We start from the raw sequence: 140,801 nt of genomic DNA on the forward strand, positions 1-140,801 counted from the left end.
ATGGCATTATTAAAATCCCTAGCAAGGTTTGGCATGTAACCAGCGCCACCTCATCACAGTAACAACCCCTTGTCTCAGGACCCATTTATTTGCTTATTCCCTCTGCCTGGAACACGCCATCAAAGGCTAGAAGCAGCATCCCAACAGATTTTCCCCTCTTGTTGGTTTCTTTCCTCTGCAACTGACTGCCTCAATGGTCTCACCTCTCCAGCCTGTGACACACAGCATCCTCTCCACTGGGCCTCACTAACCCTACCCAGCCACCAGCCCGTCCTAACCATGGCAGGCACCATCACGGGGCCTTGTGGTAATCCCTTGCCACTGAGTACCATCTGGTATCACTGGGTACTCAGAGCTGCATGCAAGCTTCCGGAAAGCAAGAACTTTTCTTTTTTGTCGCTGATGAAAATAGGACTTGGTGTGTATTTGTGGGGTGACAATCTTTATGTACTTTATGTACTGATGTGGAACAATCTCCAAGATCTGCCAAGTGAAAAAAAGCAAGACGCAGTAGAGTGAGCTCCCAGCTTTGCACAGAAGGTGTGGGGGGAGAATGCACACCCACGTGTGTTTATATATGGCATGGGTCTGGAAGGCTCCTCTTCGTTTCAGGCTACACTTGGATCAACAGTTCCCACTCTGGCTCTTTAAGAATTGGTCCATTTTTAGAACCAGCATCTCCACTCAAAACGAGGTCTCCAACGCCTTGGTCTGCTTTAGATGACCAAGGCAACTTAATGCCGCGAGTAGCATGGAAAAGACCCCAAATGCAGCATCAGGATCTCAGCTCTCCTCAGGCTCCTTCTCCCAAGAAGCCAAATAGGGGAAGAAATCAAATGCCTGAGTAGCCCCTGATGAAGGAGAGAAGACTGGAGTTGAAACAGTTTACATGAAGGCAATTTATTAACAGAAAATATTTTGAGGAATCTTGTTCACAGACGGCGACCACGGCGACCCCCCTTCCTGCGAGTGCTGTCAGAGGGGATGGGGGTGACATCCTCTGTGGGGAGGAAGAGAAAGCGTCATTGCCTGGAGCTGGATGGGAAGGGCCCCCAGGACTCCCTAGGCCAATGGCCTAACCAATCAGCAACAGATCCTGCTGCTCCCCAAATGACTCCCCAGTACATAACAGATGGATGTGACGTGAAGCGGCCCCATCTGCCAGTTCCTCGAATTTCCTGACGTGGTCTTAACTCACTTTCCAGAAAGGGAAACAGGCTAAGCGGTGCGCAAGATGTCAGAGGCACAGGACAAATCCAGGTTCTGACATCTAGCCCACCGTCTTCTCTAGAGGAAAAAACCCTTCTAGACAGGGTAACTGCATCTGTCTCCTTTTCATTAAGTAAAAAGACACTGAAAAAAAGTCTGAAAAAAATCTTTTAAGGCTGGGCGCAGTGGCTTATGCCCGTAATCCTAGCACTTTGGGCTTTGGGAGACTGAGGCCGGTGGAACGCCTGAGGCCAGGAGTTTGGGACCAACCTGGGCAACATGGTGAAACCCCTCTCTCTACCAAAAAAAAAAAAAAAAAAAAAAAAGCCCGGTGTGGCACACACTGTAGTCCCAGCTACTCGGTAGATGCAGGTGGGAGGATCCCCTTGGACAGATCCGCCCACGAGGCGAAATTTACAGTGAGCTGAGATTGTGCCACTGAATTCCAGCCCACACAACAGAGCCAGACCCTGTCTCAAGAAAACAAAATCATCCTTCAAGTAGGACACAGTAGGAACTTTGGCCTGGGGCGTCAGTGTATGTCGCTACTAACTGCACACGAACAATGTGCAGGGAAGGACTAGTGTCCCCTTCCTAAGAGCTGTAAGGAGCCAGGAGATCACAGGCCTGAGGGTATTAATAACAGAAGGTGGTACCCCCCACTTCATTTTTGGTTGTCACACAACTGGCATGCCCTACTGATATTTAGTAGGCGGAAACCAAAAATGCTGAATATCCTACAATGCAGGAGATGGTACACACAAAATGCTAATAGCAATGACCTCAAGAATGGAGGAAAGGACAATTCATCTCTTGTCAGTTTTACCTGCACCAGGCAGTGTAGGACAGAGATTCACAAATGAAACAGGACATTCACATCAAGGTGACAGAGATATTCAGGGAGAGATTTTTAAGTCACAAGGTGCCTCTTGCAGCCTCCCTTAACAAACTTAACTGCCAAAAGCGACCAGACCAGCCGCTGCGCATCCACTGGGCACAGCACGTGCTTTTTGGGGCCAATGCTTCAAAATAAACCCAAGCATTAGCTAGAGGGGGGGCACTTACCAATTCGCCCGATCTTCATACCCGAGCGGGCAAGGGCTCTGAGGGCCGACTGGGCCCCAGGTCCAGGGGTCTTGGTCCTAGAAAATGAAGGTTTAAGTTAAAAGCCTTTGGCCAAGTCAATGGAAGATCTCCTTTCTAAGATCCCAACACCCCGCTAGTTCAGAGGTCTGCAAACTTTCTGTAAAGAGCCAGACAGAGCTGTACACAGTGATTCACACCCATAATCCCAAGCACCTTGCGAGGCTAAGGCAGGGCGGACAGCTTCAGCTCAGGAGTTCAAGACCAGCCTGAGCAACATGGTGAAACCCCATCTCTACAAAAATACACAATTTAGCCAGGTGTGGTGGCACTACTACTAGCAGTCCCTGCTACTCGGGAGGCTGAGGTGGGAGGGCTGCTAGAGCCTGAAAGCCAGAGACTGCAATAAGCTGAGATAGCGCCACTGCACTCCAGCCTGGGCGAGTGAGACCTTGTCTCAAAAGAGGGGAACAACAAAAAAAAAGCCAGACAGTAAATATTTTAGGCTGAGGGGGCCACTATGATTTGTTGTTATGTTCTGACCACTGTCTGGCTTGTTCACGCAACAGTCATCTATTTCAGCTTTCATGCCCCCATCACTCAAATCCAGGCCCTTCCCCTCTCCTACAGGACTCCACCTCTTCCCCTCTGACTGCATCTCATGCCACTCTTTCCTTCACAGGTGCCCAGGTTCACCCCCACCTCAAGACCTTTCCCTGCAGTTGTCTCTAGCTGGAATACCTTCCTCTTGTCCTTATTTCACTGGAAGGACTCCGGACTTATCGTTTAGACGTTAGTTTAAATTACACTTTATCACCAAGTCCTTACTTGTGCTTCCTGGCATTTGTCACAAATGAAAACCACATACTCCCTGGTGCTCTGTTGTTTAAAGTCTGACTCTCCCACCAGCCTCAGTCCCACACAAGGAGGGTAGAGACCATGTCTATGTTTCCCCATCACTCTCTTCTAGTACCTGAAACACAGCTCCTGGTATACAGTGGGTGCTCAACACTGAGCTGCTGCGGGGTGTACACAGGAGCCAATTATTAAGTATGTATATGCCTAAAATATCTTGTTCAAGGTCACAACAAAAAACCCAAACCTCAAATCCAGGTGCTCCAGCACCCAAGCCCAGCAAGTTTTCTACCACCCAGCCATCCCCTCTGCAACTCGAACCTATTTCCTCCTGTGGCCCGGAGTTTGATGTGTAGGGCGGTGATACCCAGTTCCTTGCACCTCTGGGCCACATCCTGGGCAGCCAACATAGCAGCATATGGTGAGGATTCATCTCGGTCTGCCTTCACCTTCATCCCACCAGTCACACGGCAGATGGTTTCTCTGGGGACAAAAGCACAGGGTCATTTCTTCCTCGTTCAACAAGGAGTGCTTACGATATCTCAGTGAGTGAAGAGCAACACAGCTCAGTCATGGTGGAGGATGATGGTCATGGGTTCTGCCCTCGTGGAGTTCAGTCCAATGGGGTTGAATGGCCCAATATAGCTGAACTCAGTACTAACATTTTATATATCTACTTTTGCATTTAATCCTTACCATTACTCCACAAGGTAGACACTACTGTCCTCATTTTACATATGAGGAAACCAAAACTCAGCATTTGAGTGATTTCACACAAGTCACAACAACTTGCTAAATGGCAGTCGAACCCACACCCAGAGCTCACTTGCAGTCTACTGCTGCTCCTACAAAGGGAACTAACGAAAGAAAAGAATTCCCAAGAAACCAAGGATTCAATGACCATCACGCTGTAAGGACAAAGAATGTGTCTCCTCTCTTGTAACCCCTGGGAAATCACAATATTTGTGGGCTAAATGGACAAGCACATTTTCTTACCTGGACAAAACAGCATTTCTTTAAAGAGAATCCCCTGAACTGCTAGCCCGTCCCAGCCATTGCTTTCCTCAGCCTTTTGCCAGCTGGGTGCCTCTCCACCCAGGTACTCACTTGCCAGAAAGATCAGTGACATGGACAAAAGTGTCATTGAAGGATGCAAAGATATGGCAGACACCAAATACATTCTCTCCTTCAGCCACCTGAGGTCCGAGGCTGATGACCTGTTCTTCCTTCTTTTCCTTCCCCTTTCGAGGTGCCATTTCTGAGTGGAAGGAAAAGAAACTCGAGGTTAACAGACAAAACATTTCCAGAATCCCTTTCCCCTGGCTATTAAAGGAAATCCTAAGTCTTGCTTCATGTCCCTGTCTTCTTCCATCCAATACTGTACTGTATTCTCTCATCTCTGCCTCACTAAAACTTATTTCTCCTTGCACTTGGGGGCGTGTCAACTGTGGCCATATAGCAAAGTACCATGAGAAGTATCCTTTCCCCAGAAACTACCAACAGCGCAGCTCACAGCACCTAAAGGATAGAAGCCTAGGGATCTAGCAGCAGATGCCTGAAGGCTGCATCCCAAAAGGCAAGAAGAAACCCAAGACCAATAGCTACCCATGTACTGGTAACACCATTCCTAACACCCTTCAAGGGGCGAGGGAGCTGCTTGATTCCTGCATGAACTCCTCAGCTTAGAATTCAAGGGTCCCTTACCAACACAGCCCTCAAGCCTCTCATCTCCTGTTTTCCTGTGCTCCACCTGATCCCTTCAAAAGCCAAAAATGCAATTGATTTGACACCCACAACTATTTAGAACTAAATCTTTGTCACCAACATCAAATATCAAAGGCACTAAAATACATCCAAAAGGCAGGCTAATGGAAAAGACCCATCCCAGAAATCTGATGGGTCCTGAGACCAAATAACTCTAACCTATTATGGCCTTATAAGTGCAATCATACTGTCACAGGATCTAAGAGAGGCAGAAACTGACAGGAGGAAGGCGGGTGAGAATGAATGAGAAAGTGGAACGCTAGGATAAGACTGCTTCCTGCCTAAAGCCCCAGGCCTTCTGAACCTCCTGGTGTTCAGAACAATTTAACATTTTCAGAAGACACTAACACTAATCGGTATCCTGCAGATGGTGAAGATAGAGTGTCTCAGCCTATGGTCACAGTAAAGACAGTGGCAAAACCAAACTTAGAAACAACGTGTCCTGACTCCCAGCCCAGCACTCTCTGCCTCCTGCCAAGATGCCTCTACACCACAAATAACTACCCTAGTCTGTCTCAGGTGTTCCTAGATCTCTCCTGTACCTTCCCTATATAAACTTTAGTGTGTGACCACAGTAAGTACTTCAAGTGCAAGTCTTGGGTGTACGAAGTTAACTGTTCCTATCTTCAAATCAGACCAATGAGCACGACCCAGTGCGTTAACTAGTGTAAGGAACGCGCCACGGGAGAGAAGCCCAAAGTTCTGCCTCGAGAAGCATAGAAAGGCTCCAGCATATCTCAACTATGTAAGCATTGAGTGTGTTCCGGCATGATGGCCATTCAGTAAATGCCAATTTGCAGTTTCTCCGTTCCTAACATCCCCTAAAGTAAAGAGCAGAGTGGTCATCAGGGGTATATAAACGCAGAGCAAGCGCACAGCAAACATTGGTGCTGGGCCCTGAGCGCCCAGAACTTCCAACGTGCCCGACTCAGCAACGAAAAGAATCGCCCAGATTTAGAAGCATCCAACATAGTGCGAAAGTTTTCCCTGCTTTCCTTCTTTGAATGATCACTACAAACCCATGGGATCGGTGCTATTGTTATCCCTATTTTGCAGACGAAGAAACAAACGATATTAGGCGCGGGCCTGCGATCACCAAGAAAAAAGTTTGGCGAGGTAGAGGCGGGAGCCCACGTCTGTCCCGGGTTCCCTCAACTACGCTGTGCAGTTCAAACGCGGCCGTGGCCGTATTGCGGGGCCGAAGCCTTAAAAGGCTGGACCCGCACTCACCCTTACTTCACAAGCTCCTCCCTGAAGCAAAACGGGCCTTCTAAGACCAGGCGCGAACTCAATCCCGAGTTGGCCAGGATCAGGTGGGCCAGCCGCACGTCTCTTGCCCGGCACCTAGCTCGGTTCCCACGGAAAGACCCTCGTCTCTCGTCCAAAGCCCCACAGGGTCCCCTTGCCGCAGGATGCCCCCCGATTGTCGCGCCCTGGCCTCCTACCTGCACGTCGTCTCCTGACTCCACACCGGAAAGAGAGAGTGGGAAAGGGCGGAGCGACGGGTCACTTCCGTGTCCCGGAAGTATACCTCTGAGGTCACGGGGCGAGGTCGGGTCCCGGAAGACGCCGGCGTTATTGCTTCCAAAGAGTTTAAGACTCGTCATAGGGAAAGACGGCTTATTACTTAAGGGAGAGCGAAAAGAGGTAGAGGGCTGGTTGTCGCTGCGAGCGGGTCTGCCTAAGCGACAGTACGAAGCGGCTACACCCGCGGGGTGAGGTGGGCCTGTATGCCATGATGGCGGTGGCCGTGGCTAGACAGACTTCCGCCGTCCTGACTCCCGCCGTGGCAGCCTCGGAGCGGCAGCGCCCCTTGTGTGGAGCAGGGGAATAACAACAACAAAACGGCCTTAATTAAAGCTAGGGTGGCGCCAGCCTGTGGTCCCAGTTACTCAGGAGGCTGAGGATCGCTTCAGCCGAGTAGTTCGAGGCCAGCCTAGGCAACATAGTCGGGGAAAACCCACCGTAATCACTTACTTTGGCATATTATATAATGGGCAAAATAAGAATAAATTATTCAATATGTATTTTCAGACCAGTCTGGGCTAAACAGTTTATATGCATTGCTTCATTTATTCCTCAAGACATTATCAAATACTTTTGATTTCCCTCTTACAGATAAAGGATGTTAACTGAGAGCACACCTTTGCAGACGGGTTTGGAATTCTAGCTTCAAAGCCCATGTGTTTAATAGCTACTTCCACGTAGCCCTCTAATAACAATATACATGTATATATTTGGACCGAATCTTGTTCTGTAGCCAAGGCCGGAGTGCAGTGGCGCAATCTCGGCTGACCGCAACCTCTGCCTCCCAGGTTCAAGCGATTCTCCTGCCTCAGCCTCCCGAGTAGCTGGGACTACAGGCGTGTGCCACCACGCCCGGCAAATTTTTTTTTTTTGTATTTTTAGTAGAGACGGGGTTTTACCGTGTTGACTAGGGTGGTCTCGATTTTCTGACCTCGTGATCCACCTGCCTCGGCCTCCCAAAGTTCTGGGATTACAGGCGTGAGCCACCGCGCCCAGCCTCTAATAACAATATTGAAGGACCTTGAAGGTTTGAGAGAATATGTCGGAGCTGTGGGGAAGGGCCAAGAAGTGTACCTCACAGAGCTAGGGAAGCAGTAGATACATTTAATCTATATACTATATGTAATATTTATATGGAATATATATAGTATTTTTGTACTACATACTATATAAATATTATAAATATATTTTTTATATATTAATATATCCTGTGGCTCCAGCCTGGGTGACACAGCGAGACCCTGTCTCAAAAAGAAAAAAAAAAATCACTCTGCTAAACTGAAAAACTCAACATACCTTTTTTTTTTTTTTTGAGACGGAGTCTGGCTCTTGTTGCCCAGGCTGGAGTGCAGTGACGCCATCTTAGCTCACTGCAAGCTCTGCCTCCTGGGTTCAAGTGATTCTCCTGCCTCAGTCTCCCGAGTAGCTGGGATTACAGGTGTGCGCCACCACACCTGGCTAATTTTTGTATTTTTAGTAGAGACGGGGTTTCGCCATGTTGTCCAGGCTGGTCTCGAACTCCTGACCTCAGGTGATGCACCCGCTTCGGTCTCCCAAAGGGCTGGGATTATAGGCATAAGCCAATGCGCCCAGCCTCAACATACCTTCTTGTTGCATTGCATTTCTTCCATGATGAGTAACATCAGACATCTCTTTATGGATTGTTTTAACCATTTGCATCTCTTCTGTGAAATGTCTGTATTTTTTGAAGAAGAGGGCTTTTTTGTTTTAAGTAATGAGCTTCCCAATATGTTAGCAGAGACTGGAGTATTGTGGAGTGAGTTCCGCTTTGATTAAGAGTTGTATTAAACAGACCTCCAAACCTCACGTGGCTTCATGGAGGGAGCAAGCCTTGATCTTATGGCTGAAGGCAGCCCACACAATCACCTCAGGACAAATTTTTCCACAGGGAAGCCTTATCTTTATCCCAGAAACCATCAAAGTCACTGCTTTCAAACTCCACTTTATTTGATCAACATATTTATTGTTTCTGCAGTTATCAGCTGTGGGTCTTTGGGCAAAAATTGTAACTTCTCTGGGCTTCAGTTTTCTCATCTGTGAAATCGGATGATAATAGTATATTTTTATTTTTATTTATTTATTTATTTATTTTTGAGACAGAGTCTCACTCTGTTGCCTTCTCCTGCCTCAGCCTCCCTAGTGGCTGGGACTACAGGCACACACCACCACACCCGGGTAGTCTTTTTTTGTATCTTTAGTAGGGATGGGGTTTCACCAAGTTGGCCAGGCTGATTTCGAACTCCTGACCTCAGGTGATCCACCCCCCCCGCGGTCTTCCAAAGTGCTGAGATTACAGATGTGAGCCACCACGCCCGGCCGATAATAGTACATTTTTAAATGTATATTGAAAACTGCAGGGCTCAGTGGCTCACGCCTATAATTCCAACACTGTGGGAGACTGAGGCAGGAGGATCACTTGAGCTCAGGAGTTGGAGACCAGTCTGGGCAACATGGTGAAACACATTCTCTACAAAAAATAGAAAAATTAACCAGGTGTGGTGACCTGCACCTATAATCCCAGCTACTTGGGAGGATCACCTGATCCTGGGAGGTCAAGGCTGCAGTGAGCTGTGATCACACCACTGCACTCCAGTCTGGGTGACAGTGAGACCCAATATATATATATTTTAAATGTATATTGAAAACCTGCATCTTTTGTTTTTTGAGACAGAGTCTCATTCTGTCGCCCAGGCTGGAGTGCGGTGGCACGATCTCGGCTCACCACAACCTCTGCCTCCCGGGTTCAAGCAATTCTCGTGCCTCAGCCTCCCAAGTAGCTGGGATTACAGGCGCCCTCCACCACACCTGGCTAATTTTTTGTATTTTTAGTGGAGACGGGGTTTCACCATGTTGTCCAGGCTGATCTTAAACTTCTGACCTCAGGTGATCCACACGCCTCGGCTTCCCGAAGTGCTAGGATTACAGGCATGAGCCACCACACCCAGCCAAAAACCTGTACCTTTATTGGGCGCTTACTCTTTGTCAGGCACTGAGATACAATCATGGCATTTGAACTGCGACTTGAAAGTAGAGTAGGAATTAGCTACGTGAAGCTGTGAAGAATGGTCTGGGCAGGGAGAATAGAATATGCAAAGGCCCTGAGGTGGGTAGGTATTTGGAGAACTCAAGGAATTAAAAAATGGCCAGTAGTACTGGGGTGTTGTGAATAAGGGAAGGGGAATGGGGGCTGAGGCTGGAGGGGTGGCACAGCCACTTTCCGTGGGGCCTCACCTCCCTGTTGCCATGTCTGTGTTCCCCACCCCACCGCACCCCTGCACTGTCAACACTGCCAGCACAGGGGTGTGCTTACCCTCCCCTCTCAGAGCTCACACACTCACTCAGGGAGCACTCACTGAGTACCTAGGATGTGTCTGACATTGTAAATACTTGGGATACATCAGTGACAAAAACAATGGTCCCTACCCTCTCAAAGTCTACATTCTGGAAGGAAGGGCAGACATAATGTCTATGTAAGCTTTCTGTTATGTTAGAAGGTGGTCAGTCCCGTGGAAAGAAGAAAAAGTTGGCCAGGTGTGGTGGCTCACGCCTGTAATCCCAGCACTTTGCGAGGCTGAGGTGGGCAGATCACCTGAGGTCAGGAGTTTGAGACCAACCTGGCCAACATGGTGAAACCCCGTCGCCACTAAACATACAAAAATTAGTTGTGGGCAGTGGCAGGTTCCTGTAATCCCAGCTACTTGGGAGGCTGAAGCACGAGAATAGCTTGAACCTGGGAGGCGGAGGTTGCGGTGAGCTGAGATCGCGCTGTTGCACTCCAGCCTGGGCGACAAGAGTGAAACTCCATCTCAAAGAAAAGAAGAAGAAGAAGAAAGAAAAAGTCAGGCTGGGCGAAGGGTACTGAAGGTCTGAGGAAAGGGGTGGGGTGGGTGGCTGAATTAAACAGAGAGGGCCAGGCAGCCTTGCTGAGGAGAGATTTGAGCAGAGCTGTGAGGTGGTGAAGGGGTGGCCTGCCCCTCCACACCTGTGGGTGTTTCTCGTCAGGTGGGAGGAGAGACTGAGAAAAGAAAGAGACACAGAGACAAAGTATAGAGAAAGAGTGCCAGGGGACCAGCGCTCAGCATACGGAGGACCCGCGACGGCACCCAGTCTCTGACTTCCCTCAGTATCTATTGATCATTATCTCTACCATCTCGGAGAGAGGGATGTGTCAGGACAATAGGGTAATAGTGGGGAGAGGGTCAGCAGGAAAACATGTGAACAAATGTCTCAAGGTTAAACATGTAAACAAGGTTAAGAAAAAGGTGCTGTGCTTTGCTGTGCACATACATAAACATCTTGGTGCATTCAAGAGGAGTATTGCCGCCAGCATGTCTCACCTCCAGCCCTGAGGCGGTTTTCTCCTATCTCAGTAGATGGAATATACAATCGGGTTTTATACCCAGACGTTCCATTGCCCAGGGACGAGCAGGAGACAGATGCCTTCCTCTTATCTCGACTGCAAAGAGGCCTTCCTCTTTTACTAATCCTCCTCAGCGCAGACCCTTTACGGGTGTCAGGCTGGGGGACGGTCAGGTCTTTCCATTCCCACGAGGCCGTATTTCAGACTATCACATGGGGAGAAACCTTGGAAAATATCTGGCTTTCCTAGGCAGAGGTCCCTGCGGCTTTCCGCAGTGTTTTGTGTCCCTGGGTACTTGAGATTAGGGATTGATGATGACTTTTAAGAAGCATGCTGCCTTCAAGCATTTGTTTAACAAAGCACATCCTGCATAGCCCTAAATCTATTAAACCTTGAATTGACACAGCACATGTTTCTTCGAGCACAGGGTTGGGGGTAGGGTTACAGATTAACAGCATCTCAAGGCAGAAGAATTTTTCTTAGTACAGAACAAAATGGAGTCTCTTATGTCTACTTCCTTCTACATAGACACGGTAACAGTCTGCTCTCTCTTTTCCCCACAAGGTGGGAGAGGGAGCCAGCCTTGCAGGTATCTAAGGGAAGATGTTTACGGGCAGAGGGAACAGCGTGTGCAAAGCCTAGAGGCGGGAGTATGACTGGCATGTTCTAGGGACAGCAAGGAGGCCAGGGTGGCTGGTATGGGGTGAGCCAGGGCAGGCAGGTGACGAGATGTGACGAGAGGTCACTGGGGGTGGGGAGAGATTGTGTAGACCATGTAGGCCTTAGAGTTCATTGGTTTTTACTGAGTGGAGCCACTGGAAGGTTTTAAGCAGAGAGTGACAGAACGGACTTCTGTTTTAATAGGTGCACTCTGGATGCTCTGTGGGGTGGGGTGAGGGGGCAAAAGTAGAAGCACTTTTGCAATAAAGCAAGTGAAAGATATTGGTGGCTAAGATGGAGGAGGCATCGGTAGAGGTAGAAAGAAGTCGCTAATATTTGGTTTTATTTTGAAAATGGGGGCCAATCGCTTCTCGGCCTTTTGGCTAAGATCAAATGAAAATGGTGGCTGAGTGCAGTGGCTCACGCCTGTAATCCCAGCACTTTGGGAGGCCAAGGTGGGTGGATCAATTGAGGTCAGGAGTTTGAGATCAGCCTAGCTAACATGGCAAAACCCCATCTCTACAAAAAATACAAAAATTAGCTGGGCATGGTAGTGTGCACCCATACTCCCAGCTGCTCGGGAGGCTGGGGCATGAGAATCGATGGAACCCAGGAGGCAGAGATTGAAATCGTACCACTGCACTCCAGTCTGGGTGACAGAGTGAGACTCTGTCTCAAAAAAAAAGAAAAAGAAAAGAAAATGAGAAAATGGATCCAACAGGATTTACTGATAGATTAGACTAGACATGGGGCATGGGAAAAGAGTTGTCAAAGATGATTCTAGCATTTATAGCTGGAGGAACCAGAAGGATGGAGTTGCCCTCAGCTGGGGTAGGGAAGGCAGAGGGTGGAGGAGGTTTTTAGGGGAAGATTAGATGCCCACTTGTAGGCCTGAGTTTAAGCTGTTTATTACATATCCAAGTGGAGCTGTCAGAATGACAGCTGGGATAGATGAATCTGGAATTGAGAAGTGGATCAGGGCTGGAGGTGTAAATTTGGGAGTCTCCAGCATACAGATGGTATTTAAAATCACAAGACTGATTTTAATCACGAGTCCCACCAAGGGGCTGTGTGTAGCTAAAGAAGAGGCTAAGGACTGAGCGTTGAGAGCATGGGGATAAGAGAAGGAGAGAACCAGGAAAATAAGCCGTGAGCAGAAATGAGAGGAGACCAGGAGACGGCACATCCAGAAGGCAACTGGAGAAATGCAATCAAGGAGAAGGGAGTGTGCACCTGTGCCATCGCGCTTAGAGGTCAAGGATAACAAGGGCTGAGGATGACCGTTGGATGTAGCAACATGAAATACTGGGGACTTTGACAAGAGCAGCTTGATTAGGGGGCTGGGTGGGGGGAGTGCGAAAGTGTGAATGGAGTAGGAGAGGGAGGTCCACACCTCTTGGACAGCTCTTTCCAATATTTATTTTATTTATTTATTTATTTGTTTATTTATTTATTTATTTTAAGATAGAGTCCCTCTCTGTCACCAGGCTGGAGTGCAGTGCTGTGATCTCAGCTCACTGCAACCTCCGCCTCCAGGGTTCAAGCAATTCTCGTGCCTCAGCCTCCTGAGTAGCTGGGATTACAGGCACATGCCACCACACCCAGCTAATTTTTGTATTTTTAGTAGAGAAGAGGTTTCACCATGTTGGCCAGGATGGTCTCAATTTCCTGACCTCGTGATCTGCCCACCTCGGCCTCCCAAAGTGCTGGGATTACAGGCGTGAGCCACCACACCTGGCCCAATTACTTTTTTTTTTAATTTTTAAAATTTTGTTATTTTTGAGACAGAGTCTCACTCTGCTGCCCAGGCTTGAGTGCAGTGGTGCAATCTCGGCTCCCTGCAACCTCTGCCTCCCAGGTTCAAGCGATTCTCATGCCTCAGCCTCCGTATAGCTGGGATTAGAGGTTTGCACCACCATACCCGGCTAATTTTTGTATTTTTAGTAGAGATGAGGTTTCACCATGTTGGCCAGGCTGGTCTCGAATTCCTGACCTCAAGTGATTCACCTGCCTCGGCCTCCCAAAGTGCTAGGATTACAGGCGTGAGCCACCATGCCTGGCCCTCATTTTTCTTTAAATACTGAGTCTCCCTAAGTTGCCCAGGTTGGTCTTGAACTCCTGGGCTCAAGTTGTCCTCCCACCTCGGCCTTCCAAAATGCTGGGATTACAGGCGTGAGCTACCATGCCCAGTTCCTTCATAGATAGCTCTTGAGTTTTTCTGCAGAGGTGTGCCAGGGGGCAGATGGGGAATGGGAATGTGGGATCAAGAGGTTCTTTTTTTTCTTTTTTAAGGTTGCATCAATAACAGATATTTTAACACTGCTGGGGATAGTCTAAAAGCAAAGGAAAAATGTGCCAGAGCCCTGACATTGAGCAGGCAATAGGTAAAGGCCTCTGCTGCGCATGTGGAAGCATCGGCTTTAGGCAGGAATGTGGACAGCTCACCTCAGGTGCTAATGAGGAAGGAAGATGGTGGGTGCAAATGTGGGAGCAGGAGCTGGAGAAAGTTCTTATCCCAGAAGTGGAAAGCAAGCAGCTTCCTCTCAACAACCACAGGAGGTAAAAAATGTTTAATCCCCCTGGTTATAACTGAGGACACGAGTAAAAGGTCAACAGCTCTAAGTGGGGCACCAGGATCTGGGCCCAAGCAGTCTGACTCCAAGCAGTCTGACTCCAGAGCCCAATTCTTGTAACCTCAGGTGCAGGTGTTTTGTAAATATCTGTTGATTGGATGAAGGAAGAGCAAGGAATAAGCCTGCAGCAAGCAGAAGCCAAGCCCTTTCCTGGATCCTCAAGCTCAACCTGGAAGGCCCCATGCTCCCCATTCTCGGCAGCAGCTCATACTGTCATTTGTCCAGGAGCTCTATCCCCTCCTCCCCTTGAAGGGTAATTTGCAAATGCAACAGAGGAAGGGTGGGAAGAAGCTTTCGCTCAGAGAGGGTGAGTTTGCTCACCAAGACACACAGCCAGGAATCAGACACCAACTGTGGCCCAGGTGGTCCTGGGACTTGGAGGGAGGACCTTCTCAAAAGTGTTGGCTGCTGTGAAGCTGTCGTGGAGTCATGGGTCTATTGCCGGTCTGAGCCCCAGCACACACATGAGCTCTAGTCTGCGTGTGTAAGTGTGGCACACAAGGGAGAGCAGCGGTGTGTGTGTTGGGGATTAGGCCAGGTGCACACCCTCCAGGGGAGGAGGGGCTACAAAAGGCCTGGAGATGGCTCCCTCTGGAGCAATGCCCCTCTAGAGACCTGCAGGCTCCGTCCTCCAGGACTGTAATTCACCTGCTCTCCGTGCTCACAGGACTCACACGCGGTCTGCGAGCAACTGATGGGAGCCCCTGTGTGCCCCAGGACCTGTCATCTCAGCACTCGCCATACAGTGACCGTGTCAGGGCAGGCTGCCAAGGGGCTTTGTCTAGCAGGGAGTATGGGCAAGAAACAAGGACAAAGTAAGGAACGGGGGATACGGAGGGCTCTGGCTTGCTCAGGGGCCTTGCTGGAGGGCCCAAAATGGGAGTAGGAGCCAGCCAGGACAGGAAGAAGAGGGTGGGAGAAAACTCCCAGCTCACAAAACAGCCCGTGGAAAGGTCTTGAATCAAAGGGGACCTGGGATCATTCAGGGATTCGGGAGAAGTCCCTGTGCTGAGGGGAGGGGGTGGGTGGGAGGTAAGATCAAAAGTTGGGGCCTGGGCCTTGGGGGCGGTGGGTGAGAGGTCTTCCTCCCTCTGACCCCAACGGAGGCAGATCCAACTCTGCCCAGTGAGGAATGTCGGGGCGGGGTCTCGGGGTGCAGCCCCACCCATAGTGCGTGGAACACAGGGGCGGGGAACGCCCGCTCTTCCCAAAATGCCCGCTAGATGGCGCCAGATCTCCGTGCTGCAGGGGGAAGGACCCGCCTCGGCCGGGGCAGGTACACGTGGAGGGTGGAGGGTGGAGGGAGTGGGTGGAGGGGGTGGAGGGTGGAGGGTGGAGGGAGGGGGTGGAGGGTGGAGGGTGGAGGGAGGGGGTGGAGGGTGGAGGGTGGAGGGTGGAGGGTGGAGGGAGGGGGTGGAGGGTGGAGGGTGGAGGGTGGAGGAAGGGGGTGGGGGGTGGAGGGTGGAGGAAGGGGGTGGAGGGTGCAGGGTGCAGGGTGGAGGGTGGAGGGAGGGGGTGGAGGGTGGAGGGTGGAGGATAGGTGGAAGGCGCAGGGTGAGGTTTCTAAGCCCAGAAGATGGTTGGGACGTCCTAGGATGTGGTTGTGATGTGACGACGGCCTTGATGTACATTCTCCCTTTGTGTCCCATCACATCCCAGGAGCTCAGATTATTATTCTCATTTTAGTCAGCGGGAAGCTGTAAGTGGGATGAGGTCAGGGCTGCGCCCAGGTCACTCAGCTGGTTCAGGGTGATGAAGTGGACAAAGATGGCACCCGGCCTCCGTGTGCTCTCAGAGGGCCTCTCAGAGGGCCTGCGCTCAGTCCATCCAAAGGGAAGGGCAGGACCCGATGGGCTGGCAGTGCCAGGGCATGGATCCCGAGTCGTTTATTCATTCAGCGGGTTTATTGAGCACCTACTGTGTGCCAGGCACTGGTGAGCGATAAAGCAACGGATAACACAGACATGGGTCTCCTTCCCCACGGAAGGGACAACCTAATGGGGAGACAGCCAGGCGTTATACAAATAAGCCCACCAACAACTTTATTATTAGAGACTGTGGTAAGGGCTATGAAGGAAATACGCACACCTGAGAAGATTCCAAGGTCGGCTCACTCTCGAGGTGGGTAGAGCTCAGGCGCAGGGAGGGCTCAGGAGGAGATATGGAAGCTGAGACCTGAAGCGTGAGAGGCGCAGCCTTCGGGGCAGAGAGGACAGCAGTGCACAGGCTGCCAAGATTGGGAGGAGCCCGAGGAAGGGCAAGGAGGCGGAGCTGGGGCCACGAGTGAGGAGAGTGGTAGGGCCGTCCCTGAGGGCAGGGGCCAGATCCTCTGGGCCTGCTAGGCCCTGCCTTCTCAAGGAATGTAGATCTATTATTGTTGTTGTTGTTATTATTATTATTTTGAGACAGGTCTGCTCAATCACCCAGGCTGGAGTGCAGTGGCGCGATCTCGGCTCACTGCAACCTCTGCCTCCCAGGTAGCTGGGATTACAGGCACGTGCCACCACGCCCGGCTAATTTTTGTATTTTTAGTAGAGACAGGGTTTCACCATGTTGGCCAGGCTGGTCTCAAACTCCTGACCTCAAATGATCCACCCGCCCCGGCCTCCCAAATTTGGGATTACAGGCGTGAGCCACTGCACCCGGCCAACTGTAGATTATATTCTGATTGCATGAGAAGGCAGTGAAGAGTTTAAGCAGGGAGCCACATGTTCTGATTTGTCTTTAGAAGTCCACTCTGGGCCAGGCGTGATGGCTTGCACCTGTAATCCCAGCACTTTGGGAGGCTGAGGCGGGAGGATCGCTTGAGCCCAAGAGTTTGAGTCCAGACTGGACAACTTAGCAAGCAAGACCTTGTCTTTACAAAAAATTAAAATAAAATAAATAAAAATAAATGAAAGTCTACTCTGGCTTTGGAGAATTGGCTGAAGGTGAGCAAGAGAGGGAGCAGAAAGAGGTGGAGACGGTCATGCTGGTGAGAGGTGACAGGGGCTCAGACCGCGATGGCAGCTGTGAAGATGGAGAACAATGGTCAGATCTGTGAGATACTTTGGAAGCAGAATCTGTAGAATTTTCAGATGAATTGAATGGAGGGGTGAGGATGATTGTAGGTTCTAGGCTTGAGCAACGGGTGGACGATGGGGCTATTAACCAAGGTGGGGAGAACCAGGGGGAGGTTACAACTTGGGTGGAGGCTGGAATCAGGCTCAGGCCCTGCTATTTTTGGAGCCTTCTGTGTGATATCCTAGTAGAAGGATGGGGTGAGCAGTTGGAGCTTACTGTAAAGTTCAGGACTGCTGATGTAACCTCAGGAGCCTCTAGTTTGCATTTTATGTCAAGGGATTGAATGAGATCCCTTCCCACAGCCCACAGTCTGGCAGGTAGTGAAGGCCTCATCACTGGAGGTGTGCAGAACAGGCTGGCTGATGCCAGTCATGGACACTAGAGAGAGGAGGCCTCTTTGAGGGGAGGTGGAACAAAATAGACCCTGAGGATGCCAGATACCAGGACTAGGTGCCCCTGGGGCCACACGGAGGACCTGGACATGCTGGCTCTTTCTCTTTGGTTTGCGCCTCCTCTCCCTTTGGCACCCATCCCCCACTACCATCTGGCAGGGCCCAGAGACACACAGACCCTGGGGTGGGGTGAGGGGCAGCCTCAGGGATGGGGCTGTAATTTCAGCTGGGGGCAGGGCTCCTGAGTCTCAGCCACCTGGTGTGAGGTTCGTCTTTCCAGCACCTCCTCATGACTGTCTTGGCTGACAGCCCCATCCCCCACAACTGCAGCTACTCAACACCTCTCAGGAGGAGGCCCAGCCCAGGGAGCAGCTCCCTGCTGTGTCCCACCTGGAAAGGCATTGAGTCTGGTGGCCCAGCATCCCTGGGGGTGGGGGAGGGAACTAGAGGGGCTGCCAAGCTTAATTAGTAGTTGTGAATCCCCGAAACCTGCATCTAGAGAGGCCCCCCAGACTTTCATCTTCAAAACCTCCCTACCTGCCTAGATGAAAGGGCCAGGGAGGGGCCAGGTATTAATAGTAATTATTAGTTTCACTAATAAGGAGAAGAAATGGGATTATCACCACACTCAACAAGTTCTCCCCTCTTTGTCTACCTCTTCTCTCCTTCCTGTGGGCTCCTTTTTTATTTTTCTCTTTTTTAATTTGTAGAGATGTGGTTTTGCCATGTTGCCCAGGCTGATCTTGAACTCCTGGGCTCAAGCAATCCTTCTGCCTCAGCTTCCCAAAGTGCTGGGATTACAGGTGTGAGCCACTAGGCCCGACCCTTCTTTCTTTTTCTACTCTTCTCTAGGCCTTGCCACTTCCATCTGTCCTTGTTTCAAGGCCTTGGGATCTGCCTGCCTCTCTCGGTTCCCTTGCTGTCTATTGGGGTGTCTTAGGTACCAGGACATTCAGGGAACACCTGTGTTCATCTGGGTTGCCAAGGGAGAGACATAGGGTGAGAGAATGTTGTTAGGATGTCGGTTTCCATTCATTCATTCATTCATTCATTCACTCATTCACTGTTTTATAAATAATAATTATTATTATTTTATTTATTTTTTTGAGACAGAGTCTCTCTCTACCCCCTAGGCTGGAGTCCAGTGGTGCAATCTTGGCTCACTGCAACCTCTGCCTCCCAGGTTCAAGCGATTCTCCTACTTCAGCCTCCCGAGTAGCTGGGACTGCAGGCGCTGCCACTACTGGCTAATTTTTGTATTTTTATTAGAGGCGGGGTTTCACCATGTTGGCCAGGCTGGTCTCGAACTCCGGACCTTAAATGATCCACCCACCTCGGCCTCCCAAAGTGCTAGGATTACAGGTGGGAGCCACCATGCCCGGCCACAAATAATTATTGAACACATACTGTGAGCCAAGCACTGGGTTGGGCTCTGAGGATTCAGTGCTGAATAGGACAGATGTGGGCCATGCCTGCCCAAGTCAACATACTAGCAGGGAAGATGGACAGTAAACAGTAAACTGACAAATAGACATAAGGTCACAGAGTGTGGTGCAGACTATAAAGGGAATAAATTGCAGACAGGATGGAGGGCTATGTGGGTGGCTACTTTAGGCTGGGGCATCAGGGAGGTGACATTTCAGCAGAGACCTGAATCATAAGGACTCAGTTATGAGGGAAGATTGGGAAAGGGTTCCTGACAGGAAGAACAGTCTTCGCAAAAGCCCTGAGCTTAGCATGAGGATGTGAAAGGAGGATAAACTGGCCGGGGGCAAGGGGCAGAACCAGAGGGAGAAGGAGCGAGATGAGCTGGGGACAGGGCTGGCACCACGAGCCTGTGACCTCTACAGTTGCACAGGGCCCATGCTTGGTTGAATGCACTGTGGTTGCTGTCCTGAAATTTTTTTTTTTTTTTTGAGACGGAGTCTCGCTGTGTCTCCCAGGCTGGTGAGTGCGGTGGTGCGATCTCTGCTTACCGCAACGTCCACCTCCCAGGTTTGCGCTATTCTCCTGCTTCAGGCTTCTGAGTAGCTGGGACTACAGGCGCATGCCACCATGCCCGGCTAAGTTTTGTATTTTTAGTAGAGATGGGGTTTCAGTACATTGGCCAGCCTGGTCTTGAACTCCAGACCTCAGGTGATCTGCCTGCCTTGGCCTCCCAAAGTGCTGGGATTACAGGTGTGAGCCACTGCGCCAGACCCTGAAATTCTTAATAATGGTTGAACAAAGGCTTCTGCATTTTTATTTTGCACTTGGGCCCTGCAAATTATGTAGCTCACCGTGGTTGGGAGGTTGGCAAAATAACTGGGTGTCTGTGTGTAGAGATGTGAAGGCTTCTTGGCTGGTGTTGAGTGAATGGATGAATCTGCTTTTGCGGAGTTATCTATGAGGCTGTCAGAGGGCCACCTTTGCCTAGACCAGGGGCTGCTGCTATGCAGAGGGGTCACATTCAGACATGGCCCCAGAGTGCCCCCCAAATTCTGCAGTACCTGTTAGATTCTTCAGGGCCCACTGCCTGCAGGGTTCCCAGGGCTGTGTGCACCAGGCCTGAAGCAGCATCATGAACAGGTGGGTAAAGTCAGGCTTACCCCACCCCCTGCACTGGCAAACAATAACTCCTCCACCCGAGGTAGAGTCTTGCCTGTGAAGCCTCAGACCTTAGAACCAGACAAACTTGAGTTCAAATCTGGCTTTCACATTCTGATTAGTGGATGTGACTAAGTGTACTTTATGCAGGTGATTTGCTTCTCTGAGCCTCAGTTCCCTCGTCTATAAAATAGGGATCACTACTTCTTAGAGTTATTGAGAGGATTAAATGAGGTAAAAAGAGGAAAGCTTTTGGCACAGTCAGAACTTAGAAAATATTTGCAATAATAATAGTATTATGGCTGGGCGCGGTGGCTCACACTTGTAATCCCAGCACTTTGGGAGGCCGAGGCGGGTGAATCACCTGAGGTCAGGAGTTCGAGACCAGCCTGGCCAACATGATGAAACCCTGTCTCTACTAAAAATACAAAAATTAGCCAGGTGTGGTGGCAGGATTAGTTGAGATCGTGCCACTGCACTCCAGCCTGGGCAATAGTGCAAGACTCTGCAAAAAAAAAAAAAAAAAAAAAAAAGTATTATTATACAATCTTTGCAGAATTGGGTAAACATTTGCTTTTGCCCCTAAATGTCTACATAGTCATGAACAGGTCACTAAATTCTCCTGAGCCTGTTTCCTCTTCTGTTCAATTGGGATGGTAACAAGCTAACCCATCTCTAACCGGGATGGTTGGGGATGAACCAACAGGATCACTGGATCACTGTGGAGCTTCTTTGTAAATTGATGTGCAGGTGTGGGCTGCTTGCACATTCCAGACCCACCCCTATCTCTCCCATCTCAGGGCAGGCTTTCTCCAAATCTGCCCACCCGGAAGGAAAAGCACCCTTCAGTTCTTGGCAGTCTCTGGATTCCCAGCCCTGAATTGCTGCTCTCACACTGGGAAGTCGGCCTGGGAGTGAACATTAAGTTCAAGGTCCCTGGTTAGGCAAAAAAAAGGCTGATCCAGAAGTTGGAGTAGGGGAGGGGGAGGATGAGCTGAGTGAGGACAAAGGAGCTGGAGCCAAAATCCCTGTTGGCCTTGCTTCCTGCCTCACTCTGAGGCAGGAAGCAACCAGAAAGCTGCAGAGAATTAGTCTCTGACAAAGGACCTGAGCAACAGTCTCGGGCTGGGCAGAGCCCCCACTTCATCTCCCACATACGCTCCCCAAGGCTGATTTGCAGGAGCCTCTAAGACCACTGGGAAGCTCTAAGCAGCACCAACCTGAGAAGGGGAGTCTCACCCCACAGGAGTCCTTGGCCGAGAAAGCGGGAAGCCAGGAAGGGGAGGCTAAAAGCCTCCAGAGCTGGGTGCGGTGGCTCACGCCTGTAATCCCAGCACTTTGGGAGGCCAAGGCCAGTGGATCTCTTGAGGTCAAGAGTTCAAGACCAGCCTGGCCAACATGGTGAAACCCTGTCTTTACTAAAAATTACAAAAATTAGCCAGGCGTGATGATGGGCGCCTGTAATCCCAGCTACTTGGGGGGCTGAGGCAGAAGAATCACTTGAACCCAGGAGGCAGAGGTTGCAGTGAGCCGAGATCATGCCACTGCACTCCAGCCTCGGCGACACGCCAAGACTCCATCTTAAATAAAATAAAAATAAAAATAAAATAAAAGCCCCAAGAGCCATCCCAGAGCAAGGAACAGGGGCTCTGGGGTCAGGCTGCTTGAGTCCAAGTCTAGGCTCTGCCACCAACTAGCAGTGTGACCTCAGGGTTCTATGGCCTCTCCATGCCTCAGTGTTCCTAATCTGGAGCCCGGGGATAATAGTCATAGCTCCTGATAGTGCTGCTGGGAAAACCGAGTGCTCTGCAGTTCCCAGCAAAGCCTGATACATAGTGAGTGCTTTAGAAAGGTTAGTTATTATTATATATTCTTTTAAAAATGAGGCCACCCAGCCAGTTCTGTCAGAGTCTGCTGGGTCTCCTGATAGATGGGTTCAAAGCCTTCCCTTATATTTTGGGCTGGCAGCATTTATTTATTCATTTGTTTATTCAATAAATATTTATGGAGCATATTTATGGCAGCAAAGAGTGGCAGATGGGGGGCCCTAAGACCTGATTGCTTCCCAGAGGGGCATTTGAGTGAGAACTAGCATTTATTCAGCAACTATAGGCTTAGCTTATATACACTCAGATTCTTACCAGAAATGGGCTTTGCCCAGGTAGAGGAGGGAGCCCAGGTGGAGCCACGGACACGGGGCCACATAGCCACTCAGTAGCAGCCCTGGGGACTTGAATCCAGACCATCTCACTCCAAAGCTTGTGCTTTTTCAAATCTAGATTCCAGGCCTGCCTTCCTGCTGTGCCCCCCAACTCCCTCCCCAAACCAGACTTTGGCCGAGCCAGATCCCTAGAGGCCAAAGGCCAGGCTGTTTTCTGTTGCCCTCTGTGGCAGGATCTCTGTCATTTCCTTCCCAGTTCTCCTAACCATGCGGAACAACCTTGGGGCCTTCCTCCGAGGGGAAACCCAGCCTGGAAGCATCCCGTGGAAAATGTGGCTGTCAGTGACCTCTGATGTTTGTCTCTTCGGCCGCCGAGGGTCTGGGTGCCTGGGAGCGCAGCAAGGTAGGGGGCTTCCTCAGTAGGTGATGCCCATGACTCTCAGGAGCTTAGACTCGGCCTCCCTCTGGCTCTGTAGCCTGGGACAAGTCATAGCCCCTCTCTGGGCCTCAGTTTCCCCATCTGTAAAAATAGGAATAGGCCAGGCATGGTGGTTCATGTCTATAATCCCAACACTTTGGAAGGCTGAGACAGGAGCATTGCTGAAGCCCAGGAGTTCAGGACCAGCCTGGGCAACATAGTGAGACCCTGTCTCTACAAAATTTTTCAAAATTAGCTGGGTGTGGCGGCTTATGTCTGTAGTCTCAATTACTTGGGAGGCTGAGGTGGGAGGATTGCTTGAGCGCAGGAGGTCGAGGCTGCAGTGAGCTATGACGGCACCACTGTACTCCAGTCTGGGTGACAGAGTGAAACCCTGTCTAAAAAAAAAAAAAAAGGAAGAGGCATGGCATGGAGTTGAGGAGCAGTAGCGAAGTTCTCACACTGGCCCTCTGGCTGGGAGTTTATGTGCTGATGTCAAGTCCCCCTGCCTTCTTTTCCTCTTGGGTGCTTGTGAGCTTAAAATGGGACTGTGGCTACAAAAGAGCTTTGAAATGGAATCCAGAGCTGGAGAGCAGAGCAGATGTAGAAGGAAGCTGATGATTGTTGATTGAGACCCTCAGCACTTAGCTCCAGCTTCATCACACCTCACCCAGGCTGCTGCCTGTGGCCAAGTACCAATTCCCCAGACCCTCTGCAGGACCCATGGTTCTGGGCCAAGGGAGAGCCTGGGGCAAAGTTCTAACCAGGAGGTTTCTGAGCCTGACATGAGCATCCTGCTATGGTGTGAATGTTTTGTGTGCCTCCCAAATCCATGTTAAAATCCTAACTCGCAAGGTGATGATATTAAAAGGTGGGTGGGGTCTTTGGGGGGTGATTAGATCACAAGGGCAGAGTCCTTATAAGTGGGATTAGTGCTCTTATAGAATAGGCCCAAGGGAACTCATTCACCCCTTCCACCATGTGAGGATGCAGTGAGAGGGTGCCATCTACAAATGGGGAAGCCAGCCCTCACCAGACACCGAATCTGCCATAGCCTTGATCTCGGACTTCCCAGCCTTTAGAATGGTGAGAAACAGGCTGGGTGCGGTGGCTTACACTTGTAATCCCAGCACTTTGGGAGGCTGAGGCAGGCGGATCACTTGAGGTCAGGAGTTGAGACCAGCCTGACCAACATGGCAAAAACCTGTCTCCACTAAAAATACAAAAAAAAAAAAAAATTAGGGCTGGGCATAATGTCTCACGCCTGTAATCCCAGCACTTTGGGAGGCCGAGGCGGGCAGATCACTTGAGGTCAGGAGTTCGAGACCAGCCTGACCAACATGGTGAAACCCCATATCTACTAAAAATACAAAAATTAGCCAGGCGTGGTGGCGGGTGCCTGTTATCCAGCTACTCAGGAGGCTGAGACAGGAGAATCGCGTGAACCCAGGAGGCAGAGGTTGCAGCGAGCCGAGATCATGCCATTGCACTCCAGCCTGGGCCACAGAGCAAGACTCTGTCTCAAAAAAAAAAAAAAAAAATTTAGCTAGGTGTGGTAATGCACACCTGTAATCCCAGCTACTCAGGAGGCTGAGGCACAAGAATCGCTTGAACCCAGGAGGTGGAGGTTGTAGTGAGCCGAGATTGTGCCACTGCACTCCAGCCTGGGCAACAGAGCAAGACTCTGTCTCAAAAGCAGAAGAAAAGAAAAAAAATAGAATGGTGAGAAATAATTTCTGTTGTTTAAAAACCACCCAGTCTATTTTGTTATAGCAGCCCAAACCATAAGACACGAAGACATATCCCAAAGCCGAGAAGTCACCCACCTGGACACAATAGCTATGGGGGGGCCTTCCTGCAGCCTCCCTGACGTCCACCATGCTGGGTTTGTGCCTCGACTTCCTCACAAGTGGGGATGGGAGAGGGAGCTTGGGAGTAGGAAGAGAAGCCTGCAGCTACCCAGGGGACATTCCTTCTGGCAGAGCACGACACTCACCTTGTGTCTAATTTGGGAAACCCCTTCTGTTCTCGGGTCTCAGTTTCCCCATCTGCACTGTGAAAGGTGCCATCACATGCCCTCAGAGAGCCCTTCTGGCTCTCTAAGCCCCAGACCGTGGGCCTCTGACTTCTGCCCTCCCCAGGCTCCTGAGGGATCCAGCCTTAAGCAAATGGAGATCAGTTCCATTCTCAGGAGATTCCATCTGGGATTTTGACTCCCCTGCTCCATCTGCCACTGCTGCCCCCAGATGCCCCAGAGTGGACAGAAACCAAGGGAAGGAGGCAGGGGCACACCCCCTTCCCAGGAGGACTGGAAGGCAGGACCCTCACTTCCAGGCACACATGGATGGAGAGGTGCCATGCTGGAGGGATGGCAGGAGAGGTAGTTCTGCAAGGAGCATGCCCATCCCCTCTCCCACAGGCCAGCCAGATGGTGGGGGCAGCCAAGGGGGGCTCCTTGCTCCTGCCTCACCCCACAGGCTCTACAGGGATCTGGATTTCTTTCCATACAAAGCATGTGTGGGTAGAAGCCTTCAAATGCAGATTTGGGACTCATGAAACATTTTATTATTTTTAATTTTTTTGTTGTTTATTTTTACTTTAAGTTCTGGGATACATGTGTAGAACATGTATACCTATGTAACCTGCTTTGTTACATAGGTATACGTGTGCCATGGAAGTTTGCTGCACCTATCAACCTGTCACCTAGGTTTTAAGCCCCACATGCATTAGCAATTTGTCCTGATGCTCTCCCTCCCCCGACCTCCCAAACCCCACCTACAGGTCCCAGTGTGTGTTTTTCCCCTCTCTGGGTCCATGTGTTCTCATTGTTCAACTCCCACTTATGAGTGAGAACATGTGGTGTTTGGTTTTCTGTTCCTGTATTAGTTTGCTGAGGATGATGGCTTCCAGCTTCATCCATGTTCCTGCAAAGGACATGATCTCATAGCGCTTTTACACTGTTGGTGGGAATGTAAATTAGTTCAACCATTGTGGAAGACAGGAATCATCCTCAAGGATCTAGAACCAGAAATACCATTTGACCCAGCAATCCCATTACTGGGCATATACCCAAAGGAATATAAATGATTCTATTATAGGCCAGGCACGATGGCTCACGCCTGTAATCCCAACACTTTGGGAGGCCAAGGCAGGTGGATCACCTGAGGTCAGGAGTTTAAGACTGGCCTGGTCAACATGGTGAAGTCCCGCCTCTAATGAAAATACAAAAATTAGCCAGGCCTGGTGGTGTGCGCCTGTAATCCTAGCTACTCGGGAGGCTGAGGCAGAAGAATCACTTGAACCCAGGAAGCAGAGGTTGCAGTGAGCCGAGATAGCACCATTGCACTCCAGCCTGGGTGACAGAGACTCCATCTCAAAAAAAAAAAAAAATTGTTTTTAATCATTCTATTTTAAAGATACATGCACGTGTATGTTTATTGCAGCACTATTCACAATAACAAAGACATGGAACCAACCCAAATGCCCAACGCCGATAGACTGAATAAAGACGATGTGGTTCATGAAACATTTTAATCTGGTGGAAGCACAGTTATAGCATTTCAGAACCTTGGTATGCTGCAGAATTCGAGAATCTCAGAGGCATAGCATCCTAGAATTTTACAAAAGTGAGTCATAGGATTTAAGGTTTCTAAACTATGCAGTCCAGCACTGTAGCTGCTAGCCACATGTGGTCATAGAGCACTGAGAATGTGACTAGTCGAAGTTGAAATGTGCTTTAAGTAGAATACACAGTGGATTTGGAAGACTCAGCACAAAAGAAAGAATTTAAACATCTCATTAATCATTTTGTTATATTAATTACATGTCAAAATGATAGTTTGGGTATGTTGGTTTAATACAATATATTTCTTATTTTTAAAATTTTATGTATGTATGTATGTATGTATGTATTTATTGAGATGGGATCTCGCTCCGTTGCCCAGGAATGCAGTGGCGCAATCTTGGCTTATTGTAGCCTTGACCTCTGGTTCTCAAGCAATCCTCCCATCTCAGTCTCCTGAGTAGCTGAGACCACAAGCACACACCACCATACCCCACTAATTTTATTTATTTTTTGTGGAGACAATGTCTCACTATGTTGCCCAGCCTGGTCTCAAACTCCTGGGCTCAAGTGGTCCTCCTGCCTTGGCCTCCCAAAGTGCTGGGATTATAGGCATTAGCCACCCACTGTGCCCAACCAAATAAAATATATTTCTTATTTATTTATTTTTGAGATGCAGTCTCGCTCTGTCGCCCAGGCTGAGTGCAGTGGAGGCGATCTCACCTCACTGCAACCTCTGCCTCCTGGGTTCAAGTGATTCTCCTGCCTCAGGCCCCTGACTACAGGCGCGTGCCACCATACCCGGCTAATTTTTTGTATTTTTAGTAGAGACGGTATTTCACCATGTTGGCCAGGCTGGTCTTGAACTCCTGACCTCGTGATCTGCTCGCCTTGGCGTCTCAAAGTGCTGGGATTACAGGCGTGAGCCACCGCGGCTGGCCTATTTATTTATTTGTATTGTATTGTATTGTATTGTATTGTATTGTATTGTATTGTTGTATTGTATTGTATTGTATTGTATTGTATTGTATTGTATTGTATTGTATTGTATTTTTGAGACAGAGTAGCTCTTGTCACCCAGGCTGGAGTGTAATGGCGTGATCTCGGCTCACTGCAATCCCCGCCTCCTGGGTTCAAGCAATTCTCCTGCCTCAGCCTCCCGAGTAGCTTGGATTACAGGCGAGGGCTACCATGCCCGGGTAATTTTTGTATTTTTAGTAGAGATGGGGATTCATCATGTTAACCAGGCTCGTCTCAGACTCAGCCACCTCAGATCACCTCAGGTGGTCCGCCTGCCTCGGCCTCCCAAAGTGCTGGGATTACAGGCATAAGCCACCACACCTGGTCTTTACTTTTTTAAATAATGAGAGGAGTCATTATTTAAAATAATGAGGCTATATATCAACATATAACCTCACTATGTTGCCCAGACTGGTTTCAAACTCCTGGGCTCAAGTGATCCTTCTGCCTTGGCCTCCCAAAGTGCTGAAATTACAGGCATGGGCTATGGCACCCAGCCCTTGTTTTTTGTATATTTATTTTTTTTAGAGACAGGTTTTTGATCTGTCATCCAGGTTGAAATGCAATGACACAATCACAGCTCACTGCAGCCTCAAACTCCTGGGCTCATGTGATCCTCCTGCCTCGGGCTCCGAATAGCTGGAACTACAAATGCTCACACCATGCTGGGCTAATTTTTTTAAATTAATTTTTTGTAGAGACAGTGTCTTGCTATGTTGCCCAGGTTGGTCTCAAACACCTGGGCTCAAGCAACCTTCTCACCTTGGCTTCCCAAAGTGCTGGGATTACAGATGCAGGCCACCTTGCCCAGCCAAAATATATTTCTAAATTTAATTTCACTTGTTTCTTTTTACTTTTTAAAATGTGGCTACTAGAAAATGTGACTGTTCATATGTGGCTTGCTTGCATTATATCTCTTTTTTTTTTCTTGAGACAGAGTCTTGCTCTGTCGCCCAGGCTGGAGTGCAGTGGTGCGATCTTGGCTCACTGCAACCTCCACCTCATGGGTTCAAGCGATTCTCCTGCTTCAGCCTCCCAAGTAGCTGGGATTACAGGTGCCCACCAGTAAACCAGGCTAATTTTTGTATTTTCAGTAGAGACAGGGTTTGCCATGTTGGCCAGGCTGGTCTTGAACTCCTGACCTCGTGATCCACCTGCCTCGGCCTCCCAAAGTGCTGGGATTACAGGTGTGAGCCACTGCGCCCGGCCAACATTTCTAATGAACTAAGCAGTTTTAGAAAATTAGAATCATATTTAAAATCTCAGAATCAAGAAAAAAATTGTGGCATTTCAGAACTTTAATGTGACAGAATTTTAGAACCAGATTTCTAGATCATGACATCGCTGACTGTGAATTTTAGCACTAACTCTCAGAGCCTGGAAGAACTTGATAAGAATCCTGGTCCCTTGCCCACCCAAGGCAGGGATCCACCTAGCCCACCCTAAGCAGCAGTGGTCCAGCCTCTGCCTACCCCTCTCCTTTGCTGGGTAGAGAACTCCCCCCTGACAAGGCCACTGGGTGTTTTGAATGGTTAGGGAGAGTTTCCTGATGCCGGGTGGTGCCTGCTGCCCTCAGCTTCTCCCATGCTCTCCATGGGTTCCCACACCACCTGTGGGGGCTCACAGGACAAGCCTGCGTCTTCCTTCCCAGCAAAGGCAAGAGTGCTGGGTCCTGCCTCTCCCCTTCCCCGGGCCACTGTCCTACAGGCTACAGGCCCTCCTTTGACACCAGTCTCTGCAGGTGGGCTTCAGGGACCCACACCAGGACTCTCAGCTCCTGGCAGGCCTCTCTGCTTCCCCATCCCTCAGCAAAGCTGTCCTGGGACCCCAGTAGTGCAGGGGTCCTGCCAGCCTCTCCTGATTGGTAGATTACCCTTTCTTTCCATCTGGGTGACTGGCCCCTACCTCCTGGTCTCTCAGTCCTGCCTGTTCCCAGCCCTGGGGAGACGTGGGATGAGTGACTATAGGTGATGGGCTGAGGGGTGGCACAGGAATCTCAGGTCGATTTCAGGAGCCCCAGGTCTGCCTGAAAAATGCTTTTTTTTTTTTTTTTTTCCAACTTTAAGAGACTGAGGAGGAAGAAGGAAGAGGCTTTCTCATTGACAGAGTCACGAATTCCAAGGCAGTGCTGAGGGGCAGTGACTCACCCAGAGGTCTCCACACAGAGCAGAAAGGCTGGAATCAGTCAGGCGGGGTCCTGGTGGAGTAAAACTAGAACTGGGACTTGAAGGAAAGGGGTGCTGGGACTGTGATGAGGTGGAGGGGAGGGTATTCTGGGCAGAAGGAATGCTGGACACATGACCCAGTTCCAGCCTGCCTGGATAGAGCGGTCAGAGGGTGACAGGACGGCCATGTAGGTCAGTGACTGAGGGCAGCCTGGAGGTTAGCCTCGGTTGTGTGTGTGTGTGTGTGTGTGTGTGACAAAGAGAGAGAGAGAGGGAGAAAGAGAGAGAGACAGAGACAGACAGAGAGAATGAGAATATCCCAGTGAGCTATAGGGGAGGATTAGGTAAAAGTAACAGTAACAACTATAGTTTGGCTGGATGTGGTGGCTCACGCCTGTAATCCCAACACTTTGGGAGGCCAAGGTGGGTGGATCACCTGAGGTCAGGAGTTTCAGACCAGCCTGGCCAACATGCCAAAACCCCGTCTCTACTAAAAATACAAAAAAGAATTAGCCGGGCGTGGTGGTGTGTGCCTGTAATCCCAGCTACTCAGGAGGCTGAGGCAGGAGAATCGCTTGAACCCGGGAGGCGGAGGTTGCAGTGAGCCGAGATTGTGCCATTGCACTCTAGCCTGGGCAACAAGAACGAAACTCATCTCAAAAACAAACAAACAAACAAACAAACAAAAAAAACTATAGCTATGCCAGGCATAGTGCTAAGCAATTTCCTAATATTTCATTTAATCCTCTCAACAACCTTATAAGGTAAATACTATTATCCTCCTCCTGCAAATAAACAATTGAAACCAAGTTAAATGACAGTAAGTGAGGGCTGACCCTTGATTCTAACACAAGACAGTCTGATGTCAGAGCCCAAGCACTGAATGCGGGGTGAGTTGCAGAAGAAGGGAGGTGGGATTTGTATGGGGCATGCAGAGTCTGAGCATAAGTGAGTGTGACCGCATGCTTTGTGTGCTTTGGGGCTTATCCCTGCCATTCCCCTCACTCTTCCCACCCCCAGCCCCAGCTCCATCTCACCCCAGACACAGCCCAGACAGGTTGGAGTGAAGAAAGGGCCTTGGAATGATAAGAATGTCCATGCCTGTTGGAGCAGAGAGCCCCAGACAAGGGCTGGCCACCACACCGGTCCCAGAGCTGACTTCCCACAGGTCAGCACTGCTCCCTCACCCCCTGCTGGTATGTCTCTAAGCACCTAGGAATGGCATCTGGGCTGAACTCTGGGAGTCCTTACCAGCTTCTGAGATATGCAGGATAGGCAGAGGGGAATGCTGATAGACACTCTTCCAGATCTAGTCCCAGCTCACCTGCTGGCCACTGCTGGTCTAGGCAGGCCCCTCTGACTCCCTGGGCCTCAGTTTCTCCATTTCTTTTTTTTTTCTTTTTTGAGACGGAGTCTCGCTCTGTTGCCCAGGCTGGAGTGCAGTGGCGCAATTTCGGCTCACTGCAAGCTCCGCCTCCCGGGTTCACGCCATTCTCCTGCCTCAGTCTCCCGAGTAGCTGGGACTACAGGCGCCTGCCACCACGCCCGGCTAATTTTTTGTAATTTTAGTAGAGACGGGGTTTCACCATGTTAGTCAGGATGGTGTCGATCTCCTGACCTTGTGATCTGCCCACCTCGGCCTCCCAAAGTCCTGGGATTACAGGCTTGAGCCACCGTGCCCAGCAGTTTCTCCATTTCTATAAGGAGAATTGGATGTGTTCAGGGACAGGAGAATAACGCAGAGAAACAAAGTGGTCTTGTGTGTGTGTATGAGTGATGGGCATGGAGAACTGCAGACAACCTCCAGGCCAGGCAACTTCAACCACCCCTTCCTGCTTCACTCATTGGGAGCATTTTTGGACTCTGCTGTGCAGACACTGGGATCCTGAGCCAGCCAGTTAACATTTCAGTGTCCATTTGAACCCTTCCCCTCTTCTGGGGGTTAATCTAATGTTTTGATTTGAATGATGTCAAAAGTGTTAGTTCTAAAGTGAAGAGAATCAGAATCGCAGAATGAGGAGGTCAGATGGTGGAGGAGTGGATGAGAAATGGCCTGTGGTGAGGGCAAGTCCAGGGCAGAGCCCCACTGACTAGCAGCTGAGAGGATGGGAAAGAACAATCCCTGGACGACCCTTCACACCTACCGCCCTGACGGCACCTGAGCCTAGCACTCTGCTCGCCAGGCCTGGACTCAGCCCTGGGCCCTGGAGCAGGCCTTATCCTCAAGGGACTTTGAGCCTCTAGATGACAAGGGTCATCTAAAGACCACTTGTGCTTGGCAGTGTTTTACTTTGGTCAGGTTGTAATTGGTGCATTACAATGAACACAGTAAAAGGGGAAATGAACTGATTGACATTTATTTGTAGAAGCTGTCATCTTCTCTGTGTGAGCATTTTGTAGATCTTTTGGCCTCCATTCCTGTTCTCTTAGTCAAGCTAAATGGTCCAGGGACTGAAGATCCCAGTTTAGCCACAGCTTGGTTCTTTTGCAAGGTGAGGGGATCTCCTGCAGGTTGGGCAAAGCTTCATTTTCTCTTCTGTACAATGCGGGTGAAAAAAATTTCCGCTGTGTCTACCTCTCAGGGCTGCTGTGGGGCACCAAGGAATTGGTGTAGAGAATGAGAAAGTTCATTTGTTCTTTCTTTCTTTCTGTTTTTTTGTTTTTTGTCTTTTTGTTTTTTTTGTTTGTTTGTTTGTTTTTGGGACGGAGTCTCACTCTGTTGCCCAGGCTGGAGTGCAGTGACGCGATCTTGGCTCACTGCAAGCTCTGCCTCCTGGGTTCACGCCATTCTCCTGTCTCAGCCTCCCCAGCAGCTGGGACTACAGGCACCCGCCACCACGCCCAGCTAATTTTTTGTATTTTTAGTAGAGACAGGGTTTCCCCATGTTACCCAGGATGGTCTCGCTCTCCTGCCCTTGTGATCCGTTGGCTTCAGCCTCCCAAAGTGCTGGGGATTATAGGCGTGAGCCACGGCGCCCGGTCTCTCTCTCCCTCCCTCCCTCCCTCTCTCTCCCTCCCTCCCTCCCTCTCTCTCTCTTTCTTTCTTTTTTTTTTTTTTTGAGATGGCGTCTCACTCTGTCGCCCAGGCTGGAGTGCAGTGGCACAATCTTGGCTCACTGCAACCTCCGCCTTCCGGGTTCAAGCAATTCTCCTGCCTCAGCCTCCCAAGTAGCTGGGACTACAGACGCATGCCACCATGCCCAGCTAATTTTTGTATTTTTAGTAGAGACGGGGTTTCACCATATTGATCAGGCTGGTCTTGAACTCCTGACCTCATGATCCACCTGCCTTGGCCTCCCAAAGTGCTGGGATTACAGGCGTGAGCCACCTTGCTTGGCTTCTTCCTGGTTTTTAGAAAGCACTTTCTGGCCAGGCGCTGTGGCTCATGCCTGTAATCTCAGCACTTTGGGAGGCCAAGGGTGGCAGATCACCTGAGGTCAGGAGTTCGAGACCAGCCTGGCCAGCATGGTGAAACCCCGTCTCTACCAAACAAATAACAAACAAACAAACAAAATTAGCTGAGCGTGGTGGTGGGTGCCTGTAATCCCAGCTACTCAGGAGGCTGAGGCAGGATAATTGCTTGAACCTGGGAGACAGAGGTTGCAGTGAGCTGAGATCGCGCCACTACACTCCAGCCTGGGCAACACGAGCAAAACTCAGTCACAAAACAAAACAAAACAAAACAAAACAAAAACAAAACCAGGAGGAAAGTGCTACATGTGAAATGGATTGTGCTAGCAGCACCCAGGAGTGAGGGATGAAGGTCTGGGAAGGCACAACATGCATCTTTAGGCTCTGACTGAAACAGGAAACCTGGACCCCAAGACAGGACTTCTTTGGGAACCCACTGGAGGTGCTCTTCAAAGAGCAGTGGCACTGATGAAAGTGGTGTGTAGAAGGAAAGGGCACGAGGGAATCCTGTGGAAGTGAGGGAAGGAGGCACAGAGCCCAGGTGGTCTTGGCGAATCTGGGGGCTTATGGCCCGTAGGTACTGCGGGGTAGTGTGAGTGCTGACAATAATTGCATCTTTTAGTTGGATGGACCCGATTCCAAATGTCCTCTGCCACCCCTGTGTGTGTGACCTGGGGGAAGCTGCTGTACCTCTCTGGGTTGCTGAAGTAACAGATACAAGAAAGCAGGTGGCATGCATCAGAGTCAGTAATTAATTGCTGTGAATTACCCACATCCCCTATATCAGTCTTTGGTTTCCACATTTTATATGCATTGTATGGCTGAAGCAGGGATAGCCTGCCCACTTTACAGATTTTCTCTGCTGTTTGTTTAACAGATATCAAGGTCTGCCAGGAAGAAAATAGTCCTAGCACTTGAAAAGTTCAGTGTGTGTGTGTGTGTGTGTGTGTGTGTGTGTGTGTGTGTGTGTGTGTGTGTGTGTGTGTGTGTTGGGGGAGGGAGGGCGCAGTGGGGGGCGGAGGGAAAGAGAGAGGAAACTGTTACAGCATGTGGTCAATGCTGTAATTATGGTGACCATGTTCTCCAAACCACAAATCAGGTCACGTGGTCTGACAGAGGCTATTTTCTGCCTCCACTGAAGTCCAAACATGAAATCACATGTAGTTACACATTCATTGAATCACCTTTTCTTTTTTTAAAGAAGCAAATGACATGAAATTTGGATTGTCCTTGACAAATCCTGCTATATTCCCAGAAAATCACTAGAGCTGTGACTGGGGCCCATACAGACCTCTAGCAGAAGCAAGAAGGTTTCCTGGACCAAGCGCTACTTAAGTGGGACCTTGAAGGCTAAATAAGTTTCCAGGCAGAGAAAAAGGTGGTGGCCTGGATGCCCTTGGGACAGGACTTACTCTTCCTGCTCTAAAGACAGCCCGGGCTGAGTGTGGTGGCTCACGCCTATAATCCCAGCACTTTGGGAGGCTAAGGTGGGAGGATCACTTGAGCTTGGGAGTTCAAGACCAGCCTGGGCAACATAGGGAGACCCTATATCTACAATTTTTTTTTTTTTTTTTTTTTTGAGAGAGTTTGGCTCTTGTTGCCCAGGCTGGAGTGCAGTGGCGTGAATTCGGCTCACTGCAACCTCCGCCTCCCAGGTTCAAGTGATTCTCCTGCCTCAGCCTCCCAAGTAGCTGGGATTACAGGCACCCACCACCATGCCCGGCTAATTTTTTTTTGTATTTTTAGTAGAGACGGGGGTTTCACCATGTTGGCCAGGCTGGTCTCGAACTCCTGACCTAGTGATTCACCCGCCTCCGCCTCCCAAAGAGCGCCCGGCCTTTTTTTTTTTTTTTTTTTTTTTTTGAGACGGATGGAGTCTTGCTCTGTCACCCAGGCTGGAGTGCAGTGGCTCAATCTCGGCTCACTGCACCCTTTGCCTCCCAGGTTCAAGCGATTCTCTTGCCTCAGCCTCCCAAGTAGCTGGGATTACATACATGCGTTATCATGCCTGGCTAATTTTTGTGTTTTTAGTAGAGACCAGGTTTCACCATGTTGGCCAGGCTGGTCTTGAACTCCTGGCTTCAGGTGATCCACCCGCCTTGGCCTCCCAACGTTCTGGGATTACAGGTGTGAGCCAGTGCACCCGGCAATTCTTTTTTTTTTTTTTTTTTAAGAGACAAGGTCTCACCCTGTTACCCAGGCTAGAGTGCAGTGGTGTCATCATGGCTCACTGCAGCCTCGATCTTCCAGGCTCAAGTGATCCTCCTACCTCAGCCTCTCAAGTACCTGGGACCACAGGCGCACAACACTATGCCTAGAGTATGTATGTATGTAGAGACGGGATCTCCCTATGTTACCCAGGCTGGTCTTGAACTCCTGGGATCAAGTGATCCTCCTGCCTCAGCTGCGCCACTGTGCCCAGCCTCTACAAAATTTTTCTTTTTAAATTAGGTGGCACGTGCCTGTAGTTCCAGCTACTCAGGTGGCTGAAGTGGGAGGATTGCTTGAGCCTGGGAGGTCCAGGCTGCAGTGGGCCATGATCACAGCACTGCACTCCAACCTTGGCCACAGAACAAGACCCTGTTAAAAAAGAAAGAAAGGAAGAAGGGAGGGAGGGAGGGAGAGAGACAGAAAAGTAGCTTGCTGGGAACTGGTGGTGCTGGCTAAAGTAGGCAACAGTGTTTGTTTTCAGTTACTTTTCACTTTCATTGTTCCAAAGACCAGCCCCAGCCTCCTAGGAAACAAAATTGTTACAGACTAAAACAACGTAGTTACACTGCACTGTATCTTCCTATGTGTTACAGCACTTTCTCACAGTGGACTGTATAGTCTTTGAGGACAGGAACCACATCTGTCTTATCCATCTCTGTGTCTCCCTACTTCCCTTCTGCCACCAGGATGGTGTGAGGAAGACTGTAGAAGAGGCACTAATAATTGTTGAACAAAGAGTGAAGTACCATTGATGGGCATTTTGTTAGGTAGACAGTGTCCTCTGTTTCATAATGAACCTGTGAACTTTCATTTCATCTGTTTATTCAGCAAGTATGTACTGGTTGCCTACAATGTACCTGGTGCTGTTTGGGGCACTGGGGCTCAGGGCGTCTGAGACACACACAGTCCTGCCCACATGGAGCTCACAATCTAGAGGGAGAGAGTGGCAGCTGACAGGTAACTATGAGGGTGATAAAGAGGGAGATGTGAAGTGTATACAGGAAGTCTGGTTTGGATTAGGGACTGAGGGAAAGCCCAGGAGGAAATTAAGTTTAATCTGAGACTTATAGCTGGGTATGGTGGCATGTACCTGTAGTCCCAGATACTAGAGATGCTGAGATGGGAGGATTGCTTGAGTGCAAGAGTTCGAGGCTGCAGCAAGCTGTGATCTTGCTCACTGTACTTCAGCCCCGATGACACAGCGAGACCCTGACACATTAAAAAAAAAAAAAAAGGGGCTGGTAATCCCAGCACTTTAGGAGGCCGAGGCAGGCAGAGACAGGCAGATTGCTTGAGCCCAGGAGTTTAAGACCAGCCTGGGCAACAGGGTGAAACTCTGTCTCTATAAAAAATTAAAAATTAGCTGGGCTTGGTGGCATATGCCTGAAGTCCCAGCTACTTGGGAGGCTGAGGTGGGAGGATTGCTTGAGCCTGGAAGGTCAAGGCTTCAGGGAGCCGTGATCACACCACTGCACTGTAGCCTGCAGGAAAAAAAGAAAAAAGAAAAAAAGAAAAAAAAATCTCAGACCTAAAGGATCACAATGAATCATTCATCTAACATTTAAACAGTCAACCCTCTGTACCCACAGATTCTGAATCTGTGGATTCAACCGACCATGGATCAAAAATATATTTTTAAAAATTGTCTGTATTGAACATGCACAGACTTTTTTTGGGTCATTATTCTCTAAAAAATATAGCAACTCTTTGCATACAATTTACATTGTATTAGGTATTATAAGTAATCTAGAGATGATTTAAAGTATATGGGATGATGTGCATAGGTTATATGCAAATACTAAGCCATTTTATATCAGGGATATCCACATATTTTGATATCCATGAAAAGTCCTGGAATCATTCCCCCATGGATACTGAGGGACAACTGTAACTGTACAGTGCTTGTCCTGTAACAGATAACACACTAAGGGCTTTACATATTTAACTCATTTAATTCTCACAACAGCCCTGGGAGGTATGTTGTACTACTGTTATCCACACTTTAGAGAGGAGGGCTGAGCACAGACAGTTTGAAAAACTGGCCCAAGGTCACATAGTTTATATGTGGCAGAGTCGGGATTCAAACCCAGGAAGCCTGGCTTGAGTCCATACTCTATTTTATTTATTTATTTTATTTTATTTTATTTTATTTTTATTTTTTTTTGAGATGGAACTCGCTCTGTCGCCCAGACTGGAGTGCAGTGCTGCCATCTCTGCTCACCACAAGCTCCACCTCCCGGGTTCACACCATTCTCCTGCCTCAGCCTCCTGAGTAGCTGGGACTACAGGTGCCCGCACCATGCCCGGCTAATTTTTTTTTTTTTTTTTGTATTTTTAGTAGAGACGGGGTTTCATTGTGTTAGCCAGGATGGTCTCAATCTCCTGACCTCGTGATCTGCCCACCTTGGCCTCCCAAAGTGCTGGGATTACAGGCGTGAGCCACCACGCGCGGCCTATTTTTTTTCTTTTTTTTTTAAACTCTCATCTCATGGCATATTATGGCATCCATACTTTAAATGGGAAATTAGGTAAAGGGGAAGGTGGAGTACACTGCTGAGGGCGGTGGAGCCAATAAGGCAGGACAAGGCAGATAGTTTATCCTGGGAACTATGGGCCATTCTGGTGGTTTTAATTAGGAAATGGTCATGATGAGGTTGCAATAGAGTCAGAGAGAGGGAGAGACTCAGTGAGGAGGCTGTAAACATGGTCAGGGCAGAGACCTGTGCAGCTTGGACTAGGGTGGTGATGACAAAGAAGACGGCCAGGGTGCAGTGACTCACACCTGTAATCCCAGCACTTTGGGAGGCTGAGGCGGATGGATCACGAGGTAAGGAGTTCAAGACCAGCCTGGCTAAGATGGTGAAACCCCACCTCTACTAAAGATACAAAAAAATTAGCTGGGCATGGTGGCGGGTGCCTGTAGTCCCAACTACTCGGGAGGCTGAAGCAGAGAATTGCTTGAACTCAGGAGGTGGAGGTTGCAGTGAACCAAGATCGTGGCACTGCACTCCAGCCTAGGCAACAGAGCAAGACTTCATCTCAAAAAGAAAAAAAAAAAAAGAAAGAAAAGATGGGGTTGGGTTAGAGAAAAAAACTGGACATAGGACCTATGGGACTGGCTCATGGATGGGATGTGGGGATGAGTGGAGCGTCAGGTTTTAGCACCGAACATGTGAATTGGACACACAGGAGGAAGAGAAGAAGCAGGTTGGTGAGTTCAGCCTTTGACTTGTTGGGTTGGAGCTGACTTTGGGACAGCCAACGAGGGTGTGAAGTGGGTAGTGGGAGCCACCTGGGGTCGAGGATGGAGTCTAGGCAGGGGGGCCCCTCAGCACAAAGATGGTCCTGTGGAGAGGGAGGAGCCAGGCCCTCAAGAGCAGTCTTCCTCAGAACCTCCCAGGGTGTGGTTAGAAATGTAGGTCCCATGCTTCACCTGGTCCCATGGCAGCCACCTACCTCCCTGGGTGGGGCCCGGGCCTCACCTCCTTATAGTTTCTCCGGGTGACAATGAGTTGGAAGGATTTGGGCCCAGCTCAGTGAAGAGCAACTCGGAAGACCTGAGAAGAGGAGCAAGGGCTGCCAGAGACGTGGAGTCGCCCCAACTCACAGGCTGCCTCCAAATGCTATGGATCTGCCACTCCCCTAGTGAGCCAGGGAGCTCAGCTCCCTGACCTGACTGGCCTGTTGGCTTCCGGCCCTTCCCTTCCCCTCCACATTCCCACAGGTTACTCTTATCACCTCTTTCACCTGTCTGCTCATTCTGCCAGGCCCTCAGGATAAGGTCTAGTCCCTGGACCTTATCACACACAAGGTCACTCGTCATCTGCTCCTGACCAGCTCTCCAGTTTTCTTGCTCATTTTTTCCTCCCTGCTTCCTCCATCCCCTTCCCCCATGCAACACTCTGCTTTTCCTGAGCCTTCCACGTGGCCTTTGCACGACTTGTTCCTTGTGCTGGGAATGTCCATCTCCCCACCCTGATCCCATCCATTCTTCCTGACCCTGCTCGGAAGCTGCCTCCTGTAAAATCTCCCTCAATATGCTCCCCTCTGGCCGGGCACAGTGGCTCATGCCTGTAATCCCAGCACTTTGGGAGGCCGAGGCGGGTAGATCACTTGAGGTCAGGAGTTCAAGACCAGCCTGACCAACGTGGTGAAACCCCATCTCTCATAAAAATACAAAAATTAGCCGGGCGTGGTGACAGGCACCTGTAATCCCAGTTACTCTGGAGACTGAGGCAGGAGAATCGCTTGAACCCGGGAGGTGGAGGTTGCAGTGAGCTGAGATCTCACCATTGCACTCCAACCTGGGTGACAGAGCGAGACTCCATCTCAAAAAAAAATAAAAACAAAAACAAGGCTCCCCTCTCTTCCTTAAGTCACAGCATTTTACTATATCTCACCAGCAGGCACTCAGCTCCACCAGCCTCTGGACATAAGGAGGGACATGCAGGTCATCTCCAAACAAATATGGACACTTCTTGGGAGTGCAAGCTCCTGTCTCTTTCAACTCTGCATCTGCCTTACCAGAAGCACAGTGCCTGGCACAGAGAAGATGCTTACAGGGCCTCATGCAGCTGGAAGGGACCCTCTAAGGCAGAAATTAGCGTGAGAAAGACCCAGACCATCTTCAAAGATTTTAGACTGCTCAGCACAGGAACACAGATCACCAAGGAGAATTTGCTGGTCTATGCTGATTACCCTTACCAAACTGGTAGAGTGACAGGACCACGTTCTAGGAAGTCACAAGCCTATCTCTGTATGTGGCCTGCAGTTTGGGCTTGTGGCCATCACCATCAGGTCCAGTCCTATCTGACTATACCCAGTCCAAAGATGTCACATGGTCACATATGGAAGTCAGAAGCTTGGTCCCATCTCCCAGCATCTCACTTTGTTAAGGCCTCCGCTTCTTTCCCCCTCTGAGATATGAGTAGGCTGACAGAAAGCCCCTTTCTTCAACACAAGGAGGTTGGCTTTTGGAGGAAACAGGAGTCTGTCCCATCCTTACGCGTCTGACTTGGCTTCTCTGTCCTCCTTTGCTTTGCTCTGGTGGCTTGTATTTTTTTTGAGCTTTGTTCCTACAGTTAGATAATCTTGAGCCTCTGAAGGTCCTTAGGATTCCACCAATCCACTGTTTTCCAAATTTGCCCCAGCCTTACCCCTAGACCCGCAGATTCAGGGACTCCAGGGGCCTGGCGATCTGCATCCTTAGCAAGCCCCTTAAGGGATTCACTCATCTAACCTCACCCACTCTTTTTTTTTTTTTTTTTGAGCCAGAGTCTCGCTCTGTCACCCAGGCTCACTGCAAGCTCTGCCTCCCAGGTTCATGCCATTCTCCTGCCTCAGCCTCCGGAGTAGCTGGGACTATAGGCGCCCGCCACCACACCCGGCTAATTTTTTGTATATTTAGTACAGAGGGGGTTTCACTGTGTTAGACAGGATGGTCTTGATCTCCTGACCTCGTGATCCAGCCGTCTCAGCCTCCCAGAGTGCTGGCATTACAGGCGTGAGCCAGCGTGCCCGGCCTTTTTTTTTTTTTTTTTGAGACAGAGTCTCACTCTATTGCCCAGGCTGGAGTGCAGTGGCGTGATCTCGGCCCACTGCAACCTCTGCCTCCCAGGTTCAAGTGATTCTCCTACCTCAGGCTCCCGAGTGGCTGGGATTACAGGTGCGAACCACCACACCCAGCTAATGTTTGTATTTTTAGTTAGAGACAGGGTTTCACCATGTTGGCCAGGCTAGTCTTGAACTCCTGACCTTGTGATCCACCACCTTGGCCTCCCAAAGTGCTGGGATTACAGGCGTGAGCCACCACACCCAGCCTTTTTTTTTTTTTTTTGAGACAGAGTCTTGCTCTGTCACCCAGGATGGAGTGCAGTGGCATGGCTCACTGCAACCTCCACCTCCTAGGTTCAAGTGATTCTCTTGCTTCAGCCTCCTGAGTAGCTGGGATTACAGGCACCTGCCACCATGCCCAGCTAATTTTTTTTTTTTTTTTGTATTTTTAGTAGAGATGGTTTTCACCATGTTAGCCAGGCTGGTCTCCAACTCCTGACCTCAAGTGATCCACCCGCCTGAACCTCCCAAAGTGTTGGGGTTATAGGCATGAGCCACCACACCCGGCCTTGCATATTTTTTGAGCTTTGTTCCTACAATTGGATAATTAAAAAAAATTTTTTTTTTTTGATACGGAGTCTTGCTCTGTCACCCAGGCTGGGGTGCAGTGGCACGATCTCGGCTCACTGCAACCTCCACCTCCCGGGTTCAAGCGATTTTCTCCTGCACTTAGTCTCCTGAGTAGCTGGGATTACAGACATGCGCCACCACCCCCAGCTAATTTTTGTATTTTTAGTAGACAGGAGGTTTCACTATGTTGGCCAAGCCAGTCTTGAACTCCTGACCTCGTGATCCGCCCGCCTCAGCTTCCCAAAGTGCTGGGATTACAGGCGTGAGCCACCGCGCCCGGCCCAGTTGGATAATCTTGAGCCTCTAAAGGTCCTTAAGAATCCACCAATCCACTGTTTCCCAGACTCAGGATCTCCAGGGGCCTGGTGATCTTCATCCTTACAAACTCCTTAAGGGATTCACTCATCCAACCCCACCCTGCTCATTTTACAGGCTGGCTCATGGATGGCAGAAAGCCCTCCACTGGGAGCAGGCCGATCCGAGTGCCAGCCTAGGCTCTCACTAACCTGCCAAATCATCTCATCTCTCTGAGCCTCATTGTTCCCATCTGTTTAACGGGAACAACCACTGTCATCCTGCCTAATCTGCATAGTCCTTGGGATGGTTAGAATAACAGGGTGGGGGGTGGGGGGTGGGAGGCAGGCTCAGCGGGAGAAGAGATTTGCACAAGGTCATTTACCTCTTCATCTGCTTGTTTTGTGCCAGGAGAGAGGATTCTGCTGGGAACAACTTGTTGGGAAAGATGACATTCTAGTAAACAATGAAACCAGTAAATGAACCACATAATCACGATAAAGGGGTTTTCGAGAGTCAGGGCAGAGTGTGTGTTGGGGGAGGGAGGGTCTGCCCAGGAGGGGTCACTCTGACAGAGCACTGGTGGTCGGGGAGCTGTCCCAGGAGGTCCTGGAGAGCTGTCACAAGCCCAGCGGTGGAAGAGCCTGGAGGCCCTCTCGAGCCCAGCTAGAGCGCTCCCAGGGCCCTCGGAGCCGCCGCGGGCGCGGGTCTTTGTCTCCCACATTCTCTCTGCCGCCTCTCCCGACCCCCAGCGCTGTTTCGTCTCTGACCCCGAATAACTTGTTGGTTTCCCCCCAGGCTTTGTTTCCCGGGGGTCACCGCCTCGGGGACGCCGGGCAGCCGCCCCAACCCTCGTGGGTCCTGCATCTGACACCCCCTCCGGCCCCCGCCCCCTACCCGCTCGGAGATAGGGGTCAAAGGCAGCCCGCGTCACGTGGTCGCCGAGCAGCACCGAATCGGCCGGGAGGGCCGAGGGAGAATCCGGGTGGAAGTCGAGAAATCCAGCCCCGATAGCAGCGCTCGGTCCCGCCCCGGCCCCCGCCCCGGCCCCCGCCCCGGGGCGCTCACCGCACGCCCGCAGGCCGCCCCGGCCTCCGGAGCTCTTCTCTGGCCGGCACCCACGCGGCATCACGGGATCGAACCCCGCTCCCAGCAGCCGCGATTCGGGGAGGTAGGCGCTGGGCCGAGGAGGTAAGGGGAGACGGGCTTGGGGGCTCTCGGCGCACGGGTACGCCCCTCTGGGCTAGGGGGCGAGGCAGCGCGCCCCAACCTCCAGTCTCCAGGGAGACCCCTCCCCGCCGCGGGACGAGGGGGAGGCTGCGAGCTGCCCCGGCGCAGCGCCGGGCCGGGACTGGGGGCTGGGCACCGGGAGGGAGCGGGAGGGGGAGGAGAGCGGGCAGGAGGAGGCGGCGGCGGCGGCGGCGGCGTGGAGCGGGGGTGGGAGCGGCGGGAGGCGGCCGCGAAGGGGTTAACCCTGGCCCGGGCCGGAGCCCGGAGGCGCACGCACGGCCCGGGGGACCCAGGCGTCCCGCTCCTCGCCGGGAGCGCCACTTCCCCCTTGTGGCGCCCCAGCCGTGGCAGGTAAGAGGCTGGGAGGGCCCGGGCCTGTCAGTCCCCTGTCGCCCAGCCGGTGGGGCCCGAGCCCGGCGTGCAGGCCGCGCGGGGCCCCCAGCGGCCGCCGGAGCAAGTTTGCTGCGGGCGGGCGCCGGGCGGGCGGGTGGAGTCGGCCGGGCCCCGCGCGCGGGGGTGGGAGGACAAAGGGTAGGGGGCCGCGCGGGGCCGGGGGAGGCTGGGGTGCGGGCGAGGGCAGCGCGGCAGCTGTAGGTCACGGATAATGTCACTCACGAGGAATGCCCCCTCCCCCTCCCCTGCTCCCGAACAGGGGAAACTTTTGTCTAGCGAGGGAGGGGGTTAGAGGCCGGGTCCTGGCTTCGCGAAGGCTGAGGCAGCCGGACCGGTTTTCTGCGGGCTCTGAGCGGCCTGCTGTCTAACTCCCCTCCTCCCTCAGGGTCTCGGGAGCAAGAAGTTCTCCCTTTGCACGCAGCTCTTTAACGCCCTGGGACAGGGGTGAGGAGGGGGCGCCGGTGGGACGGGTGGGCTCTAGGACCGGCCGGGAATCCGGGGACTGGCCACTTGGCTCTTTGCAGATTCGAGCAGCCCGGTGTGCCCTGCGAGGCTAAGGGAATACAGAGCCCCACCCCCTGAACGCCCCATTGTCGCCCTCCCCACCCAGGAGAGCTTTCAGAATGGCTTGCGGGCAGTTTTGTCTCTAGGTGTCTTCAGAGCGACCTGGCTGTTTGTCAGTTTCCAGCGGTGTGACCTTGAGTGGGTTCGTTACCTTCCCCTAGCCTCAGTTTCTTCACCTGTAAAATGGGGAGAATAGGATTTGCTAGAAAAAGGATAAGAGGAGTGTGTGGTATTTCAGTAAATGGTGGCATGCTTATATTCAACGAGTACATTTCACCTTTACTGTGTGTTAGGGCGCTGGACTAATGCATTGCTTTACATACATTCTCTCATTTAATTCTCCCACATTACTATTAACCACATTTTACGGAGGGGCAAACTGAGGCGCAGGGTTGTAAAGGTCACACAGATAGAAAGTGGTGGAGCTTGGATTTTACCTCCCTCTCTCAGCCTGTGTCTCAACCACAGATCTCTACAGTGTCTTGCTGTGACAGCTCACAGTTTATTTCTCCTTTTTTTTTTTTTTTTTTTTTACAACTTTGGCCTTGTACAGTTTCATTTTCAGTTGAAATTATGGGGACATCTGTCCTCTTCCCCATTTACCCCCCCCGCAGGTAATGCTCTCTTCTGCCTGGTACTTGTTCCAAGTGAGGTCTTGTGCCCTGGCTCTTGTTAGCATGGGCAGCTGGAGCAGGAGGGAGGTCAGTTGGAGACTGGGCCTGGAACTCCGTAATGGTCCAAGTGCTGTTGCTGGCTGCTGGGTCTATGGCAGTGCGGGTGGTGCAGGGAGAAGCCCATCTCCCTGGCTCTGACTGGAGACAGCTGGTGGCTTTGTCAACAGGCCTCTCTCCCTAGCACCCAGGGACAGCCGAATCTTTACTTTTCATTCAGACCAGGTTACTTTCAGATCAGCAGGGGGCAGAGGTAGGGCAAGGGTGTTCTTGTGTAACTTGGCCATGGCAGGGGTTCTCATTGCTAACTAATAGACGCGTCTGGATGCCCAAAGTCCTTGAGGATAGTAATAGTGTCAGGATTGCAAAACCCTAATGGAGAATGCATGTGTGTACAGGTCCCTGAGACTAGCTAGCACAGTATTGGGCACCCTGTAGGCCCTCAGTAAATATCCCACAAGTGAATGTGTGAAGTGGCTTAGACTTCTGCTGGCTTTCACACCCTGGGCTGGTCCAATCATTTGGTGGGGGTGACATCTTATGAGTACTGATCAGGCTCTGATTGAGGTCCTTGAGTAATTACTTTAAAAATGGAAAACAAATTGCAATTTAATTAACAACATCTTAAATCTAGGGCTGAGAGAGAGTGTGATGGGTGGGGGTAGATAATGAGAGAAATTCTTGGGGAAGGAAAGTTTGTGCATTTCAGCCTGCTCCCAGGGGTGTTCCAGCACTGTGTCTGGGTTTTTCAGGATTTGTAGGCTTTTTGAGGGCCCTGAGAATAGGGGGCCCTCCTGGGCTGATAGTTCTGCTTGTAGGAATAAATGTGGAAATTCCGTTGCTTTGCTGGACATTGAGGGGACTCAGAAAAGCAGGGCATTGAATGGAGAAGTTGGAAGGCTGACTCGTCATATGGTCAGACTGTCCTTGTCCTTGTGGTCAGAGCAAGAGTAAAGGCCTCTGGGGGAATCAACAAGTAAAGGGAGGGCCCCAGCAAGCAAGAGAACATGGATAGTGAGCCTCCTGTCACAAGGAGGTATGCGAGGAACAGTTTTGTAATCACAAGTTGAGGATGTGCTCAAGAATTTAAGATCATAGGCTGGGGGTTGGCATCTGACAAACTCACAAATGGGCTCTGGTCTAGGCAGCCTGGAGCTCTCTCTGCCCTGGGCTTTGGACCTGCTTGGCTGTGCTTTGGCCGCTCTTCCATGCTTTGGGACCAGAGCCAGGCCTGCAAGTCTCTAGAGGCTGGGCCGACTTCTACTGGCCTGGAATTTGGATTTGAGTATGGCTTGAAATATCTGGACTGTTGGGAGGACTTGGACATTCTTTACTTGAAATGGAACATTAGGGTAATTTGTGAAATGTGTATGGAAAATGTCTGTGGCTGAGGGTGACAGGGGACATGAAATGGGGTGCAGTCCTGCTGGATTCAGGAGAGGCTGTTCTGATGGGGGACGGAAGACAAGGATTCAAATGATGGCTATGGGGCAGGATCTGATCAGTTATAGATGGGTTTTGGAAGGTCAGTGGAAGGAAACGCTTTCTGCTTATTAATGTCAGCAAGGCTTCCTAGAGGAGGAAGTGTTTTCGAGGGTGCAGACTGCGGCAAATGGGACAATAGGAGACAAGATTAGGTCATGGGGAGCCTGTAGTGCCCTGCTCAGGAGTTTGGATTTTATTCTGTAGCCTATAAAGAGGACAGAGGGTTGTAAGTAGCTCATTGACTCGATGCCTGTTCCTGTGCCTTGTGTCAGGCACCATGCCAGGCTCTTTACAGACACCCCATTGAAATCTCACAATACTCTGCAAAGTAGCTGCTGCTGCTGGTCCCCTATCCGTGCCCCATTTTCAGATGGGGAAATAGAGGCTCAGAGGGGTGGAGTCACTTATAGAGCTGGAATTTGAACCCAGGCCTGAACTATTTCTGCCTTACTGTGTTTCTTCTCAGGGGTCTTTTGACCAAAGATGGTAGCAAGACTGGCAGGATTAAGACCAGGCCAGAGATTGTGCTCATCATGGTCCTGCAGAAAGCTGACCACAGGCTGACTCAGGCAGTGGACTGAGAGGGAAGGAGGGGGAAGGAGGGGGAAGCTGCAGGACTTTGTAGCTGTCTTGGCATTTGGGGTCATCACAGGTGGTCTTAAGGTTTGGGGAATAACCCTTAAGGGGCAATATTACTGCTTTCAAATCCCTGAAAGGCCCTCTACAGGTAGGGGGCATAGTCTTGTCCTTCAGGGTTCCTGAGGATGGAGAAAGCAACAAGGGTGACAGCTCCAAGGAAGCTAGTCCGGAAGTAAGCTGCCCAGAAGGAAGATGAGAACAGCATGGCTGAAGGTATGCAAAGAGCCTGGAGAGCTGCAGAGGCGGCAGGAGGATGCATCAGCAGGGGCAGGCCTGGGTGGCCACTCTCAGTTCCCTTTTCACCCAAGATTCTCAGCATTTGGATGGTGCCCGTCCCACCTCCACCCCCTGTTTTCTCATAGCTTTGGAGCTGCCCTTCCTGCACGTCCTGGGGAGTTCCATATGGCCTGGCCTGCAGAGCTCCACTGGGAGAGTCCTTGCCGTTTGGAATACACTCAGCCCAGCTGACTGTCAAGGGGCGCCTTGGAGATGTCTGGAGCAGTGGCCAGAGCTGGGCTAAGGACGGTGCTTTCACAGAGGATTTGAACCCTCTGCTTCCATTTCTCATCTGTGAAATGGGGTCAGTCTCTTTTTCCTCACCTGTGAAGAAATAAGGCTAAATCATGAATCAGGCTGAATCAGTAGGGCTTAGGGCAAAAGGGCTGGTGAGTTTGTGGGTTTGAAAGTGAAGACGCGGGCAGGGATTGTTCCCCTCCTTCCCTGCAGTGGAGGTTAAAGGAGGCTCTCTTGGTTTCTGGGGGTCACCAGCAAAGTTGCTTTCTCTGTCAGTGAGGCTCTTACAAAGCTCTGCCTCGCAGCTTCTGTCTTGGAGGTGTGGAGCTCAGTGGAAGAGGTGGATGTTTGGGGGGCAGCGGTCCTGGACCCTGTGGCCTCAGGGCTAAAGCCAATTTGCCATCAAAATCGTTATCTAGATGGAGGAGAGTTTGTGCTAAGTTGCCTCCTGGTCCTTTTTATTTCTACTCACCTTATTTCTTGAATACAGATTGGATTAATCTAATTTTAAAATGTGCATGACGAATGAGCATTTGTTTATTTGAGGGCAATGTATGGGAAGTGCCTGCTGTGTGACTGCAGGGCCCCCTCTCCCACTCCCCCTCAACCCTCAAGCAGAACTGGCCTCTTTCCCTCTCCCTGGCTGTGCTCCTGGCCCCTCCTACCTCTACAAATCTGCTCATGGTGAAAATGCTGCACTCCAGTCACTTCCCCTTGCTCACCCCAAAATCCTCCCTACCAGTACCCAGCTCCAGGGTCACCTCTTCCATGCAGCCATCCCTAATTCTCCAGAGCTGGCATTGCCTGCTCCCTCCTTTACATGTGTAGAACCTGTTACCTGGACCTCTCATGGGCCCTTCAGCTCCTAGCTTTGAACTCTAGCTTCCTAAAGACAAGTCTTATCTCCTCTAGGCTCTGTGCTCTGGAGGCAGGGGCTGCACATGACCGATTTCCAATGGGGGTGGGCAGTGTTGTAGAGTGGAATCAAAAGTCCTGGGTTCAAATCACCATTCTGCCACTATTAGCTGCATGATCTAGGGTAAATTACCTAAATTTCCCTGGACATCAGTTTCCTCAACTTCACAATGGGGATAATAATAGTTCTGTTTTGTTAGGGAGGTTAAGGAAATCAGTGCTTTGACATAGTAAGTTTGCAGTAAGTAGAAGCTGTTTAAAGATAACAGTTGTTATGATTATTGTTTGTAGCTAGAGGGGATCTGTCCTTTTAGAGATGAGAGAAAGAATCCCTGGACTTTGAGTTTCTGAACTTTCTGCCTAATGGCCTGAGATGGCATGTGCAGATGAGGAAACTGAGGCCTGGAGAGATAGAGCAATTTGCATGGCATGTGGGAACATCTGGTCTCATCTAGGAAGCTGGACGGGATTTCTTTTCTTGTTATGCCTCTGTTTTTCCTCTTCCTTCCTGTCATCAAGCCTAAGGTGCTCAAGTTCCATGGGCTCAATCTCCTCCCTGGTGACCATGTTGAAGGATGTCTAAAGATTACACCAGATAAATTGGGCTGGCTGGGAAGGTCCCGCTGGCCTGGTGGCCCTTTGGCTGTCCTTGTAACCAGGGACCCGTACCCCAGACTGCATGGGCTGGAGCTTTTTGAGGCCTCCCACCCAGTCTCGCTTTGCCTGGGAAGGGGGAGAGGATGGTGGCAGAGACAGGTGACATGGGCTTGGTCTTGGGGCAGGTGACTAGAAGATCCAGACAGAGCAAAGGTTGAGAGCCAGGCTCTGGAGCCAGGTGGCCTGCGTTCGGGTCCCTGCTGGGCTGCTTCCTATGTGTGAGACCTTGGGTAAGCTGTTTAGCTCTTCCTCTGTACAAAGGGGATGATAATTGTCCCCATCTGACAGGGTTTGGAAAGATAACACACTGTGAGCCCAATCTATGTGAGTTATCATTATTATTGTAGTTGATATTATTAACTAAGGAGCTCATTTAATCCTCACAACAGCAATGAGAGATAGGCACTATTATTATTCCCTTTTAGCAGATGTAGCAACCAAGGCTTAGAGAGGTAGGTGGCCAGCCTGGAGAAGTTTAGTCCCAGGGGATTACAGTCAGGGCCCGCTGCTTTCTGAGGGGTTGCTCTGGCCAGAGGAGGTAGACTTGTGTGAGGTGCTAGAAGGCAAATCCAATGGGTGGATGGGCCAGGAGAGGCTGACTTCAACTCAGTGTAATGAGGAGACTTAAAAAAAAAATTAGAGCAAGCCAAGATGGAAGGGATTGTGTCTGCAGGGAGCGAGCTCCCTGTTTCTGGAGGTGGGAGCAGAATCCTGGAGCTCATGTGATTAAGATGTGGTGGAGATTCTGGCCTCGTTCAGACCTGAGGTCTGGCTCCACGAGGGAGAGCTTGGATTTTTATCATCCCAGGCTGTCCAAGGGATTGGCCTGTCTGGGCAGGTCCCAGGGTGGCATTAGGTGGAGGTTTGCTATAGTCATAGCTGCACAGCAGCCACCTCTGGTTTACACCACCAGCCTTGCAAGTATGACCTGCCCAGGCAGAGGCCAGATGAGGAGAAATGAGTGTTGTCATAGCAGGGCCTTTACTCATGCTGTATCCTCTGCCTGCATTCATTCCCTCCCCCTCTCCTTATGCCCGGGCAACTCCTGCTAATGCTTCTATGAGTGTAAGCACCATCTATTCATGGAAGCTCTCCCTGATCCACCTGCAGGCTAAGTCAGTGGTTCTGAAAGTTGGGTTCTGGATCAGTAGCATCAGCATTACGTGGGAACTTGTTAGAAGTACAAATTATCTAGCTGTATACTGGACCTGCTGAATTAGATACCCTGGAGGGTGGGATTCAGCAATCTGTTTTAAGAACGTTCTTGCTGATTCTAATGCATGCTGAATTTTTTCTTTTCTTTTTTTTTTTTGAGGCAGAGTTTTGTTCTTGCTGCCCAGGCTGGAGTGCAATGGTGTGATCTCGGCTCACTGCAACCTCTGCCTCCCAGGTTCAAGTGATTCTCCCATCTCAGCCTCCCAAGTAGCTGGGATTACAGGTGACTGCCACCATGCCCAGCTAATTTTTGTATTTTTAGTAGAGACAGGGTTCCACCATGTTGGCCAGGCTGGTCTCGAACTCCTGACCTCACGTTATCTGCCCACCTCGGCCTCCTAAAGTGCTGGGATTACAGGCATGAGCCACCGCGCCTGGCCGCATGCTGAATTTTAAGAAATACTAGGATAGATCATTAAAAAAAAAACTGATGCCTGTTTCCTTGGGCTCTCTTGTTTTCAGCATATTCAGTCATCCAGCAGATGTGGGGGACCCAGAGTAAAGCCCAGGTTCTCACCACCCTGTTTTCAAGGAGCCTCTATCTTGTAACAGCTCTCTATCCCCCAGGAAACAATCTCGTGACACGATGATGGGATATAACAGAAACCCCAACATGATTATAGGAGCCGGTGCTGGGGCAACATGAGGAAGGCAGGATTGGGGAGCTGGAAGAGCAGGGGAGATTTTGTGGGTGGCAAGCATGGGTGCCAGGGACGTGGCAGCTCTCTTCTGGGGCGGGGGCCAGGGCAGGGGTTGGGCAGAGAGCATGGGCTCTGCCTTAAAGAATAGCGTGCTTAGGGCCGGGCGTGGTGGCTCATGCCTGTAATCCCAGCACTTTGGGAGGCCGAAATGGGTGGATCACCTGAGGTCAGGAGTTTGAGACCAGCCTGGCCAACATGGTGAAACCCCATCTCTACTAAAATACAAAAATTAGCTGGGAGTGGTGATGGGTGCCTGTAATCCCAGCTACTTGGGAAGCTGAGGCAGGAGAATTGCTTGAAACCGGGAGGTGGAGGTTGCAGTGAGCTGTGATTGTGCCACTGCACTCCAGCCTGGGCAGCAGAGCAAGACTCCATCTCAAAAAAAAAAAAAGTATAGTGTGCTTAGGTGTGTATATGCACGTGTGTGTGTGTGGTGTGGATGCACACATGTGCAATTACAATGGCCATATGTAGTCTGAGAGGGCTGAGTGGCCTTAACTGCTATCAATCCAGTGGTTTTAAGCATCTCAATAATTTTTTTCGTTTTTTTTTGAGACAGGTTCTCACTCTGTCACTGAGGCTGGAATGCAGTGGTGTGATCTTGGCTCACGGCAACCTCTGCCTCCCAGGTTCAAAGGATCCTCCCATTTCAGCCTCCTGAGTAGCTGGGACTGTAGGTGTGCACCACCACGCTCAGCTATTTATTTGTGTGTATTTTTTGTAGAGATGGGGTTTTACCATGTTTTGCAGGCTGGAATCCAACTGAGCTCAAGTGACCCTCCCACCTTGGCCTCCCAAAGTGTTGGGATTACAGGCATGAGCCACCACACCCAGTCAGCATCTCAATAATCTTTCTCTCTCCTTCCTTCCTTCCTTCCTTCCTTCCTTCCTTCCTTCCTTCCTTCCTTCCTTCCTTCCTTCCTTCCTTCCTTCCTTCCTTCCTTCCTTCCTTCCTTCCTTCCTTCCTTCCTTCCTTCCTTCCTTCCTTCCTTCCTTCCTTCCTTCCTTCCTTCCTTCCTTCCTTCCTTCCTTCCTTCCTTCCTTCCTTCCTTCCTTCCTTCCTTCCTTCCTTCCTTCCTTCCTTCCTTCCTTCCTTCCTTCCTTCCTTCCTTCCTTCCTTCCTTCCTTCCTTCCTTCCTTCCTTCCTCTCTCTCTCTTTCTCTTTCTCTCTTTCTTTCCTTTTTTTTTTTTTTTTTTGAGACAGAGTCTTACTCTGTTGCCCAGCCTGGAATGCAATGGTGTGATCTTGGCTCACTGCAACCTCTGCCTCTCAGGTTCAAGCGATTCTCCTGCCTCAGCCTCCCGAGTAGCTGAGATTACAGATGTGTGCCACCACACCTGGCTAATTTTTGTATTTTTAGTAGAGATGGGGTTTCGCCATGTTGGCCAGGCTGGTCTCGAACTCCCGACCTCAAGTGATCCACCTGCCTTGGCCTCCCAAAGTGCTGGGATTACAGGCGTGAGCTACCGCGCCCGGCCTCAATAATTTTTTTTTTTTTTTTTTGAGACGGAGTCTTGCTCTGTCACCCAGTCTAGAGTGCAGTGGCGCGATCTCAGCTCACTGCAACCTCTGCCTACTGGGTTCAAGTGATTCTTCTGTCTCAGCCTGCCGAGTAGCTGGGACTACAGGCACACGCCACCACGCCCAGCTAATTTTTGTATTTTTACTAGAGACAGCATTTTGCCATATTGGCCAGGCTGGTCTTGAACTCCTGACCTCATGATCCACCTGCCTCGGCCTCCCAAAGTGTTGGGATTACAGGCGTGAGCCACTGCACCTGGCCTAAAAATTTTATTATTTTATTATTTTTTTTTTGTGATGGAGTTTCACTTTTGTTGCCCAGGCTAGAGTGCAATGGCGCGATCTGGGCTCATTGCAACCTCTGCCTCCTGGGTTCAAGCAATTCTCCTGTCTCAGCCTCCTGAGTAGCTGGGATTACAGGCGCCTGCCACCACGCCCGGCTAATTTTTGTATTTTTAGTAGAGATGGGGTTTCATCACATTGGTCAGGCTGGTCTTGAACTCCTGACCTCGAGTGATCTGACCGCCTCGGCCTTCCAAAGTGCTGGGATTACAGGCATGAGCCACCGCGCCCGGCCTTAATACTTTTAATGATGATGATCGTAATTGCTGCTCACATTTATTGACAGCTTATAAATGCTTGCTGGGCACTTCCATGTCACCTCATCAGAAGTAATCCCCAGGACAATCCTATAGGTAGGCACTATCATCACTATTATTGTCCCCACTTAATAGATGAAAATACTGAGGCCACATATAAGCTATAAGCTATAAGAGGATAGATCTAAGAATTCTATGGAGATATATAGAGTGCTTAAAGGCATGATCTCATTGGAAGGACAGCAGTAGGGGATTGTCATGGAGTGTTTGTATCATAGGCACAACTTATGGTGAATTTCTAAAGATGTCCCCAAATATATATTTTGTCAAATGAGTGAATTATGCTTTGGAGGAAGGTGGATGGGATTGCGTTGGGGTGGTTAGGGCTCCAGCCTCCAAGCTGGGGCTTCCACTGCAGACATTGTTGTTCTCCTGTTTTGTGGATGGGCTGTCTGAGGCCCAGAGATTCAGTGGTGAGTTCAAGGTTCCACTGCTAGGGCAAAAGAACAAATCAAAGAGATAAAAGTGGATCTCTAACTGGGCATGGTGGCACATGCCAGAAATCCCAGCTACTTGGGAGGCTGAGGTAGGAGGGTTGCTTAAGCCCAGGAGTTCAAGACCAGCCTGGACAACATAGACTCTGTCTCAAACAGCAAAAAGAGTAGATCTCCTTTGGTTCTAACGAGGGGATGTGAGATTCAAGATCAGAGCCCACTGTCCACTCTGCTGTCTTTTCCTGCCTCAGTGTCCCCAAGCTGCTGCCCAGGAGCCCAAGGGTGGGCAGTCTTTCTCTGACACAGGAACCCCTTCACTTCACATTTAGGTGATTGAGGCCTAGTGGAGCAGGGACTCACCCACGGCCACACAGGGGGTCAGAATTACTGTTGAGGCCAGAATCCAGAATTGTCTCAGTTCCAACCAGGAAGGGGTTTGTTTCCCAAAACCTGTCCCTACCCCACCCCTTCTTTGGCAGGCTGAGTAGCTGTCGCCCTCAGGGTGGCCCAGAGCAGTGCTGGGGGTAGAGATGAAGGTGCCTTGTGAAGAGGCTGCCAAGAAGGGGTGGGGCAACTTCCAAGAGGAAGAGCACCAAGAAGCCCAAACCCCAGACGGAAACCAAATGTATTTTCTGGGCCCTGAGAGGATATTTGGAACAATGGAGGTGAGATGAGGGAAGTTAAAAAGGGCTTCTTGATATCCTTAGAAAAAAAAATACAGGCTTTAAGTTTGACTTTTGTTTCTCTGAAGGATGTTTGTGTAACTTTCTGAAGGCAGGATCCCAGCACTCTGTGAAGCTTGTCAGATGCTGTTTTTTTTTTTTTTAATTTTTATACTTTTTTTGAGACAGAGTCTCGCTCTGTCGTCCAGGCTGGAGTGCAGTGGCGCGATCTTGGCTCACTGCAGCCTCCATCTCCCGGGTTCAAGCGATTCTCCTGCCTCGGCCTCCCGAATAGCTGGGATTACCGGCGTGTGCCACCACACCCAGCTAAATTTTTTTTGTATTTTTAGTAGAGACGGGGTTTCACCATGTTGACCAGGCTGGTCTCGAACTCCTGACCTCAGGTGATCTGTCCGCTTTGGCCTCCCAAAGTGCTGGGATTACGGGCATGAGCCACCACGCCCGGCCATTAGGTGCTGTTTTTATAGATTCAGGGCTTTGGAGCTGGGAAGGACTCGATCAAGTAGTCTCCTCACTTTATAGTTGGTGAAATGGAGGCTGAGAGGTGGGGGGCCTGCTTGAGGTCACACAGTGAGGCAGCGGAGGTCTTGGATCTTCCCATGTGTTGCAAGAGGCTGTTCATCTTGACTTACCACCTCCTGGGACCAGGCTGGCATGGGGGCTGGGCAGTCGCTGATGAGGGGTTCCCTTCAAAATGCTCATTGCTGCCGGGGATAGGGTAAGGCCAGGTCTGGTCTTGGGCGAGATGAGCCCACTGGTGGGGAGAAGGCTGAGATGGTGCACCTGGTAATGCCACCCCCATCCAGATGCCAGGCCCAGCTGTGTGCCGTCTGCCCAGCAGCTGGGAGCTGTGAGTCACACCCAGTGGATACAGAGGCACAGGCCATTGTGTGCCGTGATTCATTCTGTTCTCCCAGCCCCGAAGGGATGATGAGGCCCTGAGCACTGATCCATGCCCACGCCTATGGATGAAAGCTGATATGAGGAGGCCCAGGGGACCTAAGGGAGTCGGCTCCCTCTGCTACCTCCTGTCTCTTGAGTATCCTGTGATTGTGACCTGTCCATTCCCACTAGTGCAGGGGTCCGTGAGCCCCCAAAGGTGCGATATGTTGTAGGCATTTCTGTGCTTTCTTTTTCTGAAGAAAGAGTTTGTTGGTTTCATCAGATCATCAGAAGGCTGGGTGTCCGTGTGGAGTGCTAACAGGAGGCTGTGTGCACTGCGGGCTTGAGAAATGGTGGCAGCGTGGTGCAAGTAGAAAGTAGCCTGGTGGCAGTGTAGCATCCTGGGTCAGGGTGTGGTCTTGGAGACGGGCTGTTGGCTTCTGAGCTGGCTCCTCCACTTAGGAGCTGTGTGGCATTGGGTAAGTTACTTTGTGCTTCCTCTGTAAAATGGCAATAACAGTTTTTATCTCATGGTGTTATAGTTAGACTTTTAGGTAAGTTAATGTTTGTAAAGGACTTATCTCGTGCTTGGTACAAAGTAATCATTTGGTAAAAGTTTGCTGTTGGTAGTTCTAGCTCTGCTATGAATTTGCTGAGTGATCTTGTAAGTGCCTGATCCTGGGGTCTTAGTCTCCACCCCTGTCTCCGCACTCTGTGTTGGGCTTTTTAGGAGCTGCAGGACCAGCTTAGAGAGCAGGGGTGGGCAGGGGAGGTAGGGGAAACCCTTTCTGCATTCTGGGACTCCCTAGCCCAGGCCCTCCCTGGCTTTGTCCTGAGGCAGGGTTATGTAACCAGCCGGGTCTGGCCAGGCAGGGCACGATTCTCAACCTCCTTTTGTCCCTCCGTTGTCTCTTCCTCTCCCTTCCCCCCACGGAGCTGTTGTTAGCTGACCTGTTCCTCAAGCTCCAGGGATGAAATCGGACCCTTGCTATTTTGCCACCAATTGATTTAGTTTAGTCCGGAGGTTTGCTGGGCTGGCGGCCCCTCCTCCCGCTACCTGGGGACAGCACTAAACTGATGCCTCTATGTCTGCTTCATGCCTCCTTTTTGGGGAGGAAACACAGGAGTCTAGATGGCTTGGGCTCTTGGTCCAGCCTGCCAGGTTGTAGGGACAGGATGTTCCTGCCCACGGCCTCTGCAGTTCTAGAGGTACACCGCACTCCCTATCCAGGATTCCTTCCCCAGAAGAGCCTTCTCCATCCTTGCAGCCCAGCACTAATGCCTTCTCTTCCAGGAAGCCTTCCCAGGTACCTCAGCGGCAGGGAAGCTGGCCTCTACTGAGCTCCACAGTGTGTTCTCTGTCCCTTTTAAGAAAACAGAGGTCACAAACTGGCAGGCCACATTTGCCCTATGGGCAGATTTTGTTTGGCCCATGCCAAATATTGAGCTGGTTGCCAACCAGAGGTTTTACATAAAAACTCAGACTTCTGGCTTTATTTCAAAAATTGGAAGATAGGAAAACCTTGAGCCTACATTCTCCAGGGGTCATTGCTGGAGGTGAGGCATGTACACTTCACCCCATCCCCAGCCAGCCATTTCATATGCTTACATGATCTTTCTGGTCACTGGAGGCATCTGAGTTTGCAACCCTGTCCTTAAGCCATGAACCACTTTCTCTCCTACATTGTTCCTTTGTGGGCTCTTCTAAGGCAGCAGGTGTAGGGGCTGTGGGTTGAATCACCTTTGTGTCCCTTGAAGCATGGAAGCATTGGAGCATCATGCTTAGGCTCAGAACAGTGTCCCCAGTAGGAGCGTAGCAAGTGCTTCCTGTGTGAAAGCAGGTGTGGCCATGGTCTATCCCTCCAGCTGTGAAGGTTCCATTTGCTAGAGGCCTCTGGGTCAGCCTGCTCTGTGACCCTCGAACCCTCCCCCAAGATAAGCTCTGCCTGCTTAGCCACTGACCCAGGCGGCTTCTTAAGCTGCAGATAACAGTCCCTGAAAGGGCGGGCCCCACCTTGCAGTGTAACCAAGGAGAGGAGCATCCACCTGCGGCTGTCACCAGGTCTCACTCTCATGGTGGGCTTGGAGGAGTTTAGGGAGGGGAGGACTGTGCTCAGCAGCCTTCAGAGGATATCAGGTCCAGACCTCTGTGTGCTGAGGCCAGCAGGGTGAAGAGGGGTGTGGACCAGTTCACATGTTTACTGGCCTGGGCTTCTTCTCCATTGGGCCTCTCTGTGCTTTCTCCTCCTAGAGTATGTTACTTTATCTGACAGCTCCCTTGTCCAGCTGTCTGTCCAGTCAAGGTTTATTTAACTCTTTCAATTGAAATCTTAAGTATTTCCTGGGACCTGCTAAGATGTCTTCTCCTGGAAGAGGTCTTAGCTGAGAGGTTGCAATTGTTCTGGCTACAGGAAAAACCTGGGAAGCTTGCAAAAATGCATGCAGATTGCTGCCCCCACCCCCTGCCTCCTGCTCTGATTCTTTCATTCTAGGGTGTAGCCTCCCCATCCTGAGAATATTCAGACCAGGGGGTCTATAGACCACTCTTCAAGGACTCTGTCTTAGTGCATGGAGCCCAGGGCTGGTAGGGAGGAGCCCTGGGTGGCTGTTGTGCTGGGCGACATTAACCATGCCCCTTTCTCTCTCTGGGCTACTCTTTTGCCCCCTGTGCCAGTGTTCTGGGCTTCCCCAGTTGTCATGGCTGAGTGCAATGTGAGCTATCCTTGGAGAGGATAACACAGAGTGGATTGGGGCAGGTGCCAGTGTCTGGGTGGGGTGAGGGCTGCCAGTCCTGGCCCCACCCTAGCCAGGCCCAGAGGAGTTTCACATTCACATTAGGGAACAGGTCAGGAGAGGAGGCAGACTGGAAGCCTGGCTCAAAGTGGGCAAGTGCTGTGCCCCTGGTATCAGGCCCCACAGGGTAGGCCTGGCCTGGGTGGCCCAGTGACCTGGCCACAGGCTGAGGGGCTCTCCTGCTATGTGGTCCTGTGGCAGGCAGGCTGAAACATCAAGTGCAGGCATGAACAAGCCATTTACAGCTGGGTAAACTGAGGTACACAGAGGGAAGACACTCTCCTAATGTCACATGAGTGGGTGGAAAGCCGGGCTGGGTCCCCAGGTCTTCCAATGCCAGGCAAGGCCACACTCTTCCACCTTCACCTCCCTCTGCAGGGCCAGTGGCAGATCACCTAGCTGGGACAATCATCTGATTGTCTATGACGACCTAGTTAGAGCCTGGAAAAATGAACCATCGTCACAGTCACCCCGGAGGCATGAAACCGGTTGGGTGTGCAAATTACCCCTCAAACATCCTCCATCCCATTTTTTGTTGTTGTTGTTTTGTCTTTCCTTAAACTATCTGATGGGCCAGCTGCCTCTGTGCTCGCTTCCGCCTGGCACTGGGCTTCGTGCTCTTCATTCTGAGAACAAAGCTTCCTTCTGACAGTCCTGCTGACCACAGGAAAAGGGCAAGCGTAGCACCAGCCTCCCTCCTCTGCCTCCTCTTGCTGGGAGCATGGGGTAGGCAGCCTTGGGTGGATGCTGGCAAGGCCGTGAAGGTGGGTGGCGGCAGTCCAGTCCACATTCCCTCTGGCAGCCCAACTGTCAGGATTCAGAAGTTCTCCCTCATGGCCAAAAGGAGAGACCAAGGCACCAGACAGGGACAAACGTAAAGTCTTGTCGTCCATTTGTCCAAGCAGTCAATTGGACTAGAGCAGGACTGGGAATTTGGCTGGGAACTGGCCAGGTGAAAACCCTCAGGGTTTTAGCTGGCCCAGGTGGAGTCTTGTATCAGCCTGTAGCCTCTGGTCTAATAGGGGCTATGTAAGCCTAAAAGTGTGTTCAGATGAGGGAGACAATAGTCCCTCATTCAGTATATTTGTATTAAACATCCACTTTGGTCCAGGCTCTTTTCTAGAACTGGGATGCAGCAGTGAACAAAACACATGGAGACCCTGTTTTGGACGTGGGGCTGACATTCGAGTGGTGGGATGAAATGAACAGCCCAACAAGCTCACTGTCAGGTGGTGAGATGTGCCTGGAAGAAAAGTAAAGCTGGCTTGTGGGTCAAGAGTGTGACTTGGGGGAGTGACCCTGCCATGTCGGGTGGTCAGGATGGTCCCTGATGAGGGGCACTAGACTCCAGGAAGGCGGCCCACGGGAAATTGAGGGAAGAATTTTCCAGGCAGAGGGAGCTGCAGGGCAAAGGCGCTGGAACTGGAGGACACGGGTGGCCAGAGGCAGGGCTGGAAGAATGAGAGGATGGTGGAGGAGAGGGGCCAGAGGGCATGTGGAGACAGGTAGGGCCTCTTGGCCATGGGGAAGACTTTGTTGTTTGAGTCTGAGTGGAGGGGAAGCTGCTGGCGGGCCCGGTGTGAGGACTGACTGGTTTGGGTACACATTTTAGAGAGACTGCTGGGGGTGAGGGTGGACACAGGATGACTGGCTGGGAGGCTGCCGCAGTCTTGCCACGAGAGAGGTTGGGCGGGTCAGTGGTGGGTGGGGATGGCGGGGGAGCAACCAGGGGTTGGTTCTGGATTTATTTTGCAGGATGAGCTGATGGGATTTGCTGATGGATTAGATGTGGGGTGTGAGAAGAGAGTGTTGACCGCAAGGTTTCTGGCTTGAGGAACTGGAAGACTGTTGGACAGTATTGCCATTTACCAAGACAGAGAAGGCTGTGGGACAAGCAGGTTTGGGGAGAGCAATTAAGATTTGGGGTCAGCTGTGCTGGGGTGGGGCCTGTGCTGGTGGGGGAGGGGCATGGTGCACATGGGTGCTGGGTCCTGCATGTTCCTGTTGCTGTCAGGAACAGCAACAGGGGTTGTGTGAGGGGCCCCAATACTAGGAGTCTATTCTGTAAGAACAAATGTTTCCTGATCCCTTCATGTCCTTTTCTCTCTCTGCAAACCTCCCTCTGCTTTTCTCTTCCTTTTGGACAGAGGAAAAAGGCAGATTCTGAAGCCTCATTGTCACTGTGATGGTCCTAGCCTTTCTGCCTGGCACGCCTCTGGCAGGGAGTTCCTTCTGGGGTAGGCGAGGTGTGGGGGCGGAAGGGTGGGGTGGAGGTTCAGGCCTTATCCTGGCTCTGCTACCAACAGAGCTCTTTGCCTTGGTTTCCCCTCCTGTATGGAGAAGGGTTAAGGTGGCCCCAGGGTTCTGAGGGTGGCAGGGACTATTTGAGGAGGCCACATGGCACAGTGGTTAAGAATCTGGGCTTGGGGTCAGGCAGGCATGGGCATGAAACCTTGCCTGCTGCTTGGCTGTGAGACTCTGGACCAGTAACATAACCTCTCTGAGCCTCAATTTTCTCATCTGTAGAAATGGGCCAATGATAGTACCTGCCTCACAGGGTTGCTGTGAGGTTGAATGAGGAAATGTCCATAAAGCACTTAGTGCCAGGTGCAGTGACTCATGCCTGTAATCCCAGCACTTTGGGAGGCTGAGGCTGGCGGATCACCTGAGGTCGGGAGTTTGAGACCAGCCTGACCAATATGGAGAAACCCCGTCTCTACTAAAAATACAAAATTAGCCAGGCATGGTGGTGCACACCTATAATCCCAGCTACTCGGGAGGCTGAGGCAGGAGAATCGCTTGTACCTGGGAGATGGAGGTTGCTTGTGGTGAGCCGAGATCGCACCATTGCACTCCAGCCTGGGCAACAAGAGTGAAATTCTGTCTCAAAAAAATAAACAAACAAAAAAATAAAGCACTTAGCAAGGCCCTGGCATATAGCACACCTAGTTAACCAAGGCCTCTGCTCACAGTGGCCCATGCAGGCAGGCAGGTAAGGGGCTTGGCCTGGGGAGTGGGAGGAACCGTGGGAGGTTATTGAACAGGAGCATGCCAGGCATGTGGTTTGATGGGGCAGCTGTGAGTGTGGAGACTTGGGCTGAGTTTTCTTAGCAAGTCCAAGAGCCCCTTCCACCTTCCAGAGTGAGAGCTGTGGGCTGGCCCTAATGGACCATTTTCCTTTCCCTAGCCAAGGGTCTTCATTGGCTTGGCATGGGCAGCCTCTGTTTTGCACAAGTCCCTTGGGGTGGGGTGGTCATTTTCCTTAAGGCCTCCTATAGGACCCCTTGTCTCTATATCCCAGTGGCCAGCCTTAGGGAAATGTGAGGGAAGGGCTTTGGGGTGAGTGACATCAAAGGGACTTAATTTACATGTAGGTAGGGCTCTGGACAGGGCTGGTGGGTCAGGCAGAGCCTGGAGTGGCAGTCCAGTGGACACTGGGAGTGACCTCGGTTTCTGGTCTGTATCCAGGCTGGGTGGTGCTTGCTCCAGCAGAGCCATGGAGAGGTCGACAATGGGCGGAATGTGGCCCCTTCAGAACCCACACTTCACTGGTGCCCAGGCATGCCAGCCAAGCCCTGTGCTTCTGCAAGCCTGTTTCCCAGCAGTTGAGCTGTGCCAGGACAGCCAAGGACATTTCAGAGTCCCCAGGGCTCATAGCCAGGCTGTCACCGGGCATTGCTTATTTTCCCAGGGCCCAAGAGTCTTCAGGGATGGTGGGGGTTCTGGAGATATTCCAAGGACTTTTCTTTACAGCTTGGTAAATTGAGGTCTAGGGAGAGCAAGGCACTTGACCAAGGTCTCACAAGGCCACCTCCCTCATATCTGTCACTCCCCTCTGTTTCCATGTCCTCTGCACAGACTCATGGCCTTCTGCCTGGACGTTTGTAACAACCTCCCTCTTGTGGGCTCCCTAAGAGCTTTGTTTGTCCTCCATTATCATAATCTTGCCATAATCTGCCAGATGCGCACACTATTTGATGTGTCTACCTCCTGTCCCCTCCACTGACTGCCCGTGACAGAGTCTCCCCGACAGAGCTGTGCAGCATGAGGTTTAGGCCCCAGGCTCTGGAGCCAGTCTGAACTCTGTTTGGATGCCAGCTCTGCCCCTTCCTGGCCTGGTGACCTTGGGCATGATACCCTACTTTTCTGAGCTGCTGTCTCTGTGAAATGAAAACAGTAGCAATACTTAGTTTATAGGAATGTCAAGACAGTTAGATGGGATAACATGTGAAATGCAGAGTACAACACCTGGTACCAAGTAAACTCTCAGAAATGGTCATCATTGTCCCAAAGGCCCATCAGTTGGTTGAACTGGAAAGTCGTGAGCATGGAGGAGTAGACCCAAGCTTGGACTGGGAGGCAGAGGATGTGGGCTCCAAGTTCATCTCAAACATTGCGTTCCTGTGTGCATGTTGGGAAGCCACTTATCCTCTGGAAACCTCACTTTCCTTTTCAGAGAAAGGGTGAAGAAATCCCTGCTATACTTTAATAAAGTTGGCATGTGATGCCATAGCAATGCCTGTGAAAATGCTTTGCATCTGTGTAATGATTTAAAAATGGCACAGCAGTGGCTGTGGTGTGCTGATGGCGATGAGGGCATTGTAACCACAGTGGTGGGCAGCTGGCCGGGCTGGAGGCTGGTTCATCTGTGGAATGCTTAGTGCCCACACGGACTTCCCTGTCCCTGCCTACCTGTTCCTGGCTGTCCACCAGCCTGCCTTCACATTAGCCCCGGCATTATATGCTAGAAAATGTGGGAGGTGCAAAGAGCTGATGGCATTTCCCCAGCCCTGGTGGGTTTTCTGTTATCTGTGGCTGATGCCATGGAATGTGGGGATTAAGAACCAGACAGACGCTGGTTCGAATCTCAGCTAAGCACTTCCTAACGGGGGCCTTCAGCAAGTTGCTTAATCTCTATGGACCTCAGGCTCCATATTTGTAAAATGAGGCCATGATCAAGTAGAGGCCAAGCATTTAACAAAGAGCCCAGAACATAACCGCATCAGGTGGTTGTATAATGTGTATTCTGCCTGGAATGTGGTCATTGACAACGTGGTGACTGACAGGTTATTGATGGCAGGGAGCTGGGGCCACTGTGCCCATTTCTGGGGATTTGCTGCAGAGGTCGGTTATGCTCCCTACAGAATAACCCAGCTTAGATTTAGGAGGGTCTATGGAATCATATGGCATGATTCAATTTTTTAAATTAATTTGTTTTTTAAAATTTTATTTTTTTCAGAGATGGGGTCTTGCTGTATCTCCCAGGCTGCAGTGTCGTAGAGCAGTTGTAGCTCACTGCGGCCTTGAATGCCCGGGCTTCCAGCAATCCTCCTACCTCAGCCTCCTGAATAGCTGGGACTACAGGCTCGTGCCACCATGCCTGGCTTCATGATTCTGTTTTATGTGACCAAACTGAGGCCGAGAAAGGAGTGGTACTTGCCTGAGGTCACAGGCAGGTTGTGTAAGGCTGGGCCTAGGATGAGGCAAGTGAGGCATCTAAGTGCAGCGTCTCAGGAGGTGCCCGCTGTGTGGTTGCACACTGTGGAGAATAAGAACCTTTGTTTTTGAGAGAGGGTCTAGCTGTGTCGCACAGGTTGGAGTGCAGTGGCGCGATCTGGGCTTACTGCAGCCTCAACCTCCTGGGCTCACGTGATCCTTGCACCTCAGCCCTCCCATATAACTGACTACAGGCACATGCCACTACGCTGGCTAATTTTTGTAATTTTTTTTGTAGAGAAGGGGTTTTGCCATGTTGCCCAGGCTGGTGTTGAACTCCTGGTCTCAAACTCCTGGGTCAACCTGCCTTGACCTCCCAAAGTGTTGGGATGACAGGTGTGAGCCACCGCACCTGGCAGTGAGCGCCTTCTTAAAGGCTCCTCGCTGGCCTCACCTGAGCCTAGTCCTGGGTGAGTCCCTGATCTAGGACTGGAACCCTGGTCTCCTGGCCCCATGAACTGTTCTGGACCCCTGCGAGGTACTTTCTAGAGTCTCACTGAGGCCCCCTATTCCTCTTTAAAAGGAGCCTCTGTGAAGTAGGTCACCCAGTGCTTTTTGTTCCACGTTTGTGTTCTCTAGCTGTTGTCTATGTCCTAGAGAAAGCCGGGCCCACTTGCCCACACCTCTCCCCACCTCCTGCCCCCTCCCCCTGCCAGCTGCGCCTCCATGTAAGTACTTTGAGCCCATTAACACCCCAAGGCATGTTGGTGGCCAGCTTTTGTCTTGATGACAAGCCCCAGCAAGTCTACAGGGACTGGTTGCTTTCATGTGGGCCCTCGGTGAAGCCTCCTTGGTCTCAGCAGGCCCTGTGTTGCGCCCACCAGGCCTCTGGGAGATTAGGGGGCTTCTGTGGCTCCAGATGGCTCAAAGCTTTTCCCTTCCTTTGTGTTGTCCCTAGCCCACCTGGCTTCCGTCCTCACTGGCCGTGGGGCTTGGGGGATTTTCAGTCTCTCCAAGGCTCTGGCATCTTCCAGAGTGGGCTAGTCTTGGAGTGTCCATCTGAGCCATTCTGTCTGTCACCACTGCTGGGCCTGCCTGCTGGGCCTTAGGTGACTTCTTGAGAGGTGGCCAAAGCTACTAATCCCTGGAAGGGGCTCCTAGGATTTCCCTGTGGCTGGCAGGACCCTGGGCCACCCACGTGGTGTGACATGAGGAGCCTGGAAAGCCAGCCCAACCTCCATCCTTAAGCCCCACATATAAACATACTATTTTTTTTTTTTTTTTAACTGCAGCTCTCAGAGCCTGCAATTCTACTGTTGTCAGATTGCCTTGTGCTCTCCTTGGCATCCTCTAAGAAGGCAAATACCTTTTCAGCTGGGTGCTTTTAAGCATTTGCTGTCAAGAAGCAAGCCCTGGCCAGCCTGGCCCTTTTCCAGTGTTCTGTGTGACCGTGGCCAAGTTGCTTCTCCTCTCTGGGTCTTGTCTTTGTAAGACCCTTTTCAGCTCTAGCACTTTGAGGCTCCAGCATGGTTTCTTACACCCTCCACACCTTTGCCGGTCACCTGTCTTCCTCCTCTGCAGGGTGGGGCACAGGGAAGGGCCTCGCAGCTGAGCTGGGTGGGGCCAGGGGCCAAAAGCCAGCATCATAGACACTTTTCCCACCAGCTGGGCATACCAGTCCTTCCTCTTCTTCTCAAGACAGGTGGGGAAACTGAGGTCTGGAGGGGGAAGGGCCAGGGTTGGAACCAGGACCCAGTTATCCTTATTGCCAGTGAGCGCTCCTCCTGCTGTTGGCTGCTACCTCTCTTGAGAGGGTCAGAAGACCCACTAGCATGAGGGTCAGGGACATGCTTTTTCCTTTCCCATGGAAGGCTCCTCCAGGCAGGGCTTGGGCGAGGCAGGCGAGGTGCCAGTGGTCCCCTGGGCACGGGGCAGAATCAGAGGAGGACATCCTCTTTCTGAGGTTAAGGAGGTAGGGGCTGGAGGCTTTGACAAGGGAGGTGGCAGGAAGGGGCGTGGAGGTTTCTAGGAACGTGGTTGGTGGCTCAGGGTGCTCTAGGGCCACCTCCCTCCCTTGCTTCTGCCTTCCTTTTCTCCTGGGGAGGGGACTGGGCCAACAGTAATGCCATTTTTCCTGGCCCTGGGATTAGGTGCAGCTGTGTTAAGGAGAGGACGTTCGAGAGGGCGTGGCGAAGTGAAGAGGAACCGCACGCCACTGCCTGGAGCTCCGGTGGGTCTGGGTCTGGTCATTCTCTCCCTGGCTCCTGTCCCCTCTGACCACTGTCCCTGGCCCCCTGCCCTGTCCAGTCCTTCCAGGTCCATCTGAGTGTGTGTGTGTGTGTGTGTGTGGTATGTGTGTGTGTCCCCAGGAGGGACCTGGGGGTACAGGCTGGCACTTGATCCTGGCACTGGCTCCTGCCTTCATGCCAGATCAGAAGCAGCTCCCGGAACTGCCCCAGGGAGAGGTCTAGGCTGACATGGCAGATTCCTGATGGAGGAGAAGGAGGAGGAGGCTGAGGGATGGGAAGGAAGGGCTCAGTTTCTCCTGTGGCTTCTCCAGACAGCTAGGCACGTCCACAAATCCACCTGAAGCCAGCAGGTCCAAGAGTTTAAAGATTTACTTCAGGGCCACGGGGGAAGCTGGAATGGTGAGATCCCAGGGCTCTCAGATGTTGTGTTTGTGGCTTTGGTCCTGTCTAGACTGTGAGAGCCATGGCTTGTCAAAGCCAGAGGGGCCCCTAGAGAATTTCCATGTTCTTAACTTGGCTTTTGATGGGTGCCAGTCACAACCACTCTGAATTTGTGTGTCTGGGAGAGAATCTGCTAATAGCCATCATTAGATTCTCAAAGGGTTCCATAATCCCCAGAAGGTCACAGACTTCTCCTCTAGTCCATACCCCTCACTGCAGTTGCAGAAACTGAGGCTCAGAGAAGGGAAGAGACTTGCCCAGAGACTCACAGGCAGCAATGGAGGCTGTGGTACCCCCCGCCTCTGTCTTCCTGCCAGCATTCTGCCTGACCTCACAGGCTGGGGGAGCTTGGCTCATTCAGGAAACAAAGACCTCTCATCCCCTGAGTGTTCAGGGCCTCGGGAAGGACTGGGAGGCTGTTGCGATTTCCAGGCCCGCATGGATTTTGGCTTCTGCATCCATGAGATGGAGGCCCCTGAGTCTGCCTGTGCCTTGGAATCTCTCAGGGTGTATCTGAGGCCTGGAGTCGGGCATGCGGGAGGGTGGGGGCTGGTTGTGACCCACATTTCCCAGCTCCTCTGCAGGGGAGGCAGATAGGGGAGAAGCTCAGGGTGTGATAAAATTGTTTTTACTTCACTGGGCATAAATGACAAATAAATGAAGTGAGGGTTGGGAAGTGCTTGGTAGAGCGCCTGGCACATGCCAGGCCGTGAGGCGAGGTGCTCACCATTGTCCTTTGCGGTGCCCTGCTAACTGAGATCTCCTGCTTCTGACCCTCGCTCCTGCCTCTTCCTTAGCATGAGGCCTCTGCCTGGTGCAGGAGGTGGCCCCCCTTTCTTTTTTTTTTTTTTTTTTTGAGATAGAGTTTCGCTCAGGCTAGAGTGCAATGGCGCCATCTCGGCTCACTGCAATCTCCACCTCCCGGGTTCAAGCGATTCTCCTGCCTCAGCCTCTGGAGTTGCTGGGATTACAGGCGTGTGCCACACACCTGGCTAATTTTGTATTTTTAGTTGAGATGGGGTTTCACCGTGTTAGCCAGGATGGTCTCGATCTCTGGACCTTGTGATCTACCTGCCTCAGCCTCCCAAACTGCTGGGATTACAGGCAGGGGCCGCCGCCCCGAGCTGCCATCCCCCTTTCTTATATTGGGGTGTCTGATGGGGGTGTGAGGACCCTCTGTCTGAAGTCCTGCCTTGCTGGGTCCCATGGTGCACCTCTCTGCAGTGCAGGCTTTCCCAGGAGGCTGAAGCTCAGCTAGAGAAGCTGGGTCAGCAGCCCTGGGCCTGGTCGCCTCCAGGAAGCCTCTCTCCTGGGCTGCAGACCTGGCTTGGGAGTGGTGTGGAAAGTAGGACTGCAGAGGGGTTACGAACAGAGGCTGTGGGGTGAGCTGGGAGGGGCATCCTAGCTCCACCTCTGCCCAGCTGTGTGACTTCGAGCGGTTTCTTACCCTCTCTGAGCCTCCATTTCCTTGTCTGTAAAATGCTCTTAGCAGTGACACATCTTTCAGGGTGTTAGGATTGAGCGTGGTGGAGCAGGGAAGGCTCCTGGCACAGCCCCAGATGTTCGCAGGAGCTTAATGTTGGCCGCCAGTAAGGGAGGTTATGATATGTGTTGGGATATGCTGCTTTGTTCCTTTTGAGTGTCTGCGATCTGAGCCTAAGAAAAAAATAGTTCTGGATGGATTTGACTCTGTCATAGGCAGATTTGGGGATAGGGTGGGCAGAGAGCCCCATTTTGGGAAGCTTTGTGGCCACTGCATAACATTCTGTGTGATGGACCTGACAGCCTTGGTGTGCGTGAAGAGCCTCAGTGGGACTGTCAGGACTGTCCCGTCCTTGGGAAGGGAGGGTGGCAGGTGACCTGCCGTGTTCCCCACACAGCCCCGCCCCCAGGCTGTCTGGTATGTTTGCTCGGTAAGCCGTTTCTTTCAGAGCTGGTACAAAGGTAAACTCGCAACTCAGGCCCTGTTGGAAGAAGGACACATTCTCGACAAGTGAGGTCTAAGTTCCTGAGGTTTTCTGTTGGGCCTTCCCTGCCAGGGAACCCAGAACAGATTCACAAGTTGAGAACCAGGGAGTGAACCAGTAGTGCTTAATGCTTTGTTTCCTTGTTGATTGATAGATGATCTGTGGGCTACTTCCAAGAAAGATCATTAGAGGCTGCTTGTGATATTAAAACACATATAAAATGGATGAAAACCAACACAGACAGAAAACTATTCAAAGGGAATGGAGAATGGGATGCGCAGGGCATCTGGCAAGTGTTAGCTGTCTTAGGTGATCACAGAGGGGCTGTGGAGATGGGGGATGAGGGGCCCAGGCTCTGGAGCCCAGCAGCTGTGTGCTGAAGTTCCCATTCACCCCCTTATTAGCTCTGTGGGCTGCAGCAAGTGACTGGCCTCTTTGGGCCTCAGTTTCTCATCCGTATAATGGGGGGAATCTGGGTCATGATGCTGTGGTAAGGTTGAAATAATGGCATGTAACGCAGACTTGGCATGTCTCATAAATGGAAGTTAATGTTATTAATGCATTTAGCTTGGAGATGCCGTGTAGCAGATTCACAGAGGGGAAGGTAATTGGCAAGGGCACAAGGCTCTTGAGTACCTGCTGTGGGTAGGAGACGGCTTGTGCCTTGGAAAGCTTTCAGTGAAGTTGGGAGCCTGCATTCTAGTTGCAAGAACAACTGATACCTGGTGTTGCATGGTGGGATGTGGAGCAGGGGAGCTCAACCAGCTCTTTAGAAATCCAGAGCAGGCTTGTTCACCTCCTTGCTGAGGCTGGCATTGGAGGAGGAGGGACAGGATTTTAATGGACAAGAAAATGGACCAAGGTAAATGAGAGTGGGGCACACCAGACGGCACAAGGCCAGGAGGTCCTTTCCTCTCTCTGGATCTCAGGGTCCCCAGGGGCTTACTGCAGGGTAGACTGTGCTCTCTGTGGCCCTGCGACTCTGAGCCAGACCTCCAACAGTCTCTTTCCCAGTGGTGGCGGTCCTGGACTCTGGGGTGACTGACAGGCGGCAGCTTGGCTCCTGGCCAGGCAGCACTGTGGGGGTGATGGGGGATGGGGCATGTAGCAGATTCCAGCAGAGGAAGGGATTTGCTTCTGGTCTTGGCCTCCCAGGGATGTAATCACGCTGGAGAAACTCCCGCACAGCTGGGAAGCAAATGTGGAGGATTTTCCTTGCTGAGCTGGATGTGGTGGGTGGGGCAGGCTGTGGTAGGGTGGCTGGTGGAGCTGGGAAGCTGTGGGGTGTGGCTGGGTGGGGGTGATGATGTGACTGTGCTGGGGGTGTGACTGGCTGGGAGGGGCTGGATCAGCTATGGGGAGTGGCCCTGGGTGCATGTGGGGCTACCTGTTCCCCAGGCCTGCAGCCACTGCTACGCCCTCCCCTGCTCAGGTCCCTGCCCAAGTCCAGGTACCCATTCACATCCTTCTGAGGCTGCTGGCAGAGCTCTTTCTGCATTGACCTCCTCTCAGCACCCACCCCATGTGCACGTGGTCCAGATGCCTGTGATGATGCCATTTGAGCCTGTCGTGTGCATGTGAGTGTGGGGTGTGTGTTGGGGGGGCGGGGAGGGGTGTGTGGTCCGCAGAGGGCATTGTCAAGAGTGACCCAGGCTGGAAATAAAATGTGGGCTGGGTGAGCATTCAGGGCCGTGGGCACCTTCCCCCATTCACTGCAGCCATGTCGTACCAGAGACATAAAACCTTGGGTTCCAGAGACCTCTAGAAATCCTTGTGGGAAGGTCATGGTCGCCACTGCATTTTCAGTGCCTAGTGGCATGCTTGGCACCTAGTGGTGCTCAGTAAATACAGGATGAGGAAACAGGTCGTTTGCTTGTTCCGCACTCCCAGAAAGATCTTGAACCTCCTTCCTGGATCCCATTCTCTTGCTCTTTCCCTCTGGCGTCAGCCTGGCCTCCCTTCCTCTCTCTTTCTCAATTCACCACTAATTTGATATGTGGCCTTGGGCCAGTTCCTTCCTGAGCCTCACTTTCCAAATCTGTTACTGAGTAATCATTTTATTAGCTTATATTACCATGTGCCAGGCACTGAGCTCAGTGTTTTACATGCCTCATCTCTCTTTGTCTTGGCAGCTGCCCTGCAAGATAGATAAGTAGTATAAACCCCACTTTAGAGTTAGTGAAAGTGAGGTTCAGAGAGGTTGAGAGATTTGCTCAAAGGTCATGAGGCTGGTAAATAATGGAGCCAACATTCAAGCCCCAGCTGGGTGCAGTGGCTCCCAGCTGGGGCTTGAATTACCTGTAATCCCAGCACTTTGGGAAGCCGAGGCAGGAGGATTGCTTGAGACCAGGAGTTCAAGACCAGCCTAGGCAACATAGGGATACCTTGTCTGTATTAAAAAATTAGCTGGGCATTGTGGCACACGCCTGTAGTCCTAGCTGCTTGGGAGACTGAGGTAGGAGGATCACTTGAGCATACAAAGTCGAGGCTGCAGTAAGTGTGATTGTGCCCCTGCACTCCAGCTTGGGCAACAAAGAAAGACACTGTCTCAAAAAATGAAAATATGCTGGGCACAGTGGCTCACATCTATAATCCCAGGACTTTGGGAGGCCGAGGCAGGTGGAACACCTGAGCTCAGGAGTTCGAGACCAGCGTGGGCAACATGGTGAAACCCCGTCTCTACTAAAAATACAAAAATTAGCTGGGCATGGTGGCGGGCGCCTGTAACCCCCACTACTCAGGAGGCTGCGGCTCGAAAATCGCTCAAAGCTTGAGCCCAGGAGGGGAAGGCTGGAGTGAGCCTGGGCAACAGAGCAAGACTTAAAAAAAGAAAGAAAAGATTCAAAGATTCAAGCTCAGGCAGGCTAGCTCCAGTCTGGGCCTTTAACTGTTATGCTAGCTGTCGTCACTAGAGTGAAATAGAAGGGTGTACACAGCCCTTCTAAGGAGGCCTGCTGGTGCACAGTAGGCACTGTGTACATGTGAGTTGGGTTACTGGGCACAATTCACCATGAAAGGCATGGCTTGCCCAGTCTCCGTACCTGCTCTTACGGAGCCCTTGGTCTCATTCCTGGAGCCCACCCATTCATCACAGGCCCAAGCTGGACCCCCTTCCCTGGTCCCAGTCTCTGGACAGCTTGCTTCTGTAAGAAGGCCCTTGTACCTCTGCCCCTGTTCTCTTATGGGTCCGGGGCAGCATTTTCAGGTGGTGATGTTAGATAGAGTGACTTCAACTCCAGAGCAGTGGCCACGGTTACCGTGGTATTTCCCGAAAGTGCAGCGTTGCCATGGCGTCTCCATGACGACCAGAGCATCTCATTCATTATCCTCAGCACCTTGGCAGGGAAAGCTGGGATTAGGACTAGGGGAGTGTAGTGGGAGCCTGGCTGAGGGCTGTGGGCCACTGGCCTTTGTGGCTGAGGTTCCCCTCATGCCCCTGCCTACCCCAAGCCAAGGTTCCTCTGTAGGCTCTGGAGTTATCTCCCACCCATGGGGTCTGGGTTCACATTTCGGCTCTGCCACTGAACAGTTGTGTGATGTTGGGCAAGTGACTTAACCTCTCTGAGCCTTATTTTACTCAACTGTAAATGTGGATATCAATATTAGTTGTAAGGATTACATGAAATGAGGTATAAAAAGTACTGGCTGGGCGTGGTGGCTCACACCTGTAACCCTAGCACTTTGGGAAGCCGAGGTGGGTGGATCATCTGAGGTCAGGAGTTCAAGACCAGCCTGGCCAACATGGCAAAACTGCATATCTACAAAAATTAGCTGGGCATGATGGTGGGTGCCTGTAATCCCAGCTACTTGGGAGGCTGAGGTGGGAAAATTGCTTGAACCTGGGAGGTAGAGGTTGCAGTGAGCCAAGATAGTGCCATTGCACTCCAGCCTGGGTGACAGAGTGAGACTCCATCTCAAAAAAAAAAAAAAAGAAAAGTGCTTAGCACAGTGCCAGGCTCATAGTATGGCAGTATTCATAATGATGATAATTATAATGTTGTTGGTGTTATTTTTATTGTAGAAACCCTTAGGTTTCAGGGAGGAATGAAAGACCAAACTCAAAGTCAGGAAGGAAACCCATTTGAGTTAAGATTTGGTGGTTTCCATGTGACTGTGGCAAGTCACTTCACCTTGAAGTCTTTGTCTCCTTATCTGTAAATTGGAAATAATAACAGCTGCTCATTCATTCATATCCTGAGTATTCAATAAGGACCTGACCCTGGGAAAAGTGGGAGCTTCCACGATGAATGAGACTTGGTTCCTGCCCTTGAGTGGCACCCGGGCATCGGGGGAGGAGGAAGAAAGGACACTGTTTTGTGCTGAGGGCTGTGTGTGCCAGGTGCCGGTGAGGGCCTGTGCAGAGGTCAGTAAGCCCTGGTCCTGCCCCACAGATCTGCAGGCTACAGGAGGTAGAGCCATGTGCAGGAATGCCCCCAGTTTACTCTGCACAGACCACATGCTCAGGTGCACCCAGGGGCTGGGCAGGAAGCCAAATGAAGTAAAGAGGTTGGCTGTGAGACTGTACATAGAGATGCTGATGGTGTTAACTGCAGGATACGCGGCCCATTTGAGGCTGGCACTCTAAGTGCCTCGGCTGGTGGTGGCGGGTGAGGATGTGTGCCCAGTGTCACCAGAACTTGCCCTCTTCAGAGACAAGTTAGAAGTTCTGACTTTTATGTAAAATCTCCTGATTTAAAAATGTTGCTAACGAATCCCAAATTAAAGAAAAATACTGTGCAAGCCAAAGAGCACAGGCTGCGTTTTGTTTGGGCTCCAGGGTCCTGGTTTTCAGCCTCTGCACCGTGGAGTGGGGATGAGGCGGGAGCCTGAGGAATGAGACTTAGGAGTGGGAGAGGGGGCAGTGGTTGGTGATGACTTCAGAGGGGTCATGACTTTGGAACCGGGATCTTGAAAGATGAGTAAGTGTCCCAAGGGGTCCGGGGAGGCATTCCAGGCAATGGGAATTTCATCAGCAAAAGCCTCAATGCTTCCCCGAGATTGGTGACTGGCTGGGTGAGGCTGGAATTTAGGGGAAACTGCTGGTGATGTCTGCAAGGCCCAGCAGGCCCAGGGTGGTGGGGGTCATTGAGGCCTCAGCCCCAGCTATCCTTGAGGCCTTGGTGGCTGCAGGGGGATTAGAAGCCCCTTGAGCCACGGGAGTTCTGGAGTGCAGGCGGATGAGGAGGGCCGTGGGTGGAGGGTGGCAGCCTCTGAGTGGATTGCAGAGGGGCTGTGCTGGAAGCCCCCTTTGCCAGCCGGCTGAGTGGCCGGCGCTTTGCTACAAAGCAACTGGCTTCCCCCCACTCACCCCCACCCCAGGGTATTTGGCCTTCTGTGAGGACAGGGGCTACCTTGCTCTCCCTCTGCTCTGGGTTTTGCCATGGCCTTATCTTTAGCTTCTTGGCTTCTATCCAGGCAGCCAGCCAGCTCCCAGTAAGGGCCACAGCCTCCAAAGGTAGGGCTGCTTTTCAGGCATGCTGTGAGAGAGGACGGCAGCCCTGGCTGCCTGGCCCTCTGTGTAGTAAGTGTGTCTGGTGCCTGCCTGCCTGCCTCAGCCCTTGCTCTCCCTCTGTGAAATGAGCTGCCCTCCCCTGCCTGAGTCCTGGGGCTGTCAGACTCTCAAGAGAGGGATGAGCTTGAAAGTGCTTCGTGAGCTAAGCTGTGATCCACATCGTGAGGGATTGTCGTAAGTATGTTAAATAAGCAACAGGGGTGCGTGATAACCGCAGCTGTGTGCCAGGCGTGGTTCTGAGCATCTTATGTATCAACTCATTTAATGTTCACAACCTTGGGTACATTAAAGTAGGTAGAATTTCCATTTTACATGCTAGGAAACTGAGGCACTGAGAAGTTAAACAACTTGCCCAAGATTACACAGCTACTAAGTGGTGGAGCTTAGTTTTGAATCGAAGCCACTTGGCTCCAGTCTGCACGTGTAACCAGTAGGGTCCATTAATCTAGGACTTTAGGTCTGTGGATGGGTGGCAGGGAGGCTCTGAACTCCTTGAAATTATTATGATATATATTTTTTTGAGACGGAGTCTCGCTCTATTGCCCAGGCTGGAGTACGGTGACGTGATCTCGCCTTACTGCAGCCTCTGCCTCCCGGGTTCAAGTGATTCTCTTGCCTCAGCCTCCCGAGTAGCTGGAATTACAGGTGCCTGCCACCATGCCTAGCTAATTTTTGTATTTTTAGTGGAGATGGGGTTTCACCATGTTGGTCAGGCTGGTCTTGAACTCCTGACCTTAAGTGATCTGCCCACCTCAGCCTCCCAAAGTGCTGGGATGACAGGCGTGAGCCACCACACCATTATGACGTTTTCTAGCGTGTGTGTGTGTGTATGTATATATATATGGCTTTATTGTTTAGACTTTTAGTTTTACATTCACAGCAAAATTGAAAGGAAAATACAGAGATTTCCCATAAGCCTTCTTCCCCTGCACACACACACAGCTTCCCCCATTATCAATGTCCCCCACCACAGTGGTACTTTTTTTTTTTTTTTTTTTGAGATGGGGTCTCGCTCTGTCGCTCAGGCTGGAATGCAGTGGCACAATTATGGCCACTGTAGCCTTGACCTCATGGGCCTAAGTGGTCCTCCTGCCTCAGCCTCCTGAGTAGCTGGGTCTACAGGCACATGCCCTGACAACTGGCTCATTTTTTTTTTTTTTGTAGAGATGGGGGTCTTGCTATATTGCCCAGGCTGGTCTTGAACTCCTGGCCTTAAGTGATCCTCCTGCCTCGACCTCCCAGGGTCAGGGGACTACAGGTGTGAGCCACTGTGCCCAACCCAGAGTGGTAAATTTGTTACAACAGATGACCCTGCATTGACACATCATTATCACCCAGAGTCCACAGTTTACTTTCGGGTTCACCTCTGGTAGTATGCGTTCTGTGGGTTTGGACAAATGTATAATGACATGTATCCACCATCGTCGTCTCATACACAGTAGTTTCACTGCCAAAAAAATTCTCTTTGCTCCGCTGATTCATACTCTCAACCCCCAACCTCTGGCAACCGTGTGCATTTTTTTAATGTGCATATTTTTTATGTCTAAAAAATGTCAGATTCCCACAGGGGTTCGTGGCTCCCACATTCCTGAGACTCTGAGCTGCATCATTCACACTCTGAAAGGTTGTTAATCTGATAGAGGGTCACTGACCACAGCACTCAAGCCTTCGAGGAGTGGCTGGTGGCTGCTCTCCTCCGCTTCCGTGGGATTGGGTGGCCAACGTGGGCAGGGCGCCATCAGGGCATCCCCACCTCCTATCCGCTGTGCTTCTGTCCTGGCCCTAGGCCAAGGGGTGGGGCTGGGCTGCGGCCACAGGTTGCCCTTATCAGTGGTAAATTGGACACCTGGGTACCCTGAGTGTAAACAGGACCAGTCACCCCAGCTTTCCTGGCTCTGCTCAGGACACCTGCTCCTTCTTGCCCTGCTCTCAGCTAGAATTGCAGGGAGTCCCTGGAAAGTGCCACACATGCTCTTATCTCCAAGCTGTGGTATGTGCCATTTCCTCTGTCTACCCCTGCCCAACCCTTACTTTTTGTTCTGGTCAGCTTAGGTACCCTTCCTCCAGGAAGCCTTCCTTGTACCCTCCTTCCCCCTGCCAGAAGAGTTAAGGACCCCTGAGTTCTCCCAAACACCCCTCCCATCCCCGTCTGTCACACTTATCCCCCTGCATTGCAAATGCCTATTTTCTTGGCTGCCTCTGGTTCCTCAGGGTACTGGCACTGAAATGTAGAATATCAGAGGTGAAGGAGCCCCCAGAGATCACCTGCCCCAACCCTCTTCTAACATGCAGGAAGCCCAGAGGGAGCCACACAGTGCATCATGGCAGAGCTGAGACCACACCTGTTGTCCCAGTCACCTCCTCATTTCACAGACAAAAAGCGGAAATAAAAATCACCCAGAGATAATCACTGTTAATGTTTCTTTTTTTTGCATTTAGCACCAGTTTCTAGCCTATGCACAAAAATATTTAACAAAATTATGACCACACGTACAAACTGTTTTATAAATGTTTTTGACTTTGACAATACGTATGGTAATTATATTTCTATGTCAGTACATGTCCTTCTTCAACATATTGTAAATGGTTGCCTAGGATTTCATATGTTTTGTACTATAATTTCTTTTTTTTTTTAGATGGAGTCTCGCTCTGTCGCCCAGGCTAGAGTGCAGTGACGTGATCTCGGCTCACTGCACCCTCCGCCTCCCAGGTTCAAGTGATTCCCCTGCCTCAGCCTCCTGGGTAGCTGGGACTACAGGTGTGTGTCACCACGCCCGACTAATTTTTGTATTTTTAGTAGAGATGAGATTTCACCATGTTGCCCAGGCTGGTCTTGAACTCCTGACCTCAAGTGATCCGCCCACCTCGGCCTCCCAAAGTTCTGGGATTACAGGCATGAGCTACCACGCCCGACCCTTGTGTTATAATTCCTAAATACAATCTCCCATTGTTTGGGATTTGCTGTTATAAGCAGCACTAGGATTTGTGTTCTTGTGGAAAAATCTTTACACACTTCTGCAGTAATACCTCTAGGATAAATTCCTGGAAGTGCAGCTGTCGGGTCTGGAGCATGCTGTACCCATGCTGAGCACATCATATAGTCTTGGGGCTGGAAGGGATTTCAAAGATCTTTACCCTCTAGGCTGGGCCCAAGCCTTGAATTCCCCCCTGGCCTCTTTAGCCCTGGCTCTTACACCTTCCATCTAGACCTGGGCAACTCTCCTTCTAGCTTTGAGCTGCTGTGACTGATAGTTGCTCCTTGGGGGCCAGGCATGGTGGTTCATGCCTATAATCCCAGCACTTTGGGAGGCCAAGGCGGACGAATCACCTGAGGTCAGGAGTTCAAGGCCAGCCTGATTAACATGGAGAAACCCCGTCTCTACGGGCGTGGTGGCTCATGCCTGTAATCCCAGCTACCCAGGAGGCTGAGCAGGAGAATCACTTAAACTGGGGAGGTGGAGGTGGCAGCGAGCTGAGATTGCACCATTGTCTAGCCTGGGCAACAAGAGTGAAACTCTGCCTCAAAAAAAAAAAAAAGAAAGAAAAAAAGAAAGTTACTCCTTGGGTTGCTGGGAAATCTCACTTCTTGTGACTTCATTACTATTTAAGGGAGACTGGAAGACTGTGTTTGGGGTTGCTGTTTGGGATGAGAGAATTGGGGCCTTTGTGGCGTGTATGTGCGTCTTCATTAACTCCAGTGAGATGAGTACAGGAGGCGTGGCCTGGGTGCGGGGGGTTCAGGCTGAGGGGGAGGCTGGAACCCAGAGTTATGGCTGCCTGGGTGGACAGAAGGTCCAGGGCAGGGGAGGCCGGCCCTCTGCATCCTGTGGTGGCAGTATGGCGATCCTCAGGAAGGCCGTTTGGTCATCTGTTGTCCTGGGCTGCTGTGTGCACCTGTGGGTACGTACCCCGAGGATGAGAGATACCTGGTTGCATTACGGGCAAATATGACAGCTGCCATGTTTCTTGTGCCAAGCTCCTCAGACACATTTACTTAACGCTCAGCTACAGCCATGAGCTGCAGGGGTGCTGGTGTTACAGATTAGCTCACTGATGCTTGAAAGGTATAATGGTCACCTGAGGCCTTCTCACACAGCTAAGGCACACATGCCCCACAGCCTGCTAATGAATCCTGGCTTGGCTTCATTCTGAGTCTTCATTCCTTGGATGGAGACTCAGTCTTTTCATCTATCAGATGGGGCTGCTGGGCTCATCCAAAGAGAGCAACGGGTTAGGAAGGGAATGGAATATGGTGAGGATGTGGTATTCAGTCGTGATTTAGAATTCTACCTGTAGTTCCCAGGCTCTGCAAATGTTTATCATCTCTCCCCATCCGTCTTGCTTCTGGATTTTTCTTGGCCTAGTCTTGGACTCTGATAATGATCAAAAATAGCAACTCCCATTTGTAGATACCATATGCTAGGTACTGCTTTAAGTCGTTTACAAACGTTGTTGGACTTAATCCTCCAACCCCTCATGAGATGGGTTCATATTATTTATTGTCTGCCCCATTTTACAAGTAGGGAAACGGGGCTCAGAGATATTAAAGAGCTTGCTCCAAATCATGCAGCCTTGGTTCGGCAGCTGTACTTGCATTTGGGCACTCCTAGGTCAGTTCCTGTGTGTCCACAGTTAGCTGAACCCTGAAGCCCACACTCTGACGCTCCTGTTCTCTCCACTCTCCACAGCCTTAGCCCCGTGGGCCCCACGGAGTGAGCGGCATGCGGCACCCCTGCGCCTGCCCAGTGTCCTCTGGCCTGCTGCCCTGCACCCCCAGAAGGCCCTGACGCCCTGGGGCACTTCTGCTCTGCACAGGACCACGCGGGGGTTTGCCATGGTGACATAAAGGGGCGCGGAGGAAGGAAGGAGTGTGACCAGCCTGTGGACTGCGCCCCTGGCTGGGAGGAAGGACTGGGGGCCCAGATCCTCCACTCCCAGTGCCCCACAAGGGCCTCGCTTCCTAAGTCTCTGTGAATTTGTTGGTCAGTGGACGATTCTCGTGTCTCCTCCTGTGTGGGGCCTTGGGGTAGCCAGGGCAGGCTGGGCCTCCGGTGGCCAAGGTCTCGGAGGCCAGGATGCCTGCCCTGGCATGCCTCCGGAGGCTGTGTCGGCACGTGTCCCCGCAGGCTGTCCTTTTCCTGCTGTTCATCTTCTGCCTGTTCAGCGTTTTCGTCTCGGCCTACTACCTATATGGCTGGAAGCGAGGCCTGGAGCCCTCGGCGGATGCCCCCGAGCCTGACTGCGGGGACCTGCCGCCGGTGGCCCCCAGTCGCCTGCTGCCACTCAAGCCTGTGCAGGCAGCCACCCCTTCCCGCACAGACCCGTTGGTGCTGGTCTTTGTGGAGAGCCTCTACTCGCAACTGGGCCAGGAGGTGGTGGCCATCCTGGAGTCCAGCCGCTTCAAATACCGCACAGAGATTGCGCCGGGCAAGGGTGACATGCCCACGCTCACTGACAAGGGCCGTGGCCGCTTCGCCCTCATCATCTATGAGAACATCCTCAAGTATGTCAACCTGGACGCCTGGAACCGGGAGCTGCTGGACAAGTACTGTGTGGCCTACGGCGTGGGCATCATTGGCTTCTTCAAGGTACACAAGAAGCAGGGTCCCTGAGCAGTTCAGAGCCCCCTCTCCAGCTCAGTGCCTGAATTCTTACCTGTGAAATGGGTGTAATGGTAGCACCCGCCTCCTGGGGTTGTTGGGAGGGTTAAATGAGTGAGTATATGTAAAGCACTGGGAGCATGCGGTGCCCACTGCCTGCCAAGTGCTTTGTAAGTATTAGGGGAGCGTGCCAGGGGGATCGCCTGCTGTGCATGGGGTCCATCACACTGCAGGTGCTTGCCTAAAGGAGGCCACAGAGATAAGTGTGAAGTCGGAGGAGCATGCTCTGCTAGGTGCCCCAAAACCTGTCAAGGCAATCTCCCCTATGGAGGGCGTGTGTACCCATTTTTTCAGATGAGCAAACCAAGGCTCCGGGGGTTAAGTTACTTATGTAAGGTTTTGCAGCCTGTAAGTGGAGAAGCCGAGATTTGAACCTAGACATAGACAGTTTGGGCTCTCTATCCCATGCTCTTTCCTCTTGGTGGTGGTGGAGTATGGCGTTAATATACCTCCTGACCCAGAGCCATTTTGCATGAGGCGAAAGAGGAGAATGGAATCCCACTGGCAGATGGGGAGCTGCTCTGGGCTTTATGGGGCTTCTAGAATGACTGCCGGGATTGGGGTCCTTGCAGAAAGAGTGTCACAGAGAATCTGTCCTTGGTGGGGGGAGGTTGGGAATGGTGGGCGGGGGATCCAGAGGCTGTGGTCAGAGAAGTCTGACCTGCAAGATGAAAGCAGACACTAGCTGGGACTCTAGTTGGATGCTTTGGAGGTGGCAGGGAATTTGTTCCTTCATTCAACAAATATTTACTGAGCACTCACGGTGTTTGTGGTCCTGTGCTAGCGGTGATCGAAGTGGACAAAGTCCCTGCTGTCATGGAGCTGGCATTTCAGTGCTGTGGGAGTGGGTGGGTGACAGGCAGTGGGCAAATAAACATAGGATGGGGCAGGTGTGATCAGTACAAAAAGAAACAAAGCAGGGAAAGGACACAGAGGGTAGTGGGGGTGGGAGCTTGACATTATTTTAGGAAAGTCGTCTTTGATAAAGTGACCTGAAATAAATGAGGGGAGGAGGTGTGTGGCTTTCTGTGCAAAGAGTCTTCCAGGAAGAAGGGACAGTAAGTGCACAAGTCCTAATGCAGCCTCTTGCTTGGTGTGAGCCAGGCGAGGAGGAGCGGGAGATGGGTCAGAAGTGGCCTGTGTCCGCTGCTGGGTGCCCATTTGTGCCAGGCCTTTCCTGGTGCACTTGTGCACTGGGCCCTGTCTCCTGGAGGGCTTCTCATGGCGTGTTCTTTCACACCCTAATACAGCAGGAAGCTCTGCCACTGAAAGGTATTGTAAGCCAAGAATTTGAAGGCCCTTAGAAGTCCTGCAGTAGAGCAACCAGTGAGATTTGTTCTCAACTGGCTTGATCACAAAACCCTTTCTTTTACAGAGCACCCTCAGGGGAATGCTGGCCTGGTTTATGGCTTTACAATGACATCAAGTCAGACCATCTCCATTGTCTTTTTTCTCTTTTCTCTTGGGCTCTTTACCCTTTCCTGCCATGAACTTCATTTAAGTTCTATTCAGAGCCCCAGGCCTGAAAAGCTTCAGGAGTCTGACGTTTATTGAGTGCTCACTCAGTGTCATGCACCATCTACATGCGTTGTGCAGATTCACGCACTTCACACCAAGGCAGGTGGCTAGCAGCCTGATTTAAGATAGGAGGAAACTGAGGCAAAGGAGGATAAGCAATGTGGTCCAAGCCTGCGCCTCTGATGAGTATAGGTCTGGGATTTGAACTCAAGCAGTCTGGCCCCAGAGGCCTTAGTCTTAACCACGATGTGATGAGTCCAGGAGCCTCACATACCATTTATTCAGGAGAAGTGGCATCAGAGGCCACATCCAGTGCACAGAGCTCCCACAGTCTCTGGGGACCAGGCAGTGGGCTGTGGTCATTGGGCATAATTGGTACAATAGAGCTTGGGCGCTGTCTGGCCCCAATTCCTTGCTCTGCAGAAGGTAAACAGGAGGCCCAGGAAGGGGTGGGGACATGTTCAGAGTCTCATTGTGGGGCCAGTGGTAATTCCAGGACTTGGTGCTCTTCCTACCTGTTGCCTAGGACAAGACTATCCTTGGTTTTGAGCAGAGGCCTGTGATTTTCTGCTCAAATGCATGCCCCCTGGTGGTCAAGGCACATCTTTCCACTCTTTCTGCAAGACCAGCTTCTCCGCTGTGTGCTGGGCTTGCCAAGTGGGGATTGTTTGTGGGCTCCAGGGATCTGAAGACTCATTCTCCAGTTCCCACTGATGCTGGATTCCCAGGGCAGTGTGAGAGCAGGGACTTAAAAGTCCAAACAGGTTCAGATATCTCTGTCACTTAGAAACAGAGCGACTTGGGGTAAAATGCTCAACTCATCTGCAAAGTGGGGCTAATTACAGCTCCTGCCTCACTGGTCTGTGTTGAAAACAAGACAGTGGGTGGGGAGCACTAAGCCCATTGCCTGGTACCGGAGCCACTCAATAGATGGTAGCTATCGTGCTTTGTCATCTCCAGGTTCAGCAAACAGCAGTGGTAGCACTGTGTCTGTCTTGTGGCCCTGACCAATGTGTGCCCCTGTGAGATCCTGGAGGGTGGGAATAGGGTCATCCTCATCTGGATCACTACTTCCTGGCACTGTCATGCCTCAACCTTGAAATTCCAGGTGACCTGGGGCTAAACACACCCTGGCAGGGGTCTGGCAAGGAGTACCTGACCTCTTTCATTGAGTACTTACTGTGTCCCAGTCACTGAGCTCGGTGCTTTGCAGGCATTTCATGGCTAATTCTCACAGCTATCCTGTGAAGTAGGCGATTTATTTTCAGATAAGGACCTGAGGTTCAAAAAGTTAAATGGCTTGTCCAGAATGACGTAGCTACAGGTTGAGTGTCCCTTGTCTGAAATGCTGGGGACCAGAAGTGTCTCAGATTTTGGAATGCTTGCATTCTACTTACCAGTTGAGCATCCCTAATCTGAAAATCTGAAATCCAGAATGCTGCAATAAGCATTTCCTTTGAGCATGACCTTTGGAGGTCACATTGGTGCTCAAAAAGTTTTGGATTTTGAAGCATTTTGGATTTTCAGATTAGAGATGCTCAACCTGTGGTAAGTCATAGAGCCAAGATCTGACAGTCAAGCTTGTTGTTTCTAACTCAGCCATAGGAGCAAATGGACTGACAGGGAGCCTGAGGCTCAGAGAGGAGATGTGGGATTCCCAAGGTCCCCCAGGTAATGGTGAGGTCTGTGCTTGGCCTCCACCTCTGCGTTCCCGAATCAGGGCTCCTTCTCCCTCTACCTGGGGGACCCCATTGGAAGATTTGGTGTCTCCGGAGTGGGTACTCAGTGGTGAGGAGCAAGAGCGATTTCCACTGCTGTGGGGTGAGGCCTGCAGTAAGGCCAGCCTCTTGGTACTGAGGCCCTCCATTCCCTTCTTGGCTGGTTCATTTCATTGCCAACAGATGGGCCATCAGTGACTTGGCTTCCTCCCTTCCTGGATGGCTGGGCAGCTGACTGAGCTTCCAGCACCTGGCAGTCAGCTCAGGGTCGGGACTTTGAAATGGGATCCCTCAGTACCCGCGGTCCAGTATAGCATCCCAGGCCTCAGCAGGCTATGGACAAGGCCTGAAATGTCTCTGGCCCCTACTGCTTTTGTCCCTACACAGCCCAAGTAGTTCCCATCCTTGGTCAGGGCTGTCTTAGAAGTCGTGAGCTGCCTGGAGCTGGGGAGGTAGCTGAGGACTGGGCTGTGCGCTGGGCCTCAGCACCCGAGGCTGGCTCAGGACAGGGTGGGGAGGTACTCTTGATGTTTGGAGAATCACATGCAGGCTACTTAATATGGTAAACGAGGCCAGGGCCCTGCAGAGCCTTTTTGGGAATTAAAGGAGATGAGTGAAAGGCACTCTTCTGGACAGGTACAGCTCTGCAACGGGCACAGGCTCAGCTGAGACTTTACCCCGCCCCCGCCACTGACCTGTGCACCCCTGTGAGTGCCCCCTGAGCAGCTCTCCTGGGGGCCCCACACATGACCCCATCTCCCCCTCCAAACTCATTTTGCTTTGCCCTGCCCCACTCACTCTCCAGGCAGCAGCCACATGGATCTTTTTAAAATGCAAATTGGAACCTGTCATCCTTTGATGGAGTCTTTGAGGGCTTCCTGCTGCTGCTTCAATCCTCCAGCACTCTGCAGGCCTGGCTCCAGCTGACCTATCTGCCTCATCGCCTCCTTTCCCTCTTGGTCACTCTGCTGCCTTCTTGCTATTCCTTGGTCATGCTGAGGCCTGTCCTACCTCAGGGCCTTTGCACTTGCTATTCTTGGCCTCTACCTTTCCTTTTGTTTGTGCTTATTTGTTCTTTAAATGTTAGCTCAAAAGTCCCTTTCTCCAGGAGACCTCCTGAGCCCACTAACTGTGCCCAGTAATCTACTGTTCCACAAATATGAACCTCCTCTGTGTAGCATGTGCCACACTGAAGTTTTATATTTATTCCTGTGATTTCAGTGAATGTCTCTCTTCCCTCCTTGATTTTAAGGTTCATGAGAGCAGGGGCCATGTCTTTGTTTTTCTCACTGTATCGCTGGCACTTAAAACAGTGCCTGACACAGCAAATAGTTGTGGAATGAACAGATGAAACCTGTATTGAGCATCTATCATATGCCAGGTACTGGAGAGCTGGCTGTTCCTCTTTTATTCCTTTTAAAAATCCAGTTCTGCATTAAATTGTGTGTGTTCCTGCTGGGTATCAAGCTGGGCACCAGGGGTCCAAAGGTGAAACATCATAGCCCCTAACCTTAAGGGGTTGCAGGCTGGTGAGAGATAGAACGCTGAAAATATAAGATTGCAGCTGAGGTGAGAAATGCTGCAGCTGAGGCTTTCACATGGTCTCAGGGAGGCCAGTGCAGAGAAGAGGGTATATGCATTGGGTGTGAATTATGAGCAGGAGTTTGTCAGGCCAAGAAGACAGAATGGAATTGACACAGGAACAAGGACACATTGTACCATATTCAGGGGCAGGTGGCTGAGAGGGTGAGGAAAGTCATGAAGGAACAGGGGCTGTGAGCCTAGGGAAGAGGGGACTGGGGCACACTGTCTTCAGACTTCCAGGGAGCTGGGCAGCCACATGCCTTGAGAGAAAGGAGGCAGAGACTTCACCACTGATGGCAACGACCGGGCAGGCACCATAGTGAGGGAGTGGCCTCTGGAGTGCTAGGGGCGTATGGGGTACCCCCAGCAGAAACCTCCTCTTTGAACGTCTGCATTGGCATCCACGTAAGATGTCTCCTGAAGAAAAGGTTGCGTGGCCAGAGCCAGTTTGGAAACCCCAGGCAACCACGCCTAATGGTTAGGTGTGTGGGTGCTAGGGCTCGACCTCTTGGCAGTGATTCATAGCTCCTTCCAACCACTGTGCTACTGAGGGCAGCATGCCCCTCCAAGCCTCGGTTTCCACACCTGTGAAGTGGGATACGCAGGCTGATGTGAGTACTGAATGAGCACTTTCTGATCATGCCACAGGCCCTATTCTGAGCACGTTGCCGGTATTGATACTGATCATCCTCTACCACTCCTAGAGTTATTTTCTGTTCTTAGCCACATTTTACAGCAGAAACTGAGGCACAGAGAGGTGACATAACTTTCCCAAAGTCAGGCAGTCTGGCAGGATTCATGTTCTCAACTGCTAGATCTTCTTCTGTGTGGTTTAGCCTCTCTAGGCCTCCGTCTGCTATGTGTAAAATGGGTATGAGAGCAGTGTCTCCATCATGGGGTCATTGGAGGATTAACAGCATTCCTGTCTGCAAAGTGCACAGCATCTAGTGCCTGGCTTTGGTAAGTGAGTCATGTGTGTTTGTGAGTATATTATTGTGCAGGGTGGAGCACAGGGCCAGGGTGGTGAGCTCTCCATGAATGTTGGTGAATATTGATACCACTGTTACGGTCCACGTGTGAGAGACTGTGTCCTTTGGGGTTCTGGATGTGACAGTTCTATTCCCCTTCCTGCCCCCCATTGACTGCAGGCCAATGAGAACAGCCTGCTGAGCGCGCAGCTCAAGGGCTTCCCCCTGTTCCTGCACTCAAATCTGGGCCTGAAGGACTGCAGCATCAACCCCAAGTCCCCGCTGCTCTACGTGACGCGACCTAGCGAGGTGGAGAAGGGTGTGCTCCCCGGCGAGGACTGGACGGTGTTCCAGTCAAATCACTCCACCTATGAGCCAGTGCTGCTGGCCAAGACGCGCTCGTCTGAGTCCATCCCACACCTGGGCGCAGACGCCGGCCTGCACGCCGCACTGCACGCCACTGTGGTCCAGGACCTGGGCTTGCATGACGGCATCCAGCGCGTGCTGTTTGGCAACAACCTGAATTTCTGGCTGCACAAGCTCGTCTTCGTGGATGCCGTGGCATTCCTCACGGGGAAGCGCCTCTCTCTGCCATTGGACCGCTACATCCTGGTGGACATTGATGACATCTTCGTGGGCAAGGAGGGCACACGCATGAAGGTGGAGGACGTGAAGGTATGGCCAGGGGTGCCAGACCGGGCAAGGCAGGTGGGGCCTGGCAAGCTTCAGCCTTCAGGTGCCCCATCGTGGGTGTGCCTTGTCTGCATCTCCCCTATGCTGGGAGTTACTTAAAAGACAGTGCCACTCTGCTTCCTATCCTGCCAGTTGGTTCTTATTAATTGTCTTATTAGAAGCAAGTATCATTTAAAACTTGATTGAAGCATTGGCCAGGCGTGGTGGCTCACACCTGTAATCCCAGCATTTTGGGAGGCTGAGGTGGGCGGATCACTTGAGGTCAGGAATTTGAGACCAGCCTGGCCAACATGGCGAAACCCCATCTCTACTAAAAATACAAAAAAAATTAGCCAGGTGTTGTGGCGTATGCCTGTCATCCTGGCTACACAGGAGGCTGAGGCAGGAGAATCGCTTGAACCCGGGAGGTGGAGGTTGCAGTGAGCCGAGATTGTGCCACTGCACTCCAGCCTGGGTGACAGAGCAAGACTCTGTCTCAAAAAAATAAAAATAAATAAAACTTTATTGTATTGAAGTATTGAATATAGAGGAATTTTGCATCTGGAACGTGGAGTTTAAGTTTCTATAATATGTATGGAAGAAGACATGCAGACAAAGATGGGAGCTGTACAATGCTGTTTGTCCGCCTTTAATTAAATATGATTTTTAACTCTTAAAAATGTTTATGTTAATGTCAGAGCGCCTACAAAACTCTTAAAATAAGGATGAGAGCTTGAATCATGCATGAGGCAGATTTTAACTGAGGTGTAAGTCGACAGTGGAATGCATGTGTTTAATTCAAAAAAGGTTTGCTGGCCGGGTGTGGTGCCTTGTGCTTGTAATCCCAGCACTTTGAGAAGCCAAGGGAGGAGGATTGCTTGAGCCCAGGAGTTTGAGACCAGCTTGAGCAACATAGGGAGACCTTGTCTCTACAGAAAGTGAAACATTAGCTGGGTGTGGTGGTAGTAGTCCTGTAGTCCTAGCTATCTGGGAGGCTGAGGCAGGAGGATTGCTTGAGCTTGGGAGGTTGAGGCTGCAGTGAGCCATGATTGTGCATGGCATTCCAGCCTGGGCCACAGAGCAAGACCCTGTCTCAAAAAAAAAAAAAAAAAAAAAGTGTTTACTAAACAAAACTGTGTAAAAGTACTTTGCAGACCACAAGATTTTACACACATGTGAACGGTCCTTGTGAGAAGCAGCCTACAAATTAAGACCATTAAACAATCTTTAAAATACAGTTTTCATCTACTCACTATTTTATTTAAACTTAGTCACAAAGGAGATGGCATCCTAGTGTAAATAGGAAATCCGGATCAGTTGCCATAAATAGAGGCAACCATAACAATAAATCCAATGAAAACAAAAGAGGAGGATTAAATTCTAGAGACATTCTGCTGTCTGCTGACAGCCTGTCCTCTCTTATAGGAGATTAGCAAGTGTTAGAAACATATTAGCACCAAACCCAGGCTTGTCTTTGATGTTAGCAGGAGGCTTTAAAAAGAGACTTGTAAGAGGAATTCTGAAATCTCTGGTAGGGGTTGGCCCTGGGGCCTGGAAGGAGGGTCCTGGTGGCGTTCATCGCCCTGCCTTGGTCAGGAGTGAACTTTGCTCTTCCTTACACCTCTAGAGAAGAGCAGAATGGATGACATTCGGGAGCAGGCACTGTCTGGGGAGTTAAGACCTAATTTGAGTCGAGTCCTAATTTGACCCTAATGAACTAGGTGAATTAGACAGGTCCCCTCCCATGCCTGAGCCTTAGCTATAAAATGATGAGATGGGGTGGATGGGAAGCTTTCAGGCTATTTCCTGGTGCCACAGGGGTCTCCCATAGGTACCTGGATAGCTGGGGTGGGGGTGAGGGGGATGTTTTGGTGCCAGGCTCAACCCTCCAGGCTCCACCTTAGTTGCTCCAGCGGTGCTGCTTTGTGCTGCTTTTACGCATTGTGTTTCCTCCTGAAATTCCATTCTCTTAAAGGCTCTCCTGTTTAAAGAACGTTTTAGCCTTCCAGTCTAAGTCTTCATGCAGTGCCACCACCTGCCTCTGGCAAGGTAGATTGCTCTGTGTTCTACTTGAGGTGTTCTTCCAGTGGCCCAAGCTCATTTTCTCCTACAGGAACCTAGGTTCTTGCTGTCTGTCCAGTGAGTTCTGGAGAGACTGTGGTCCAGGGTCAGGTTGAGCCTAAGGAGATCAGGTTCCTGGGCTCACTGTGTTCCTACAAGCCCTGAATTTCTCTCTCTTATTAATTTTCCATATTTTAATTTTTTTTTTTTTGAGATAGAGTCTTACTCTGCCACCCAGGCTGGAGTGCAGTGGCGGGATCACAGCTCACTTAAGTGATCCTAAGCACAAGCAATCCTCCCACCTCAGCCTCGTGAGTAGCTGGGATCACAGGCACATGCCACCATACCCAGCTTACCCAGCTAGTTTTTTGTAGAGCCCAGGTTTCGCCATGTTGCCCAGGCCGATCTGGAACTCCTGGAGTCAAGTGCTACACCCACCTCGGCCTCCCAAAGTGCTGGGTTTATAAGCATGAGCCACCGCACCTGGCCCTATTTTTTCTATTTTTAAAGTGAGAGGAATGATAGCAGTTTGAAGCCATTTCTATAGAACAGTAGAAATAGAAAAATAGGATGCAAACCAAAAATACAAATAGAGGCACCCTCTTTCACACACTTAGCTCAGTTCAGATTGCAAAGTGCTTCTCCAGCCACAATCCTACTTGCCTTAAACATTTTTGTGAGTCAGAAAGGGCAGAGTTTTTTTTTTTTTTTCTTTAATCCCAAGCACACCCTACAACAGAGCCCTTCTTTCAGAGACATGAATGTCGCCTCATTAGCTTGTACAGTACTGGCTGTACAGCACAATTTAAATAATACCAATAGCAGCTGCCTATTCAGGGCTTGGTGAGTCCTTGTGCTTAGCCCTTTCTGGCCATTGCTTCATTGAGTCCTTACAGCAGCCCTGTGAGGTGGGTATTGTTCTGAGTCCCATTTTGCAGAGGTGGGCACTGAGGCTCAGGGAGTTGAGGTAACTTGCCCAAGGTCACACAGCTGGAGCATGCATGTCCACCAGGCAGTGCACGGCCCTGGTAAGATGCTGGTGGTGACTACATTGCCTGGGGAGGGCCAGGACTTTTAGTTTGTAAAGTGCTCTGATAGCTGGCTCTTACAGGTTTTCTTTTTTCTTTTTCTTCTTCTTTCTTTTTTTTTTTTTTTTGAGATGGAGTTTCGTTCTTGTTGCCCAGGCTAGAGTGCAATGGCACGATCTTTGCTCACTGCAACCTCCGCCTCCTGGGTTCAAGCAATTCTTTTGCCTCAGCCTCCCGAATAGCTGGGATTACAGGCCTCTGCCACCACGCCTGGCTAATGTTGTATTTTTAGTAGAGACGGGGTTTCACCATGTTGGTCAGGCTGGTTTTGAACTCCTGACCTCAGGTGATCTGCCCACCTCAGCCTCCCAGAGTGCTGGGATTACAGGCATGAGCCACCGCGCCCGGCGGCTCTTACAGGTTCCTGAGCCGCTTTGTGGCTCATGTGTCCTAACTCCAGAGTACACCTGTATGTTTGTTTCATAAGTGTCAGTGTCCCTTCATTGACTTGCAAAGTACTGGGTACGCAGTGCATGGGAAGACCGCATTGCTGGGCCCACAGTGTCCCATCCTTGGAAAGGTTATGGCCCTTTAATATCAGCATTGCATTCCATCAGCAAAGAGAAATCCTCCACATTTGATAGATGAAGGCACAGGCTCACAGCAGCAGTGACCACAGACGTGGCATTGGCCACCATTTTTCATCACTTACCAGATGTCAGGCAGTTTTACGTACAATATCTTTTTTATAATTGTTTAATCTTTTTAGAGCAAGGTCTTACAGTTGGACCCGTGTTGGATTCTAACTCCTGGGCTCAAGCAATCCTCCTGCCTTAGCCTCCCAAATAGCTGGCATACATGCGGTTATCTTACTTGATTCTCCCAAGAGCCTTATGAGGGAGATATTATCATCCCTGTTTTACATTTGATGAAACCAAGGCCTAGAGGAATGTGAAGCCTTTTCAAGGACACATAGCAGAGCTGGGTGGGATTCTAGATTTTCCCTTGCCAGAGGCCTGGGGGACGGCAGCATAGGGCTGGCTTCAAGAGTATGTGATCTGTGCAGCCACACAGAGCCCCATGCTCAGAGGGAGCCCATTACGTGGTTTAATGCCTGGTGTTGCCTTCTCGACATTCTTTTTTTTTGAGACGGAATCTCGCTCTGTCACCCAGGCTGGAGTGCAGTGGTGCGATCTCGGCTCACTGCAACCTCCGCCTCCCGGGTTCAAGCGATTCTCCTGCCTCATTTTCCCAAGTAGCTGGGATTACAGGCTCATGCCACCATGCCCAGCTAATTTTTGTATTTCCAGTAGAGACTGGGTTTTGCCATGTTGGCCAGGCTGGTCTTGAACTCCTGACCTCAAGTGATCCACCCTCCTCAGCTTCCCAAACTGCTGGGATTACAGGCATGAGCCACCACGCCGTCCTTGACATTCTTTATAATTTTTGAACAAGGGTTTTCTACGTTTTTTCACAGCCCTCAGTGGGAAGAGCAGGGAGCTCCTGGCTTTCCCTCACTCCTTCCTTTCTCCCCTGCCTGTCCTAGGCCCTGTTTGACACACAGAAGGAACTACGCGCACACATCCCGAACTTCACCTTCAACCTGGGCTACTCAGGGAAATTCTTCCACACAGGTAAGTGGGCCTGCCCCTGCCCTCACTAGCAACTTCCAGGACTCCTCAGTACCCAAACCCTCAAAGCACCCATCCACGAGGGCAGCAGGTGGGCTTACTGGCCCACATTAGGGGCAGAGGTGACCTCTCTGCCCCCGTGGAGCCAACAGCCTACAAGAGCAGTCACAGCCCAGGCAGAGGCAATCTGGGGACAACAGCAACGGCAGCCGCTTGTCCCTCCCTGGCCTTTCGGGCTGTGCTGGCCTGGGTGGGGCATCTTCTCCCTCTTGCCTCTCCCTCCTATCTTTTACAATTGTGTGTATTATTTCTGCTTATAAAAGAAGCTGGTTGAATTTTAAGAACTTTACAGAAACATGTAGCATAGAAAGTGAAGATGCCCTGTAATTGTATCCACCTCGGATGACCAGTGTCCTGGGTTTATTTTAGAGTCCTAAGGGTTGAGGGTGAGGGCTATAGGTTGCTTGGTGCACACTTTCCTTCCTCTTTGGGGCTGTCTCTCACTTGCTGTCCTCTCCCCATCTGCTGCCCTTCAGGGACTGGGCAGGAAGGAATAACCCCTGAGCTGGTCATCTGCAATGACCATTCCCCCTAGCTGCCTTCTGCCCGGGCCTCAGTGAGACAGCCTCTCTTGAATTCTAAGAAAACCATTTAGTCAATAATTCAGCAGATGGAGGGGTATATGCAACATAGCCCCGAAGCCAAATAGGAGTGATCCTGGGTTGTCTGTCTGTATTTTTTATATTCTTTTTAACTTTTGTATTTATTTTTGGCCAGGCGCTGTGGCTCATGCCTGTAATCCCAGCACTTTGGGAGGCTGAGGTGGGCATATTATTTGAGGTCAAGAGTTCAGGACTACCTTGGTCAACATGGCAAAACCCCATCTCTACAAAAAATACAAAAATTAGCCCAGCGTGGTGGTGTGCTCCTGTAGTATCAGCTACTTGGGAGGCTAAGGCAGGAGGATTGCTTGATCCCAGGAGTTCAAGGCTGCAGTGAGCTATGATTGCACCACTGTACTCCTGCCTGGGTGACAGAGTAAGACTCCATCTCAAAACAAAAATAAAAAAAATTATTTATTTTTAGAGACAGGACCTCTCTCTGTCACCCAGGCAGGAGTACGGTGGTGCAATCACAGCTCACTGCAGCCTTGAACTCCTGGGATCAAGCAGTCCTCCTGCTTTAGCCTCCCAAGTAGCCGGTACTACAGGTGCATGCCACTATGCCTGGCTATTAATATTTTAAAAATTTTTGTAGAGATGGGGCCTCGCACTATGTTGCCTAGGCTGGTCTCAAACCTCTAGGCTCAAACGATCCTCCCACCTTGGCCTTCCAAAGTGCTGGGGTTTCAAGTGTGAGCCACTGCACCTGGTTGTTTTTTATATTCATAACACTTAGCATATCAGAGGTGGTTATAGTAATACGTCTGAGATAGAGGGTCAAACATCCTGTATATATACAAAGAGCTTCCATAGATAATTAGATAAAAGACAAGTGACCTGATTTGGATCATTGGAATGGAATCAGAGCAGGTATGTCAGAGGTAGAAGAAACCCTTGAGATCATTGACTCCAGACCCTGAATTGTGCAGATGGGCCCAAGAATCTAGAGAGCAGGTAGTCTTGGCCAAGGTCCCCCACTGAGTCAAGGGCACACTCTAGACTAGAATTCAGGGCTCTGGGCTGGGGCTCTGTCTGCTCCTGTGCTGTAGCCCAGATAACTCTTCCAGGCAGCTCCTGGGTGGGCTGTGGCCATGCTCTCCCATCCCCAGGCACAGGCCCAGGTTAGAGGGCCTCATGGCCCAGTGGGCAGGTCTGAGCTGCCTGTGCTGCTGCAGGTACCGATGCTGAGGATGCTGGCGATGATCTGCTGCTGTCGTATGTGAAGGAGTTCTGGTGGTTCCCCCACATGTGGAGCCACATGCAGCCCCACCTTTTCCACAACCAGTCCGTGTTGGCCGAGCAGATGGCCTTGAACAAGAAGTTCGCTGTCGTGAGTAAGATTCCTTGCAGGGCAGAGCGGGGCGGGCTAAGGGCTGGGCTGGAGGTCCAGACTGCTGGCCTCTTGCCGCTTTTGCAGTCTGCTCTGACGGATTTTTACTAACACCTCTGGGCCAGGGCCCAGGGAGAGCTGCCTTTATAGCCACTGTCTCCTTGAAGCCTCAAGAGAATAACCCCTTTACAGACAAGAAACCAAGGCTCAGGGAGATCACACCAGCTACTAAGAGGTCCAGCTGGGACTTAAACTCAGGCCATTTGTTTCCTGCGCCCAAGCTCTTACTAGAAGGGGAGGCTCTGGAAAGCTGGAAGAGGTGGTCAATGAGGAGGGAACGAGCCCTAGGTGCTAGGTAGAATGAAGAGAAGGCAGGAAAGGCCCTCATCCTTGTCCCTCACTACAGAGTACTTGAGTCCTTTGTGCTAGAGTCATGTGCACTGGACCAAGAGTCAGGAGACCTGGGTTCTAATCCCAGCTCTGCCAGTTGCCCACACTGAGATTCTGGGTACATTCCTTGCCCTCCCAGGCCTCAGCTTCCCATCTTACCATGAAGGCTCAGACCAGCAGCCATGCTGACCTAGCCTCTGATTTCTCTCTCCCATTCTACAAAGGGGGAATAAGGCCCAAAGGGGAAGGACTCCTATGCTCACCCTGGCCTGGTCATCCTCTCCCCAGGAGCATGGCATTCCCACAGACATGGGGTATGCAGTGGCGCCCCACCACTCGGGCGTGTACCCCGTGCATGTGCAGCTGTATGAGGCTTGGAAGCAGGTGTGGAGCATCCGCGTGACCAGCACGGAGGAGTACCCCCACCTGAAGCCAGCCCGCTACCGCCGTGGCTTCATCCACAATGGCATCATGGTGAGTGGGCCCCTGGAAGCCCTGGAGGTGGGGGAATGGAGAGCACAGTTTGTCGTGTGTGTGCACACGCTGTTCTGGGAAGCACGGCTCTGGTTTGCTGGCTTAGGGGTTGCAGATCAGCTTCTGCTGCCTCCTCTGGCACTCGAGGCTCTCTGTCCCAGGGAAGGTGGGCTGCCACTCTGACCCCTTTCATGAGCTCTTTCTTAGCTTTTGTGACAGAGGATCAAGGAATAGTGAGCATTCTTGAAAGACGTTTCTGATGAGGACGTGGGACAGGGCTCTGTTACAGTCTTTTTGCTGATTAAAAATTTTTTCTTGGCTGGGCCTGATGGCTCACACCTGTAATCCTAGCACTTTGGGAGGCCAAGGCAGGCAGATTGCTTGAGCCTAGGAGTTTCACACCAGCCTGGGCAATGTAGTGAAACCCCATCTCTACAAAAAAATTACTAAAAAAAAAATATGCCTGGTGATTAGCCAGGTGTGGTGGTGCGTGCCTGTAGTCCCAGGTACTTGCAGGGCTGAGGCAGGAGGATCACTTGAACCTGGGAGATCGAGGCTGCAGTGAGCCAAGATTGCGCCATTGCACTCCAGCCTAGGTGACAAAGTGAGACTCTGTCTCAAAAAAAAAAAAAAATTTTTTTTTTCCCTGGGGCTTCTACCATGCATCTATCCCTTTTTTTTTCTTTCTTTTTTCTTTTTCTTTTTTTTTTTTTTTTTGAGACAGAGTTTCACTCTTGTCTAGGCTGGAGTGCAATGGCACAATCTCAGCTCACTGCAACCTCCGCCTCCTGGGTTCAAGCAATTCTCCTGCTTCAGCCTCCCTAGTAGCTGGGAAGACAGGCATGCACCACCATGCCTGGCTAATTTTGTATTTTTAGTTGAGACAGGGTTTCTCCATGTTGGTCAGGCTGGTCTCGAACTCCCAACCTCAGGGGATCTGCCCACCTTGGCCTCCCAAAGTGCCAGGAATTACAGGCGTGATCCACTGTGCCCAGCCTTGCATCTATCCCTTTCCTTGGCACTGGGGACACAGAAATGCACAAAACGGAGGAAAGTTCCTGCCCTTGTAGACCTGACATTCTAGTGGCAGGAGACAGACCATATGCTCATGCATGTGTGTTGTGGGAAGTCAGGGACCCCGAACGGAGGGACTAGCTGAAGCCATGGCAGAAGAACATAAATTGTGAAGATTTCATGGACATTTATCACTTCCCCAATCAATACTCTTGTGATTTCCTATGCCTGTCTTTAATCTCTTAATCCCGTCATCTTTGTAAGCTGAGGATGAATGTCATCTCAGGACCCTGTGATGATTGTGTTAACTGCACAGATTGTTTAAACAGTATGAAATCTGGGAACCTTGAAAAAAGAACAGGATAACAGCAATGTTCAGGGAACAAGGGAGATAACCTTAAAGTCTGGCTGCCTGTGGGCCAGGTGGAACAGAGCCATATTTCTCTTCTTTCAAAAGCAAATAGGAGAAATATTGCTGAATTCTTTTTCTCAGCAAGGAACATCCCTAAGAAGAGAATGCATTCCCAAGGGGAGGTCTCTGAAATGGCCGCTTTGGGAACATCTGTCTTTTACAGTTGTAGATAAGGGATGAAATAAGCCCCTGTCTCCCATAGCACTCCCAGGCTTATTAGGATGAGGAAATTCCCACCTAATAAATTTTGGTCAGACTGGTTGTCTGCTCTCAAACCCTGTCTGCTGATAAGATGTTATCAATGACAATATGTGCCCGAAACTTCATTAGCAATTTTAATTTTGCCCCGGTCCTGTGATCTCACCCTGCCTCCATTTGCCTTGTGGTATTTTAGTACATTGGGAAGCATGAGATCTCTGTGACCCACACTCTATTCGTATGCTCCCTCCCCTTTTGAAAATCACTAATAAAAACTTGCTGGTTTTGTGGCTTGGGGGGCATCACAGGACCTGCCAACATGTGATGTCTCCCCCGGACACCCAGCTTTAAAATTTCTCTCTTCTGTACTCTTTCCCTTTATTTCTCAGACCGGCAGACACTTAGGGAAAATAGAAAAGGACCCACGTTGAATATCGGGGATTGGTTTCCCCCGATACGTGTGTAAAGTATACAGTGGTCAGATGGTGATGAGTGCCACGGACGAAGTTAAGCAGGGAATGGAAGGGAGGAATGCTGGCAAGAGGAGAAGCTGGTTTAAATAAGGTGGCTAGGTGGGCCTTCCTGGAATAAGCCACGCTGCCACATGAGGAAGAGCACTCAAGGCAGAGAACAGCAAGTGCAAAGGCCCTGAAGCAGGCTGTGCTGGCTGTGTTTGAGGGCCAAATAGGAGGCCAGAATGGCTGGAGGGGAGTGAGGGACAGTGGTAGACGAGGTCGGGGTGGGTGATGGACCAGATCGATAGGGCCATGTAAGGCCAGCCATTGGATGGCCATGGGCTTTTAGGCTGAGATGGGAAGGTTTTGAATGGAGCATGATTTGACTCATCTTTGAAAGGGATTTCTATCATTCTGGCTGTTGTGTGGAGCAGAGACTGTAGGGGACAAAAGTGGCAGCAGGGAGACCAGTTAGGAGGCACTGCAGTCTTCCAGACCAGAGGTGGCAGCAGTTTGGACCAGGGCCTGATGTTGGGACGTGGCCATACTCTGGGCTTAGAATAGTTAGGCCTGTGGTTAGATGAGGTAGATGTAGGGTGTGGGAGGAAGAGAGGAGTCCAAGATGACTGCAGGGTTTTTAGCCTGAGGTGCTGGAAGGATGAGTTGTCATCAGTTGAGCTGGGGCAGCAGTGGGTAGGCAAGGTTTGTACATTTGTCCATCAGTCCATCCATCCATCCACCCACTGACCTCAGCACCAGGCCCTTGTGCTGAACTCCAGGCACTCCTTTAGGTCCTCAACCGTGAACTCCAGGGATGAGGTGGTGACAAGGCAGGCCCAGTCCCTGCTCCCTTGGAGCTCACAGTTTCATGAAGGGAGACAAAAGACAAATGGCTAAGCCAGTGTGTGACAACAAGTGTCACCAGGTGAGGTTCTAATGTTGCAAGGGGTCTTACAGAACATGTCTGGGATTGCTACTTCAGAGAGGGCCAGGCAGGGGCCGTGGCTGCAGCAGTCCCAAGTTTCCAGAAACATTTCCACTCTTACTTTAAGGCCTGCTCATTTTGTGCAGAGAATAGCAGTGAAGTTTGTAAAATGGCAAGGGCCTGTAGTTCACCGGGGGAATGCTGTGCTCTAGGCTGCACCCAAGGGTAGGGGCTGTGCGACCACATGGAGACTGCCTTTCTGAGGAGCGGCTGGGCCTTCTTCCTCTGAGGAAGAGTCCTCCCACCACCCTCATGCCAGAGGGCACCATGGCTCCTCTCCCCCACCCCCTCCTCAGGTTCTCCCACGGCAGACCTGCGGCCTCTTCACACACACCATCTTCTACAACGAGTACCCTGGCGGCTCCAGCGAGCTGGACAAGATCATCAACGGGGGCGAGCTCTTCCTCACCGTGCTCCTCAATCCTGTGAGTGCTCCACAGCCCATGGCTGCTGGTGAGAAGGGGCTGCTGCACAGCCCATCTGCAGCTGACACAGACTTCCTGGAGCCAGGAAAGGGCGGAGAGGCATGAGTGAGTGCCTGGCAGTTGGGAGACCCACTCTCCAGCGCTGGCCCTGTCCTGCCTCGGCTGTGTGACCTTGGCTAAAGAATCCGAGCATGCTTTTTTTTTCCTTTCCTGATCATGTACTTCAGTACAAAAGTGTTGGCATTTTTATGCATGTTCCCTTTCAGTCTTTGCTCATGTGTGTATACACACATACACAGATACACACATATGAACAGCATTGGAGTTTTCTAGGTCTCGCTTTCCTTATTTGTAAAATGCAAACAATTACCTCTGCTTTAATAATATTAAATAAACTTCAAGTGTTGGTTGGTATTCAGCTCTGTGGGCTGAGTACTCTTCATCTTCCATGCACCCCACCCCTAACATTTACAAAACAAAACCCAAATAGCTCCCACATTGGGTCTGCTTTCCATTTCAGGATTGTAATATTTGGGGTCAGTCAGGCCTGGTTCGTCTGTTGCCTCATCCAAGTACTAGCAGCGAGTTTGTTGACAGCCCCAGCGTAACTTCCACTGGTCATCAGGAGCCTTGCAAGCTGAGGCAGGGTCAGAAGGGTCAGAGTTGGCGGTGAGGGTGGCTCAGACACTGATGGGCCCTGCCTCTCTCCTCCCCTCCCCTGGAGCAGATCAGCATCTTCATGACGCACCTGTCCAACTATGGGAATGACCGCCTGGGCCTGTACACCTTCAAGCACCTGGTGCGCTTCCTGCACTCCTGGACCAACCTCCGGCTGCAGACACTGCCCCCTGTGCAGTTGGCGCAGAAGTACTTCCAGATCTTCTCCGAGGAGAAGGACCCGCTTTGGCAGGTGGGGGGCTGGGCAGCCTGGGCACCTTGCTGCAGGGATGGAACGCCACCACTCACAGGCACACACTCCAGATATGGACTCAAGGCTCAGCCATCATGCCTTCACACTCTTGCTTGAATGTAAACTGAGGTCCCCATCTACTTACCGGCATGGGTGCATTCACTCCTTTGCACACATGCATGCTCATACATGTACATACCTCCCCACACAGACCTACATGCATGCAGTCATACATAGCCTTGGAAAAAACAGTGTTAAAAAAATGAGTGGACTGGGCGCAGTGACTCACCTCTATAATCCCAATACTTTAGGAGGCCAAGGTGGCTGGATTGCTTGAACCCAGGAGTTCAAGATCAGCCTGGGCAATATGGCGAAACCCTGTCTCTACAAAAAATACAAAAATTAGCCGGTCATGATAGTGCGCGTCTATACTCCCAGCTACTCGGGAGGCAGAGGTGGGAGGATCAATTGAGCCTAGAGGTTGAGGCTGCAGTGAGCTGTGATCACACCACTGCACTCCAGCCTGGGCAACAGAGTGAGACCCCGTTTCAAAAACAAGAAACAACTCCAAGGGAACACAGTGCAGACAAAGTACAGAAAGTGACTGCCTTGTCTTGGTCAGACTCTTAGATAATCTCTTGTATCTCTTCTAACTGCAGCAGGCTCTGAGTGGGAAAAGGGATTGATGGGAGGGTTTAGGGGCCAGTTTTTGGGAAAGTCTGCTCCTACGGGCTTTTAAAAAGTGGAAGCAGAAGCTGGAATTGGTGACAGTCTCATAGTTCAGACCAGGAGTCCACAAACCATGACTCATGGGCCAAATCCAGCCTGAGACCTGTTTTTGTAAAGAAAGTTTTATTGGCAGACAGCCACGCTCATTCTTGTATGTACTGTCTATAGCTGCTTTCATGCTATGACGGCAGAGTCGAGTAGTTGCAATGGAAACTTCCACGCCCCAAACCTAAAATATTTACTAAATACTTACCAAAAGATTAATTAAACTTAATAGGAAATGTTTCTTGACCCCCTGGTTCAGACGCAGCTTGTCCAGTTAAATTCAACAAGTGCTTATGAGTTCCTGTTATGTGCTAAGGGGCATTTTGCGAGCTCTTTGGGGGACATGAAACTGACCAGAAGTGGAGCCTGCCTGTCAGTGGCTCAGTGTCTGGGGGTGGGGATGTGACAAGGACACGTGTAGCATGTAGATATTATGCCCGTTGGGCTGTAAGGGCCACATATCCATGTGCAGTGGGAGTTCACTGACTGGGTTCTGGGGCGCCCCACACGTCCCTTCCACTGTTGTTTTAGGACCCCTGCGAGGACAAACGTCACAAAGACATCTGGTCCAAGGAGAAGACGTGTGACCGCTTCCCAAAGCTCCTCATCATCGGCCCCCAGAAAACAGGCAGGTCTCTCTGCTCTTGACCCAGCTTCCCCAACTGCCTGCTGTCTCAGCCACAGAATTCTGAGGACTGCCTTGCCCTGGCCCCACTCCCCGATAATTTGCTCCCTCTTTCCCAGGAAGTAGGAGTGAAGTTGGGGTGAACACAAATTGCCTGTCAGTATGGAGGGGAAAGAGGTGAAGGAGGGGCCTGGAGTTCTCCTATTTATCCTGAACCATAGCCTCAGGGAGCTCTCCCTGCATTATCCTGGGAGTCTCCAAGTCCAGTCAGAGAAGCCCAGATCAGTTGCTCTGCTAGTTTGAGTAATGCCAAGCAAAACTGGTACAAAGAGGACTGTGATCAATTAGCCATGTCTGCCAGAGGTGCAGTAGGGAGAAGCAGCGACATGATTGCTAAGCATTTGTCATCCATACAACCCTGCAAGGCACAAATGGGCACTCCCATTTTATAGACAGAAACTCAAGGTTCAGAGAAGTCAAGTGACTTCGCTTAACACATTCAGTTAGGTAATGGCAATTCCAGGTCGTGAACTCTGGTCTCTGTGACCCTGAAACATATACTCTTAATCGCCAAACACTGTATCCTCCTTCTCTTCTGGGCTCTCTCATTATAGCATGTAAACCATAGACTTATACCACAGAAAGTGAATGAACTCACTGAGGACGAGGTAGGGCAGGGTGCGTGAGTGAGCAGAGGGTATTGGGAAGAAGAGACATAGGAACAAAATTTCTTAGTTCTTTAAGAATTTCGCATTAACAGAACTGGAGGGTGACAAACTCCCTTTTCCCTGAGCTCCTACCAAGTGCCAGAGGACAGAGGCCCAGAGCTGGAAAGGACCAACTCTACTGGGATGCTGAGGGGACAGCAGTCAGTTAAACGTGGCTACCAGAGTGCAGTGGTGAGGCACATTCTGAGGCCAAGTCCTTGTTTAGTGAAGAATGCTGTGATTGATTAGTGATGTCTGCAGTAGTACAGGAGTTGCGGTGTTCACATGCATGCCATATATTTGCCACCCTGGATTTAGTAAATTCCTTCATTGCACAGATGAAGAAGCCAAGACCAGAGAAAGGCAAAGACCTTCCCAGGAGCCCCCAGTGGGTCGTGGGGAGCTAGGCCCAGAACCCAGACTCTATCTTTTGGCTGGGGGCTGGGCCCTGGGTCTCAGGTGTCTACCCTCCCCACAGGCACCACTGCCCTCTACCTGTTCCTGGGCATGCACCCTGACCTAAGCAGCAACTACCCCAGCTCTGAGACCTTTGAGGAGATCCAGTTTTTTAATGGCCACAACTATCACAAAGGCATCGACTGGTGAGTTGGCCTTTCTGTCCACAGCAGGACGGGAAGGCCGTCCTGGGGCCTCCTGGGAGTCTGCTGTGGCCACAGCAGGAAGCAGCTGGAGCTTGCTCACACACAGCTGTAGTTCCTGTAAACAGGGACAAAGTGCGGTGACCCTTGAATCATGGTGTGACAGCGTTGTCATAGACAGGAAACTCGATGAGGAGGCCCTTTGCCCCTTTGCTCTACTGCCTGTAGTTAGACGCTGAAGTCGAAGTCCACCCCTCCCTTGTTTGCAGAGAAACATCCTGAGTCTTGGGGAGGAGAAGGGTTTGCCAGGGTCCTAAGGTCGGAAATCCAAATGTTCTGGCCCTTCTCACTGCGTGTGGCTGACTGTGAAGCAGAGGTGTTCTTGTGGGCCCTTCAGGGACAGGTCGCTGGTCTTTGGGCGTCACCTGGGGAAGTCATTAAGATTGCCACTTCCCACCAGAGCCTGCAGAGGTTACCTTTGTAGAGGTTCCCAGCAGAGGGTCCTAGTAGAGGTTTCCTTAAGGGTATGGGGGCCAGAGCAGAGATGGTTTTACTCTCCACCTTTTCAGTTGGCATCTTTCTCTATTTGCCTTTTTTCTTTCTTTTTAAAAAATTTTTCATGTCAGGTAGGTAATGTGCTGACATCATAACAAGGTTCGAGGTGGGTACACCTCACACATGTGTGAACACCCAATCATGACGTGCGTGGAATGCAAAGTTTGCCTTTTTAAACCTTGTCCATGTATTACCATTATTTATTATTTTTATGTCAGTGGGTTCCCTGGGTGGAGAGGTTATGGGCCTTCTGTTTTTTGGTATTTTTCTGTGCATATTTCTCTTTTTTATCTGTGTATCATCACTCTGTCTGTCTGCCTTTGTATCTATTCATCCATCCATCCATCCATCCACCCACCTACATTTCTTTTTTTTTTTTTTTTTTTTTTGAGATGGAATCGCGCTCTGTCACCCAGGCTGGAGTGCAGTGGCGCGATCTTGGCTTACTGCAACCTCCGCTTCCCGGGTTCAAGTGATTCTCCTGCTTCAGCCTCCCAAGTAGCTAGGACTACAGGCACCTGCCACCATGCCTGGCTAATTTTTGTATTTTTAGTAGAGACGAGGTTTTGCCATGTTGGTCAGGCTGGTCTTGAACTCCTGACCTCGTGATCTGCCTGCCTCGGCCTCCCAAAGTGCTGGGATTACGGCATGTGCCACCGCGCCCGGCCCATCAACCTACATTTCTAACATCTCCACAGTCTCTTATCTAAAATCTATTGTGGTCAGATGGATTATTGGAAGTCAACATTTTTCAGATTTTAGAAAGGTAATGTGGTGCGAAACCATATATTTAGTAACATCTTTAGCGACGCCTGGGGCAGCACCCTGTTAGCAAATTCATTAATATGTCTGTAGCAAAGTATGTGAATATTTACACTAAGTAAGAGGAATAAGTCAGGTTTTGTTGCCAAATGGCTTTGCTACAAACCTAGGAAACAAAGCCTGTGTTTTCAGAGCTTTCTCAATTGAGATATTGTAAACAAAGGATTGTGGACATGCAAAGAAAATTCAGAAAGATGAGAGAAAGCGTGATTCCTTGGCCCAATTCCCAAGAGCTTGATTTTGTAGGTAGGTCTAAAGTGGGGTGCAGGAATCTAGCAGGCCCCCAGAACGCTCTGATGAAGCGCATCCTTGGGACCAGCCTAGAGCAGCCCCATCTCACAGGATAGGATAGGGACCCTGTACCCTTCATGAGAGTGGACTTTGCTTCCCACAAGCCCCAGAAGTTGGACCCTGATTTTGCATAGGTAGGTTCCCCTGGGAGGGTCTGGAGTGTTCCTTTGGTTTCCAGAGGTTCCTTCATCCAGAGGTGGCCATTGCTCTGGTGGGATATGGGCATTAGTCTGGAAAGCCGTGCTCATCCACAGCAGGCTGGGGAGGGGTTGTGGGTAGCAGGAGGTCCTGGTCCACAGTGACAGCCTAGAAAGTGTTCCCCCAGGTCAGGAAAGAAAGCCTGCCCTCTGGAGGTCCCCTCTGCTCTGTGCCAGCCTCCCTGGGGCAGTCCTGGAGCCGCTCTGAGCCCCAGCTTGCCCCCTAGAGGAAGAGAGAGTGACAGCTCTGGCAGTTAAGCCTGGAGCTGCTGAGGGGGCAGGGTCCTAGAGTTTAGGATTGAGGGGCATTACCCCCTCCCCATGACCTGCAACTGACGGCGCACCCACAAGTCTTCAGATCCTCCTGACTCCAGAGTCTTCTGGAAAAGGGATGAATTTGAAACAAGGAGGCTGCCGAGAGGCCATTCCCCTCCAGAATCCCCACTGGAGGCAAGTCCTTGTTTGGTTGGGAGCAAAGCATCCCGTTTGCTCTCTGAGGACATTCTACCCGAGTGCCTCACCTTTGTGCTGCGTTCCCTTAGCCCCCTCCTCATGAGTTTTGTCTGTGAGCCCCCTCTCTGGGCTTCCTGCAGGTACATGGAGTTCTTCCCCATCCCTTCCAACACCACCTCCGACTTCTACTTTGAGAAAAGCGCCAACTACTTTGATTCAGAAGTGGCGCCCCGGCGGGCAGCAGCCCTCTTGCCCAAAGCCAAGGTCCTGACCATCCTCATCAACCCCGCGGACCGGGCCTATTCCTGGTACCAGGTGAGTGGGGCTGGGGTGGAGTCCCTGTGTGGGGAACACAGGGCTCCATGTGACACTCAGTTACTCACTCAACAGATATTATTAGTAAGCACCTACTGTGTGCCAGCCCTGAGTCAGGCGCCTGGAGCGTGGTGGTGGCTGAGAATGGAGTCCCTGGTGGAGGAGACAGGCGGAAATGGAAAGCCAGCCACCAGTTAACTGGCCACCCGCCTAGTGTCATGCGGGGTCCTGCCTCTACTTCTGACACTGACAAGAGGTGGAGGCTGGTTACACCTAGAGGAAGCTTAGATTTGGTGAACAGCGATGCAGGATCATACTGACTATAGCTGGACACGGGTGGGAGTGGGAGCTCATGGAAGGACAAGACACAAGACTGCCATTCACAGTGGAGAAGGCGGGCACCTGACCAGGTGAGGCAGTTACCTGGACTGTGATACATGGAGAGGGTGTGGATCCAAGCCCCTATATGGGACATGTACGAACCAGAGCTGTCTTTTTGGTTTTTTTTTTTGAGGCAGAATCTTGCCCTGTAGCCCAGGCTGGAGTGCAGTGGCCTGATCTCAACTCACTGCAACATCCGCCTTCCAGTTTGAAGTGATTCTCCTGCCTCAGCCTCCCAAGTAGCTGGGATTACAGGTGTGCACCAGCACGCCAGGCTAATTTTTGTATTTTTAGTAGAGACAGGGTTTCACCATGTTGGCCAGGCTGGTCTCGAACTCCTGACCTCATGATCTGCCCGCCTTGGCCTCTCAAAGTGCTAGGATTACAGGCATGAGCCACTGTGCCCGGCTGAACCAGAGCTCTCTTTAATGCCTATGGCCTGACTTAATTTCCTGCCTGCCAGCCCACTGAGCCTGCAGGAATGCTTTCAGGCCTTCCCTGGTGGGTAGGGGGAGTCCCTCCCCTGGCTGCCAGCATTCCTGTGATTATGCCACACAGCCAAGCACTGTGATTCAGAAGAGGCGCCCCAGTAGAAAGCCACCCTGTTGTCCAGGCCGAGGTCCTGAGCAGCCTCATTAACCCAGCAGACCAGGCCTGTGCTTGGTGTTGGGGAGGGGGTGGGGCCCTGGGTCTTAGCCCATGGTTGCCAGAGAAGTATCCCCTGTCCTGGCTGGGACAGCCTCTTCAGGCCTGGCCACTGTCATCGTTCCCACCCTGCTTTGAGGCTCTTTTCTCAGATGTGACAGTGGCTGCCTCCCGCCTGGGACCTTGCGGTCTCCTGCAGGGCTGGCACGCCTCCTCTTTGCTTCCATGGAAGTCTCTCCTCCTGCCACTCCCTGAGGCTGGTGGGGAAGCCCCGTCTTACTCTTGTTCTCTAGGGCTTCTGTTTATGCCCTGATGTCTGCTTTACTGTGGCTTTTTCTTTAGGAGAAGAAAACCGAGAAACATTTGTCAAATGTTTCCATTTTCTGCCATGCCGTGTGCCCCCACCTCCTGGCGCTGTGCAGGGAATGGGCAGTCTGCTTTCATAGGTTAACGTAGGGTAGAGAGGGAGCCGCCACAGGTTGGGTCAGTCTCTGTTCTGCACTGACAATTCTGTACATCTGCCACCTCACTGGAGAGTCACAGCGGGTTTCTAGAAGGCAGAGGAGGGGTTTCACGTTTGTGTCCCCTTCTCAAAGATGAGAAAACCAAGTTTCAGCAAGTTTCATGTGGTGGCATTTGAATCCAAGTCTTCTAAATCTAAGACCCTATTCCTTTTTCTGTCCATGATCAAGAGGGATAAGGGAGAGAAGGAGAAGGGAGACTCATTCTCCCCAGGAGGACCCGGGAAGATGTTGGAGGAGAGAAAGGGTGGGGGCCTGTCTCAGAAGGAGGTCGGGATGAGGAAGAGGCTGCTGTGCACCATATTGCCCTGGCCCTGGGCTGTGTGTGATCCTCAGGGGAGGGGGTTGGCGACTGGGGGACACTGCCTGTTGCACAGGTGCCCGAGCTCTGGCTTTCTGGACTTAGTGAATTCTGCAGATTCGGACTTCCCATGGCATTATTTTAAGTGATTCAGACCAGCCAGTCTCCCTTTTATAGTTCTTTCCCAGTCCTTCTGATTTCCATAAAGGAGAAATGCTCACTTTAGTGCAAGTGGTCTTATGTCCTTTCTAACACTGCCAACCTCCACTTTCAACAAAGAGAGCATGTTCAGGGCCTGTTGCAGACATTTGTGTCTGGCTGGAGTTTGAGAACATTGCTTTGTTTTTATTGCATTTATGAGTGGTTGCCTTCTATATACGACAACAGTGTGCGGCGTGATCTCGGCTCACTGCAACCTCTGCCTCCCGGGTTCAAGTGATTCTCATGCCTCAGCCTTCCAAGTAGCTGGGACCACAGGCATGCACCACCATGCCGGCTAATTTTTGTATTTTTAGTAGAGACGGGGTTTTGCCATATTGGCCAGCTGGTCTCGAACTCCTGACCTCAAGTGATCCACTCACCTCAGCCTCCCAAAATTCTGGGATTACAGGTGTGAGCCACCATGCCTGGCCTCAGGAAACCCTGATTTAGTCCAGCTCCTGTATTTCAAAGATGGAGAAGTTGGGGCTCTGGGAGCAGTGGCTTCCCCTGACACTGGACACAGTGAGAGGCAGAGCCAGGACTCAGATCCAGAGCTCCTGGGTCCAGCTGAGGACCTTCTGGCCACCTTATGGGCTGCTGTCCCTCTAAGGCCACTCCTTTGTGTCCTCCATGTGGCATGCTGACCCTCTTTCCTTGCCTGCAGCACCAGCGAGCCCACGACGACCCAGTGGCCCTAAAGTACACCTTCCATGAGGTGATTACGGCCGGCTCCGACGCATCCTCGAAGCTGCGTGCCCTCCAGAACCGCTGCCTGGTCCCCGGCTGGTACGCCACCCACATCGAGCGCTGGCTCAGTGCCTATCACGCCAACCAGGTAGCTGCTGTCCTTGACCCTTGTGAGGGCAGTCGCAGTACTGGCTTGCTGTGGTTAGCGGAGAGCCTCCAACTCTTTCTCACCAGCCACGGGGACAGATATGCCCTCCTTGGAGAGCTAGACCCTTGGGTCTATAAAAAGATTTTATTATTATTATTACTATTATTATTATTATTTTGAGACAGGGTCTCACTCTGTTGCCCAGGCTGGAGTGCAGTGGTGTGATCTCAGCTCACTATAGCCTCGATGTCCCGAGCTCACGCAATCCTTCCACCTCAGCCTCCTGAGTAGCTGGGACTACAGATGTGAGCCACTGTACCCAGCTAATTTTTTTTTTTTTTTTAAGAAACAAGGTCTTACTATGTTGCCCAGGCTGGTCTCAAACTCCTGGGCTCAAGCAGTCCTCCCTCAGTCTTCCAAAGTGCTGGGATTACAGGCATGAGCCACTGCACCTGGCCTAAAAAGACTGTAGACCTGTTTATCCCAAGGTTGATACATGAGAACTCCCCAAGCCTGTGTCCCATCACCACAGACCCTGTAGCCCTAAAGGGACCCAGAAAGCCCTGAGGCAGGCAGGTGGGAGCGAGGAGACTGGGCGTGGTGATGGAGGGAGAGCCTGATCGTACCAGGCTGTTTATGTATTTATTTATTTAGAGATGGAGTCTCGCTCTGTCTCCCAGCCTGGAGTACAGTGGCACGATCTTGGCTCACTGAAACCTCTGCCTCCCAGGTTCAAGCGTTTCTTCCACCTCAGCCTCCCAAGTAGCTGGGATTACAGGCATGTGCCACCATGCCCAGATAATTTTTGTATTTTTAGTAGAGACGGGATTTCACCATGTTGGCCAGGCTGGTCTTGAACTCCTGACCTTAAGTGATCTGCCCACCCCAGCATCCCAAAGTGCTGAGATTACAGGTGTGAGCCACTGAGCCCGGCCATGCCCAGCCATACCAGGCCTTTTAGGCAAACTTGTGGAGTGTTTGAGCAGGAGAGTAACATGGACTGGAAGCTCACAGAGAGGCTAGAGAGGGATATTCGTAGGGACCTGAGGGGCAGGCAGGGTTTTGGTGAGAGCTTAAATTCTAGGAGAAATGGCATTGGGCAGCAGAAGCTGGTGGAAAGCAGGCGTGCCTGAGCTTGGGGATACCTGCCCTTCAACAGGCGGGCAGGAGTCAGATTCTAGAGGGTGCAGGGTCCCGTATTTATAAGCAGGCCCATTCCTGCTGCTGTGGCTGTTGCCTTTGTTTGCCACCGAAGTCAAAGCAGGTCCCGATCCCATTTCTCCCTTTCCAGATTCTGGTCTTGGATGGCAAACTGCTACGCACAGAACCTGCCAAAGTGATGGACATGGTGCAGAAGTTCCTTGGGGTGACCAACACCATTGACTACCACAAAACCTTGGCGTGAGTGTTGCCTTTGCCTTTGCCTTTCTACAGGTTATTTCCCTGATAAGGCACCTGGGCCAAAAAAGCCAAAGGCTTGAATAATTATGAGAGAGAGAAGTTAGTTAGAGTCAGAAAATATGACTTAAGTTATATTAATAAAGGTATCACCTTAAAAAAAAGGGAGATGATGAATCTGTTCTACTCTGGTCAGACCATCCTGGGGTGTTCTCTTTGGTCTGGGCTGAACATTTTCAGAGTGTTTTATGTAAGTAAATTAGATCAGTAATGAGCAGCCCTAATTCCCACAAGATTTTCTTAGCGTTAGGTTTTTTTTTTTTTTTTTTTTTAAGACAGGGTCACTCTGTTGCCCAGGCTGGAGTGCAGTGGCGTGATTTTGGCTCACTGCAACCTCAACCTCCCAGGCTCAAGTGATCCTCCCACCTCAGCTTCCCGAGTAGCTTGGGACCGCAGACATGCGCCACCATGCCTGGCTAATTTTAGTATGTTTTTTAGAGAAGGGGTTTCACCATGTTGCTCAGCCTGGTCTCGAATGATCTGCCTGCTTCAGCCTCCCAAAGTGCTGGGATTACAGGCATGAGGCACCCCCCCCGGCCAGCATTAGATGTTGACTTACGATTTTAGGAAAAGGAAACACAAATGTTGTTGACAGTTAATAACCTTACTCACTCAGAACCTGGTGCAAGTGCGTTGAGAATGCCCTCCCACTATGAGTAAGGGCCTGCCTGCATTGCATGGGCTCAGGGCTAGGAAAGGCTGCTTTCCTGTGCTATGTCACAGATAAGTGACACACTTAGCTGGATGAGGGGACCCCAAGAGAAGGAGGAATCAAGTCACCCTCCCTGGCTCCATTCTTGGGAAAGTTTTGCAACAAGAATATTCCGTCTTCACTGTCATGGGAGTTGAAGGTGGAGAAGGGAAGTCAGTCCTTCACCTTGAGGGAGAAAGGGCCACCTGCTGAGGCTGTGGGCCATGGTGTCAGAGATGCCTGGGTTAGGGCCCCACATCCATTTCCTCAGCCTTTCAAGCCTCAATTTCCTCATCTGTAAGTTGGGGATAAAGATAATAATCCCTGCGTCCTGAAGGTCACTGAATTGAATGAAAGCTTCATGTGGGGCTCTTAGCTGAGAGCTTGGCATGCACTAAGTGCTAAATAAACAGTAGCTGCTATCGTCCTTGTCATCATTATCACCATCATCATCGTCATCATCTATACCTATCCTGTGACCCATTCAGAAATCTCTGTTCTCCTCCGCTATTCACGGGAATTCAGTTTTCTTGATGCCCTCATGCTCAAGAATCTCGTCATAGTTCCTGATCCAGGGCTAAATTCTATGTCAGTATTCCTCCCTTCCCATAACAGCTTCGGATCTCATATCCCAAAAATGCCTTTGAAGACAGATTGATGTTGGCAGTCTTGCTGTGTCATTTCTGAAGTTTACTCCAAAAAATGAAACTCTCCAGTGATAGGCATGCTTAAGTGCAGCTGTGGATACTGCATGTTTTGATAAAGATGAAATTTATTAAAAAGCAAAAGAACCCTCACTAAACACCCCTCTCCCCCATTGATGCTGGGAGGGGTAAAGAAGCCTTCTTGGGTTTAAAAAAAAAAAGAGTTACTCAGCATTGAGAATGCTCAGAAAAGATTTCCCAGAACATTGAAGGATGGGAAACTGTTCATGTTGTAGATTGCTGAAGCGGCTGTGGCTGCTCGGGCTGGAGGAGAGAAGACTCAGAATGTGCGAGCTGCCCTTTGCTGGAAGTAGGACAGGCATGTTTAATGCAGCCTAGGACACATTTGATCCCACAGATGGCACATAGCTTCTGACAGTCCACGTGGGTTCAAGAGCAGTAGATTCCCTGGGTTCTGCCATTCCTGGGGTCCATGAACATGGCTTTAAGGTCGGAAGTGGGTGGCTGAGCCAGCTCCCATCCAGAGACTTTCCCACCTCCACAGGTTTGATCCAAAGAAAGGATTTTGGTGCCAACTGCTCGAAGGAGGAAAAACCAAGTGTCTGGGCAAAAGCAAGGGCCGGAAATATCCCGAGATGGACTTGGATGTAAGTGGTGGACACACTACCTGTAGCACCTGCATAAGGGTAAGGGGTCCCTGTATGGGGTTGAGGGGGATTCTCTTTCCTTTACCATGCACTCAGCACGTTCATGGCCTTAGCATTTCTTGGACAGTATTTGTAAGAGGAGGAAACGGGGGCTGGGACATGGTGGGTCAGAACTGATTTCGTCAAACAAGTGTTGGTTACCTTCTACTAAGGGCTGAGTGCTGTGGGGTTTTGAGGATGAGCCAGACATGTTCTCTGCCTTCAAGGAACTCCTGGTCTTGGAGGGGTATGAGTCTCAACACCACTAAGCAGAATACAGGCAAAGAGTGCTGCGTGCAGTCAGAGAGGGCACACGAGTGCTATGGGAATTCAGAACAAGGGGATGTCACTTGAACCTGAGAGGGGTAAAAAAGGCTCCTTAAAGGAGGGATGGGGGTCTCTGGAGTTGCGCCTAGAAGGATGAGATCCATTTTATAGGATTTGGACTTATGGAATGGGAGGATAGGTAAGAACAGCATGTGTAAAAACATAGGGGGAAAAAAGAAATTTTAAAAATATATAGAAAAAGGGTCACAGACTGGGGGTCTTGTTACTTCCTCCTTTTCCTACTTGCTTCTGTTTTTGCTTTGTTTTGTTTTGTTTTTGAGATAGGGTCTCGTTCTGTTGCCTAGGCTGGAGTGCAGTGGCATGATCATGGCTCACAGTAGCCTCGACCCTCTGGGCTCAATCGATCTTCCCGCCTCAGCCTGCCATAGTGCTGGTATTATAGGCGTGAACCACCATGCCTGGCCCTGGCCCTGCCCCGCCTTGGGTTTTGATGATTAATTCTCTCTCCTCTCCCTATCAGAAGAATTTTGACTTAGTGAGCTATATTTTGATGCTCCTGCCAACTGGGAGTTCGCTATTGGAGGCTACCATTTAGAAGGAGATTGTGGATAAATAAGAGGTGTATGGGGGGTGGTGCCAGCAGCATGGTGGCTTTTTGTTTTTTTGTTTTCTTTTGAGACAGAGTTTCGCTTTTGTCACCCAGGCTGGAGTGCAATCACGTGATCTTGGCTCACTGCAACCTCCGCTTCCCGGGTTCAAAAGATTCTCTTGCCGCAGCCTCCCGAGTAGCTGGGATTACTGGCACCCACCACCTCACCCCACTAATTTTTGTATTTTTAGTAGAAATAGGGTTTTACCATGTTGGCCAGGCTGGTCTTGAACTCCTGACCTCAGGTGATCCACCTGCCTCGGCCTCCCGAAGTGCTGGGATTACAGGCATGAGCCACCGTGCCTGGCCGAGCATGGCAATTTTTAAAGAGGAGGTCACTCTTAAGTCAGTATGCAAGGTCTGAGCTTTCCTTTCCGTTACAGTCCCGAGCCTTCCTGAAGGACTATTACCGGGACCACAACATCGAGCTCTCCAAGCTGCTGTACAAGATGGGCCAGACACTTCCCACTTGGCTGCGAGAGGACCTCCAGAACACCAGGTAGCCGCGGCCACTATAGCCAGACTGAATGTTTGTGGCAGCTGGGACGTCCCACCACGCGCTGAGCCAGACTGACCTGCAGAGTGGGAAGCTGGGCCAGGGCAGCCGCGCGCTTATGAGCAATACTCTGTGGAGGCCTGGTGGGGCCGGGGGAGCACCCAGGCGGGTCTGCAAGCACCTTGGAGCACCCACCGCTGGGTCTGCGGCCTACGGGACCTCCCTCACCAGCAGAGGTCCATTCCGTTCCCAACCGCTCCTGGGGAGGCCACTTCCTGGTAGGAGGGAGTCCACGAGACTCTTTTCTGTCCCTCACTGTGTTCTGCCAACTGTCCCCTCTCGTCACCCATCACTCCCTGCTTCCGCAGGGCGCCCCTCAGTATTCGCTGTCATATGTCCCTGTCCTCCAGGCTGTAGGAGAGGAGAGCCTGGCAGGGGGAGACAGACTGGACATTTCCCTGTTTCGAGCCAGGCTCTTCCAAGGGGCCAGCTGGGTCCCCGGAGTCAGTCCTAGGCTGGATGGGAGGGTGGCCACCTCGAGAGGACTCCCAGCCTCCACATCTGGTTCCTACCTTCACATCTCACCATCCCATTCTGGGGAAGAATCTCTGGTTCCTACAGTATCTACTCCATCCTCAAGGCTTCCCACAGGGCCTTGGGGCACTGCCTTGCCATCGGGCCCAGTTCTCCGGGCCCCACCTGCACCCCTTTCTTCCCCCTGGGATATGACGTGTGGTGTTTCCTGTGGTAAAAGACTGAGGCAAGCCAGGGGTATGCCAGTAACATGTTCCCATGTACAGATGCGGTCCCCACACCCTCCCAGCCTCAGGCCCAGGCAGACGTGTGCCAGCTGGCAAGACTGCTGGCCACGGCTTTGCTCGGCCACCTGTGGCTAGGGCTCTCAGAGACCCCCTTAACTTCCCAAATACTAAGAAGCTAAAATATTTTAATATTTTGTTTTTGTTTTTTGTTTTTTTCTTGGTGCCAGAGTTTATACCCTGGGTGCTGGGGTCGCACTGTGTTATATATATATATAATGTGTATATATATATATTCTATTTTTTTTGGTTGGGTTCGTTTTTAATTCAGTCCTACAAAATGGTGTTAAGCCCCAGTCTTTCAGGGGGCGCCCTGTATTAGAGCTAGAGATGAGGTGGCAGGGAGGGAGGCAGTGTCTTCAGTGGCTTGGGGCTGAGCAGACAGTAGGAAGGGGCCCTCCCCAGTGCCGTGGCTGCTCTGGGGCTACCCCAGGTGAACAGAGGTGGTGAGATGCGCAGGGAAGACCAGCTCTCTCCAGGACATCGGGCTGCGTGAAGTCCAGTGACCCTGAGGGGATTTTGGCCAAAGGAAACAGCCAGGGCTGGGCTAGGAGAGCTGGGGTCAAAAGCTGCCCCACCCACTCTCCCTCACATGGTGCTAGGCTGGGAGCTGCCCTGAGAGCTGGGATGCCCACCAGGGCCCACAGAACTGTCTCCAGGCCCTTGTAGACAGTGGGATCTCTGGGCTGATTTCTGGTTGGGGTCTGCTCCTACCCCACCCCATTTAACAATGTGAAGTGACTGAGGCTGGGGTGCCTCTCCCCGGCCCCCTCCAACTGCCAAATTCTGCTTCCCTCTGAACCCCAGGAAATACTTTCTGGAGAGCCTTGTCTTGTTCAGAAGACTCTGGCATCTTGGGGCTGGAAGGTCCTTTGACGGGTATGAAACAGGTCCAAAAAGGGGAGGTGGCCTGCTTGGCCGACGTCATGGAGCCAGCTGGGAGCAGGGCTGAGTGTTGAACCCGAGGCTCCCGGTTACAAGTCCCGTCGTGCTCCTCTTCCAATGCCACACTGCCTCTGAGCCCATCCTTGGGACCCTACTCTGTGCCAGGTTCCTGTCCCTTCCTCCGTCACACCATGGTCATTCCAGGATATGGGGACAAACCACTCCTTCCCAGCCAGGGTGCCTTTGAGCCTTCTCATTCCGAGGTCTGTGTTTGCATCCCTGTCGTGTTCTCCCTCAAGGGGTCCTTCCCCAGCCTGTGGGAGCCTGGGTCTGTTCTGAGCTGATTCCCTTTTCTTCAGTTCTCTGCTGGGATGAAAAAGTTGGACACGCAGTGGGACCAGCTGCAGGTGGTTTCACTGTGTACACAGCAGTGTTCCCATCATGCCTCTCAATGGGGCCTGCAAGCCTGGGAAGCTTGGGCATCGTTGGGCCAGCAGGATGAGCAGCAAAGGGTCTGAGGACAGGGTGGCATGTCTGCTTGTGTGCTCATGAAGACGTGCCCACGCCATGGAACCAGGGGCTCCTAGAGAGGGGCAGTGACTTCCAGAGTCCCATCCGTCAGTGAGGGGATTGGGCTGCAGGATGGGTGAGGATCTTACAGCTCCCAGGTTCTGAAATCTACCCTCTGGGCCAGGAGGCCTCTCTCGCAGAGCCTGGAAGGCAGGAGAGGCGGGCTGGCCTAGGGCAGGAGCTCCACTTCTCTCTGCCTCTGGCTATGGGAAGGAGCAGGCAGTTGGAAATCCTGTGACAGCAGAGATCTTCTGGATTTTTGCCTGGACCCTTCTGCAAGCCTGGAGACTGGACCTGCCACATGTTCCAAGTCCGTCTGCCTAGGTCGCTGCTGCCACTTCTCCTCCCACTAACAGACCTTTCTTGAAGACCCACTAGGCCCAGATACTGCCGGGACTTGCAGGTGTGGGGGGTAGAAGGAGAGGCAGATAAGCTGCCTGAGGGGCTGTCAGCTAATGGGTACATGGACACCCCCTCCCGAGAAGAGAAAGCCACAGATGAGTGGGCCAGCGAGGCCAGTCTTCAGTGTCCACCAATTCACTCTAAGCATTTGGCCAAAAAAAGGAGAGAGAAATAGCTGAAATTGTCCAGGTGGCTCCACTATCTATTCTGTGGTCCCCTCCATGAGCCTTTGCCGCAGGGTGGGTGCAGGTGCAAGTGTCACCTGCAGCTGCCTCCGTCATTCAGGGTTCCAGAGCCTTCTGTGGTGGAGCATCCTGCTGCTTGAAGGATGAGTCTGAAGTTTAAAAATGGGCCTTTTCTGAACCCCCCTGATGAGCAGTCAGTGCTTCTGGGCCCAGCTAAGGAAGCCATCTGTTCCCAGCAGAGGGGAGCTGCTGCGCTGACCTGCAGAGGTTGGTGGTCCCAGCACAGAGCTGTGCTCATGGGCTTGTTAGTGGGAAAAGCAAGTACAACAATGTTTTACCAAGCATTTAATTATGAATGCCCACTCCCCAGCATCTGGATCTAAAGTTATTAACATTTTGCCACATTCATTTTTCTCTGTGTACATGTATGTTTTCTCTGTCCTAATTTAAAAGTACATTGCAAACATCATGAAACTTGATCCCTGAAAGCTTCAGCCTGCACCTCCTAAGAGTTAGGGCGTTGTCCTACACATTGGCCCCGTATCACAGCCAAGACGAGAAGTCATTTCCCAACGATGTCTGCTATCTAGTCTGTATTCAAATCCCCCCAATTGTCTCCCAGGTAACTTATGTCTGGTTTTGGAATCAGCATCCAGTCACAGTGCACACATTGCATTTTCTAACTATGTTTTTAAAACCTCTTTGAATGCTGAAAGGTCTTCTCTCAGCTCACTTTGAGTTTTTAAATGACGTTGTTTTTGAGGCCCTAGGCCTGCTGTCTTGTTGAAGCCCCACATTCTGAATTTGTCAGATTGTTTGCTCATGGTGTCGCATAACCACTTCTTCTATCCCCTGTACTTTCAAGGATAATTTAGGCTACATGAGATTTTGCCTTTTGTGCTGACTTTTGACAGCTTCACTTCTGCCTAAGATGCGCCTCCACTGTCACCTGTACCAAGTGCCAAAACAGCAGAGGGGCCAGTTAGAGCAAGAGCTCTGCGGGGGGCTAGAAAGGCTCCCTGGAGAAGGCCGCAATATCTGGGCCTCGGAAGGAAGGACACAGGGCTCTGGAAGGAGGAGGCTGCATGCCTGAAGCTGGGCCTTCGACCCTGGGGATGGGCCACAGGGCACCAAACACATCATATGTCTCTCTTTTTCTATTTTGGGGTCCCAGGGTTTTCATTTCCTGGAGGCCCGTGGTCTGTGTGCACTGGAGCAGAGCCAGGCTCTCAGTTGCAGCAGGGAAAAGCCTACATGGGGAACTGCCTCCCTCAAGCTGTGGTGTGAGAAGAGCCCTGGCTGGCGGCAGGAGCTGTGAAATTTCATCCCAGCCGGGTGCATTTAGTAGCTGCCTGACCATCTTCCTGCCAGGCCCTCAATTTCTTCATCTGTAGAATGAGCAGATAGGGGCCACAGTAGGGATTTTCACACATCAAAGGAGGCAGCTCTGCTCTAGTTGATATGAGGGTGAGGGGGGGCCTAGACCCCCTGCTGCCCAGGCCCTTGAGGCAACACTGCGTTCCTGGCTTGACAGCTCTGGGCTGGCTGCCCTTGCCAGCTCAGACGGCTGGAGAGTTTTCAGCTTCCCCAAGGGACGGGCATAGGGTTTTGTGGGGTCAATGCCAGGAACCTGGGGGAAACTGGCTGCGTTTTATCCTAAGAAGTTCATCCCTCCTGCTCTTCCTTTTTCCGGCCCTGGAGGAGAATGAGGGAAGAGAGGGTTTTCTATGACTGTGTTAGCTTTTGTTATTAGCAAGAGGGCTCCTTTTGTAATTTGTGCATGAAATTCATGTCATTTCCTGGGAGAGGAGAGGGCCGATAGGAGAGGGTGGGGGGCACACTGGGGGAGCAGGCAGAGGTTTCCTTCCCTTGGGGTGGGGAGAGTGGGGAGAGGGGGTGCTACCCAGTTCGCCTGATGAGGGCTCTCGAACCAGCCGTTTTGGGTTGTGTTAAAGGTGAGACCTTCCTCCATTAATGTACAATCTCGAACTAACTGCTAATAAAGTGGGGTTCTGTTTGTACACCTTGGTCCTGTCTGACCTTTTTGCAAGGCCCGCAGGGAAGGGTGGAGTAGGGGTGTTTGCATGCACGGCCAAAGCCTGCTTGTCCTTGCCACCTCAGGCATGCACACGTGCCCACATGTATGCACACACCTATACACAAGGTGACTTGGTCAACACAGATCATTTTCACTGGGTTATAAATGGAAGATTCCCAGATACAGCAGAGGCCTATCCCGGGGCAGCCACAGGGGGCATCTCAGATGACAGGAGCCCTCAGACAAGCTGGATTGCTCAGAAGCCCTGGGGGTCGGGCACTGGACCGAGAGGAGACTTGGGGGCTGGAACCATTTCTGCTACTAATGTATATTGTAGCTGGGGGCAATCCACTTTTACTGTTTTGTCCCATTTCCCTCACCTTTTAGACGCATGGAGGGAGTTGGACTCTGTGGCCTTACTGGAAGAACTTGCCTAAAACATGCAGATACCCAGGTCTACTTCCAGAGGTTCAACTCCAGCAGATGTGGGGTGGGGCCCAACATCTTTAAGGAGCCCTCCAGTACACTGAGGAATTTTTAACAAGCCCTCCAGCACACTGAGGCAGCCCAGTGTAACTCTGGCTCAGAGTGGGAAACTCTGGCTCAGATCCATGGTTCCTATGGGTTCTAATTAATACGGAGAGCCCCACTGTCCAGGAAAACTTAGGGTAAAACAAATGACTGAAGCCCTCACAGCCTAATTGAGGGCCAGACTCGAGATTTGCCTGGAGAAGGAGAGTTCACAGGTAGGGGCCCAGGCCAGTGTCTGCAATGCAGGTGATCAGACGTGCTCCTTCAGAATCCCCTTGGGAAGCTTTAAACAATATACTTTCCTGGGCTCCCCCAAAATCTGCTCACTCAGAACCTCTGGGGTGGGACCCAGCACTGTGTACTTTAACAGACTCCTTGGTGTTCATGTATGTCAGAGACGGTACCCAGAAATGTGCACAGCTTCTGAGGGGCAGAGGAGGGGCATGCTGGGGACGCAGCTGGGCAGTCCTGCTTCCCAGGACCCAGTATGTTCAAAGTGAACGTACCACAGTGCCACCTCTGATGGCACAAGGGCAGCACCTGCAGAGCCCTCTTTGGAGTTCGTCAGCTGGGAGCTTGGTTTGGGTCAGGTGGCCCTCACCAGCAAGAACACAGCTGGAGGCTGCATGGACAAGAGCAGATCCAGAGGCACGGTGCAGAAAGGTGACTGTGCCAGCTGAGGGGTCAGCCTGCAGCAGGGATTTTTGAATTTAAATACAGCTGAGATTCTGTTTTGAAAGAATCACTTAATTGAAAACCAGGTAAAGGTGGGGGTGCTCTGTGGTTGGAGTGGGAGTGAAGCTCTGGACTCTTCCCAGCTCATCTCCTCCCTGTCTCTCAGCCTATCTTGGAACCCTAAGATTTCTCAAAACACATTGTGAAAACCCAGCCCAGTTGCTTCCAGAGGTCCTAAAAGTCCTGCAGTTCTAATAGGCTGAATGAATAGCAGCCCATCAGCCCCTCCTCACCCCCAACGGAGATGTCCACCCAGGAAACCTCGTGCCCCAGGAGTGGTTCGGGCTTCTAGAGGTGGGGAGTTCCCTTGGAGAAGCCTGGATCATGCGTGTAGGGCAGTGTGTTTCACAATAGCAAAACGCTGGGAACAACCTAGATGTCCATCCACAGGGCCTCAGCTAGGTAACCTCCAGTGTATCCATTCACTGTAATGATGATTCAGTTGAAAGTAATGAGCTCAGTCTCCAAGCCCTGCCAGGGAAATTTCTGTGACAGACCTATACAATGTGACCATCATGGAAAGAGAACACTACAGTTTGTATTTTTCCTGGGGTTACAGATAGACGTATCTCACATCAAACTGATACTAGGGGAGGAAAGACTGAGAAGGGGAACTTTCAAAGAAGACTTCAGCCTTGGCTGAAATATATATAAGACAAGGATAATGTATTTGCATATCATTTGTGGAATGAAAAAGTCTTAATGAAAAATAGAAATGGACAAAGCAGAAAGGGGGACTCCAAGCAGCTAGACTTACACGACGATGCGATGAAGGCCAACACTGCTTTACCCAGCCCTTAAGCTCCTATGGAGTTAGGATCTGGAGGAGGCCTAGGTGCCAGTGATCAATTTCTTGCCTTGCTGCATTTATCCTAAGCATTCGTGAAGACCCTGAGCTGAGGAGCCTGACCTTCCTGTGACTGTAGGCCAGTCTCAGCTCCTCTCTGGCCCTGGGAGCTTAGCTTCCCCGAGCTGACAGACAGGGAGCTAGGGTTAATATCACCATTGCTGGAACAAATCGACACCATGTGTCTCCCGATATGATGCAATGGGAAGAACCCAGTGCAACACCTGGGAAATTCCTAACAAAAACACGGGACATGAATCCAGCCAAGGGGAACAGACACATCCGTATTGAGGGACATTTTGCAAAATAACTGGCCTGAACTCCAACAATGTCAAGGTGATGAAAGATACAGAAAAGCTGAGAAATGGTTCAGGATTGAAGGACACTAAAGAGATGTAATCAAATGCCATGTGTGACCCTGGAGGGGTCCTGGACCATGAAACAATTAGCTATAAAGGATACCATAGGGACACCTAGCAGAATAGCAAGATGGACCGTGTGGATTAGATAATACTATTCAACCGATGTTCAATTTTCTGGTTTTGATTATTTTACTGTTATGAAAGAGTATCTAATGAAGTACATGTGAGATATTAGTTTTTTGAAATTACTTTTGCACCAACCTAATATTTAGGGGTAAAAAGGAAGAAATGGAACTGAATTTTGACTCCTGTTCTTTCTCTAGTGGTACTAGATGGTAGGTACTCATCAGATGCAGTCCAAAAGGTGTCCACCAGGGGGCACTATTATCCTAGCCTCTCACAGTGTAGACAGCGCGAATGCCTCCCGGGAAGACTGGGCTGGTGGTTAATGGTGGTGGGGCAATAATATTATCAATATTAACATCAATAAATTAAATAATATAAATAAAAAGTATTTCTTATCCTGTCAGGCAGACCCTCCGCTTATCAAGTGCTATCTTTAAAATTTTTTATTTCTTTTTGTGACAGTGTCTCACTCTGTCACCCAGGTTGGAATGCAGTGATCTCGGCTCACTGCAGCCTCAAGGTCCTGGGCTCAAGCCATTCTCCCACCTCAGCCTTCTGAGTAGCTGGGATTACGGGCATGCACCACTACGCCTGGCTAATTATTTTGTATTTTTTGTAAAGATGGGGTTTTGCCATGTGGCCCAGGCTGGTCTTGAACTCCTGGCCTCAAATGATCCTCCTGCCTCACCCTCCCAAAGTGCAGGGATTACAGGCATCAGCCACCTTGCCCGGCCTCTTTTAATCTTCATAACAATCCTCTGAGGTAGGTATTATCATTCCCATTGTATATTTGAGGAATTTGAGTTCAGAGAGGTTAAGTAACTCTGCCAGGATTACAGAGCTGGTAGTCATTGATCCATGAGACTCCACAGCCTGGAGTCCACTAGGCTGTCCTACCCCCGGGCCTGAGGCTGGGAATGTGTCCTGGCACAGGGAAGTGCCATGACCATGAGGCAGAGTGGGAACAATTCACCGAGCCTGGCCCTGCCCTTTTCAGGGCTGGGGACTGGGTGGTCCTGGGAAGCTGTTAAAGGTGCCTAACAGTATGTGTACCTACAAATCTAAAACAGAAGTACAAACAGGGAATGGTGTGAGATGTATGTCTCCTTCCACTCCCTGAACTTTGTCCTCCAACTCACTTCTTCAGAGGAAACCACCATTAGCAGTTTCTGTGGATCTTTCCAGAAATTGTTTTACATATACAAACAGTTGTGTGCACATGCACACCCTGCTGGTGTGTACCCTCAGGCTATTCTGCACTGTGCTTTTCCATGGGTACCTCTGGTCAGTGGGTGGAGGGTATTTACTGCTCTGCATGGTAGCACAGGGCTCCTCTGCATGGGTACTTGATGGAGGGTATCTGTTGCTCTGCATGGCAGCAGATGGAGGGCTTCTCTGCATGGGTACTTGGAGAAGCTCTGCTCTATTACACCTTTCAGGGAGTGGGGGTAAAAACTGGAGCTTGAATTCCTTGGCCTTTGCCCCATTCTGGGGTGTTCTCCCTTGGGAAGGAATAGGCTATGCAGCACAGTAGTCAAAATATGCACAGCCGGGTAGATCTGGTTTCAAATACAGGCTCAGTATTGACTGTGTGACCTTGGTCAAGTACTTCATGTCTCTGAGCCTCAGTCTCTGCTTTTGTGAAGTGGGGATAATCACAGGGCTGAGGTGACAGAGATGTGGGGAGTGAAGAGACAGTGTCTGGAAAGCCCTCAGTAGGAGCCTGCTACACAGTGAGTGCTCAGTAAAGTCTTTGCCAGTTCCTGGTATCACACACATACAGACCCCATTTCTGAGCCTGAGCCTGGGGGTGGCACTGCCACCTTTGTCCTGAGGCGGATAAGGATGGGCTGAGGAGTCAAGCGGACCACTCAATATGGAAACTCATTACATTTGATTGTTCCTCCTGGGACCTTGAAATGAAAGTGGTGGGTGATCTGAGGCACTGAGAATGACCCTTCAAAACACACACACACAACACCAACTTCACAGGAAAACAAGGAACACGAGAGACTGCTATAAGCAGCTGCACGTTAAAAAATCAGATGCTCTAGATGCAATGGACAAATTCCTAGAGGCACACAAACTGCCAAAACTGACTCAAGAGGAAATAGAAAATCTGAATAGGCCATAACAAGTCAGGAGATTGAATCAGTAATCAAAAAACTCCCAGCAAAGAAATGCCTACCACCAGGTGGCATCATTGGTGAATTCTACAAAACATTTAAAGGAGAATTAACATCAATCCTTCTCTTAAACTCTTACCAAAAATCTAAAGAGGAGAGAACATTTCCCAACTCATTCTATGAGGCCAAGCATTACCTTGATACTGAAACTAAGACTCTACAAGAAAAGAAAATTGCAGGCCAGGCGCGGTGGCTCACGCCTGTAATCCCAGCACTTTGGGAGGCTGAGGCAGGTGGATTACCTAAGGTCAGGAGTTCAAGACCAGCCTGGCCAACATGGCAAAACCCCATCTCTACTAAAAATACAGAAATTAGCCAGGCATGGCAGCATGCACCTGTAATCCCAGCTACTCGGGAGGCTGAGCCAGGAGAATTGCTTGAACCCAGGAGGTGGAGGTTGCAGTGAGCCAAGATTGCGACAGTGCAGTCCAGCCTGGGTGATAAAGCGAGACTCTATCTCAAAAAGCAAAACAAAACAAAAAAATTATATGCCATGATCAAGTGGGTTTTATCCCAGGAATGCAAGGGTGGTTCAACATATGAAAATCAAAGTAATGTACCACATTATTAGAATGAAGGGGAAAAAAACCCATATGATCATCTCAATTGATGCAGAAAAAGCATCTGACAAAATCCAACACCCTTTCATGATATAAACGCTTAACAAACTAGTACTAGAAAAGAACTCTTTCAACATGATAAATGCCGTATGTGAAAAACTCACAGCTAACATAACTTTTTTTTTGAGACAGGATCTCGCTCTGTTGCCCAGGCTGGACTGCAGTGGCACAGTCGTGGCTTACTGCAACCTTGACCTCCCAGGCTCAAGTGATCCTCCCACCTCAGCCTCCCAAATTGCTGGGACTACAGGCACGTGCCGCACCTGGCTAATTTTTTATTTTTGTTGTAGAGACAGGGTCTCCCCATGTTGCCCAGGCTGGTCTAGAACTCCTGGGCTCAAGTGACATCATTCTTAATGGTGAAAAACAAAGCATTTCCCCTAGGATGAGGAACAAGACAAGGATGTCTGTTTTCATAACTTCTCGTTAAGATTAGAAACTTATACTCAACACAATACTGGAAGTTCTAGCCAGAGCAATTAGGCAAGAAAAAAACAAAAGGCATCCAAATTGGAAAGGAAGAAGTAATACTATCTCTACTTATAGAAGACATGATCTTAATGCCTAGAAAACCCAAAAGAATTCATACACATACACAAACTATTAGAGTTAATAAGTGAATTTTTCAAAATTTCAGGATACAAAATCAATACACAAAATCCATTGAATTTCTATACACTATAATGAACAATCCAAAAAGGAAGTTAAGAAAACAATTCCACTTACGATAGCATCAAAAAGAATAAAATATAGGCTGGGCATGGTGGCTGACACCTGTAATCCCGGAACTTTGGGAGGCCGAGGCGGGTGGATCACCCAAGGTCAGGAATTTGAGATCAGCCTGGCCAACATGGTGAAACCCCATCCCTACTAACAGTACAGAATGAGCCGGATGTGGTGGCACATGCCTGTAATCCCAGCTACTTGGGAGGCTGAGGCAGGAGAATCACTTGAACCCTGTAGGTGGAGGTTGTGGTGAGCTGAGATCATGCCACTGCACTCCAGCCTAGGCAACAAGAGGTAAACTCCTTCTCAAAATAATAATAATAATAATAATAAATAAATAAAAATAAAATATATAGGAATAATTTAATCAAGGAGGTGAGAGGCTTGAATTCAGAAAACTATGAAACATTTCTTGAAGAAATTAAAGATCTAAATGAATGGAAAGACATCCCATGTTTGATTAGAAGACTTAATATTGTTAAGGAATATACAGATTTTTTGCAATTCCTATCGAAATCCAATAGGTTTTTTTTCCAGAAATTAAAAAAAAATTCCTAATATGAAAATTCCTAATATTCATGTGGAATTTCAAGAGACCCAGCATAGCCAAAACAGTCTTGGAAAAAAAATGACACAGTTGCAGGATTCATGCTTTCTGATTTCAGGACTTACTGCAGGCTGGGCACGGTGGTTACACCTGTAATCCCAGGACTTTGGGAGGCCGAGGTGGGTGGATCATCTGAGATTGGGAGTTCGAGACCAGCCTGGCCAACATGGCAAAACCCTGTCTCTACTAAAAATACAAAAATCAGCTGGACGTGGTGGCGCGTGCCTGTAGTCCCAGCTACTTGGGAGGCTGCGGCTGGAGAATCACTTGAACCCGGGAGCAGAGGTTGCAGTGAGCTGAGATTGCACCACTGCACTCCAGCCTGGGCAACAGAGGGAGACTCTGTCTCAAAAACAAAACAAAACAAAACAAAAAAACAAAACTTCTGCAAATCTACAGTAATTATAACAGTGTGCTACTGGCATAGGATAGACAGTTAGACCCTGGGGTAGAATTGAGAGCCCAGAAACAAGCCCTTACATCTATTGCCAATTGATTTTTGACAAGGGTGCTAAGACCTTTCACTGGAGAAAGAATTGTGCTCCAAAACCTGGATATCACATGCAAAAGAATGAAGTTGAACCCTTACCACATACCATATGCCAAGACTAAGTGAAAACTGATCAAAGACTTAAATTTAAGAGCTAAACTTAGAACTGTTAGAAACATAAGTGCAAATATCTATGACCTTGAATTTGGTAATGATTTCTTAAATATGACATGAAAAGCACAGGCAACAAAGAAAAAAATAAATTTGTCTTCATTAAAATTTAAAAGACTTTTGTGTGTCAAAGGACATCATTAAGGCCAGGCGCTGTGGCTCACACCTGTAATCCTGGCACTTTGGGAGACCTAGGTGGGTGGATCACTTGAGACCAGAAGTTCAAGACCAGCCTGGACATCATGGTGAAACCCCATCTCTGCAAAAAATACAACAATTATCTGGGCATGGTGGTGTGCCTGCAGTCCCAGCTACTCAGGAGGCTGAGGTGGGATGACCCCTTCAGCCTGGGAAGTGGAGGTTGCAGTGAACCAAGATTGCATCATTGCACTTCAGCCTGGGTGACAGAGCAAGACCCTAAAAAAGAAAGAAAGAAAGAAAAAAAGACACTGTAAAGAGAGTTAAGAGACAATCCACATAACGGGAGAAAATATTTGCAAATCATATGTCTCATAAGGGCCTAATATCCAAAAAATATAAAGAACAACTCAACAACAAAAAGACAAACAATCCAATTAAAAAATGGGAAAATGACTTGAATGGATGTTTCTCCAAAGAAGACATACAATGGCCAACACACTCATGAAAAGGTGCTCAACACATCAGTCATTAGTGAAGTGCAAATCAAAACCACTTCTCACCTACTAGGATGGCTATAATTTTCTTTTCTTTTTTTTTTTTTTTTTTTGAGATGGAGTCTTGCTCTGTCACCCAGGCTGGAGTACAGTGGTGTGATCTCGGCTCACTGCAACCTCCACCTCCCGAGTTCAAGCAATTCTCCTGCCTCAGTCTCCAGGCATCCACCACCAGGCCCGGCTAATTTTTGTATTTTTAGTAGAGATGGGTTTTCACCATGTTGGCCAGGCTGATCTGGAACCCCTGACTTCAGCTGATCTGCCCACCTGGGCTTCCCAAAGTTCTAGGATTACAGGCATGAGCCGCCACATGTGGCCGGCTATAATTTTTTTTTTTTTTTTAAGGAAAATAAGTTTTGATGAGGATATGGAGAAATTGGAACCCTTATACATTGCTAGTGGGAATGTGAAATGGTACAGCTACTGTGGAAAAGAGTTTAGTGTTTCATCAAAAGGTTAAGGAGTATTCACAATAACCAAAAGCTGGAGAGAACACAGGTGTCCATCAATAGATGAATGAGCAAATAAAATGTGGCATATAATACAATGGAATATTATTCCACCACAAAAAAGGAAGGAAGAAATTCTGATACATGGTACAACATAAATTAGCCTTGAAAACGTTATGTGAAATAAAATAAGCCAGACACACAAAAAGACGAATATTGTCTGATTTCCTTTATACTAAATATCTAGAATAGGCAAATTCATAGAGATAAGAAGTAGGTTAGAGGTTACCATGGCTGAGGGGAGAGGGAGGATGGGAGTTATTGCTTAAGGAGCACAGAGTTTCTCCTTGGGTGATGGGGAATGTTGACAATAGATAGTAGCGATGGTTGTATAACATTGTGAATGTACTAATGCCACTGAATTGCGCACTTTAAAATGGTTAAAATGGCAAATTTTATGTTATATGTATTTCACCACAATAAAAATACATATATGGCATTCAAGGCAGCTCTGTTTTCTTAAATTGAAACATAATTTACATACACAAAATAATACTTTAAAGTGTATAATTCAGTGGTTTTTAGCAAATTGTGCAACCATCACCACTATCTAATTCCAGAACATTTCATCACCTCAAGAAGAAACCTCATAGCAGTAAGTGGTCTTTCCTCATTCTTCCCTTCTCTTAGGCCCTGGCAGACACAGAACCACTTTCTGTTTCAATGAATTGCATATTCGGAACATTTCCCATAAATGGAATCCTTCCATATGTGGCCTTTTGTGCCTGGTTTCTTTCACTCAATGTGCTTTCAAGGTTCATCCATGTTGTAGCTTGTGTTAATACTTCATTTTTAATGGCTGACTACGATTCCATTATTGGTATGTTTGTTTATCCATTCATTAGTTGATGTACATTTGGGTTGTTTCCACTTTTTGGCTATTGTGAATAGTGCTGCAGTGAATACTCATGTACAATTATCTATTTGAAATTCCTTTAGGTATAGACGTAGGAGGGAAATGCTGGATCATAAGGTAATTCTATGTTTAACTTTTTCAGGCACCACCAAACTTTTTGCCACAGCAGTTGAATCATTTTGCATTTCCACCAGCAATATATGAGGGTTCCAATTTCTCCACATCCTCACCACTTTATTTTATTTATTTTCCACTTTATTTTATTTATTTTTGAGACAGAGTCTCTTTCTGTTGCCTAGGGGAGAGTGCAGTGATGGGATTATGGCTCACTGCAACCTCCTCCCCCCAGGCTGAAGGGATCCTCCCACCTTGGCCTCCTGAGTAGCTGGGACTACAGTTGTGCACCACCACACCTGGAAAATTTTTGTATTTTTTATAGAGACAGAGTTTTGCCATGTTGCCCAGGCTGATCTCAAACTCCTGGGCTCAAGAGATCTGCCCACCTCAGCCTCCCAAAGTGCTGGGATTACAGGCGTGAGCCAATGTGCCTGGCCTTATTATTATTATTATTGTTATTATTATTTAAGAGATAGCATTTTACTCTGTTGCCCAGGCTGGAGTGCAGTGGTGTGATCATTGTTCACTGCAGCCTCTAACTCCTGGGCTTAAGTGATCCTCCCTTCTCGGCCTCTCAAAGTGCTGAGATTACAGGTGTGAGCCTGGCCTTATTTTCCTTTTTTTTTTTTAAATTATAGCCATCCTAATGGATGTGAAGTGGTACCACGTTGTGGTTATGATTTGCATTTCCCTAATGACTAATGATGTTGATTATCTTTTTATGTATTTGGTGGACATTTGTATGTCTCTTTGGAGAAATATTTGTTCAAGTCTTTTGCCCATTTTTGAATTGGCTTGGGGAGAAGTGACCTGGATCAGGGTTGACTTGGCCTCAGGGGCCCCTCTGGAAAAGGAGATTCTGATCTTGGGGTCAGAGTTGGAACTTGCGACTCTCCCCTGCCTATGCCTGCCTCATGTGATCCCAGATGGGGGAACTGGGAAAGTCACATGGCTGGGCCTGGTGGACGGGGAGAGGTCGGGGGAGTCCCAGGCTTGGGCTTTTCCTCTGGGACCTTGGGCCAGCTGCCTACGACATGGAAGATGTGCTCTCTGGTCCTCTGGCCCAGGCTGTTCAGCACACTGCCTTTTCACAGTGCCCAACAGAAAGAGCCCCTGACAAACCATATGGCCAGAAAATGGTTCCCATTTGATTTTTACCTCTACTGCCTCTGTACTTCTCGCTTTTGATCCCATCATTCCCTCCACCTAGCCTGTTTGTTCCTTTCCTGTTCCATCACCTGAATCCTCCCCATCCTTCAGAGCATCTTCTCTAGAGCCTTCTGTGGTCCCCTTCCTAGTCCTGCTTTCAGAGGTTTGCTTTTGCTCCTCTGGGCTCCTCCAGCATCCACCCTTTGGGCTGTGCTGCCTGAGAAGATTCCAACATCCAGCACTGAGCTCAGATGGCTGATATGGGGGTCTGGACCCCTCACTAGGTGATGAGCTTCTCAAGGGTTCCCAGTCCCATCAGGCCCCAAGCATAGGGTGGCACCAGCTGCCTGGCAATGACTATATCCTGTGTTGGTTGATCAGACACAGGACAGGATGTGAAAATTATGGGTGTTCCTTCTGCCCTACATCCAATCCACAGACACTGGGAGCTCTAGGCCAGAGGTTCCCAAACACCCACCTGTAACAGACTTCTAGCCTCAGAATCCACCAGGCAATTATTAAAAATTCAAATATTCAGACACTGCTATCCTAAATTCTGATTCAGGAGCACTGGGAAGGGCCCAAGAGTCTGTATTTTACCAAGTTCCCCAGTAGTCCTGTTACGTAACCAGGTTTGGGAGCTTCTGGGGCTGGCAAATCTTAGTCACTTCAGTCCAGTGTGCTTTCTCCCTGCCCCTCTCCTGTGCCAGAAAGTTTGTTTCTAGGGTGGAAGATGGACATGGATTCCTTCCCTGGATGACCCTCAACAGCCCTATAAATCCCCTCACACTCAAATCCCTCCCTTCTCCTCCATTAGAACCTTTTTGGTGGCTCATTCCTTTTGCCTGTCGAATTCATAGGCTTTAAGTCTCCCTTCTCCCAGGAGGTCTTCCTGGTTTGCCTCCACTTACTCTCTGATCACAGATATCCAGAGATGGTCATTAAACATTTAGAAACATAACATTAAAGAGGCTGATATAAAACATATAATATGTATGGGTTATGGTACAGGTAATTTAGTTACAACATTTGTTTATGTTATTGCATAGTATATATTTTTATTATATTACAGACAGATATATTATAGGCATTTAGGCCTAGTGCATAGATTTATGGGTGGGTCATGATGTAGTAGAGCTGAGAAAGCCCATCTAGTCTGTTACTTCTTTTCTTCCCCATTTTCAGATAGGTAAATTGAGGCCCAGGTGCATAGGTAATGGGGCTCAGGTGCCTGAGAATCCTTGGCCCCCAGACCCCTTGCTCACTTGCATGTAATCTCACTTAGGTTTGTACAGACCCTCCACCCTCCAGTTCGCTAACTAGTGGTGCCTACCTGGCTCCTGGCAGCTCATGGCCTAAGGAGGACAGGCAAAGGGCAATTCCTCAGTGGCCAGCCCAGCCCCCATCTGCCCCCCAGTGTGGCCGGGGCCCATCTGCACAGCTGGAGTTGGTTACCCAGCTGTTTATGGGTCTCTGCCTCTGGTGTTTATAGTTCCGCCTTTGGGTCTGCTTTGCATCCCCACTAATGAGAACAATGCTGCAGGAGGCGGCGGCGGGTGGTTGGGGGACCATTGGACGCTGAGCGGTGGGCTGGGCCTGTGTCCTGGCTTCTGCCTTGCCTGGTTCTAACGAGGATTTCAGGCCCTTTACAAGGACACAGGAAGGACAGCAAGGTGGCCCATATGAAAGCCAGTGGGAAACAGACACGCCTAGGTGAGGAGCGAGGAGACGAGAAGGCTAAGAATGAGTTTGCCGTGACTTAGGCACTCGGGGCAGGGGAGAGCTGGGGCCAAATCTTTCCTTTTAAGAAAATGCATTTTTTTCTTTCATCACAAGAGTTATAAATCTTCATCGTGGAAACTTTAGAACATACAGACACATAAGAAGAAAATCTAAATGTCTGTATCCCACCACCCTGGATAACCATGGTTCATATTTTAGGACGTTTCCTTTCTGTCTGATATATAAAGTTGTTTTTGCAGAAAGGAGAATATGTATACACTGTATTTTACAAACCCCCTTTATTTTTATTTTTATTTTTTGAGACAGAGTCTTGGTCTGTCACCCAGGCTGGAGTGCAGCGTTGCGATCTTGGCTTATTGCAACCTCCACCTCCTGAGTTCAAGTGGTTAGATTTTCATGCCTCAGCCTCCCACGTAGCTGGGACTATAGGTGTGTGGCACCATGCCTGGCTAATTTTTCTATTTTTAGTAAAGAGGGGGTTTCACAGCCGGGCGTGATGGCTCATGCCTGTAATCCCAGGACTTTGGGAGGCTGAGGTGGGCGGGTCACAAGGTCAGGAGTTTGAGACCAGCCTGGCCAACATAGTGAAACCCCTTCTCTACTAAAAATATAAAAAATTAGCCAGGCGTGGTGGTGGGTGCCTGCAATCCCAGCTACTCAGGAGGCTGAGGCAGGAGAATCGCTCAAACCTGAAAGGTGGAGGTTGCAGTGAGCCAGGATTGCACCATTACACTCCAACCCGGGCAACAGTGTGAGACTCCATCTCAAAAAAAAAAAAAAAAGAAAGAAAAAAAGAGGGGCGTTTCACCATGTTGACCAGGCTCATCTTGAACTCCTGGCCTCAAGTGATCCACCCGCCTTGGCCTCCCAAAATGCTGGGATTACAGGCATGAGCCACCATGCCCAGCCTACGAACTCTTCTAAATCATAATAAATTGTCAACATCTTTATATGTTATTAAATATTTTTCTACTACATCAAATTATGTTATTTCTATTTTGATTATAATACAAGATTATTGTGAAAGAATTGCAATCATTTTTGAAATGCACAAAATTTAAGGCTCAAATGTCCCTCTCTTTCCTGTGCCCCAGTAATACTTCTAACCCTTTGGTGGAAATCTCTCAGACATTCTCCTATGTACATCACAAACTGGTGTACATGGTAGAGTTGTGTCATAGTTTATTTAAATGATTCTGTCACAGTGGGCATTGAGGTTAGGTACACAGCTGTTTGAAGCCCACAGGCAGCCAGTGTGACCAGCGAAGCCTCCTGGTTCCAAGAGCAGATCATAGTTTCTCCCAGGAAATCTCACTAGGGCAGCATAATAAGCAATGTCCTTAACAACATGCTGGCCATTAACACAGGAATGAGTTCCATTGGGCTGTTTCCTTGTAAGGTCATGTTTGCTTTTACTTTTTAATACAAGTAATAACATTCATTGCAGAAAAATTTAAAAATACAAATAGGCGCTGGGCGCAGTGGCTCACGCCTATAATCCCAGCACTTTGGGAGGCCGAGGCGGGTGGATCACGAGGTCAGGAGATGAGAACATCCTGGCTAACACGGTGAAACCCCGTCTCTACTAAAAATACAAAAAATTAGCTGGGCGAGGTGGCGGGTGCCTGTAGTCCCAGCTACTCAGGAGGCTGAAGCAGGAGAATGGTGTGAACCCGGGAGGCGGAGCTTGCAGTGAGCCAAGATCGCGCCACTGCACTCCAGCCTGGTCAACAGAGCGAGACTCTGTCTCAAAAAAAAAAAAAAAAAACAAAAAACCAAATAGGCAAATGTAAGAAAATGAAAATCACCCATAATATGGAAATAAGCCCATACGTGATGTTTATAATGTCTGTTGCCTGCTTAGTCTGTATGTCTGTCGCAGGCCACACACAGTGTGCTAAGTGGCTAGTATGTCTGTAGGTACAATATTACCCCAGTTGTACAGATGGCCACCTCTAGCTCTTTAGGTTTGGTGAATGGCCCAAAGTCTTTTTGCTGCAAGGGGGCAGAGGCTGCCGGATGACCTGGGCCTCCAGCTTCCAAGTCTGCACCCTGAAGCACCCCTCATTCTACATCCCTCAGTTTCGTTCACTGAACTGCCTGCAGGTTTTCCTCTTCCAACGTAAGATGTTATAATCTGCTTTTTTCACTTAGAGATAAATTGTGACCATCTCTCGGTGTTGATAAATAACCCTCTTTATGGAATTCCATTTTATGGATGTATCACACTTTATTTAATTGTTGAATATGTGGGTTATTCTAGATATTTTTAGTATCATAAACAAAGCTATGCAGAACATTTTTGTGGCTTAACCCTTGAGTGTGCTTATAGTTATTTCCACAGGGCTGGTTCCCTAATGGCCCTCGCTGACCCATCATACCAAAGGGCAGGGGGTCAGGGAGACCCTGGGTGGGGGGAGCACCCAATAAGGTGTGCTCACCCGGCTCTTAGCTCGGCCAAGTCAGCTTGAGGGAGACATCCTAATCTATGTAGAAGACAGCAGAATGCCTTATTTTTTAAACAGTCCTCTAGAAATGGTCTCAGCTGAGTTCAGAAAACCACTGAAAGGCTGGGAGCTTAGCTTGGCAACTGACACCCATGTGGGCATGTGAGTGCGGCCCCTGCGGCTCTGCAGATAGTTGAATTTGAAGAGGAACGAGAGAAAACCAGTCTGCAAAGGTGATGTCCCCATCTCCAACAGAGGAAAGAGGATGCAGTCCTTCCTCTGCAGAAATGGATTCTGAAATTGGAGCAACTCCCAGAGGTCCCAGAGCTCTGCTCCCAGAAGTGCTCCAGGGGCTGTTCTAGGGGGTGGGTGGGGAACGGAGGGGCTTCACACAGTCATCCTAGTGCATGGGGCTCGGACCACAAGTTAGCCAGGGTGGAAAACGAGAGGGTCCCAGGCAGGGGGAAAGATGAGCACGGCCTGGAGATGAGAGACAGAGCCAGCGCTGCGGAGGAGCTGAAAGCCTTAGTCCGCAGGGTGGAGGTTAGGGGCAGGGGTGCAGCAGGGGTTACAGGAGTCTGCACTTTACCCCACATGACAGGACCGCCACGATGGCTCAGTGAGGAGAGGCGTGACAAGGTTTGGGCCCTCCCTTGATGTTTTCTCCCTCCCTCCCATAATTTCTCAGACACCCAGGAGCCAGGCTTGGTGGGTGCTGGGAGAGTGGCAGAGAGGAGGACACGGCTCCTGGGCCCTTGGGATGGGGCCTTCGGAGGCACTGTGGGAGGGAAGGGAGGCTGAGCAGGGTTGTCAGTGAGGGAGACAGGTCCGTCCACTGGAGGCCCGAGGAGAAGGCACTCTCTGCTCCCCCCGGCAGGCTGCCCAGTGCCGGCCACCCCTGTGGGAAATGGTGCTCCCTGGACAGGACACAGGGTGGGTGGAGTTGAGGCAACAGCAGGAGCAGGGCTCTGCAGCGTCGCATCCCAGCTCTGCCTCTCCCTGGCTGTGTGGCCATGGCCTAGTTGCCTACCCTTTCTGAGTCATAGTTTTGTTCTACATAAATGAAAACGATCATAAAAGGAGGATTAGATGAGATTATGCATGAAACGCCCAGGTGCAGCACCTAGTAAGTGCTCAATAAACATTAATTAGTACTGTCTGAAGCTTTGCCTGCCATGGAAGGAGGCGAGGTGGGCCCTTCGAGGAGCTGAGGTCTGCCCCTCCAGCTCTCTTTGTGAGGCCCTTTGAAAGGTGGAGGGAGCAGCGGAGGCCCAGGCCCTGGAACTGAGGAAACCAGAGTCAACTGTAGATGCCACCCCTAGCCTCTTTGGAGGTCAGCCACCTTGCTCCAAGGTGAGTTCTCGCCACTCTTCCATTAAATCAAATTGTGAGTCCCCTGCCCCTGGCCCTGGGCTGGCCTCTAGGTACAAAGTGCATACTATGTGTCAGGCCCACACTATGTACCAAGCACCCTCAGATGAAATCCTCACAGCCCCCCGTAAGGGGCTCCGTTTATACGCAGGGTGGGGCCCAGGCTTAGAGAGGTTCCGTGAGTTGCCTGGACGCAGACTGTGGGTGGCAGAGCCAGACCCCCCGCTCTCTGTCCGGCCACAGACCCTGGCTCATGACTGCTGTGCTGGGCTGTCCCCGCCTGTCCCCCTGACCCCCACATGGGGTCCCCTCACATTCCTCCCTCCCTGAGGCTGCCCCACCTGGCCCATCCTGGCCCTGCCATGGAGGTGAGCCCTGCGGCGCTCTCACAAGGCGCCATTCATCCAGGCAGGCTGCTGATTAAAACCATGTGTGGTGTGGCCAGCCAAGGTGGCGGCAGCTCCGGAAGCCAGGCCTGGCCCGGGGCTTGTGGGCCTTGAGAGGGTTGGGGGAGGGATCTGGCTGACCCACAGGCCTGGCAGGCTGGGGGGTGCTCTGGGGCGGGACTGACCTCCCCAAGTCATGTACACACGCCAAGGAGACTCTGAGCTGTGATACTGACTCCTAGGCCCAGGCTGGGGTTGTGGGAGGCAGAGAGGCCCCCTCCAGGTGAAGGTAGGGACCAGGCTTGGAATGTCTCAGACCCTTGAAAGGCCCTTTTCAAGGCTGCCTGGGAAGGGCAGGCCCCATCTATGGGGTTTGGTTACCGAGGAAGGCGTGTGTGTGTGTGTGTGTGTGTGTGTGTGTGTGTGTGTGTGTGTGTGTGTGTGTGTGTGTGTGTGTGTGTGTGTGTGTGCGTGTGTGCGCGCGCGCGCGCGCGCACATCCATGCATATGTGCTGAAATCCATGCAAGGTGCCTCTGAGTCCTTGGACTCATGATCACTTCGGGGTTTCCTAAAGGCAGTTTTGTGCAGTGGTTAAGACCATGGGCTCTGGAGGCACAAGACCTGGGTTTGAGTTCCGCTTCTGCTGCTCCTAGGCTGTGTGACCAGAGGCAAGCTGCCCAGCCTCTCTGAGCCCCTCTCCTCATTCACCAAATGATGATGGAGGCCTGGTCAATGTGGTTGAGCAAAGGTGGGGCTACATTGGCTGGGTAGGCTTTTTGATCATGGCTGGCCTTGAGGATGGGCCATCCTCAACCCCGAGCCCCAGGGCCCCTAAGTTGTTTGGCTGTCACTCCTGACCTTTGAGTTGTGGCTTGTCAGGGAGCTGGGAGGGTGCTAAGTGTGGAGTGTCTAGGTTTCCTGAGGCCAGTTAGCGGAGGTGAGCAGGGGAGAGGAGAGGTGAGCAGGGGAGAGGAGAGGTGAGCAGGGGAGAGGAGAGGTGAGCAGGGGAGAGCAGGGGAGAGCAGGGGAGAGGAGAGGTGAGCAGGGGAGAGCAGGGGAGGGCAGGGGAGGGCAGGGGAGAGCAGGGGAGGGCAGGGGTGAGTAGGGGTGGGCAGGGGAGAGCAGGGGTGAGCAGGGGAGGGCAGGGGAGAGCAGGGGAGAGCAGGGGAGAGCAGGGGAGAGGAGAGGTGAGCAGGGGAGAGCAGGGGAGGGCAGGGGAGGGCAGGGGAGAGCAGGGGAGGGCAGGGGAGAGCAGGGGAGAGGAGAGGTGAGCAGGGGAGAGCAGGGGAGGGCAGGGGAGGGCAGGGGAGAGCAGGGGAGAGCAAGGGAGAGGAGAGGTGAGCAGGGGAGGGCAGGGGAGGGCAGGGGAGGGCAGGGGTGAGCAGGGGAGAGCAGGGGTGAGCAGGGGTGAGCAGGGGAGAGCAGGGGTGAGCAAGGGAGAGCAGGGGAGGGCAGGGGAGAGCAGGGGAGAGGAGAGGTGAGGAGGGGAGAGCAGGGGAGAGCAGGGGTGAGCAGGGGAGAGCAGGGGAGAGGAGAGGTGAGGAGGGGAGAGCAGGGGAGAGCAGGGGAGAGCAGGGGTGAGCAGGGGAGAGCAGGGGAGAGGAGAGGTGAGGAGGGGAGAGCAGGGGAGAGCAGGGGTGAGCAGGGGAGAGCCAGGGAAAAGCAGGGGAGAGCAGGGGTGAGCAGGGGAGAGCCAGGGAAAAGCAGGGGAGAGCAGGGGTGAGCAGGGGAGAGCAGGGGAGAGCAGGGGAGGGCAGGGGTGAGCAGGGGAGGGCAGGGGAGAGCAGGGGTGAGCAGGGGAGAGCAGGGGTGAGCAGGGGAGGGCAGGGGAGGGCAGGGGAGGGCAGGGGAGAGCAGGGGTGAGCAGGGGAGAGCAGGGGTGAGCAGGGGAGAGCAGGGGTGAGCAGGGGAGAGTAGGGGAGAGCAGGGGAGGGCAGGGGAGAGCAGGGGAGGGCAGGGGAGAGGAGAGGTGAGCAGGGGAGAGCAGGGGAGAGGAGAGGTGAGGAGGGCAGAGCAGGGGTGAGCAGGGGAGAGCAGGGGAGAGCAGGGAAGAGCAGGGGAGAGCAGGGAAAAGCAGGGGAGAGCAGGGAAAAGCAGGGGTGAGCAGGGGTGAGCAGGGGAGAGCAGGGGAGAGCAGAGGAGAGCCAGGGAAAAGCAGGGGAGAGCAGGGTAAAGCAGGGGTGAGCAGGGGTGAGCAGGGGAGAGCAGGGGAGGGCAGGGGAGGGCAGGGGTGAGCAGGGGAGAGCAGGGGTGAGCAGGGGAGGGCAGGGGTGAGCAGGGGAGAGCAGGGGTGAGCAGGGGAGAGCAGGGGAGGGCAGGGGAGAGGAGAGGAGAGCAGGGGAGGGCAGGGGAGGGCAGGGGAGAGGAGGCGAGGGCAGGGGAGAGCAGGGGAGGGCAGGGGAGGGCAGGGGAGGGCAGGGGTGAGCAGGGGAGAGCAGGGGTGAGCAGGGGCGAGCAGGGGAGGGCAGGGGAGGGCAGGGGTGAGCAGGGGAGGGCAGGGGAGGGCAGGGGAGTGCGGGGTGAGCAGGGGAGAGCAGGGATGAGCAGGGGAGAGCAGGGGAGAGCCAGGGAAAAGCAGGGGAGAGCAGGGGTGAGCAGGGGAGAGCAGGGGAGAGCAGGGGAGAGCAGGGGAGGGCAGGGGAGAGCAGGGGAGAGCCAGGGGAGAGCAGGGGAGAGCCAGGGGAGAGCAGGGGAGAGCCAGGGAAAAGCAGGGGAGAGCCAGGGAAAAGCAGGGGAGAGCAGGGGTGAGCAGGGGAGAGCAGGGGAGAGGAGGGGAGAGGAGAGGTGAGCAGGGGAGAGGAGAGGTGAGCAGGGGAGAGCAGGGGAGAGCCAGGGGAGGGCAGGGGAGAGCAGGGGTGAGCAGGGGAGGGCAGGGGAGGGCAGGGGAGAGCAGGGGAGAGCAGGGGAGAGCAGGGGTGAGCAGGGGAGAGCAGGGGAGAGCAGGGGAGAGCCAGGGAAAAGCAGGGGAGAGCAGGGGTGAGCAGGGGTGAGCAGGGGAGAGCAGGGGAGGGCAGGGGAGGGCAGGGGAGGGCAGGGGTGAGGAGGGGAGGGCAGGGGAGAGGAGGGGTGAGCAGGGGAGAGCAGGGGAGAGCAGGGGAGAGCAGGGGAGGGCAGGGGAGGGCAGGGGTGAGGAGGGGAGGGCAGGGAAGAGGAGGGGTGAGCAGGGGAGGGCAGGGGAGGGCAGGGGTGGGCAGGGGAGAGCAGGGGAGAGGAGTGGTGAGCAGGGGAGGGCAGGGGAGGGCAGGGGAGAGCAGGGGTGAGCAGGGGAGAGCAGGGGAGAGCAGGGGTGAGCAGGGGAGAGCAGGGGAGAGCAGGGGTGAGCAGGGGAGAGCAGGGGTGAGCAGGGGAGAGCAGGGGAGAGCAGGGGTGAGCAGGGGAGAGCAGGGGAGAGGAGGGTAGGGCAGGGGAGAGGAGGGGAGGGCAGGGGAGAGGGGGGGAGGGAAGGGGCGAGGAGGGGAGAGCAGGGGCGAGCAGGGGCGAGGAGGGGAGGGCAGGGGAGAGGAGGGGAGGGCAGGGGAGAGGAGGGGAGGGCAGGGGAGAGCAGGGGTGAGCAGGGGTGAGCAGGGGAGAGCAGGGGTGAGCAGGGGAGAGCAGGGGAGAGCCAGGGAAAAGCAGGGGAGAGCAGGGGAGTGTGGGATCTACAGCCGGTGTGAGGTGTGGCTGAATTAGCCGCCCCTGCCCAGGCCAAGAACAGAGTGAGGCATTGTTCAGGGGCTGCCTCCCCTGGCACCGGGGCCCTCACAGGAAAGGGCGGGCAGGTGGGCCGCGCCATGGCTGGGACTGACCACAGGCTCGGCTGTGTTGGGACCCTTCGGGGTCCTGTCTGTCAGGAGGCACCCTGGTTTCCCCAGGAACACATGTTCTACTGGGCGATGCAGGCCCTCTGGGAGGGAGGCCATTTGACGGCATTTGGTCCTAACTGAGTAGCCCCCATGAGATACCCTCAGCACCTTCTCCCAAGGGTGGGAGTAGTCCCAAAATAGGAGCTCCCTGGAGCCAGGGGTCCTGAGATTCTACCCTGTGCTCCAAGGCCAGGGCCCCCGACCTCAAACCTGGAAGAGCCCTGTCCCTCTTTATACTGGGCGATGCTCAGGCCTGGAGGGAGGGGTGCCTGTATCACTCAGAGAGCTCCTGGGCAGAAACTCAGCGTTGTCCTTTGGGGTGGACTGCTTAGGGAGGGGAGCGAGCATAGGCTGTTGTGAGGAGGGGCCTAGAGCTGAAGTGGAACAGCCTCCACCTCCCAGCTGTGTGACTGGGGCAGCCACCTGCCCTCTCTGAGCCTTTGTGTCCTCCAAAAGCAGAGAAGAGAGTCCCACCACAGGGGCCTCTATGAGGGCTGAGAAGGTGGGTTAGGGGTTCAGAGCCTCAGATTGGCTCAGGCTGAGCTCTGGAGGCAACCTGGCTTCTAACACCAGCGCTCCCCCTGGCCAGCTGTGTCACTTTGAGCAAGACATGTTCTAAAAACATCTTCCCATGGGATTTTTGGGGGAACAAATCAGCTGTTATGTAGTCATGGGCTCACCATCACACTCAGCAGGTGTTGTGATGGTCAGTGGCCAGGCTATGGTCACCAGATATTCAGTCGGACGCTGATCTAGGTGTTCTGTGAAGGTATCTTGTAGATGTGATTAAAGTCCGTAATCAGTTGACTAAGTAAGGGAGACCATCTGAGATGGTCTGGATGAACCTGATTTAAGTGGTTTAGGCCTTAAAAGCAGAGCTGAAGTCTCCCTAAAGAGGAGAAGTTGTGGACACCAGCTTCAGTGCGTGCTGTGCCTGAGGGTTCCAGCCTGCTCTTCTGGACAAACTGCCCTGCTGTGTTAGTCAGGGTTCTCCTGAGAAACAGAACCAATAGAAGGTGTGTGCATGCATGTGTGCACGTGTGTGTGTGTGTGAGTGCACACCTGTGTGCATGTGCACTGTGTGGGTGTATGCATGTGGGCTTGTGTGTGCATTCATGTGTGCATGTGTGGGTGTGCATGCGTGTGTGTGCATGTGCGTGTGTATGCATGTGTATGTGTACCTGTGTGTGCGCACACATGTATTTATATAGACAGACTTATTATAAGGAATTGGCTCCCCAGATTATGGAGGCTGACCCATCCCAAGAACAGCAGTTGGCAAGCTAGAGCCCCAGGAGAACTGAGAATGTAATTCTTGTCTTGCGTCTGAAGGCCTGAGAAGCAAGAGAGCTGTTTCAGTTCAAATCCAAAGGTAGAAAAAGCTAATGTCTGAGTTCCAAGGTCAGCAGGCAAAAATAATTCTCTCTTACCGGAGGGAAGGTCAGCCTTTTTGTTCTCTTCAACTGACAGGATGAGGCCCACCCACATTAGCGAGGGCCATCTGCCTTTAGTGATTCCCATGTCAATCTCACCCAGAAACATCCTCATAGGAGAACCCAGAATAATGTTTGACCAAATTTCTGGGCACCACATGGCCTAGTCAAGTTGACACATAAAATTCACCACCACACTTATGCATTTCAGACTCACCTAGCCAGCTCCTACGATCGCGTAAGCCAAGTCTTTGCAGTAAATCTCTTACTATACATCTCTTACTAGTTGTGTTTCTCTGGCTGAACCCTGACTGACACACATAGTGAGCTGCGATAAGAATAACAATCGCAATTATCGCCTTTTCTGGGAAGTCCCCAGCAGTAGGTCTGCATGTCGCAGGCCCTTGGCAAGTGCCAAGGAGTCCCATTCTATAAGCGGAACAGAAGTCACAGCAGTTTTGGCCAGGCGCGGCGGCTCACACCTGTAATCCCGGCACTTAGGGAGGCCAAGGCAGGCGGATCACGAGGTCAGGAGATCGAGACCATTCTGGCTAACACGGTGAAACCCAGTCTCTACTAAAAATACAAAAAATTAGCCAGGTGCGGTGGCAGGCGCCCGTAGTCCCAGCTACTTGGGAAGCTGAGGCAGGAGAATCACTTGAACCGGGAAGCAGAGGTGGCAGTGAGTCGAGATCGTGCCACCGCACTCCAGCCTGGGTGACAGAGCGAGACTCCGTCTTAAAAAAAAAAAGAAGTCACAGCAGTTTCTTCCATGACTCCAAAGGGCTCTAGGCAGCAAGGACAATTCCCGTCCGAAGCCCCAGCACAGACAGACTCACGGCCCCACCTACACTCCATAGCACGACAGGGCTGGCTTCTCTGGATGCCAAGTGTGCAGAAGAGGGATGGCTCGCATAGCTCCATTGCATGCCAGGCCCTTTGCCACAAACTTCACTTATTAACCAGTCATCTAATCCTCACAATAGAGCACCGAGGTGGCTACTGATGGCGGCAGCGGCCCGTCTGGAGCAACCGCTGCAGGGACATCAGCTGCAGTGGGGAAGGCACTGCCAGGGCTGCGCGTTCTGCAGAGCCAGAGGGGGCCAAGAACAGGCAGGAGCCCCGCCCCTACCAAGTTGGCAGGGTGGGAGCCCATGTTGCCAGGCACAGCCGCAGCTCTGGACCAGGGCATCCCTGTGTGCTCAGGGGCCTGGGAAGTCCCCCTTCCCGCGCAGGCTCCGATGTACCTGCTCCTGCTCTCTGGCCTCTCCCTGCTCCTGGCACCTGCTCTGATTTTGGAGCAATGTTGTGGCTGAGCCCAGGTGCTGTCACAACCCAGCTAGGTGTGCACGCATTCGAAGTGGCACTGACACACCGGCATCCACACCACCATGACCTCCTCTGGACTTTGGGCACCGATAAGCATGGGAGGAAGGCAAGGGACGGCTGAGGGCAGCTCAGCACTGGCCTGCTGGCACTCCTTGCCATGAACAGCCTGGATGCCATGGACAGCATGTTGATGGCAGAGGCAGACAGGTCCTTGGGCAGAAAGGGGCAGGTCCCTGGTGAAACCCCACCTTCAAGCTAGGGATGGCCTGAAGCCTGGATGCTGGGCTGCCTGTTCTGGGTGAAGTCCACAGCCCAGCCCAGAATGATAACTAATGGTGCTTTTTCCAGGCCACCTATGGCTGCCCATGGATGAATCAGCAAGCACTTTCTCCCTTCTAAGCCCATAGAAACCCAGATTCAGCCAGACTCACACAGATGTCTGGACTACCAGCTGCGGGAAGGAGCTGCCCACTGCGGGTCTTCTCTCCACTGCGAGATGGACACTTGTCAGGATGACCTGCCTGCGGGAAGGAGCTGCCCACTGTGGGTCTCCTCTCCGCTGAAAGATGGACACATTGGGACAGCCTGCCTGCAGAAAGGAGCTACCCACTCTGGGTCTCTTGAGGGCTGTTCTGTCACCCAGTGAAGCTCCTCTCTGTCTTGCTCACCCTCCAGTTGTCCACGTACCTCATACTTCCTGGACACAGGACAAGAACTTAGGACCTACCGAATGGTGGGACTGAAAGAGCTGTAACACAAACAGGCTGAAACATGCCCCCCACTTGCCATGTTGCGGGTGGTGAGGAGAGAGGAGCTGCGGCCCTTCAGGGAGCCCAGACCTAGGGGCTCCCTGAGCCAGGGCTGTGACACCCTCTTTGGGACTCGGGTTTCTGGTGTCTCTAAACTTCCAGGAGCCACCATGTTCCCCGGTGCCCACAGTGGAAGCTGCTTGCGGTACATCTGGTTCAACTGCAGCTTCACACAGAGCCAGCCCCTGTGCCGGTGCCTAGAGCTGCCCACCCCGCCACAGCTGGCGCACCTGGCTGTGTGCGGTGGCCACCTTCCTGACAGCTCCGAGCCTCCGCTTCTAAAGAGGTTTAAGAGCAATAACGACGGGTTTCTTTTATGTTTCCCTCCTTTCCAAGATGGTAGTGTGGGTCTACTTTGATCCCAGTTCGAATTCCAGCTTTCAACCTTGAGTTTCTGATTCATCTTTGTATCTTGGGTACTTGGCATGGAGTAGGCGTCCAATAAATTTAATTGTCACATCTTTTTATCTGGGCCTCTGTTTTCTCGGTTATACAGTGGGGATCCTGATACAGTCTTGGACTTTCAGGTATCTGACAAATTTGTTTTTTTCTTTCTTATTTTATTCTTGCCACTTCCCTTGTATAGACTCTCTTTTCTGCTAACACCATTGCCACCCCTTGTTGGGTGGAGGAGAGGAAAAGGAACCATAAGAAAGGAAGGGACATAGAGAAGAAAGGGGCTAAGATGAGGATGCCTGCCTCTTCTACTCCACATGTTCTGGGAGTTCTAGTCAGGGTAATTAGGCAAGGAAAAGAAAAAGCCATCCAGATTGGAAAGGAAGACATAGGCTGGACATGGTGGCTCGTGCCTATAATCCCAGTGCTTTGGGAGGTTGCCGAGGTGAGAGGATTGCTTGAGGCCTGGAGTTTGAGACCAGCCTGGGCAACAAAGCAAGACCTCACTTCAACAAAATAAAAAAAAATAAGCCAGATGTGATGGTGTGTACCTGTCATCCCAAGCTACTCAGAAGACTGAGGCTGAAGGATTGTGTAAGCCCAGGAGTTCAAGGCTGTGGTGAGCTGTGATCACACCACTGCACTCCAGCCTGGGTGACAGAGCAAGACCCTGTCTCTATAAAAATATACATAAGCAAAAGTAAAAGAAAAAAAGAAAGGAAGCAGTAAAGCTATCTCTAGTCACAGATGATACGATCTTACACATAGAAAATCCTAAGAAATTCACTAAAAAACTATTGGAGCTCATAAATGAGTTCAGCAAGGTTGCAGGATACAAGATTGATATACAAACATCAGTTGTATCTCTACACATTCACAATGATCAATCCAGAAATTAAATTAACTGTTCCACTCACAGTAGCATCAAAAAGAATAAAATACGTATAAATAAACTTAACAAAATAAATGCAAATTTTATACTCTGAAAACTACAAAACTGTTGAAAGAAAGTAAAGATTTAAACAAATGG

At 51.1% G+C, this 140,801-nt stretch overlaps 2 protein-coding genes and 1 non-coding gene across 15 annotated transcripts; 1 reads left to right on the forward strand and 2 right to left on the reverse strand.

Annotated features, from left to right (window-relative positions):
• Window positions 1–884: 884 nt before the first annotated feature.
• Window positions 885–6,699, reverse strand: RPS14 (ribosomal protein S14). 3 transcript variants are annotated; one of them, XM_054489063.2, is made up of 5 exons: window positions 6,357–6,699; window positions 4,255–4,405; window positions 3,469–3,630; window positions 2,275–2,351; window positions 885–1,000 (listed from the first exon to the last, which is right to left on the reverse strand). In XM_054489063.2, the coding sequence occupies exons 2-5, from the start codon at window positions 4,401–4,403 to the stop codon at window positions 933–935; spliced, it is 456 nt and encodes a 151-aa protein (XP_054345038.1). In that variant the 5' UTR covers window positions 4,404–4,405; window positions 6,357–6,699; the 3' UTR covers window positions 885–932. The 3 variants fall into 3 exon arrangements, with proteins under 3 accessions (XP_054345038.1, XP_063521674.1, XP_063521675.1); XM_063665604.1 differs by having other exon boundaries at window positions 6,142–6,383; XM_063665605.1 differs by having other exon boundaries at window positions 6,148–6,365.
• A 35,813-nt stretch (window positions 6,700–42,512) lies between these two features.
• NDST1 (N-deacetylase and N-sulfotransferase 1) lies at window positions 42,513–115,270 on the forward strand. Of its 11 annotated transcripts, XM_063665600.1 has the most exons (17): window positions 42,664–42,769; window positions 46,638–46,773; window positions 46,923–47,140; window positions 77,828–78,727; window positions 84,768–85,262; window positions 89,895–89,982; window positions 91,817–91,971; window positions 92,650–92,835; window positions 96,196–96,324; window positions 97,052–97,234; window positions 98,540–98,636; window positions 99,819–99,942; window positions 102,398–102,572; window positions 105,286–105,456; window positions 106,748–106,857; window positions 108,815–108,917; window positions 110,277–115,270. In XM_063665600.1, exons 4-17 carry the CDS (start codon window positions 78,215–78,217, stop codon window positions 110,394–110,396), a joined length of 2,649 nt encoding a protein of 882 aa, XP_063521670.1. In that variant the 5' UTR covers window positions 42,664–42,769; window positions 46,638–46,773; window positions 46,923–47,140; window positions 77,828–78,214; the 3' UTR covers window positions 110,397–115,270. The 11 variants fall into 11 exon arrangements, with proteins under 11 accessions (XP_054343736.1, XP_054343735.1, XP_063521668.1 ...); XM_063665598.1 differs by lacking the exons at window positions 46,638–46,773; window positions 46,923–47,140 and adding an exon at window positions 65,121–65,200 and having other exon boundaries at window positions 42,553–42,749; XM_054487765.2 differs by lacking the exons at window positions 46,638–46,773; window positions 46,923–47,140 and adding an exon at window positions 75,776–75,897 and having other exon boundaries at window positions 42,619–42,769.
• On the reverse strand, window positions 100,560–100,659 carry LOC129037747 (small nucleolar RNA U13). The gene has a single exon (XR_008502973.1). It is a non-coding gene; the product is annotated as a small nucleolar RNA U13 (small nucleolar RNA).
• Window positions 115,271–140,801: the final 25,531 nt, after the last annotated feature.

The sequence above is a fragment of the Pongo pygmaeus genome, chromosome 4 (genome assembly GCF_028885625.2).
Source record: "Pongo pygmaeus isolate AG05252 chromosome 4, NHGRI_mPonPyg2-v2.0_pri, whole genome shotgun sequence".
Lineage (NCBI taxonomy): Eukaryota > Metazoa > Chordata > Mammalia > Primates > Hominidae > Pongo > Pongo pygmaeus.

Excerpts from the sequence above, each read along its gene's own strand:
- NDST1 (XM_054487761.2), top strand. The coding sequence starts at position 78,215 with ATGCCTGCCCTGGCATGCCTCCGGAGGCTGTGTCGGCACGTGTCCCCG. Across the intron at positions 102,573-105,285 it reads GGGCCTATTCCTGGTACCAG|CACCAGCGAGCCCACGACGA; the intron begins GTGAGTGGGGCT and ends CCTTGCCTGCAG. Across the intron at positions 105,457-106,747 it reads GTGCCTATCACGCCAACCAG|ATTCTGGTCTTGGATGGCAA; the intron begins GTAGCTGCTGTC and ends CTCCCTTTCCAG.
- RPS14 (XM_054489063.2), bottom strand. The coding sequence starts at position 4,403 with ATGGCACCTCGAAAGGGGAAGGAAAAGAAGGAAGAACAGGTCATCAGC. Across the intron at positions 3,631-4,254 it reads GTCACTGATCTTTCTGGCAA|AGAAACCATCTGCCGTGTGA; the intron begins GTGAGTACCTGG and ends TTTTGTCCCCAG. Across the intron at positions 2,352-3,468 it reads CGGGCCACAGGAGGAAATAG|GACCAAGACCCCTGGACCTG; the intron begins GTTCGAGTTGCA and ends TTCATTTTCTAG.